This window comes from Mytilus trossulus, chromosome 8 (genome assembly GCF_036588685.1).
Source record: "Mytilus trossulus isolate FHL-02 chromosome 8, PNRI_Mtr1.1.1.hap1, whole genome shotgun sequence".
Lineage (NCBI taxonomy): Eukaryota > Metazoa > Mollusca > Bivalvia > Mytilida > Mytilidae > Mytilus > Mytilus trossulus.
In genome coordinates, this window is record NC_086380.1 from 19,851,392 (window position 1) to 19,968,575 (window position 117,184).

At 32.3% G+C, this 117,184-nt stretch overlaps 6 protein-coding genes and 1 long non-coding RNA gene across 11 annotated transcripts; 3 read left to right on the top strand and 4 right to left on the bottom strand.

Annotated features, from left to right (window-relative positions):
* Nucleotides 1-29,813: 29,813 nt before the first annotated feature.
* On the bottom strand, nt 29,814-47,443 carry LOC134681716 (uncharacterized). The gene is made up of 3 exons (XR_010100673.1): nt 47,353-47,443; nt 32,158-32,276; nt 29,814-30,161 (listed from the first exon to the last, which is right to left on the bottom strand). It is a non-coding gene; the product is annotated as an uncharacterized LOC134681716 (long non-coding RNA).
* A 1,785-nt stretch (nt 47,444-49,228) lies between these two features.
* On the bottom strand, nt 49,229-62,853 carry LOC134680681 (INO80 complex subunit E-like). The gene is made up of 8 exons (XM_063539820.1): nt 62,736-62,853; nt 54,814-54,899; nt 54,089-54,159; nt 53,452-53,562; nt 51,410-51,500; nt 50,829-50,886; nt 50,359-50,503; nt 49,229-49,617 (listed from the first exon to the last, which is right to left on the bottom strand). The coding sequence occupies exons 1-8, from the start codon at nt 62,749-62,751 to the stop codon at nt 49,563-49,565; spliced, it is 633 nt and encodes a 210-aa protein (XP_063395890.1). The 5' UTR covers nt 62,752-62,853; the 3' UTR covers nt 49,229-49,562.
* Nucleotides 62,854-63,708: 855 nt separating this feature from the next.
* LOC134680679 (large ribosomal subunit protein eL6-like) lies at nt 63,709-68,603 on the top strand. The gene is made up of 5 exons (XM_063539819.1): nt 63,709-63,838; nt 64,882-65,022; nt 66,696-66,744; nt 67,430-67,614; nt 68,413-68,603. The coding sequence occupies exons 1-5, from the start codon at nt 63,743-63,745 to the stop codon at nt 68,572-68,574; spliced, it is 633 nt and encodes a 210-aa protein (XP_063395889.1). The 5' UTR covers nt 63,709-63,742; the 3' UTR covers nt 68,575-68,603.
* A 5,159-nt stretch (nt 68,604-73,762) lies between these two features.
* Nucleotides 73,763-90,266, bottom strand: LOC134680682 (cytochrome P450 4F6-like). 5 transcript variants are annotated; one of them, XM_063539822.1, is made up of 13 exons: nt 90,213-90,266; nt 89,027-89,213; nt 88,085-88,286; nt 87,166-87,293; nt 86,600-86,724; nt 85,792-85,854; nt 83,918-84,041; nt 82,248-82,380; nt 81,629-81,752; nt 79,124-79,319; nt 77,162-77,244; nt 75,390-75,455; nt 73,763-74,591 (listed from the first exon to the last, which is right to left on the bottom strand). In XM_063539822.1, the coding sequence occupies exons 2-13, from the start codon at nt 89,189-89,191 to the stop codon at nt 74,489-74,491; spliced, it is 1,512 nt and encodes a 503-aa protein (XP_063395892.1). In that variant the 5' UTR covers nt 89,192-89,213; nt 90,213-90,266; the 3' UTR covers nt 73,763-74,488. The 5 variants fall into 5 exon arrangements, with proteins under 5 accessions (XP_063395892.1, XP_063395894.1, XP_063395891.1 ...); XM_063539824.1 differs by lacking the exon at nt 79,124-79,319 and adding an exon at nt 78,868-79,063 and having other exon boundaries at nt 90,082-90,246; XM_063539821.1 differs by having other exon boundaries at nt 90,082-90,245.
* A 3,919-nt stretch (nt 90,267-94,185) lies between these two features.
* On the top strand, nt 94,186-96,252 carry LOC134727433 (uncharacterized). The gene has a single exon (XM_063591814.1). It carries the CDS (start codon nt 94,186-94,188, stop codon nt 96,250-96,252), a length of 2,067 nt encoding a protein of 688 aa, XP_063447884.1.
* Nucleotides 96,253-104,266: 8,014 nt separating this feature from the next.
* LOC134727434 (uncharacterized) lies at nt 104,267-105,601 on the top strand. The gene has a single exon (XM_063591815.1). The coding sequence runs from the start codon at nt 104,267-104,269 to the stop codon at nt 105,599-105,601; it is 1,335 nt and encodes a 444-aa protein (XP_063447885.1).
* A 3,099-nt stretch (nt 105,602-108,700) lies between these two features.
* On the bottom strand, nt 108,701-116,948 carry LOC134680683 (uncharacterized). The gene is made up of 6 exons (XM_063539826.1): nt 116,663-116,948; nt 115,773-116,102; nt 114,684-114,995; nt 112,583-112,624; nt 111,664-111,747; nt 108,701-111,175 (listed from the first exon to the last, which is right to left on the bottom strand). Exons 1-6 carry the CDS (start codon nt 116,874-116,876, stop codon nt 109,431-109,433), a joined length of 2,727 nt encoding a protein of 908 aa, XP_063395896.1. The 5' UTR covers nt 116,877-116,948; the 3' UTR covers nt 108,701-109,430.
* Nucleotides 116,949-117,184: the final 236 nt, after the last annotated feature.

Below are 117,184 nucleotides of genomic sequence, written 5' to 3' on the forward strand. Positions count from 1 at the left end.
ATAGATTTTGAAAACTGAGCAATTCTGCAGTAATTTAGTCTGTGTAGTTTTATTGAGGAGTCTGCCTTTTCTTCTTTTTTGTTTAGGTTCCTGTTAATATGATCTATTCAATTTCTTAATACATTTGATTAAATTACATACCAGCATCCACATCAGTATTATGAATTCTATTAAAGTAAACTGGATTCCTGCATAGTGCAAAAGGAATCGTTGAAATAACATCGTAAATCTTATTTTATGCAGTGAACATAGCTGTACTGACAATTATCTAAAAGTAAAACAGAATACTGTCTGATGCTTTATAAATGTGGTATATCCTCATGCCCTTCTTGATATTGAAAAATGTTTAATGTACACGTGCTTTTTTTCATTGTATTGCTAAATATTTTAAATGGAGAACACTTCATAATATAGCTACAAGAAGATGTGGTATGAGTGCCAATGAGAGGACTGTCGTCTGTTTGACTTGTGACTCGTCCAAAATGTGTTTAAACTAGATTAATAGTTTCTCACCTGGAATGCGGGGGTTCTGTGCATGAAACCTGTACTTGTCTGATTATACCACAGTTTAGTTACTTCAAAAGAGAGGCCAAAGATGCCTAAGGGGAAATCAAACTCATAATTTGACATTGCACGAACATGGCATAACAAAAACGGAAAACAACAGTCTAGAAAACATAACATAGAAAACTAGAGACTGAACAGCATAAGCCCAACCAAAGATATGATCTCTGGTAATATCAAATTACGGTCTAAGACAATATTAACGAAAGTTGTTTTAGTGTTGTCAGCTTCTACGTTTGTTTTATTAGTAACATAATCATTGTCTCCTTTGGTCGATTGATCATTTCAATTAGTGCATAGTTCGAATATAAGTCATATAAGCATAATCACCTAGTATCAAATTAAATATCGTTTGCTTATACAACCAAAAATACCTTGCAAACGTTCCTTTTAAATTTATTGGTCTACTTTTTTGTTTCTTTAATACAAATGCAATAACTGCCCATGGATCATGTGGATTACAGAGATTATCTTTTCAATTATTTGCAGAACATTTTTCGAAACACAAAATTATTTAGTTATAGGACTTAATCTATATAACGGAAAGTGATGGTTAAGGATATGGATAGCTTTTTCATTCTTCATAAGAAGCTTCATCATGTAACGAATCGTTTTTTTCTACATAAGAGTATGCCGAAACAAAAAATAAGATAAATAATTCTCTCATTCTTTGTATCTCCATAAGCCTCAGTTGAACTTTATGTTCTTTTGGTATAAGTTGATATCCGTTTGATGTGTTTGAGGTTTTGCATTTACCATTTAATTAGTACTAATATTTAGAAATTGACTATGAGGGTCGGTTGAAAACAAAACTTTTTGACAAACGAGATGATGAAGTTGTAATCATCACTTCATAAATATTACGAACGCCATCACAAGTTGGTTGACCGTTTGGGAATATTCGTTATACAGTTGATATAGGATATATTCCTAATGTCGTAACTACAATCCCCTTCTTTTTTCACGAATGTGACCTACCGAATAAGACTATTTACCGGCTTTGTAACAACATACGCAACACTACGAGTGCCACATGTGAATCAGGATCTGCTTTCCCTTCCGAAGCACCTGCAATGAACCCTAGTTTATGGTGGGATCAGTGTTGTTTTTGTACCCATATTTGTGATATTTTGTTTACGCATCATCGTCAATTTAATGGCGATTTGTGCAACTGTCGTACAAGTAAAAGGTTTAGCGCTATAAATAAAGGCAACAGTAGTATACCGCTGTTCAAAACTCATATATCCATGGACAAAAAACAAAACCGGGGTAACAAACTAAAACCGAGGGAAACGCATTAAATATAAGAGGAGAACAACGACACAACACTGAAATGTAACACACACAGAAACGGACAAAGCATCAGACAAAATCCCACGAGAATAACAAACATAACATCAAAACCAAATACATGAATTTGGGATAAACAAGTATCGTGACACGTCTTATCGCAATGTGAATTTACACTCAAAAATAAACGAAATCAAACGATGCAATGTTGAAATGTAACACACACAGAAACGAACAATAATATAACAATAGCCATTTTCCTGATTTGGTACAGGACATTTTTAAAGGAAAAAATGGTGGGTTGAACTTATAATCAAAAAGTACGTAAGATAAGACAACAAGCCTCCTAGTGAGTTCTTGACCCAGCATCAACGCAATTGAGATAAATGGATCAAAACCGGGCGCGTGTATAGGGTTTAACTCCTTTTGATTAAAACCTCTTTAACGTAAGATTTATCAAATACGATCTCTTAAAAAAGAGTAATTTACTTTTTTCAATAAAATTACAACATATGATATTTGGATACAAAAATTACAGACAGCAAATATTACCCAATAAATTTTTTGATTACAATTATTAGTTTTTCAATATATAAGTCGAACTATGTATCTGAGCAGAAAACAAAAAACATAAACGTATTCAGAATTTTTATTAATGAATACACCAAGAGAGTAGATACCAATATTAATGGACATAAGACAACAAGTCCAATGTTACTTTCAATAAAAGAAACATAATCAATGAATAATTTTTAAATTGTTAAAGAGACTTTTGTAAAAATAATGTATGTCAATTAATTTAATCAGCTGATTATTCCCTGGGTAGTCAGTGGAATGTAACAGGGTACGTCAAGAGAAGCTTGGAATCTTGATGGTTTATGTTACAAGCAATATTCGATGAATAAAATTATTATGTGGTTAAAAAAAAAGATTTACCAAATGCGTTGCCAGATTAAATAGGTATCATGCTTACAATTTAATACGCGCCTTTTTATCTACATAAGACTCATCAGTGACGCTCAGGTCAAAAAGGTTATAAAGCCAAACAATTACAAAATGACCAAATAATTGATATTCGTGTCAACACCGAAGTACTTACTACTGGGCTGGTTATAACCTCGGGTACGAAACGCTAACAAGCATTTGCATCGACCAAGTGGTGTAAATAGTTATTAAAGGTACCATGCTTACAATTTAATACGCCAGACGCGTGTTTAGTCTACATAAGACTCATCAGTGACGAACCAAGCCAGAATACTAAATTTACATCGAAAATGATTTCACATGTGTTTACATGTTGGGTGGAATTTAGAGTAATAAAATACCGAACCTGAGGAAAATTTTGATGGAAAGCCCATAAGAAAATAGTAAAAAACAAAAGCTCAAACACATCAAACGAATGCATTACAGCTGTCATATTCCTTACCACTATTTTGTTATGCATAAAATAGTGGGTTTACGTGGTTTGATAGCTCACTAAACCTCTCACTTGCATGACAGGCGTATAACATTCCGTTAGATTGACAACGATGTGTGAATAAATGAGTAATTCGAGTAACAACCATATACTTTGTTACAAACGTTTGTTTGGTATTACTTTTTTTTCATAATTAGGTTAAGACATGTGTGCATTACATGAACGGGTAAATTATTTTGAGAACCGTTTTTTAAATACTTAAAATTGTAGCACAAAATTATCAACTTTATTGATTATCTTTCAATAAACACTAGTAAAAGTTCCATAATGATTATGACTCTTGTTTTTAAACAAAATTATGTGTCAAATACCCCTTCCTGTATGACACCTTTTAAGTGCAATGTATTGATTTAATACTGGTTATCCAACATTTAATTCAAACACTTAAAAAAAGAATTCTTCGATTGTCTAAACCTTAAACGGATAATGAATAGATTTACCTGAACAGATTATTTCGTTGCTAAGCTGTTATTTCTGCATGCGTGTAAACCGTCATAAACTTACTGAAACCAATAGTTACTCTGAATTATTGTGTTTCTGAGTTTGAAATTAAAGAGAAACTAAGGTTTCAAATTCCTCTGGCAAAGTTAGACTTAGATGCATGAATTTTGGCTGTATTCTATGTCAATTTTATTTTATTAGCTCTTCAACTGCATGTTTGTATACATCCTTGGTTTTCAATTATTTGGTTTTGAGCGTTACTGATGAAGGATTATCTAGAGTAGCTATTTGAACGCATGGAATTCTTACCGTGTTGGTCTTTTATTACAGCAATAGAAACATACAACGATACCTCTAATGGTGGAATATCAAAACCTTTTTTTTCATGAGATCAGTAGTCAATAAACGGTCCTGACATGATTCATAACAAATCTATCTTAAATTGTACGTTGATAAAGGTTGACATTTTAAAGTAACCAGTAATGCAAATCCATCAGGTTTGCCTTAACTGGATTTGGCTATTTTTTATGTCATTTTATTATTAAACTGCACTTCAACTGTTTCGTTTCTACGCTTTACATTCTTAGCCTTCAAATATTCGAATTTGCGCATTCCTGATGATGAAAGTGCATCTTGAAAAAGGCGTCGGACGCATGAAATTCATAAATTGTGTTTTCATTTTCTATATCTTTAATACAAAATACTTTTAAATTTCAAACTAATTGATGTTAAAGTTTTGATAAGTGTCCTACCTGTGTGTATCCATGCTTGGTGAGATTAATGATTAATATAGGTAACTATTTGCGAAACTTTAAAAATATATATGAGGTCTTGTTATCTTTAACTATCGTTGCAAAGATTTGACATTGACCACCATTGATAAACATATAACGAGTCACCGCAAATAGTATTCTGATTTGCATTTTTCCATTAATTTAGATTTTTTAATATTTTTCCTATAAAGTCCAGGACTACACTTTGTATGTCATTGTCATATTTTCCTTGAAAGTCAATTCAGGTCCTAATTCAATATTTTGTGTTACGTTTCATTTCTGTATAAATGTGGCAAATACCTTTATGATAGAATAATTATAGGTTGCACTTTGTAAATACAGCTGTTTCTAAAAACACGCCTGTTTTTGGGGAGTAATTGAATATTCATAGAAAATTCATTTTGTTCACATACTGGTTCCCAGTTATGCTCTCTGTGTTCCATATCGCAGAGACAGAACTTGTGAATGTTACCAGTAAATAAACACGTGCATAATGTTTACATTGAAATCTGTGGCAACCTTTCATTCAAGGTAGGAGTAGTTAAGAAAATAAGTGTAATGTTAAACTCTGAGAAGTTCAGGGCATATAAACGTTGAAAATATGCCGCACAGCCCTATATTTTGACCTTTGAAAAAAATTGTGGTGCAAATGAACTTTCAATTCTAGGATAAGATTTTTGTTCAAAACTTCATAGTAAAAGTGGTACAGTTTTAGCCGCAAAATGCAACCTTTACCTTGTCAGTTTATAAAACAGTGTCGACGATTGGTCATTTCAAAACATGCATTTCTCCGATTATTCATTATGACATAACGTTATATCCTTTGAATGAGTATTTCGTTAGCGAATAATACTACTTTAGTCTGAGATAAAAAAAAATTCTAGTTGGTATTGTCTTTCAACGGGCTTTCATTATTGCGAATACTCCTGCATTTATTCTATGTCTAATATCTTTGGTGTTTGTGGTATTTTCGAATTCTCGTCGTGGCATTCGAACGAGTCAAGTAGCTTCCAACTGTTTCTCATCTTGTGTTCGTATGTTGTGCTGACTTGCAATTGTCAAATATAAAGGGACCACTGATGCAGTTAAGTATTCTTCATATGTTGACTTACATTTAGAAATTGAAAAAATAAATGAGGGTCAGTTGAGAGTAGCACAAAGAGATGCCTTTAATTGTTCAATTTTGAACTTTGTATTTCTGTGTGACCCATTTCAATATCAACTGCTATGGAGTACTAGTATATATTTCCATTTAAAATACGATATTCTAGATTGTGTGTTTCAAAACATGATTGTGTTGATAGATGTTTGCTGATTATATGAAATTTTTTGCACACAGGGCTCCAACTGGTATGGTTTAACGACCACCATTACGAATTGGATTTCGTGCATTAGGTGAATGAAGTGAATTCAATATGAATACCGAAGCGAAATTTTAAAAACGTTCTTATGTTTTGCGTTTGTTAACACGTGCTTCAAGGAGGGAAATGACATAGCTCCTAATATAAGTGTTATATTCTTTCTTTATAAGTAAGGTCTGGTCTAACAGGTGACACCAACAAAAGTGTTTCCGCTCTCAGTTACATTAAAAACAATCATTCTAGTCTTGAAAATGACATGAAGCATATTTGTTTCTATTGTATTTATTAAGTCACTACATTTGTACGGCTTTAGACAAATTTTGGCTTTGAAATTTGTAGAAACTGCCTATTCAATCATTTTATTTTCAAACGTTGATCCAACGACAATCAACGACATTAAGCTAATACTGAAATGCTTTCGACACTGTCAATATTTAAATTACATGGCATGACTGCCGATGGTGAGACAAAAATGTAATTTCATTCGAATTCTCATTAGATGTTCGAGAATAATTTTATTTGTACGAGTTTATGTTTTAACATATATAACATCTTATATATAATCCATATTCATGCGATGCTGGGGAGATGGATCCTCAAATTCTCTTAAACTTTGTACTTGTTTGGCTTTCTTACTTTTTTTTATCTGAGCGCCACTGAGGAGACTTAAGTAGACGAAACGCGTGTTCTGCGTATCAAAAAGGAAAAATCACAAAAATACTGAAATCCAAGGAAAATTTAAAACGTAAATTCCCTTATCAAATGGCAAAAGCAAAAGCTCAGACACATCAAACGAATGGAAAACGACTTTCATTTTTAGGACTTGGTACAGGCATTTTCTTATGTAGAAAATGGTGATTAAACCTGGCTTTAAAGCTAGTTTAACCTCTCAATTGTATGACAGTTGCATAGAATTTTATTACTTGACAACGATGTGTGAAGATTACAAACAGACATAATAGGTAAAAATGTCAAAAATAGGAGTACAGCAGTCAACATTGAGTTATTGTCTTTATCATCAAATTATAAGCCTTGCACCTTGGATAACTATTTACACCACTGATTCAATACCACTGCTGTGGACGTTTTGTCCCCGAGGGTATCACTAGCTCATGGTCAGTAGTAAGAACTTCGGTCATTTTATTTATTTATTTGGTCATTTTGATAAATTAACTGTTTGTAAAATTGTAAGTTATACACAGATTACCTAAGTCGTACTAGGGACATTTTTGTTGGAATTTTGAATCTTGAATCAATGTTCTTCAACTTTTACCTTGGCTTTGTCACCTATTTTAATTTAAGCATCACTGATGAGTCTTAAATTATGTTCAGGAAACGCGCATTTGGCGTACCAAATTATAAGCCTGGTAACTTTGACAACTAAGTAAACAGCGAACAAGAGGTTCACAATTCAAAGTTTAAATTTAATTAATTAAAAATTTCCTATGTCTTAACGTCTAATTCTCTACAGAATTGCATTGTCAATTTATAGGTGTAATTCAAGATAGCAGATAGCAGGCATGCCTTACTGTATCTGTGGTTTCATATTTTGGTTTCTCAATTCCAAGTTCTGGAGATATATATGTTATTAACTAAATATTTTTATGTTCAGTTCAATGACCGAATCTTTATAGCGGAAAGTTGGTCGTAGAAAATATATTTGTTCTAACTAATGTTTTTGACAGTATTTCAATATGGATGTGTTTTGAAATATATAATGAAGTAAGGACGATGAAATACGTGTCGTAAAATAGCCTTTACATATACCAAAATAATGCTGTCAATTTTATCGGAATTAGGTTTCTGTTAACCAGCCCTTTTAATATTAATTGTGTCCTCTAAAGAATAATGCACATGATTTTGAAAAAGTTACTTTTATTTTGGTCAATTTATAACAGGTTCAGTAAATATAAGAAGATGTTGTATGACTGTCAATAAGATCACAATTTGTAAAAATAAACCATTATAGGTAGATGAACTGCCGTTAAGTGTCCGTTATTTTCCTTCCCATGAATTGATCGCATTTGTACATGTTGTATGTTTCAGATAAAATCAACTCTTCTCCTACTCAATCGAATTTTAACTTCATTTAATGTAAGCATTTGTAATATAAACGTAATATGTTTTCGGGACTAAATATAGACTATCGATTTTTTCTGGTGTTTTGTCCATATTGTCAACATCGCAATGTCAATTTATAGTGTCAGTATTGTGTTTTTATTGCATCCTTTCTATATGTTCTGTACCTTTGTGTGAACATCGTACGCATCGTGCACATCATGATGTTAACAATGTCGTGTCGACCTCGTGTTTATGTTGTATATATAGAGTCTACACCTTTCTGTTAACATCGTTAACATAGTTTACATCCCAATGTTAACAATATCGTTTCAACATCGTGTTTATATTGTATATCTGGTCTATATCTTCCTGATTACATCGTAAACATCGTTTACATCGTGTTTTGACAATATCGTGTCGAAATCGTGTTTATATTGTATATCTAGTCTATGCCATTCTGATTCCGTTGCTAACTTCGTTCACATCGTGATCTTGACAGTATTCTTTTTATATCGTTTACATCGTCAACATCGTATAAATAATGTGTTCCAAGTATATACCTTTGTATTTACATTGTTCACATCATATACATTGTGATGTTGAAAATATTCTAATAAATGTGTATTCATTAATATTATATGCATGATATAATAAAGTCTGTAGATTACATGTATAATTTTTTTTAAACAACAAATCCAAAAAACAAAATTTGATGTTATAACTCTAAATTGACATAAAATAGTGTGAACATTGTTAATATGGCAATTTAAACAATGTAAACACGACATCTTTTTTATGAAATTTTATACACCACGATGTTAACGATGCCAAAGATGTAATCCCTATATATGTGTTCAAACAATATAAACGATGTTAACAGGACATCGTGCTAACATTGTTGACATCGGGATGTTAACGATGTAAATAATATATAGAGTTTGAACGATGTAAACGATGTTGACACAATATCGCGATAACATTGTATATTTCGCGATTTCGCGATGTTAACGATGTCAACGCTGTAAACAATATATACGTGTTTAAACAATATACACGATGTTGGCACAATATCGTCACGTGTTAACATTGAAGATATCGCGATGACATGAATGATCGGTAAACGCAAAATAGAAATCCGATACTAACAACAGAAAACAGTTTCATGTCCTACTGGTCTGTGAAGTCGCTACAGAGCAGTGGTGAGTAAACAAACAGCATGCTATACGCAAAATATAATTTCTAATTATGGAATGTATCTCATTCGTGAATTTCTCTAACTCCTTGTTAGATTTGGTCTTAGCTTTTGTTTCCGAAATCTGCACTGGTGCAGAACCAAATTGATACTGTTATTCAAGATTAAAGTCAAGATATAAAATTGAACTTAACTATTGTCGCTTACTTTAACTTAATATATGGTCCTGAATTTTAATTTCAACAGGATAAATGCGATCGACCAAAACAGCATACTGCTCGATACTATAATAAATATCATTGATTACATTTGAGTACGGGTTAACATTCCACTTGCGATTTACATATCTTAGTTATCAAAATACTTTTTGCAATTTCGCTTTAGGTATGTTAACACGTGTATAATTTGTTGACGGACATTATCTTTAAATAGTCCATCTGTAGGATATAGATATATTTTCTTCTTTTTTTAAATGTTTCAAATCAATAAGATAGTAGATATAAATTATGTTTTACAAAGTATTTTCATTTGGGATTCTTTCAGTATTCAAGTAAAAGTACACTTATACATCCAGTTTGAAACATTACTGTATAATATAAACAACTTATTCTTTTTTCCCTATTGCAATGTCATTTTTTTTGTAGACATGTCACGAAGATATAAATACGTAGCTAAGTATGAAAGGAGCTGATATAGTGTAACTAATGTTTCTCATCTTTCTAAGCACCCCTCCATTTTTTTTTTATATTTATAGTATGCATTTCTAAAATGTTAAATTTGTAACATATGAATTCTTCTATATATTTAACGGCTAAAAATATTTATTATCTTGATCTTTTTGATTTTTCTATCAATGTACAAACTATAAGTGTCTTACCTTGTGGAACGCATAGTATTAGTGAATTTTTCTGTTGAAATCAATAGTCTATATAGTTATAGTAAAGAATTTTGAAATAGACTAAGAGCTTCTGGTATGACTTCACATTCCTTTCCATGCTGTAGCAATAACCGTATTTGATAAAGGTATTTATTATGTATACCTAGGGAAACGGGTTGTACAAAATCATTAGACCTGCAAATTTTGAAAAAAAATATATTTTTTTTATCATCCTTCAGATTTGAAATTTAAGATTTCAAATTTATTTCATCTTGAATTTGCCTTGCATTACAAATGGATCTCCTCAATAAAACATTTTACAAAATTTCGCTTTCAACATTAGTCTCTGTATGTTCATTTCCCCGTCGACAATTAATTTTTCTTACTATATCTGTGTTTTACATGTACACCCTCTTAAAGGAGTAGGTATGTTAATCGACATTAATTTGCACTGATATTAAAAATCAAAAGCGTAAGTTATTCTTTCAATTTTGTCGATTCAATGGAAGTGCAAACAAGTCATTTGACTCCCTCCTATAAAATTGACCTTACATTGAATTGGCCATTATGTTCATTCATGCTTTTTAGCGTCACATGGTTCTTTTAGTTTTTCGATTCTCATTCCTTCTTGGCTTAAAAATATTCGGCTATGCGTGTTCCTGTTTCAATGTAAATCCTAAAAAGGGCTTAAGTCGCATGAAAACTATAAAGATCTATAAAGTGTGGTTTGCTTTTTTTTTAATGTCCCAATGACGTCATTATAATGCATGATTGAAATATCTGATGGCCGTTGTATAAGTTAATTCAATTATATCAAGGTAAAAATAAATCTTTAAGATTGTTTATAAAATCGTAAAAAAATATACATCAGAAAGAGACAGTATTTCTGACGAGTACCATTACTAAAACCCCCAAATCAATCAATCAATCAATCAACACAGAGTCTAGGCTAAAAGCAGAACAGCATAGTTTAAAATAAATCAAATGACAAAACAGCACGAAATTATTTCAATTATTAAATGAGTTTCCATACTAGTTCTTATAATAATAAATTGTTTTTCTCTATCTAAACTGTGATTTGAACCCATATGAAACTTGTGCTGATGAACCAGTATTAGGATCAATATTATCTTTCCACCTTTTCATTGATATTGCATGTAAAGTATCCTTTTGTATATCGTTATATCCTTTTGCTGATGAAAAAAATTTAAATGCCTTTTTTGATGCCAAATCTATCAACACATCCAAAGTCTTAGTTAAACCATATTTCTCAGCTTCTAGTATTCCTTCTAAAATAATACGACTGTCACATTTTGGAATACCTTTTGATGTATATTGGTCAGCTAAAAAGTTGTCAGCCTTCTCCAAAGTGTCTGTAACTTGATATTCATGAGCTAGTGGAATAATGAAGTGAACATTGTCATCTAAAGATAAAAAATATTAATTTGAAAACAGAGGGTCATATGTACATATATAATGGTGAACCAATATAGAAGTTATAAACCGAACACACACACACACACACACACACAGTATATCCATATAAAACGTATACATCAATTTACAAACAAACACAATCAAATAAATTATGACTTACCAAAAACAGAAATGTGATTGCTAGTTGAATGCATTGCCTATATTACTACCAAAGACGACAATTGTTCGGAATTAATTTTGTTTTGACTCCTTTTATATAGGAAGTGATATTTAAGAAATAATTCATGGCAGCCGTAGATTTGTTGTCATTTAACCATTGGTTGGGCATTAATTTATATTCGATTATTTTACCATGAGCGTTAGCGAGGGGATGAAATACGATTTTCTTATGGTAACCTATTATCGTTAACCAGATAATCAAAATATATCTACCTTGAGCGCAAACGCATTAATACACAAAAAACTCTGTTCTGCGTTACGACCAACTTATTTAAACTGCCAGGTATTCTCAATTTGTGTACATTAAAACCCCAAATTTACGAGGCTAAGATTCAGATACAATATATTTATTTCTATTCTACAGCCAAATGAACAAATCAGTCCATTTCGATTCATTTTTCGAGGTAAAATTCCATAAAACGATAATACCACGAAATAATGTTATTGTCTTGGTATGACAACGAAACACAGTATGTGTTCGTATGTGGTGCAGGAAATGCTTACCCTTCCGGAGCACCTGATTTTACTCCCGGTTTTTAGTAGAGTTCGCGTTGTTTCTTATATATTATTTATAACTGTTGATGTAAATGTCCCTTGTTTTTTTAGTTTTTGTTTACTCCTTGATTTTGATTGTTATTGACTTTCGTAAACAAAAACAAAAGTTAAATACCGTGTGTTTAAAGCTCCTTGTACACCTCAGAACGAATAAAATTACATTAGAAGAACATATAAAAGTGAAAATGCGATTATAAAATATAGTCATTAAATATATAGTATTACTAATATTATCAAAATTGGGTGAAACGGAACAGACAAAACAGTATCGTATTTATAGGGCTTTCACAGTTAACAAAATTACCGAATTTGTCCGATAAGAATCAAAATAATTCGTGGTAGCCGTAGACTTGCTTTTATACAACCATGGGTTGGGCATTTATATTCGATTATTTTACCCTGAGCGTTAGCGGTGAGTAAAATACAATTTTAATATGAAGACTTAATATCTTCAACCAGAATAATCACAATATACCTTTCTTTAGCGCAAACGCAGAAATACACAAAAACCGCTGTTCCGCGTTACGACCACCTTATTTATATTGCCAGATATTCTCAATATTTTACGGTTAACAAAATTACCTAATTTTTCTATTAAATCGAAATAATTCATGGCAGCCTTATGCATACGATTCTGTTCTGGCTGTTCCGTTTCATTCAATTTTGATAATATTAGTAAGATTATATATTTCAATGATTATTTTTTTATAATTACATTTTCACTTATAATGAGTACCAGAAGCTTTAAAACATCCGGTATTTATATTTATCTTTTTGTTTACGGAAACATAATCGGGACGTCACTTTGTTTCGTTGCCATGCCAAGACAATAACATCATTTCGCGGAATTTTTGTTTTATGACATTTGACCATGAAGATTCAATTGAAATGGACTGATTTCTTTATTTTGCTGTAGAATAGAGATAAATTTATTGTACCTGAATCTTGGCCTACGTAAATAGGGATTTTGATGTCAAAATTGAGAATATCTTGAAGAATAAATAAGTTGGTCGTAACGCAGAACAGCGGTGTTTGTGTATTACTCCGTTTGCGCTAAAAGTTGATATATTGTGATTATATTGGTCGACAATAATAAATCGTCATATTAAAATCGTATTTTACCCCCTCGCTAACGCTCATGGTAAAATAATCGAATATAAATGCCCAACACATGCATGGTCAAATGAAAACAAATTTACGGCTGCCATGAATTATTTCTTAGATATAAATACCCAACCAATGGTTAAATGAAAACAATTATACAGACCAATATAGACACAGCAAGTTCAAAACACTTTTATTAAATGATTTTTTGAAAATTAAAAACCGGAAGTGAATATCCCGTATTAGCCCATGGACCAATTCGTAGGGATTTTTTTTTTCATATTTGCCCTATCTTTTCCGTTTAAAGACTTAAAGACGTTACAAAACATTGCTCATCATTTTAAAAACCTGTTTATTTGGTTACAAGTGTTTTTATGCATAACGATCTTTAATTACCACTAAAGTTAAGTAATGGCGTAAGGAAATTGAAACCGGATTTGGACGTCCTGTATTAGCCCATGGGCCAGTTCGGCTTTTTCCGTATTGCTCTTATTATTTTAGTAATGGCCCTATTCGAAAAGCAATATGAACTCTTGATTTATGGTAGCAATACACAGTTAGAAGTTTAGTTTCGCATTATTGCCCCTGTGATTTTTTTAAATATGAAAGTTTTTGTACAATAAAATTGATTTTTAGATAATTGAAGAATAATATAGCCTTCTTAGTGGGTTTATATGAACATTTAGATTGATTTTAACATGTTTTATAGGCCATTTCTATTTTGGACCACTTGATAGATATAAACCTATAGATTCAGGAAAGGTATCACTGTAATTCATTGAAATTTTCCTTTAGACCAAATTTTGCAGACTTTTGTGACATGTTCAACCCCATTTTGCTATATTTTTTATCTAAGAAATGCAGATTGTTGCCATGGTTACACCCAAAAGGGATTATATTTCACCATTATGACCATTAGAAATCAAATCTATACTTCTTTCTACAAGTATATACATGCTTAACACACATATAAAGCCTTCTTTGTTAGACAGGAGGGGAAAGAGGGTGTTTAAAAATTATGAGTGTCAATTTTAAGTTTTTTTCCTAACTGTGTTTTGCTACCTATATCGACAGTCACTGTGGAATATTATGAGTATGGCACATGCTGATTTATCCGTATTAGGGCTGATGTGCTCATATCCTTTAATAATAGAGTTTGCAAAATATATAAAAAGTTTGTTACCTGCTGAATTAAACTAGTATTGTCTTAAATTTTAATATCGGTGACTGTATATAAACGAGATTTCATTCATCAATGTGTTAAACAGTCACGAAAGGGTCAATGTGTGATGCTTTAGACGCACTGTACATAATTTCAATTATGAGGGGGAAATCATATAGTCTAAATTAAAAATACATACATACCTGAGTTGAAAGTTTTCCTCCAGACGTAGTATTTGAATACACGACAATGTAACAATCAAAACCAAGGAGTAAACAAAGACTCAAAAAAACAAAAGACATTTACATCAACAGTTAAAATAATAAATAAGAAACAACACGAACTCCACTAAAAACCAAGAGAGAAATCAGGTGCTAAGGAAGGGTACGCATTTCCTGCATCGTTTACGGCATCCGTCCTGTTATTTCTTTGTTCAGTTCGGTAATGATGGAAGGTTATTATGACTGAGAAAGGATATCTGATATGATTTCTGACACTCTTTTGTCATAATGGCCAATCAGCTCATGACCGTAAAATTTCTTGAGGGATGATCTTAATTTGGATGCTTCAAATCTCATGTCTTACAAACTAAATCATAATCAACATATCCATAATCAAAACTCGAATACGTCGAGAAATATAACATAACATTGGAAAATTCGTCACGTTTGCTTTTATAGATATCATTATTATGAGAGTATAAAAGTTGGACGCATACCCCTGTATTTCTTGTTCATTCTTGAAGCCAAAAACAGGATTTCTTATGAATTTGGAATGTGCTTTAACAATTATGGTAATGGTTTGAACATAAAAAATTTCATATTTTTTTATCTTTTGTTAAGAGTATTGATGTAACTGCTGTACATGAATTTACCTTTAAGGTTATCTTCATAACCATCTATAGTACATCTTAAAAACATCAAGAAATGATGCAAATTTTTGTTCGGCAACTTGACTTCAAATCGATTTTTTTTCATTAAAATCAGAAGTAAACAACGCACTAAAGACGGGCGACTTCTTGCTTAACACAGTTTTATGTGTATACAGTTTTTCTCCTTCAACTATTAGCGCCACGTACATCAGGCTTTTCAAAACTGGATTTCATTCTATACACTTCATTGTTAAATTGTTTGATTTCTCCGACTTCATTCTCCTGTTTGCAATTGTCTAAAAGATAAATAAAAATATATAACCAATAGTTCTTCTATGTTCATAAGAGTTTTCCAGACAGTGACATTTTCAAAATGATTTACTTCAAGGAGACTGTATTTCAGTTCAATTTCAAGAACGTCAGTCTAAATTCTAGAACAAAAGGAAAGTGCCTAATGATTACGGATAATTCTAATTGAGATGATAATAAACTCGTCCTCTTCTCCTAAAAATGTGACATTAGCACAATAGATTTTCCCTCGAATTTGAACATGAGTTTCACGAGACGACTGTCACAATAAGAGCAGGATATGTAGCACACGAGATTATACCAGTATTGTAATGCGGTTCGTTTTGCTGAGCCTTAAAGTTTTCGTAATTTGTTCTGTGCTATTCGAATGTGTGTATTTTTTTTTCTAGCTTGCTACGTAAACTATACATGTTCAAATATTGTTATAATTGGGGTGTATGTAAATGATTCTTTTATTGAAACTGGCCAAATAGGAAATATATTCATATCTATTCGCTTACTGTTTTGATGATAGTTACCAGGATTTATAATTTAATACGCAAGACGCGCGTTTCGTCTACATAATAGTTATCGAAGGTACCAGGATTACAATTAAGTACGCCAGACGCGCGTTTCGTCTACAAAAGAAGTCAGTGACGCTCTTATCAAAATATTAATAAAGCCAAACGAGTACAAAGTTGAAAAGCATTGATGATCCTAATTCTTATCAGTGACGCTCAGATCAAAATAGTTGTAAAGCAAAACAAGTACAAAGTTGAAGAGCATCGAGGACCCAAAATTCCTATAGGTTGTGCCTACGTCTAAGGAAATCTATTCATGGGATAAGAAGATCCTTAGTTTTTCGAAAAATTCAAAGTTTTGTAAACAGAAAACTTAAATGACCATATAATTGATATTCATGTCAACACCGAAGTGCTGACTACTGGGCTGGTGATACCCTCGGGGACGAAACGTCCACCCGCAGTGGCATCGAGTTATAAATTGTTGATAAATTAGCCTCGAAGCAGAAGTAAATTATTTACAATTCATTCTTTGTTTTCAATTGTAAGAAAATCTTTAAAATGTCAACTCCTACACTTGCATTTGCTCTACTATCTATATCAACCTGTATTTTTCTAAATTTAATTTACCTTCATTCTTTCTTGAATCATCCATGGTATATCCTAAAGAAGCTGAATAATTGCTCAATAATAACTATAGTATATATGAACCAAAGGGCGTGTATGAACTTTGCATTACAGATTTATGTTTTCACAGGTTCATTAGATAACTTAAACATCGATCAATAAAAATAAAATCAATATTAAAGATAATTTTGGTATTCAATTTTAGATTGTTATGATTATGTAATAATATATGTGTATATCTAAGTGCATTCAAAGCTATAAAAGATATAAGTAATCAAAACAAAAAGTCAAATAATTTTATCTTAAATCTCCAACATAGCAAAACATAAAATTTCATATATTGCTCGACTGTAACAAGAATGTGTCCATAGTACACGGATGCCAATGTCGCACAATCATTTTCTATGTTCAGTGGACCGTGAAATTTGGGTCAAAACTCCAATTTTGTATTAAAATTTGGAAAGATCATATCATAAGGAACATGTGTACTAATTTTTAAGTTGATAGGACTTCAACTTCAACAAAAAATACCTTGACCAAAACCTTTAACCTAAAGCGGGACATACGAATGGATGAACAGACGTACAGACCAGAAAAACATAATGCCCATAAATGGGGCATGAAAATATCTATATCAACCTGTATTTTTCCAAATTTAATTTACCTTCATTCTTTCTTGAATCATCCATGGTATATCCTAAAGAAGCTGAATAATTGCTCAATAATAACTATAGTATATATGAACCAAAGGGCGTGTATGAACTTTGCATTACAGATTTATGTTTTCACAGGTTCATTAGATAACTTAAACATCGATCAATAAAAATAAAATCAATATTAAAGATAATTTTGGTATTCAATTTTAGATTGTTATGATTATGTAATAATATAGGTGTATATCTAAGTGCATTCAAAGCGATAAAAGATATAAGTAATCAAAACAAAAAGTCAAATAATTTTATCTTAAATCTCCAACATAGCAAAACATAAAATTTCATATATTGCTCGACTGTAACAAGAATGTGTCCATAGTACACGGATGCCAATGTCGCACAATCATTTTCTATGTTCAGTGGACCGTGAAATTTGGGTCAAAACTCCAATTTTGTATTAAAATTTGGAAAGATCATATCATAAGGAACATGTGTACTAATTTTTAAGTTGATAGGACTTCAACTTCAACAAAAAATACCTTGACCAAAACCTTTAACCTAAAGCGGGACATACGAATGGATGAACAGACGTACAGACCAGAAAAACATAATGCCCATAAATGGGGCATGAAAATATCTATATCAACCTGTATTTTTCCAAATTTAATTTACCTTCATTCTTTCTTGAATCATCCATGGTATATCCTAAAGAAGCTGAATAATTGCTCAATAATAACTATAGTATATATGAACCAAAGGGCGTGTATGAACTTTGCATTACAGATTTATGTTTTCACAGGTTCATTAGATAACTTAAACATCGATCAATAAAAATAAAATCAATATTAAAGATAATTTTGGTATTCAATTTTAGATTGTTATGATTATGTAATAATATATGTGTATATCTAAGTGCATTCAAAGCTATAAAAGATATAAGTAATCAAAACAAAAAGTCAAATAATTTTATCTTAAATCTCCAACATAGCAAAACATAAAATTTCATATATTGCTCGACTGTAACAAGAATGTGTCCATAGTACACGGATGCCAATGTCGCACAATCATTTTCTATGTTCAGTGGACCGTGAAATTTGGGTCAAAACTCCAATTTTGTATTAAAATTTGGAAAGATCATATCATAAGGAACATGTGTACTAATTTTTAAGTTGATAGGACTTCAACTTCAACAAAAAATACCTTGACCAAAACCTTTAACCTAAAGCGGGACATACGAATGGATGAACAGACGTACAGACCAGAAAAACATAATGCCCATAAATGGGGCATGAAAATATCTATATCAACCTGTATTTTTCCAAATTTAATTTACCTTCATTCTTTCTTGAATCATCCATGGTATATCCTAAAGAAGCTGAATAATTGCTCAATAATAACTATAGTATATATGAACCAAAGGGCGTGTATGAACTTTGCATTACAGATTTATGTTTTCACAGGTTCATTAGATAACTTAAACATCGATCAATAAAAATAAAATCAATATTAAAGATAATTTTGGTATTCAATTTTAGATTGTTATGATTATGTAATAATATAGGTGTATATCTAAGTGCATTCAAAGCGATAAAAGATATAAGTAATCAAAACAAAAAGTCAAATAATTTTATCTTAAATCTCCAACATAGCAAAACATAAAATTTCATATATTGCTCGACTGTAACAAGAATGTGTCCATAGTACACGGATGCCAATGTCGCACAATCATTTTCTATGTTCAGTGGACCGTGAAATTTGGGTCAAAACTCCAATTTTGTATTAAAATTTGGAAAGATCATATCATAAGGAACATGTGTACTAATTTTTAAGTTGATAGGACTTCAACTTCAACAAAAAATACCTTGACCAAAACCTTTAACCTAAAGCGGGACATACGAATGGATGAACAGACGTACAGACCAGAAAAACATAATGCCCATAAATGGGGCATGAAAATATCTATATCAACCTGTATTTTTCTAAATTTAATTTACCTTCATTCTTTCTTGAATCATCCATGGTATATCCTAAAGAAGCTGAATAATTGCTCAATAATAACTATAGTATATATGAACCAAAGGGCGTGTATGAACTTTGCATTACAGATTTATGTTTTCACAGGTTCATTAGATAACTTAAACATCGATCAATAAAAATAAAATCAATATTAAAGATAATTTTGGTATTCAATTTTAGATTGTTATGATTATGTAATAATATAGGTGTATATCTAAGTGCATTCAAAGCGATAAAAGATATAAGTAATCAAAACAAAAAGTCAAATAATTTTATCTTAAATCTCCAACATAGCAAAACATAAAATTTCATATATTGCTCGACTGTAACAAGAATGTGTCCATAGTACACGGATGCCAATGTCGCACAATCATTTTCTATGTTCAGTGGACCGTGAAATTTGGGTCAAAACTCCAATTTTGTATTAAAATTTGGAAAGATCATATCATAAGGAACATGTGTACTAATTTTTAAGTTGATAGGACTTCAACTTCAACAAAAAATACCTTGACCAAAACCTTTAACCTAAAGCGGGACATACGAATGGATGAACAGACGTACAGACCAGAAAAACATAATGCCCATAAATGGGGCATGAAAATATCAATCCAAAGCAATTGACACTAGATCTTTGAAGTGATTCCCAAGACAACAGTACTTAGCCTTATATTGATAAACTATTCCAGCAAGAAACTCTATTTTTCAATGACATCACCTTGAGACCGACAAACTGCACAATAAGTAATACTTTATCGTTTCTATGAAAAGCCACTGTAAAATGAAGGTTATTGAATTGCATTTATAAACAGATTTTCATTCTTGTATGGTGTTTTATTGAACAAACAATTAAATAAAGGCAACAGTAGTATACTGCTGTTCAAAACTCATAAGTCGATTGAGAAAAAAATAAATCTGTGTTACAAACTAAAACTGAGGGTAACACATCAAATATAAGAGGAGAACAACAAAACAACAGAAACACAACATTAAAATGTAACACACACAGAAACAAACTACAATATAACAATGGCCATTTTCTGGACTTGGTACAGGAAATTATTAAAAAAATGGTGGGTTGAATCTGGTTTTGTGGCATGCCAAACCTCCTGCTTTAATGGCAATGTTCAATATAACATTAAAATGACAACATTACATGACAGGACTACAATACAAATAAACTGAAGAACATATAGTGCAGCAAAACACACGATTAATATCTTACAAAAGGTACCAGGTTTAAAATGTATACGCAAGACGTGTGTTTCGTCCACACAAGACTAACCAGTGACGCTCAGATGAAAATGTTTCTTAATCTTTCCTATACATTGTCCATCTGTATAAGTTGCATTCAAACAAAAAGGGAAGCTTGTGCAACTGTTAGGAAAGTTTGCTGTTTATTCATTTTAAAATAAGTTTCCTTGACCTTTGATCCCAATCTTGGAGCTGTTTGCAAGTTCTTTTACGGCACAAATTTAATTCCATTCAGACATTCTTAACATCCTAAGGTACCATGAAGAAATAATGTATTCTTCAATTTTTTTTTTAACCCTAATAGATATAGGAAGATGTGGTGTGAGTGCCAATGAGACAACTCTCCATCCAAATAACAATTTAAAAAGTAAACCATTATAGGTTAAAGTACCTAACTCTTGATACTTGAATCAATAAGCTTCCTTTCATTTCCTTTCACTTTCCAACTGTATGAGTTTCATTCAATTCATCAACCATATACTTTTTGTTCTGGACAAATGGACAGACAAATATTTCAGGAGCTTTAAAAAACAATATATGTATACAATTTGGTTTGGTCAATTACATTGGGATATCCAAATTGATTTTGTAATCAACTTCACAAGCTTAATTATATTACAGTGAATTACTAAGTATTCAGATATAAATGTTCTATGCTGACATTGTCAAGGTGTAACTTTGCATTGTCCAGCTATATCTAGTCAATTATTTAAGGGTATTGTATTGCTATTCAGTTAAATATAATAATTATGGAAACCAAGCATACACTACCAACAATTTGACTAGCGTTTACATGTACATTAAATGCCGCTATAAAAACAGTACTTTTAGGAAACATTACTAATCAGTACATTAAATGCCGCTATATAAACAGTACTTTTAGGAAACATTACTAAACAGTACATTAAATGCCGCTATATAAACAATACTTTTAGGAAACATCACTATTCAGTACATTAACTTTTATATCATTTTCAGTAATGTTGGGAAAAAGTTGATTACAGTACTGAAAATTACAGTCATTTATCAGTACTGAAAATTTCAGCCATTTTTCAGTACTGAAAATTTCAGCCATTTTTCAGTACTGAAAATTTCAGTCATTTTTCAGTACTGAAAATTTCAGTCATTTTTCAGTACTGAAAATTTCAGTCATTTTTCAGTACTGAAAATTTCAGTCATTTTCAGTACTGAAAATTTCAGTCATTTTTCAGTACTGAAAATTTAATTATTTTACAGCACTGAAAATTCAATCATTTTTAAGTACAAAAAGTTGTAGTCAAATTCAAGACCTAATAAAAAAAATCGGTTATGCTATCACAAGGGGCCCTATCACAAATATCATAAGCCCCAAGGGTGAGTTGGGAATAGAAATATGCTCACTTGGTCCTGTTCCGATCGGCAGTAAAAAGCTTGTTAAAGTGGGGCGTCCGTCTGGCTGTGAAAGATGTATCAAGTTTGCAGCTACGTCCTGTCAGAATGCATATATCGAGGTTTAATCCAATGCCTCAAGTAAAGAGAGTGACAAGATCTCTGCACGTTAAGAACTCTTGCAACAACTCTTCTTGTTGCATGGCAAATTTTTTGTCCCTTACTTATATACCTTTATTTTCCAGTGGAAGTCGAAATTCCCCCTGATCATCATCGGGATGGGCCTCTAATATTTAAAGACGTACTAGTACCTGTTGTATTTATTGTTAACTTGTTCTCGTCCGGAACCTTCGTGAAATATTTGCCACTGGACATAAAGCAATCAACAATCAATAAAAATTAATCATCAACAAATATCATAAGTTGGTTTGGGATAAAAACAAGAATTTTATTTTAAAATTCCATGGCTATATTTATTCTTTCATTTCAACACATTAATACATTAAAGAGGATTCTTTTGATGAACTTTATGACCACATTCGTTATGTGCCTGTTTCAAGCCACGACTTCTCATTTTTGATTGTTGTTATTTGTTGTATGTCATAACTGGTGTTATTCAATGTTTTTGGCGTAAACCAGTGCGTTTTTTTTTCCCTGACGATTAGTTTCGCTAGTTATCAAGATGACTTTTACAGCTTTCCATGCACAATGATGTTTTCATTGATGATTTATGTGAAAGGCGGAAAAGGAGCTGTCATAAAAACAGTCAATTCAATCACATTAGCAACATATACAAAACTATCAGACAGGGGTCACCTATACAGTTTTTCAATATTAAGCAGTCAGCACCATACAAGAAGTTCTGAATAGGTCCGAGAGAAAAAAATAGATGTCATCTAGATGTAAAGCATAATAGTTAAGGAGCTTACCACAAAAATCATGCAAATGGTGATACAAGCATGAAACTTTGTAAGAACCTGCCATTAGGTGTATGTAATCATATTAGGGGGGTAGCCACGAAAAAAAATCATCCGATCATGGCGGCCATCTTGGATTTTCGAAATGACGTCTTCACAGGAAAAAGACATCATATTTATGGCCCGTTATGCTTGTATGGTTTCCAAAATGTTACAAAATGGAGTAAATCATTGTTATATAAGATAAAGTATCACTTTCGGTCAAATATCGGTCGATAACCCACTCCAATTTTTTTTAATATTCCGAATATGACTGTTTTATAACCCGAATAATGTCAGTCGTTATATTCCACAAATCTTCCACTAATCTTCGACTGCTACATTAGGTTCGATAGGTTAAATATCAATAGAGGGCGCAATTTTATTTTAATCTTTTTGAGAGTGTGTGTTCTCATTGTTATAAGACGTGGCTCGGTACTTGTCTATCCACCGTTCATATTTTTAGCTACGAAGTTTTACTTGCAATTCTTATCGGATATTGATATGAAGGAGTTCTATCCCTATTGCTGACACAATTCTATAGTAATAATGTTGCTAATACATCAAATAACATAAGTAGAAAAGTAATCTTGAAAATAATTTCTAGAATTTTACCTGTGACGTTTCTCTTTGTTCGGTAAATGTATTCAAGTTACAGACACACTCTTCGTGCACTTCTCTAATACTTGATTAGTTTCACTGGGTTCTTTTTTGCTGTTGCATTTATTTATTGCTTAGATAAGATTTGCGTTATTGTTCTATAAGTTCATTGTTGATTACCTTTGTTTGTATATTATTTACTTAGGTTTTGAAATAGCGAAAAGAATTCGCTTATCAACTTCTTCAGCAGATAGTTGGGGAAACTGATTGACAAAAAGTTGTTTGTGTCAGGAGGTCACATCAGACCTACTGAAATCGTCAGACGAAGGATATACAATGTTAGGCAAAAATATCCTCTTTTAAATGGATGTAATGCCCTCTTGATATTCCACGATTAAACCACGGAGAGGGTAATGGAATCAGAATGAAAAAAGAAAATGCCATTACCATAGTTTGTGTAGGATAAAGTTCAATAATACTAAACTTGAGAGAGCCCAGAAACGCAATATGTCACCGATATCATCTGGAAGTTCTAGTAATTGTACGTCTCCTTAACTTTTTAGGTGTACTCCTCGTTTTAAAGATCAACAACAAAATCCAGTTGACAATGTGCATAAATGTGTCATTTGTGATAAAGAGTCACCGTTATATGTCTTAAGAGAGGCAATAACAATGAAACTTAACCAACGACTAGTGGATTGTGCAACAGCTCTTCAGGATAAACAACTGTTGGCAAAGCTTAGTACTGGTGATGTTATAGCACAAGAGATGAAGTATCACCTATCTTGTCTCGCAGCTGCATATAACAGGGAGAGGTCAAAGAAGAGACAAACAGGAATCGAAAGCAGTTGCACACAGGAGGAAACTATAATAAAAGAAACTGCATTAGCTGAACTGGTCACATACATTTTTAAAACACAAAGAAACTCTGAAGAGTCGGTTGTGTTTCGATTAGCAGACCCGGCACATCTGTACGAGGAAAGATTGGCACAACTTGGTTCTTCTTCTGCACAGCTACATTCTACTCGACTCAAGGACAAGCTATTGCAAAAGATGCCAGAATTAGAAGCACACAAAAAGGGCACTTTTGATGTTTGAAAAAGATATAGCATTTGCTTGTCATTATAATTATTATTTCAACATGGTTTATGTACTTCTTACGATCGGTAACTTAAAATATCAACTCAACTAGGTGAAGTTGTTGTTGAACGGTTTTTGGTTGTAGGTGTGGTATGCCCGCCATTATTAAAGGGCAAATTGTTTACCACAGCTGCAGTCGACAACAGAGATCACAACCCAAACTTAACATTATCAAAATCATCTGTTCATGGGCGCTGAATCTCTATTTGTCATGAATGATTATTGAAATCCATTTCTTGAGGATTCTGAAGATATTTACAAGATAGACAGTAAAGATATTGCACAAGCAGGCACAGGGAACCCGTCACAAATTAAACAAATTGAATGTAATCAGTATGCTGACTTCAGAAACAGAGTGCAGAACATATCAAGAAAAAAAGTTTATGTTGTTCAGTCGCCAACCAAAGAAAAGTTCATGTGAAACAAAAAGCAAGCTTGACCTCGCCCGAGAAGATTGCATTTTGTCCTGTTGAAACAGACAATGCGACTTGGAAGAGTTTTTCAGCCAGAGAAATTAAAAATTTCCTCCATATTCATCTGAAAGTGGAAAAATCAATATTGGCGTCAAATCACAGCTAATGGAAATCCTAGAAGCTAAGGGAGATTTTACTCGAAAAGAACCTCAGACAGACAGACATAGTAGGTGTTGATGGTGCGGCTATGGTAAATTCACGACCAACGCTTGGAACATACACTTTTGATGAATACGCAAAAGATGTGATTTTGCCGTACATTATCCACCTTTCTTCAAAACATGCATATGCCCAAGTAGATGTTATCTATGATATTTACAAAGAAAATAGTCTAAAGGCACAAACACGTAAGGTGAGGGGTGTTGGATCCAGGAGGAAAATTGTCGACTCCAAAAGCTTGGTCAAACTTCGTTCGAGTGGACGAAAACAAAACTGAATTGTTTTATTTCCTTGCCGACAAAGTTTGTTCGATTCAATCTGACAAAATTATTTTTGTGATAAAAGGCGAAATTGTTTTGACAAATTCTGATGATGACCATGATGACCCTAGTCCGTGTAATCACGAAGAAGCAGACACAAGGATATTTGTTCTTATCAAAAGTACAGCTGAAAAAGGGTGTACGTTTTCACTGATAATCAGCTCAGACACTGATGTAGTGGTTTTGGCGGTATCTCTTTTCAAAACACTTCAAGTAAAAAATCTTTGGGTTGCCTTTAAGAAAAGGGAAAAGACCTGAGATGGCTTCCGATTCAAGAAATTGGTCATGCTCTTGATTCTAAATCAGAAGTTTTGCCATTTTTTCATGCATTTCCTGGACGTGACACGATATCCGCTTTTCATGGAAAGGGGAAGAAATTGGCAGGCCATACGTAAGAAATTAGCATAATGTAACCGAGGTTTTTGAACGATTAAGTAAGAAACCTGTATTGGTCAGTGACGCTGATATGAAGTTGATAGAGGCATTTGTTGTGGTTATGTACGACAGAACTACAACAACATTTGACATCAACGAATCCAGACTTGAACTGTTTGCACGCAAACAAAGACAGTATGACACCATTCCACGAACTAGAGCTACACTGCTTGAGCATACCAAACGAGCTACATACCAAGTTGGCCATGTATGGGGACAGGCAGTATACAAAATCAACATCTACCTAGTCCTGGTGATTGGGAATGGGTTACGGAGAACAATGATGGAATGTGGATTCCTCATTGGACACAATTAGCAGCATCTTGCCAGGAGTTGCACAAAAGTGGCTGCAAAAAAACTTGTTCCGGTAGAAATAAGTGTTACAAAGCTGGCTTGACCTGTACAACATTGTGTTCGTGTAGCTGTTAAAACGGAATACATCGGAAAATATCGTAGATTATTACACTGATCAATCCTCCAGCATGTCTAACATAATTACCTATATATAAAACGGACATTTTATCGTATTTCTATACCACTATTATTTCACTCGAACTTTTTCGACCCGAACCGGAAGTGATTTTTTTTCACAATCATTGTCTGTTTGACATATTTTCATATCATTTTATTGTTTTTCAAGTAGTTTGCATGACAAATATAGCGTTGAAAATGGTTAGGACAGTTTTTCAATCTCAAAGATTGAGCAAAATGATGCCAATTTTGAATTCAAGATGGCCGACGTGAAAAAAATCGAAAACATGTTGGCTACCCCTCTAATATGATAAAGTACTTCCTAATGAACGTCTATGCCAAATGCCTTGCTTGTATCACAATTTGCATGATTTTGTCAAATTTCGGTACTAAGCCGCCCCACTATAATGTCAGAATATCGTTCATCAAACTAAATGTATAACTACACAAAGACATATCTATAACATGACTTTGTTTGACTTGGGACAGAGGTGCATATAAATATGGCGGGTTAAACCGATTTTGTCGACTTCTGACGTTGAACATTATGGTTATTTATATAGTTTCCTTGTTCTGTTGTTGTTAGTTGGGAGGCATACCACATCTCCTTGTTTTATTAATAGAACTAAATATGTAGATTATATATATATGCAGTCGTCTATATTAAAACTGTTGCTCTTTCATACTTTCTTGTAGCACTTGAAATGCAATGACGTCTTTTTAAAATATAGTTCACGTTTCTCTAATAGATAGAAAAGATTCTTTTGATACCATGACAGTTTGTTATCAGTAATAATTTAAAAGTAATTTAAAAGAATAAGCACACGTTTCAAGATATTTTTATAACATTAACATTGGATCAAGTCAGGAACCTGTAGTCTAGTGGTTGTGGTTGGTTCATTTCGGTAATATTTGTTGTTTGTAAATTGTTTTGTTATACATGTACATTAGGCAGTTAATATTCTGATATGAATTGTTTCATATTCATATTTTACATGTTTAAACCTTTTATAGCGACTTTTACTCACTCTATGAAGGTCGTACAGTCGACTACAATTGCGTATATCTACCTCAAACTTTGTTGAATTATTATAGTTGTATCATTGAAAATCATAACAACATTCCTTATTTTTACCAACACTGATATTTTCTATTCAACGGCAAGAAAATAGAACTTTGCTTCGTATTGTTCTTTGTGTGGTTTTAATATAGCATAAGAATTTTGACAGCAGTAGATTTTGAATGAAAAGCTGGACTAATTTTTAGGGTAGTAAGGCAGAATCCAATTAAAATACATAATTCTAAATATGAAAAGAAATGTTAGTTAAATCTCCACAAAACAGTAACACTTCTACAAAAGACATTTCAGTCTATTACTAATTGGAGTCTTATTCGGTTTTCTTCATCTTTTACGTTACAAGTAAAAGAGTGTTCAATTGCAAAAAAATGATTTTTTTTGTCCTTGACCTAAAGCACTTTCAAAATCACGGTTAGTGTAAAAGATCTAAACTACAGACAAATGTTCTACCTATGAACCCAAAGTGAATCGATCTATCACATGATTTTTTTTTAATTGGAAATGGACACGAATCGAGTCTTCACAAGAATTTAACAGTAACTGAACATATTGTAGATAATATTATAGAAAGTAAATATGACTTTTTTTTTGGTCGTGAACATATTTTATACAACCTTTCTTTCTTTATTTCTTGTTGTTCAAATTTCTTGGTCCTCAACAATTAAAGTGAGTCCCTTAAGCTCTAACCAATAATGTCTAAGACAAATACAACTTATAAGATGCAACGATAATGCTCAAGCTGAAACGTTTCGCCTGCTTTTATATTCACGAATTATTTTATGCTGATAGACCAAGGTTAGAGTTTTAGTACAGGTGTCACATGCATCACACATTGTCAAAGATCCATGAAAATGAAGTCAATGTGAGATAAACCAATTTAAGTCAGAAAGACATGTATAGCTGACAATCATTATACACGCGTAACATAGTTTTTCTAATCTATTGCTTATCTCATACAAGAAACAGTCAAAACAATGAAAATTACATATTGACCAATGAACCATGAAATAATAAAGTCAAGGTGACTCGTCAGATGACCCCTGCTAGACAAGACATTTAAATCATAAAATCATTTCATACACTATATCTAGTTTTATATACTAGTATTGCTAAAAGAAATAGACAAAAAAAACTAAATTTAACATTGACTAATGACCTGTGCATATTAGACAAATAATAGTTCACAAGACACATAGAAAACTAATGACTAATCAACACGAATCCCACCATGGGTTTAATCTCGGATGCTCCTGAAGGGTATGCTGATCCTGTTCCACATATAAATGTAGCACCCATCCTGTTGCTCATGTTATTACAAACCCGTTAAATAGTCCAATTCGGTAGTTCATTAATAGGTAAGTGAGAAAATAACATAATAAAAATAATAATAATAGAAATTTGTTTTCAAGCAGTTGCTTGACAATGAAAATGATGTCAAGGCCAACAGACATAATACAGACTTTCGTTATACATGTATAAGCCACAAGGTATGAAGCATCCAGTTAAAGTCAATTACCATATAAAATATCAAGCTCAATACAAATAGCTAACGCCGTAGGATTGTTATCTGTATCTTTCGCATGTCACAGGCACGACAATAAAGCAAGACGACAAGCAAAGTCATGTACATCGATGACTCGCATCCTGGATTTTAGTTGTATTTGTTGATCAACTTTGAAACAAATTACTCAGGGAAAAGGGTCTTACTTGCAAAAGACAGAACGAGAGATTTTTTTCTAATCCATTTATCAACTTAGTATTCTAAAAATAATTTATTCAAACGCCTGTACCAAGATAGGAACCTTCTCATTGCTCGTCTCATGTCAAAAAAACATAAAAAAATCTTTGTTGATTTAGTTTTCATTCACAATGCAGAGCATGCTACATGTATCAAGTGTCGATGGTATGTTTCCCTTTTGATATTTGTTTGGTGTTTTTTATCGATTGATTTCTGTCGGATACGAATGCGTTTTTTTGGGGGGGGGAGGGTGACAGGGACCCATTCCTCTATATGGAGCTACATGAATGGTGAAAGCATAAAATTTCTACATGTCACAGAACATGGAAAGGACTATTTCAATGTTTTGTACTTAAATGTTTCATTTAAAACTAAATTTCCTCTTTTGAGACTTTATCTGTACAATGTAATGTTCATACAATAATTTTAATTTAAATTGTATATTATTATGAACGAGCTTCTGGTTTGGAAAATATACGCTCATGGCAAGTTATTATAGGTTCTTTCGGTCTCTTTAAAAATACACCACCACTGTATGTCTCTTACAGTTTTGTTTAAATGTTCTTCCCTGCACAAAATTACTTATTTGTATGTAATATTCTTGTAGGATGTTGATTCAATGATAAAATCCTGTTTAATAAACCGTATTAGACTCTTGGAATTCTTCATTCTGTTGCTGAAATCTAAAAATAAAATTCAGGGTACAATTTTCTTAAATAATCATCAAATACTATGGTAACCTTACGAATCAGGGTTATCATTAAGGAATTTTAAGATGAGTCCATATATTTAGACAATATACGTATAGTGTCTTGAAATATGAAGTTTATTTGTATGAGGCTTAGAAACGGGAAAATGCGAGGTTCTACCGAGCATTTTCCCGTTTCGTGCCGAATACAAATAAATTTCATATTTCAAGACACTACACGTATATTGTTTTTATACTGAAATCGAAAAAAAAAAATGAAAAATGAAAAAAACATGTAACAAAAATTGTTAAAAAAAGTGTTTGGAATTTCCCTCTTGAGGTACCATTTTGGGGTATTTCCCTATGAGCGTAGTCCAGGTGGTAAGACATTTAATTGGCGTATTAAGGAATTAGAAAGGGAAAATGAACTTAATTAATAACATTTGATAAACATGATATATAAATAACCAATTTGAAGACATAAAAGTTTAAATTGAAAAAAGTTTGACCATTGTTACTTTACGTTGTCATGGTCGTGACGTGATGTTGTTGATGAAATACAATAAGGAGGCGGGGCTTATAGGTCAGTTGGGGTCATTGACGTATAAAGCTAACGTTTATACGTATAGCTTTATCTGTACAGTAAACTAGCTGATTGCAGTATAATTAGCATTTCTGACACGTGTTATGGTGACATTAAGGATTTTTTGTGATTTATAATTTATCATTGCAGTCTCCATGATAAACTAGAACAAGATAAACAAGAGTGCACACGCTGAAATGTCTCGCCTTCTTTACTTATCATTGATATTATGTTGATAGTCCTAAGTATAAAGCTTTATTAAAGACTGTCACATAAACTTAACATTAACCAAGAAACCTAAAAAAAGACCAATGAACCATGAAAATGAGGTCAAGGTCAGATGAACCATGCCAGGCAGACATGTACAGCTATGCTTCCATACAACAAATATAGTTGACCTATTACTTATAGTTTAAGAAAAACAGACCAAAACGCAAAAACTTAACACTTAGCAATGAACCATGAAAATGAGGTCAAGGTCAGATGACATCTGCTCGCTAGACATGTACACCTTACAATCATTCCATACAACAAATATAGAAGATCTATTGCATAAATTATGAGAAAAACAGACCAAAACACAAAAATCTAACTATAACCACTGAACCATGAAAATGAGGTCAAGGTCAGATGACATCGGCCAGTTGGACGTGTACACCTTACAGTCCTTCCATACACCGAATATACTAGCCCTATTGAGTATAGTATCTGAGATATGGACTTGACCACCAAAACTTAACCTTGTTCACTGATCCATGAAATGTGGTCGAGGTCAAGTGAAAACTGTCTGACGGGCATGAAGACCTTGAAAGGTATGCACATACCAAATATAGTTATCCAATTATTTATAATAAGAGAGAATTTAACATTACAAAAAATATTAACTTTTTTTTCAAGTGGTCATTGAAGCATGAAAATGAGGTCAAGGACATTGGACATGTTACTGACCGAAAGTTCGTAACATGAGGCATCTATATACAAAGTGTGAAGCATCCAGGTCTTCTACCTTCTAAAATAAAAAGCTTTTGAGAAGTTAGCTAACGCCACCGCCGTAGCCGCCGCCGCCGCCGCCGCCGGATCACTATCCCTATGTCGAGCTTTCTGCAACAAAAGTTGCAGTCTCGACAAAAATTTAATAATAACATTAACGGTACCAATTTTTCTGCACCAGATGCGCATTTCGACAACACTTGTCTCTTCAGTGATGCTCGTGGCCAAAATATTTAAAATCCAAAGCGTATATAAAAGATGAAGAGCTATAATAAGTTAAACCTTAAAATTAGATCTATGAATATTTTTTAGTTATTGCTATAACATTGTTTTTATTATCCATAGTTCATGGATGGAGTATGATGCATGCACATATATTATTTTTTAAATTCTGAATTTTACTGATAAATATACTCACTTTTATAGTCAACATCACACTTTTACACTAACAGCAGCAACTGCAGGTGAGACACAGAGTTCTGTGGATCCATTTAGAAAATGTTCAATCTATGTATCCCTATGAAGATTTCTTGTTCCCTAGTTTGGTAAAATAATTAAGCTCATTAGTATGCAGAGGAAACCAGTTTTTACAATTTTAGATAAGTTAACGGACAATGATAACGGATAAAAATTTATGAATATAGCAAAGTGGGCTAAAACAAATATGACAACCAATTCTTTTAAATGGATTTTTAAAAACTTTACTATAAGCTGATAAGACTTGAAAGAAATTATTTTGCCCAACATGCCAAGAGCATGAGGAAAATTAACTCACTGCAACTTAAAATGCAGGAACTAAATTGTGTACAAATGAAAATAAACAGCTGCGCCATGAGCGCATGATACGCCTGTCGTCTTGTGTGATAGTTTAATGCAATAATCATAAATATTTTTTGAGAAAGTTTTAAGCAATAACCATATATTGTTTTTGAGATACAGAGGGACATATGAACCCAAAAAAACTAAATATCACTAAAATAAAATTTTGAACTAAAACCAAAAAGTATACAGATCTTAAGATTAATTTTACAAAGAAGTATGTGAAGTTTTAAGCAATAATCATAAATTGATTTTGAGATATGGCGTGACATGCATGTAAAAATACCCTCCCCCTTTTTTTTTTTTACAAAATACTAAATAACTGAAAAATGAAATTTTAAATCATCACCAAAAAGTATACAGATCTTAAGATCAATATAACGAAGAAGTGTGTAAAGTTTTAAGCAACAATCATAAATTGATTTTGAGATACGGCGTGACATGTAAAAATTCCCTCCCCCTTTTTTACAAAATACTAAATAACTGTAAAACGAAATTTTAAATCATCACCAAAAAGTATACAGATCTTAAGATTAATATAACAAAAAAAGTGTGTAAAGTATTAAGCAATAATCATAAATCGTTTTTGAGATACGGCGCGACATGTAAAAATCCCCTCTCCTTTTTTACAAAATACTAAATAACTCAAAAATGAAGTTTTAAATCATCACCAAAAAGTATAGAGAGTATACAGATCTTAAAATTAATATAACTAAGAAGTGTGTAAAGAGTTAAGCAATAATCAAAAATTGTTTTTGATATACAATGCGACATGTGAAAAAAAAACACCCCCCCTGGTTTTAGTTACAAAGTGCCGTAACTCAAAAAGTTTTAATCTTATTTTGACCGAAAAGTATACAGATCATTTGACTATTATAAGAAACAACTACAATAAGTTTCGTGAAAGTCGTTCTCAAGATACGGCGCGACATGTTTACGTCGGACAGACGGACAGACGGACGAACACCGGACATTTGTATAACATAATACGTCCCGTCAAAATTTTGACGGGCGTATAAAAAAGTAAAAATGAAGCTTTGCTGTAGTAAAATATAAACTTTCGTAGCAACAGATCAAAATGATTAGATCTATTCGTCAACACCCCCCCCCCCCCCCCCAAAAAAAACCCATCAAATTATTGTCCCCTTAAAACAAAACAACCCTTACTATGGCAACCAGAAAAGAACCATTGAAGTAAAGTTACAGATTGCATAACAATATACCCGGAGACAAATTATTTTTTAGTGACACTGTTTTGATGGCAACATCCAGTGGCGGATCCAGTAATTTTCATAAGTGGGGGTCCGCTGACTGCCTAAGAGGGGCCTCGCTCCAGTCAAGCTTCTGCGATTCCATTTATAAGCAAGCAGGATTTTTTTCCCCAAAAGGGAGGCTGGACCCTTCTACCTCCCCCCCCCCCCCCCCCCCCACCCCTTAATCCGCCTCTGACATCATTTCGGCAATTCGCAAGATATTCACTTTTTATCGAATATCGAGTTGCGAGTTAAGAAAGTCGAGTTGCGAGTATTGAGTTGTGAGTAACGAAAGTCGAGTTGCAAGTAACAAAAGTCTTGTTGCGAGTTACAAAAGTCTTGTTGCGAGTTTTAAAATTTGAGTTGCGAGTTATAATAATAGAATAATAAAAACTCATTCGGATTAAACCAAATTTCTATAAGGCTCTCTACATACAATATCAACTACATAAATGAATAATTTACTAATATACAAATGTAAACAATAGATCTAAATAAACAAACTATAATTACAAACAACAACCAGGTGCTCCGCAGGGCACATCTTTATACGACCGCAGTGGTGCAACCCTGAACGGTTGGAGCAAATTTGGTCACAATATTGAAGCGTCATACTGTCTGAATTTGGATTGTGATCGATTTTTTGTCATAATTAAGGTTTTTGTAACAAAATAAATGTGGTCAGAGATCTAACAAATCTACTATACAATACTGTGCAATTGAAGGCTTCTCCTTGAAATTTTTCAAAATTCGAATTTCGAATTTTTTTGAAAAAAAGGAATCCCTTAAAAAATTACCCCCCCCCCCTAAAAAAACCTTATTGAAACCCCCTTTTTAAGCAATAACCCTTCAACTCAATCCCATCATTTCCCTTGTAGTATGGCACCTTGTATTACGATTTCAGAGAGATTCATTCACCTAAACAATTTTTTTTCGGAAACTAGAAACATGCTTCTTTTTTGCCCTTTTTTGGCCCCACTAATTCCTACATATTTTGGGCAATTATTCCAAAACTTAATCCTAGTCTCCCCTTTGTTATGTGGAACATTGTGCTACAATTTTAGAGAAGTCAATACAATTACACACAATTTATTGTCTTGGAACTAGAAAAATGCTGGCTTCTGGTCCCTTTTTGGCCCTTTATTCCTAAACTTTTGACCCACAACCCCGTAAACGAATCCAAACCTTCTACTTGTGGCTTTAAACATTGTGGTACAATTTCAGAGCAAATGAAATACTTATACGCAAGTTATTATCCTTACTAGAAAAATCCTTGTTTTGGGCTTCTAATTCCAAAACGGTTGGACAACCATCCCCAAAATCGATCCCAACCTTCCTTGACCCTTTAGAAAAAAAATCATCAAGATCTATTTTTTTTAAACTAAAGAAACTGTCCAGAAACCAATTGGGCTTCGGACGACGCAGACGACCACGACATCATACCATTATACGATCCAAAAAAATGTTTGAGGTCGTATAAAAAAACACCTATAGTATTTTTTTTTTATTTCACTGGATAATGAATTCCACGCTTTTGAGCCACTAAAAGACCAAGATGCTTCACAGGGTGCAGCTTTATAGGAAAACAAAAACTCCCAAAATCAATCCCAACCTTCCTTTTGTCGTCATAAACCTTTGTGAAAATTTCATAGATTTCTATTTTCTTATACTAAAGATATTGTGCAAAAACTAAGAAAAATGCTAGTTTTGAACCGTTTTTGGCCCCTAATTCCTAAACTGTTGGGACCAAAACTCTCAAAATCAATCCCAACCTTCTTTTTGTGGTCATAAACCTTATGTTAAAAGACGTAGGTCCGGTAAGGGCCGATTTTGGCCTCAATTTTCAAGTTCATCTGACGAAATATTTTAGACACTTAAGTGTCTATTTCAATTGATTTAACGAGTTTTTGTGAAAGATTTCAACTGATTAAGTCATTAAAAACGCTCTGCTTTAAGCTTAAATATGAAAAATCTATCAAATTCGCCAAAAATCGTCACTTTTCAGATGGTTTTGGTCAAAAGTGAAAGTGGCCGCATCCGTATTCATCCTCAACCTTTATATATATTATGTATCATCATCAAATACAACTTACATTTCAATATTATGGATGAACACGAATGCGGCCACTTTCATTTTAGACCATCTTCGCTAGCCAAGGGTTACGATCCACTCCCGCTCTCTCGTAACCCTTGGCTAGCGAAGATGATTTTAGACAGAAACCGTATAAAATTTGTCTAAAATGCTGAAATTGTGAAGATTTCAGTAATTTAGCGTGACTTTATGATGCTAGTACCCGATATATGTGCATTGTATTGTCAAAAACAGCCCATATTTATGTACCAGAATCATTCTACTTTCCAATAAATGGCTTAACGATTACATTATCACAATTTTGTAAAACTGCTATATTTTGGGGCCAAAAAGGAGTCTTACCGTACCTATTCCTTTAATAGAATTCTGTTTACTGAAAGTTCTTGTGCGAAAACCAAGTAAAATGCTATTTTGGGCCCTGTTTGTCCCTAATTCCTAAACTGTTGGGACCAGAACTCCCAAAATCAATCCCAACCTTCCTTTTATGGTCATAAACCTTGTGTTTAAATTTCACATGTTTCTATTGGCTTATACTTAAGTTAAAGTGCGAAAACACCAAATGTTTTCGGACGACGACGACGACGACGACGCCAACGTCATACCAATATACGACCGAGACCACAATTGTCTGTTCTTCTTCGCTTCGTTGTTCACGAATATAGTCCCTAGTGTTTACTCGTTTAAACTAATATGATATGTTACTTGTAACTTTTCATTTCATTTAAAGTACCTAATACAATACCAAAGAGCTTCGAAATCTTAAAATTACTGGAATTTATTACAGCTTTGTGTTTATTAACTTAATTCTCTGGTTGATGAGCTCTTATGTGGCCGGTAACAGAGTAGAGAGTAAAATCACAAAAATACTGAACTTAAGGTCGTGATAACGTCGCTGTGAGATCGTAGCGCAATCTCTCCGAATAGAAACACACTTTCGCTACGCTCTCGCAACGCTCTCGCAACGATTGAACAGCGACCTTTGCGATCTTACTACGATCTTAATGCGCTTTCACTACGCTTCTACCACGACCTAATTTCGCCACGACCGCACCACGATTGTTTTGAACATGTTTAAAGATGGCCACGCTCTTCACGATCTTGAAGATCTCACCACAACCGTGGTACGACCTTACTGCGACCTACACGATCATCATAATTTGCATTTTTTCCACAGATCGTAGTGCGATCGTGGCTAAGTGGAACTGGGGTATAAGAGAAAACTCAATTCGGAACATTCATAATCACATGGCTAAATCAAATAACAATACGCATCAAAAAAAGGACAGACAAGAATTATCAATTTCCTATTTTGGTGTCTGTATGATCTATAAAATATATAACTTTCTCACTGAATGTATATGTTACAGTGAATTTGTATAATCAGTGATTATGTAGAATCCCTGAAATTTTCAGGGATTATGTAGAATCACTGGCTAGTTTAGGGATTATATATATTTATCGCTATTTTGTGCATTTTTCGTTTGATCTTTTTTTGTGATAATTTTCATATCATGCTACTCGCTTGAGATGGAATAATTATCACTAGAAACTAAGGAGGCCACGTGGCGTTGCTAACGAAATTGACATGAACATGATGAAATTGACAACGTCGTCATAGGTAAAATAGCGATAAATAGATTATCATTGGTCATCTCAACTCGCTTGCTTTTCTCACTTTCGCTGTACCAGCTCAAGCGAGAAAAATCAATCTCGTTGAGATGATCCACGATAATCTATAAATATATAATCACTAAAATTTTCAGGGATTATGAATTATCACTAGAAAAAACGTCAGGGATTCTACATAATAACTGAAATGAATAAATAGTTTTATTTATAAAGAAAATAAATAAAATTGAAATTATATATTCTATAAAATCACATAAAAACATCATTATAAAGTAACATACATTGTAAAATGTTAAGCACAATATATGAAAATAATAACTCATTTTTTTTAAAATGTTAGGCACACTACATGCAAATGTGAAACACAATATATCAAAATAATATGCTTCACATCTGTTTTTACCACAGTATCCACATTTTAGAAAACCTTTTCCTGCACATATCAAATCAGATTTTAACGACACGCCTAAATGAAATACAGTGTTCAGTAAAACATCTGAATGTACCCCCCCCCCCCCCCCAACAAAAGATGGGAATTTGCAACCTTGAACCGGTTCGAGCAAGAAAGATACCATGTTTTGTAGTCAGGTTATATAATTTTTCAGACTTTTTTAATCAATTGTACATGTCATTATGTTTTTCGGGTTTCCCTTTCCTTTTTTACCATGTGGAATTGCTATGAGAATATTACACCAAATGCAAGCTTCCTCTAAAATTTGTTTCTATGTGTCAATCCTAAGTTCTGCCTGTTTTTCCTACATTTAGATGCCTAAGTTCTCACAGTTTGAATGTCTTGTTCATTTAAAAAAAAAAACACACACAAAACAGATGTTCCCTAATCTTCTTCACCATTTGCTTACATGTATCACAAATAACATGCTTTGTGGATTTAAAAATAAATTGTTTTACATTGTCATTTCGGGGCCTTTTGTAGCTGATTATACGGTATGGGCTTTGCTCATTGTTGGAGGCTGTACGGTGACATATAGATGTTAATTTCTGTATCATTTTGGTCTCTTGTTGACAGTTGTCTCATTTGCAATAACACCACATCTTGTTTACCTGAATATTCATTTGACGCTGGCTTTTTATAAACAAACAATACATGTAAAGCTATTGCTATATAGGGGTTGATATTATTGAAGTCTTCAACTTTATCTCGAAACCCTGTGTTGGTTATATCTTTTAGATCATCCTCTGTGTTTAAAAGCAAAATTATTTCTTCTGGCAAGGAATTAATAAAAGAAGAAAATATAATTCGTCTATATTTTTTTTTATTAAACAAACTTTAAGGATCATTACATTATTCATAATCCCTAAAATCATATTAGGGAATTTGTAGAATAATTATTTTAAAGTTCAGTGATTATGTAAAATCACTGGTCATTTTCAGAGATTATGTATAATTACTAATGATTTTAGTAATTCTACATATTCCCTGAAAAATCAGGGATTCTATATAATCCCTAATTATACAAATTCACTGTAACATATACAAAGAGGGTAACCAAAGATTTTGCGACGATGCAAATATTAAACTTTACAATAAAAAAAAAATATCTTTAACCAACGAAATTAAATAGCAAAAGCTATGCAATTAACAAATATATACTTAAATGCTTCATGTAAATTATTTAACAATGAAATACATTAATTATGAAATTTGAAGTTTTACCAAGGGCGCTAATAATTAATTAATAACACTGTCTACCACACAGCATTTCGGGGACACTCCCTCTGATATCTTTCCCCCTCTTTTATAGCTGACTATGCGGGGGCTTTTTCTAATTATTGGGGGCATTATGATGACCTATAGTTGCTAATGTTTGTGTCATATAGTCACAGAGTCATCCTCGTCGCTTCCCTCAATCTTTATTCTATCACCAAAAGTTTCAACACCTAGTCTGATCAAGTCTTGATCAGTAAGGTGCTGAAAAGTGTCATCTTCTATCCTATCATCTTTAAAAAATTTAATTTGAAAGATTTGCAGATTAAGTTCTACAAGAGCACGTTGCATAGCAGACGACATGTTGCCAGTATGAAAATAAACCCGAAAAATTATACATGTTTTCGGTTATTTTCGGAAGTCTACCACCACCACATAATGAAAAAAAGCACTGAAAGTAATTGATTAACCACCAAGTATAATATTTTTTGAACCAAACATAAAAAAATTTGACCACTGATCATAAAGTTGTTTGAACTGAACATAATATTTATTTTACTGAACATAATGATCAGTCTACAGAACATAATATTTATTTCACTCAACATAATGATAACAGTACTGATAATAAAGTGCTGCGCCTTAGCGCATGATACGCCCGTTGCTCTTTTAACTTGTTTTTAAAAGTGTTAGTTATTGTCCCAAAATTGGAAAATCCCCCCTTTTTTAAGCATAAAAATTCATAACACGGAAATGTAAAATCTTAAATTTATAAAAATTGAAAGGGAGCTTACATCAATAGATATAAACAATTCATCAAAGTTTCATGGACATTGGTGAAAGCCTTTTTGAGTTATTGTCCGAAGTGTTAAAAATCCCCCTTTTTTATGAATAAAGCCCCATAAATCCAAAACTTAAAATCTGAAATTTACAAAAATTGAAAGGGAGCTTGCTTACATCAATAGATATAAACAATTCACCAAAGTTTCATGGACATTGGTGAAAGCGTTTTTGAGTTGTTGTCCGAAGTGTGGACAACGGACCCCCTTTTTTTTTTTTTTATAAATAAAGCCCCATAAATCCAAAACTAAAAATTTGAAATTAAAAAAACCGAAAGGGAGCTTACGTCAATAGATATAAACAATTCACTTAAGTTTCATGAAAATTGGTGAAAGCGTTTTTGAGTTATTGTCCGAAGTGTGGACGACTGACGGACAGACGGACGGACAACGGTATACCATACCGTGTCCCGTCTAAAGATGACGGGCGTATAAAAAGTGTGTTTGACCACTGAATATTTCGGTTTCTGTAATCAACATAATGAGAAATCTACAATATATAATAATATGTTGACAGAAGATATTTTCAAAAGTACTGAATATAAAGACAAAAGTATATTGATTAAAGTGCTGAATATAATATAATACCAGATCTGCACAATAAAACGATTATTCTACTGATCATTATGATGTTATTGCTCAACATAATTGTTATACTACTGAACCATGTGAACATAATAAAAAGGGCACTCATAATCGAGAAAAAACGCTGAAAATAATTAAATTTTCACAAAATATACTAAATATGAACAACGAAAGACAGCTATCACAAATAGATTCTGGGTGTATCTGTGACTGGGAAATGTGTTGGTCTGGAACCACACACACACAATAAACAGTACGGACTCTGACTCTGGGACTAGCTCTTGTAACAAAAGACGACTCTGGTTAGCGCGATGTATAATTTTATCGGACCACAGATGAATTATCACGTTGTGATTGGTTAAACGTCGTCACGTGGTGACCCCCTATGAGACCGTATGGGGTTAGTAAGCTCCATATGGGGTTCATGCCGCGTTAATGGCGACGTCGTCTATTAATGTTGTTGTGTTTCATTGTTTATTTTTCAACAAAAAGCCGCAGAAAAAGTCCAGCGTCCGATAAATTCGTTATACGGTTAACTACTGACCCCCTACGGATCCATAGAGGGTGAATAAAATTCATAGGAGACTCGGCCTCTGGCCTCACCCCCTATGGATTTTACTAACCCTCTATGGATCCGTATGGGGTCAGTAGCGAACCATATAACTTATATAATAAGTTCAGCATGGAATACAATTGTACAGAGTTGGGACTGCTCAGTGTAATACTAAATCCAATTTGCTACATCAAAATAATAACATAGTTTATATAACAAACCAAAACTACTTGTACTTGACAAATATTTCTCTAAATGAGTGAGAGAATTTAAATAAGGGATAACAGAAAGATTAACACATACATGTAGATAATAATAAACAATTATAGAACATACAGACTTATTTATGGGATTAAAGCCTTGGCTTGTCAAATACGAATAATCTGAGACTTCTATAACATGTGTTATAGTAGTCTCAGGAATAATAGATCATTTTGAAGTAAAATGTCGCCATTTAAAAAAAATAAAAATTAAAACATGAAATTATATTAGCTTAATCTTCTAAACTTGACTTAAATCTTGCACAATAAAAATATCAAAATCCCTAGTGAAATATTGCAAATATAACAAAATCACTGCATGGTTTTACAAAATCTTTAACAAAATGTCCAAAAAGTATCAAAATAATTTTTTGTCCATTTTTCCACTGTGACACAGCTATGTTGTTCCATATTCCTTGTCTGTCCTATTATATTCATTTATGGTATTTGAAATGAAAATAAACACAAAACCAGTCATTTTAACAATTGAGATCCTATCAAGGAACCCTCCACAAGAGACCAAAATGACAGAAATTACCAACAATAGGTCATCGCACGGCCGTCAACAATGAGCAAAGTCCATACCGCATAGTCAGCTATAAAACTTTAAAGGCCCCGAAATAACAATGTAAAACGAGAAAACTAACGGCTAACTCATGTACAAAAAATGAACGAAAAACAAATTGAACACGTAAACAAACAACCACTGAATAAGTATACAAGACAAAAAGAAAAGGACAGTACACAATATGTTAAGAATCTAATCTAAAATAAAAATGAAAATAATCCTCGTACAAAATAAATATTTATATCTAAAAAAGGTGACTAGATGCTCTGCAAGGGTAATTAGCATATTTCGAATTTTACTTAATATGTTTTTGAACAGCAATTTAAAAAAAATAATAAATACATATTTGAACAATAAAACAAAGAATTTTTCATCATAGGATCGGGATATTGTAACTTGATAAAGAAATTCGAATGTGAAATGGTGGTAGCTAACCACGGATCCAAGAAAAGACACGTATTATATATCAATAAACACGATATTAAAATAAGAAGATGTGGTATAATTTCCAATGAGATTTCTGTTTACTTCAAGCTATAACTACTGGAAGAAAAAGCTCAAGTAAAATTAAATGTTATCAAGGATTTGAGAGGCCTTTTTATCTGAAAGACAGAGAAAACAACATGATTTTTTTTATATCGGGAACTTTTCAATATTCCCAACTATAGAATCCGACAAATTAACGAAAAAGTTTTTTTTTAGTGAGAACAACATTTTATCAAACCATAATTATTTATATCTTCAATATAAAAAGAAGGAGATGTGATAGGATTTTCAAAGTTAGAAAAATAAATGGATTTAAGCAATTATAGTCGGCAATAACAGGTTCCGACATGAAAAATAAGAATTAATACACAAACTGACGGCCTAATTCATAATAAAACAATTCACGAAAAACATATATGACATACACGAAAAAACGACAAACACTGAACTACGGGCTTTTGACTTAAAACAGGTACATACAGAATTTGGCGGGGTTAAAAATGTCTGTGTGCGCTCATTTCTAAAAAAAAAACCTATCACAATACAAGATCAAACTATAAAAAAAATCAGTTGAAACTTGAATGATCGGATCATCATTTAATACTATGAATGACGATATCAGATCAGGTGCGGGATCCAAACCACGGAACACCCTGAAATTCCACAAAATAAAAAAAAAAATCGAAAAACTTGAATGGGATTTCAATCACTAACACTCCCTCTCCCCTCATGCTGGATCCGCTCAGTCAGGCTCAACTTTTGAGTGTGTAATTTAGGTATGAAAAGTTGATAGCAATACAAAATAACTAACTGATATTAAATTGTAACAGAAAAAGGAGAGAAAATCATTCCAGACATGTGTTGCAGCATTGGATTACAGTAGTTTTAATAAATATTTATATGACAGAAGTATCATGGAAAACATAAACTAATCATGAATGTGGCAGAAGAGAAAGTACACGGTTTATGTTCTTCTCATTGATATTGTTCAGGAAGGCTCAGAGTGATTGTACAGTAAACTTGCAAGCGATTGCACAGTCAATAAAAATATCCGACATGGAGAAAATGAATATATTTGGATTTCTACTGGAACAATGACTTCAAAACTTTCAGACAGGTACGACTTTATATCAGAAAAGGTACATGTGGAAATTCAGGTAGCAAACATTGATTTTTCGATGTTTTTTTAGACATTTTTCGTCGGTTTTTTTTTTATACATTTTTGATCCCTGTAGTGTGGCAAATTTGATCGTTTCACACATCATGGAGCTCCATCATTCTAAGGAAAACGTTTGGATGCACATAGCTTTCTTATTATTTTATTGGTTCTTTATGAGAATATTTAAGCTACCAAAACCCGAAGCAGAAACGTTACATAGCTATATATAGTAACATAAGAGTTCATCAAATTTTCTTCAAGCAACTTGTTATTTTGCAAATGTCGGGGCCCCTTTTGACAGTCTCCCGACTGACCAAATTATTAGAAAACCGTACAGTTCCGTTTCCACACTATGGTACTGGTCTCTCCTAATAGAATCACGCTTTCACTACGCTCTCGCTATAATGATACAGCGACCTTTGCGATCTTACCACGACCTTAGTGCAAACTCACTAATACCTGTTTCCACCACGATTGCTTTGAACATGTTCAAAGTTGTAAACGCTCATCACGAACTTGAAGACCTCACCACGACCGTGATACGACCTAACTGTGATCTTCAAGATCGCGCTACGATCGTCAACATTTGCATTTTTTCACAGATCGTAGTGCGATCGTTGCCTAGTGTGACCGCAGAATTAAACTTTATTAGTTGAATAGAGCCACATGAGCTTAACAAAAAAATATTACTTCCCTTAGCCCCATATGTTTACCACTTCCTGGTAACAGGACTCAATTTGGCAAAAAAGAGGGAAAGTGCAGAGTTTATAAATTAGCCAAATTATGTTTAATAAAAAGAAATAATATAGATATTCAGACATTTAAAACTTTTTTCAGTTTAAAAAACAAATAAAAATAGTGTTCAAAAATAAACTTTCGTTAAAAAAATATGGATTATTTGAAGAAAAAAAAACAACAAATTGCACACATTTAAAGAACATTTTATATATAAAACAGAATTTACAAATAATTTAACATAAAACAGATAATGTTTATCTGTTTATCTTTTTATACAAAAAAGTTATGTATTCCTGTCGACAGGAAAAATATGTCCACAAATCCGAATTTTGAGCGTCCGTCGTCGTTAACTTGTATATAAACAAATTTTCTCCTCTAAAACTACTGAGCCAAATTTTACCAAACTAAGCCACAACCATCATTGGGGTATCTAGTTTAAAAATTGTGTCCGGTGACCCGCCAAACTAACCAAACTAACCAAGATGGCCTCCGTGGCTAAAAATAGAACATAGGGGTAAATGTATATTTTGGCTTATCACTCTGAAACCAAAGCATTGAGCAAATCTGACAAGGGGTAAAATTGTTAACTAGGTCAAGATCTATCTGCCCTGAAATTTTAAGATGAATCGGACAATGGGTTGTTGGGTTTCTGTCCCTGAATTGGTAATTTTAAGGAAATTTTGTCCGTTTTCTGTTATTATCTTGAAAATTATTATAGATAGAGATCAACTGTAAACAGCCATTATGTTCACCAAAGTAAGATCTACAGAAAAATCAACATGATTGAAATGGTAAGTTGATCCCTCAAGGAGTTATTGCACTTAATAGTCTTTTTTTTACCAATTTTTCGTAAATTTTTTACAAAAATCTTCTCCTCTGAAACTACTGGACCAAATTCAACCAAACTGAGCCAAAATCATTATTAAAGTATATTTTTATATATCTGCTCTAAAAAAAATCATATGAATTGTACAACTGGTTGATTGGTTGCTGTCCCCCAATTGGTAAGTTTTAAAGAAATTTAGCAGTTTGGTTATTTACTTGAATGCTATCATATATAGAGATAAACTGCAATCAATAGCATTAATGTTAAGCAAATTAAGATCTACATATAAGTCAACATGACCGAAATGGTCAATTGACCCCTTTAGGAGTTATTGCCCTTTATAGTCAATTTTTACAATTTTCATTAATTTGGTAAATTTGGATAAGTTTTTACAAAATGTGTTCCTCTGTAACTAAAGGGCCAAGTTCCTTACAGATAGAGAAAATTGTCAGTAGCAACAATGATGAGTAAAGTATGATCTACGAACAGATCACAATCACCAAAAAACAATTTTGTCATGAATCCATCGTTTTCCTTTGTTTAATACACTCATAAACCAAGGTGCGCAACACAGGCTCTTAAGAGCATCTAGTTATACTTCATTGAACTTTTGATGTCGTCCCTTAGGCCGTTAGTTTATTTCGTCTTAATTGTTTCAATTTTTTTTTGTCGTGGCCTTTTATAACTGATATACAGTATGGGTATTTGTCATTTTTTGTCAAAGGCCGCACGGTTGGTTATAATTGATAATACTACCTCATTGATCTCCAGTTGATAGTTGCCAAATTGGCAGTCATACCACATCTCCTTACTTGTTATGATATTGTATACATTTTTCGTACATGACTTTAAATTTCGGGTCCTGTCTTAACTATATATGAAATATTAGTCGCTTGACATTAAAAGCAAACAACTAACAATCAATCAATTTAAACTCGTGTTTAATAAGTAGAAAATCAATTAATTTTTCGGGTTAAAAGGGGGAGATGGCAGGAGGTCTTTGAATGTAAATATGGTGGCCTGGTAAGAGCTGGAATCAAAAGGCATGCTTAGCGACAAGTTAAGACTTTAAAAATAATTTTAAAAATCCGCAAAAAAACGTGCTGCCCCATTCCCATCCTTAGAATAACAAAAGGTCGTACCCTTACTGTTATTGTCCGTGTGTTTTATTATTTATCCAGCTAGTTGTCCATATAGTGTCCTTCTAAGGGACAACTGTTTAATATTCGGGGGGGGGGGGGGGGGGGGGGGGGGCTTGATAATCACAAAAATAAATGGTTTGTTTTGTGGTTGTTTCAAAATACATAACCTGACTTACAATGCATTGAAAATAAAGGTCTATTCGAAAGTATTAGATGGCAACAGATTCTTCATAAAATTCATTTTTTCCGTAAAAAAAGTCGTGAAACACTTCCGAGAAGTTCATATAATAAAATTATTAATATAATTTAAAATATACTTGAAATGTCTGAAAAAGGGTTTCATTTAACTTGAGCTACATTGTGTCAGATACACATACCTCACTTTTATTACAGGGCAGTAACTACATTGAGGCAAATTGTATGCTTACGTTATAATTTTATATATACTCAAAACTGGAATAAAAAAGAAGTATCAATTTAGATATTTCTCATCAGACTTGTTATTTTTCCTTAAATCTTTTATTTATTTATTTATTTCAAAGTCTAATTTTCTGTCAACCAATGTATTCGCTAATACTGTTTTTCTCTTTAGCCCTTTCTAGCCTATTTTGCTGCAATATACTTGATACATAATTTTCTAAAGTTATTATTTTACAATTTTTTATGCCTGAATTATGGGCATTATGTTTTCTGGTCTGTGCGTGCACTCCTCCATCTGTCTGTCCCACTTTAGGTAAAAGTTTGTGGTCGAGGTAGTTATTAATGAAGTTGAAGTCCAATCAAATTGAAACTTAGTTAACATGTTCCTATTGTCTTTGTCTGAGTTGTCATTATAGATGATCCTAGCTGTCTTTTTTAGACGGTCCGAGTTGTCCCAGGACGGACATGTTCTGCAACTAACTAAAATGACCCAAGTTTGAACACGTTATTTGATTTCGTGATCACCATACTAACCAAATGAAATGTGAACTACATTGATATATTTCGTAACTTTTTACCTTAAAAAATCCTGGTCTTATGTAGATTTGGAAGTTGTCGTCAGCAAAAGATTTAAAAAACACCGTTCATTGCGGGCTTCCGTTGTCGTTGATTTCTATATTTTATGCAATGTCAATTTCATCATGCAATACTTTTTCCGCAATCAGGGGTTCATTAAGGGATACACACAGTTTGATATTCATGCTAATAATATATAACAGTTACGATTTAAAAATCAATTTTGATTTAGGTTGCAGTAAGAAAAAAACAATATTAGGTCAATGTCATAAAGATATAAACTTGTTAGTATTCTGAATAAAACTGGGAAAAGGAAGGGCGCATTTAAATCTTGCCCTATCCCAGTTTCGCAGTCTCATACATATTTTTTGTATGAGGCTAAGAAACTGGGGAAGGACGAGGTTCTACCGAGACCTTCCCCAGTTTTGCGCCAAGCACAAAAAAGTTTATATTTTTCTGACATTGACCTAATATTGCTTTTATACTGCAACATAAATTAATAAATTGATAGCTATTCAAATCATAACACAAACGAAAGACTTATTTTCATCCCTTCATGGACCCCTGATTGTGGAGAAAGTGTGCCATGATGAAATTGACATCGTACACAATAGAGCTTTGTTACAATATTTTATATAAAATAATCACAACTAGTTGCAGTATAAAAACATTTTATATTTTTCTGACATTGACCTTATATTGTATGTGTAGAAGTACTTAAAGATGACAAAAATTTTCAGTACTGAAAAATGACTGAAATTTTCAGTACTGAAAAATGACTGAAATTTTCAGTACTGAAAAATGGCTGAAATTTTCAGTACTGAAAAATGGCTGAAATTTTCAGTACTGATAAATGACTGAAATTTTCAGTACTGTAAACAACTTTTTCTCAACATTACTGAAAATGATATAAAAATTTATGTACTGAATAGTGATGTTTCCTAAAAGTACTGTTTATATAGCGACACTTAATGTACTGCTTAGTGATGTTCCCTGAAAGTACTGTTTATATAGCGGCATTTAATGTACTGTTTAGTGATGTTTCCTAAAAGTACTGTTTATATAGCGGCATTTAATGTACTGTTTAGTAATGTTTCCTAAAAGTACTGTTTATATAGCGGCATTTAATGTACTGATTAGTAATATTTCCTAAAAGTGCTGTTTTTATAGCGGCATTTAATGTACATGTAAACGCTAGTCAAATTGTTGGTAGTGTAGCATTACTTCACAAAAAACTTTGTTCTTATGAAAAGACAATGTATCCACTTCCTATTTTACCCCAGATTTATAACAAATAAGTAAAGATACAGCCTTGATAATTGGTTCAAAGAAACAAAATATAAAATTATGAAATTCTTAACCTTTGAAAGAACTTGGTTAAGATTAGTTCAGTTTATATTTAGTGTAAGGATGTTAAATCAAATATGATTGTATCATTTACCACAAAATTGTCAAGAAGGGAAACAATCAAAAGCATAAAACAATCACCCAACCTGTCCTCCAACAATATCAAAAGCAACATCATTACACAAGAAGAGGATCTTTTGGATACATTTTAAAAGATTTAAATGAGAGTAAAAATAGGAAATTCTGTTTATGGACTCACACTATCACATTTCTATGTGAATTAACTGGAAAATCTGGGTTATCGCTCAACATGCATTTATTCTAAAATTGCTATGAAAATGTGTTTTAAGTTGATGTAGCCATAATGTCATGGTCAATGACTTTTAACCAAAATTTTAACTTGAAGAATGCAAGGATGAAATAATGAACAGATGCAGGTACTGGGGAAAATATTTTTCCTTACTTGCATAGGCCTGATATTGTTGCAGCATAGATTAAACAAATAAGTTGTATCATTAAATGCAAAACTAACCAATTTTAAATCTTTTTTTTAAAAAAGTACACATAACTAACACAACAGATTATGAATTGTATAGTTAGTAACTACACTAAATCTTTAATGTAACAGTTCTACTGTGTTAAATAAGATAAACAATGTTCTCTTTCATAAGCACTGTCAAAAGAGGAGTACACCAACACACTGAAACATTCTAACATAAACATTTCATGCTTGTTCAGTCTTGTCAGGATTTTAATGTAAATAAACACATAAACAAATACATTTTGATAGCTATGTACTTGAACACATCTGGTAAATAATCCACTGTGGTAAATAATCCAACATGGTAAATAATTGAATGTATCTTTATTGTGTGTCTATCACTAAATCTGAGTCATCATCATCTCTGTCATTTCCTTCACTGAAAATAAATAGGATTCATATATAATTATTACTTTGAGTTTCAAGACAAAATTACTCATAATAAATTAAGTCGCCTACCAAAACCAATAACAAGAACTTCGAAATTTTCAAACCTAAATAGCAAGAGGTTCTCTTAAATAGTAAAATCCATGATGAAAAAGGGTGGTTTATGGTCTAAACTTTCACTTTATTTACTTCCTGCATGTACTGTTTAAAAAACCTAATGCTAAGAAACTATTGAAATATGATAAGAGGTAATGTTTGTTGTTCTAACCCACAAGATAGTAGTTTATAGAAATAGGTGTCAGCCTACTCAAATTGCAAATTAAGTGCATAATCAGGGTGGGAGCATGATAATTTGATATTAATAAACTCATCATAGATACCAGAATTTAAATTTTATATTTACACCAGACGTGCCTTTCTTCTACAAGATACTCATCAGTGAGGCTTGAATAAAAAATGTTTAAAAGGCCGAATAATGTACAAAGTTGAAGAGCATTGAGGACCAAAAATTAATATAAACCCTGCTTTGTACTAGACCGGCTGATGAGCCTGATTTTTTATGTGCATGTTCAAAAGAAGCAACAAATACAAATTTTTAAGTCTTTGGTTTGAACCTGCCAATATAAGACCTATAAGACCTATAGCATCCTACACTTGAGATGAGCAGGCTACCATTATCAAATGAGGCAGTTTTGTTTGTATGAATGTTGATGTTACTTTAACAGCATAATACCTGTCTTGATTAGAGTTATCATGGCTGAATATCTCCATTGGTAACATCATTGGTGCTTTCTCAATACCAAATGATATCTGACGAGATTCTAGTCGCTTTTCTACTTCTTCTCTTGTTAACTGTGGCTCTTGATGTGATAATTTACCTAACAAAACATTATAAAATACTTAGAATTAATATTTCCAATCAATGTCACAAAAGTATGAATTGCCTACAATTTTAGTTTGTGTTTTTAGCTTTAAAATGCATATTCTTAATTCCCTTATATTTCTATTCATCCTTAAATTGGTGATTCATTTACAAGTCACTTCTGGTCATGGAATTTTTAATGGAAATAAAGTAGAAAATAAAATAATCTCTTTTTTTGATTAATCTCAGATTGTTTTTGGACATCAGGGGAGACAATTTATCAGTTTAAGTACACATAAAACATTGTTTGACAGTGAGTATTACTTTTAAAATACACAAACCTCCTTTCCCTTTCTTTGCACTTGGTTTTGATCTTTTCTTCACAGGTTCTGATGAAGTCTAAAATCAATCAAAACTAATGTTCAACCACAATACTTTTCTCATATAAAGATTCTTTTTCTTATACAGACTGTCCTAGAATAACTATTTAGGCAAAACTTTCTTCTATTTTTAAATTTTTTAAATATTTAGATACATCATTGAGCTGTACTTTTGCAATGAGCAAATCAACATTACTCTGATATCTGTTTGTTGTAAAATGAAAAAAAATAAATTTGTACAATATTTTTGATTTATTTCAATATAACTCTGCTAAAATAATATTTAGATCTATTGTATTGAAACAGATTGCAAACTGTTTCCAGTTCCAGAATCATTAAGTCCTGATACTGAAAACAGTCCAGCTAAAAGACACAATATACCATAATATTTTGTTAACGGAGATAGATGCTATTCAAATTCTATTAAAACAAATATGACCATCTTTAAATGTGTTCAACATGGCAAGATTTTTTTTCCAAAAAAATGTTAATTTTTCATTCCCATTTGATTATGCTTTCAATCTATTTCTATAAAGACTTACTGGTATATTAGCTCTACTCTGTGCACTAGCTGCCATATACAATGTGGGATCTGTTCCAAATTCAAATCCTAAACTCTCTAGTGCTTTTCTCCTGTAACAATAAAAAATTTGTAAGGGTTCCGCGGAACCCAGTGTCTCGCCTACTTTTGCTGTAAATCACAGGCTCAACAAAAATTAGGAAAAAAATCAATAAAAATATTCCTCTTGATACTATCTTTTGATTGTAAGAAGCTTCTGTCCAAGTTTGGTAAAAATCTAGGATAGTTAATGAATCTAATAAATGTTTTGAAAACTTTAACTGCAGACTGTATGAAGTATTAACTGGAAGAAAATCTAAGTCCATTTAAAAGTAAAATACAGAAAAAATGGAGTTATCTTTTTACAAAATTTACTTCTGGATACTATCTTATGATCATAAATAAGCTTCTGCCCAAGTTTGGTACAAACCAAGGATAGTTTATGAAAGTTATTAAAATTCTAAAAACTTTAACCACAGAGTGAATGTAATGTTTCCCCACAGAAAAACTAAGTCCATTTAAAAGTAAATAAAGAAAAAATGGATTTTTTTTTTTTACAAAATTTACTTCTGGATGCTATCTTATGATCATAAACAAGCTTCTGTCCAAGTTTTGTACAAACCAAGGATAGTTTAAGAAAGTTATTAAAATTCTAAAAACTTTAACCACAGAGTGAATGTAATGTTTCCCCGCTGAAAAAAACTAAGTCCATTTATAAGTAAAATACTGAAAAAATGGAATTTTATTTTTACAAAATTTACTTTGGATACTATCTTATGATCATAAACAAGCTTCTGTCCAAGTTTGGTACAAACCAAGGATAGTTTAAGAAAGTTATAAAAATTCTAAAAACTTTAACCACAGAGTGAATGAAATGTTTCCCCGCAGAAAAAACTAAGTCCATTTATAAGTAAAATACGGAAAAAATGGAATTTTATTTTTACAAAATTTACTTCTGGATACTATCTTATGATCATAAACAAGCTTCTGTCCAAGTTTGGTAGAAATCCAGTATAGTTTAGGAAAGTTATTAAAATTTCAAAAACTTAAACCACAGAGTGAATATTTGTGGACGCCGCCGACGACGACACCGACGACGACGGAAAGTAGGATCGCTTAGTATCGCTTTTTCGACTAAAGTCGAAGGCTCGACAAAAATCATACAGATGAATCTTCATAATTGTATGCAATTTTTTATTTATAAAAAACGTCATAAATGTACATAACTTTTATTTATAGAAAACTTCATAAATGTTCAAAACTTTCTATTTATAGAAAAATAATCAGCAAATGATAAAAGATAGATAATAGGACATAAATACAAAACTTTATTAAGTTTCTAATGCATCAAATATAGGTCATATTAAACTAAATTTGTGCTGTCAGAGCAGCTTTATCTTTCAGTAAACACTGCACATGTGTGAAGCACCTTACATTTTTTGAAAAATGAATCTTCTTGCAGAACTTCACTAAAGTCAAACTGCAAGCAACTGTGAAGTATAAAATATGTGACAAATAATGAATTCCTATTCCTTACTATTTTTACTGTAAATTCAGAAATTATTCTGTGCATTTATTGTTGCTATTTTGTCATTATAATCAAAATGTGATTTTAAATTGTGTGATATTGAGAAAAAAAACTGTTTATTAAATATACAAAATTTCAAAATGCAAGTTTAAATTATTGTGATTATAACCCTGTTGTATTTTCTGCAATAATAAAAAACATCACAATAGTTTCTGAACTTACTTACTAGAGGGGACATAGGAGGGGTCCTTATCCTGAAATCATGGACTTCAAAAAACGAAATCCTGAGGTCCCCGATTTAAATAAATTAAATCATGACGTCCCGAAATCCGAAAAAAAGGATTCCCAGATCCCAAAAGGATCAATCCCGAAATCCTGAGCTTAAAAACACCCGATCCCAAATCCTGATAAAGGTCCTATCCCCCCTCTTACTTACTAAATCCCTCATGCTAGCTCTTTAGATAGCAAATATAACAAGGAAAGCGTAAAACACTTACTTTTTACCTGCACTGTGCCCATCATTTTCACTGTCACTGGATGCTGTAGCATCTGAATCATCTGATGAATCATCTAATTTTTCATACTGTAACAATCTGTCTAGCAAGAAACTGAAAAAACAAGAATGTGTCCTCAGTACACGAATGCCCCACTCGCACTATCATTCTCCATGTTCAGTGGACCGTGAAATTGGGGTAAAAACTCTAATTTGGCATTAAAATTAGAAAGATCATATCATAGGGAACATGTGTACAAAGTTTGAAGTAGATTGGACTTCAAATTCATCAAAAACTACCTAGACCAAAAACTTTAACCTGGAGCGGGACAGACGGACGGACTGTCTAGCAAGAAACTGAAGACTAAAGTTTACACTGTAACAATCTGTCTAGCAAAAAAAAATGAAAAACAAAATGCATACTGTAAATCCTGCATAGCAGGAAACTGAAGAAAAAGTTCATACTGTAGAACCTGTCTAGCCAGAAACTGAAAAACAAAGTTCCTACTGTAACAATCTGTCTAGCAAAAATTATTTAAAAATAAAGTTAAAATAAAATCAAAATAGAAAACATGCATTGGGCAATTTGGCCTGTAAATTATATACATTTAAAAGATAAGTAGACTGTTGTATTTGATTACCTTCTATCTCTAGTGATCTTTAGAAGTTTTCTCTGTGACTTCCTTAATTCTTCTAAGAAACACTCTTGTTCCTAAATAGAATCCAATTATCATAAGACACCATATCACCAGAAACAAATATCATGAAATACTCAAAAATATTTCCATAAAATGATAATCTTTTGTTGTAAACAGTTCACATTCATTTCTTTTGACATTTTTTTCATAGCCCCCATGAATTATTTCGATTCTAATAGGACAAAATACAGCAATTCTTATGGATCAAAGCGCTCTAGATAGGAGGCATATATTTGCCGTTCCCATAAATAAACACACTTTTAAAATGGCGTAAAAGAACAGAGCAAACGAATTAGTGACATGCTTAAACTATTACAATAGTGTACATATTTATATAGTTTTGGATGAATTTAAATAATAATTTACTTGTATGTTTTATTTGTATAAAAAATGGCTTATACAATTTAGCATCGTTTGGTAACATTTCAATGTTGTGATGATTATCGGTTTCACAAGTGTGTACTTTTCTGTAAAATGCTTATATTCTGACGTCTGGTATCTCATTCATATACAAACATATAACGTGGGAGTGCGATCGGAACAGCCTAATCAATATATTCATATTTTACCACGGGTGTGTACTCAAAGCATTTGAAGGACGTCATGTTAGAATTGATATTATAGTATATATACATGTATGATGTGCAAAATTTCTTTTTTATACTCACATATACCAAAAACTTTAATTTCTTTTTTAATGCTTTGTATTTTTCTCTATATTCAACCTGGTGTTCTTGGTGATGAATTTGTCCTTCTAAAGAAAAAAATATTATTTATTATCAAAAATACAGTTTGCACAGGAATATCAATACATTTTAAAAAGCTCCTTAAGCATGTTAAGTGAAATGATTATTTGATTAGATCTCTAAAACTACCACCAAAAATCGTCACTTTCAATGACAGAAAAAAAATGAAGATTGACCTACATAGAAGGCCTGCAACAAATAATTCTGACAGAAAAAAGACAACATAACAAATTCAGGGATAAACAACTGGGGAATAGAAATATAACAAAAGCTCATCACTGAGTGCCAATTTTCTAAATGTTAGTTGGGTACATGTACATTTTTGTATCTTGTGTTATATAATTAAGGTACAAAATGAATGTCGGTTTTTTTTTCAGAGTAAGACTGTGAGTGACTGTGTAGGTTGCAAGACAACTTATACAGTCTACAAAAAGTCAACTCAGACCATTTCTAATGCTAACTCAAACAGGTTTAATGATAAAAAATTAGTTAATGATACAGACAGTGACTTTCATTTGTCATTAGTGTAATGTAAAGAAAAATGTGAGAGTTTTGACTCACCTTTTGACTTTACAAAGGATGTAAAAGATGAACATGAAAAGAAAAGACTTCTAAATAGACAGTTATAATATACAGTTCTAGATCACAACTTAGACACTTGTGATAAGTTGTATAATTAACATATATGCTTCTGTCTATTGTAACACTACATACATATTTTTATTTTTTTGGTTTGAGTGCTGTTTGACATGTACAAAATGTACATGTACATGTATGAGTAAATAACATTTGTAACATTCTGGCAGATTCTTCTTAGTATATATTAAATCCTTGATTAATAACAAATCATGCGCTGCCATATACATTGTAGTTATATATAATTAAGTGAGAATAGTCGTAAATCATAGCGCTTTCAAGCTCAGTTATGTTATAACTAGATTATTTTCATATCACCGACTTTTGACTCCAGTTTATATCATATTTCGACAGGTTACGGTTTACCTACGACATCCTGGTACTCGGTCAATTAAAAGCAGTTATAATAAATACCGAAATGTCTCGCCTTCTTTACTAATCATTGATATTATGTTGGTTGTCCTAAATATAATGCTTTATTACAACTGTCACATAAAGTTAAACCAAAAAACTAATTATTGACCACTGAACCGTGAAAATTAGGTAAAGGTCAGATGAACCATGTCAGGCAACAATGTACAGCTAACAATTCTTCCATACAACAAATATAATTGACCTTTTGCTTAATGTTTTAGAAAAACCAAAACACAAAAACTTAATGCTGAGAATGAGGTGGAGGTCAAATAAAACCTGGGCGACTGACATATAGATCATAAAATATTTCCATACACCAAATATAGTTGACCTATAGCTATTGCAATTAGTATTAGATAAAAAGACCAAAACTCAAAAAATAACTTTGACCACTGAACCATGAAAATGAGGTCACGGTCAGATGACACCTGCCAGCCAGACATGTAAACCTTAAAATCATTCCAGTGTTCCAGCTAGCATGAAATGGAGGGGCGCCGCGCCCCGCCCCCGAAATTTTGCGCCCCTCTGCCTTTTTTAAGCGCCCCTGCGCCCCTCTGTGCCCTTTTGAAAAATAGTTTAAAAAACGATCTTTTTTCCTCACATCGTCGCCATTTTGTTGAGTTCTTTATACACACACTTCATTAAGACAACAGATTAAAATTGTTGACACTAATCTTGTTACCTGATTATAATCACCTATTTGATTAGAGTCAATTACTTAATCAGGTGAAATTTACGACCCTGTCTAATCCCTTTACCCTGAAGCACCAAACATCGAAGTTAAATAAATTGATTATTTTAACACCTGACGATGCAAAATATAATTTATAAAATAAATGTGAACGGTGTTCATTTCTATTGTATTTGTTATTTATTATGTCATTTAAGAAGAATCATTCCAATAGGTCAACACGCAAAATGCATGAAACATGATGTAACTTTGACCTCCGTAGCCGAGTTCAAAAAATTTATGGGTCACTGAATATTCACAATTCAGATCGTTTTTGTTTTGATGTTTTTATTTTTGAAACTGATCTTTCAAACTAGTTTTAATCCAGAAGAAAGTAAAAACATTGCTTGACTGTACCTTAAGTTGAATATCTATGTCCAAATTAAATTAATTAAAACTGTAATCCATGATCACAAATTGAATGCTTTGTTTACAATTGTGCTGTGAACAATGTGTAAATAAACTGTATATATTAAACCAAATTCGATGGTATTGGACTGCACTACACGTATATATAAAGCACACAGGTGGAGGATATGTCTGCACATGTTAGACATACTGGTGCCTATGAAGACACTGGTGTGGTTCTCCTATATAGGAGGTTAAAGATACAGAGGTAAGGTAAGGTAATTGTTCAAAGCCATGTGCTTTTTGGCGGGAAAATTCGGGAAACCCCTTATTAACAGGAAACAGTTACATTTCATTGTTATTTATAGACAGTAGGAATTTCATTTTGGAAATCATTTTGATTACAACTTCTAAGATTTATTCATGAAAAATTATAATAATTTCTTGGGGTGAAACTAATAATACTTTTTTTTATTTATTAAAATAATTTACATCTAGGGGTATGGAAAGGGGGGCTGGTTTTTTTTGTTTTTTTTTCAATAATATTACAAATATATATAAAGTTCACCAGTCTGAAAATACATGGTTAAATGGATTTTAATTCTGAAAAACTCATGTTTATTTAATTCCTTTATTATTTTCATCATAATAAGAAACAAGCTACATGTATAAGGTATTTCAAACATATATTTTTGGCTTTTATATAAGAACATTCAAGACTATTAGTATGTATGTGCCTGCAGTAAAAACAAACCTGTTAGAGCCTAAAAAATTCTACAGGGCCCTTGAAAAAACTTTTGAATCCAGGCTGGCCTTCAGAGAAAATGTTAAGTATTGTTCCTGACTGTATTGCAGATTTATGTGAAGTTTTTAAACTGACATGCACAATTCATTTCACAAGTGTAATAAAAATAATTCTACAAAACAACGCAGCGCATTGCGTTGCAAATTCATCTTAGACCCACCATGCATCAAGAAATATGTCTTTATGTGGTAATATTAAGTATTTGATTTTTTTTCAGTGAGAACGCGCTAAAGTGCCCTTTTTAAAAACGCGCCCCTCTATTTTCAAATCCTAGCTGGAACACTGCATTCCATACACCAAATATAGTAGACCTATTGCATACAGTATAAGAAAAACAGACCAAAACACAAAACTTAACTATAACCACTGAACCATAAAAATGAGGTCAAGGTCAGATGACACCTGCCAGTTGGACATGTACACCTTACAGTCCTTCCATACACAGAATATACAAGACCTACATGTATTACTTATACATGTAGTATCTGATATATGGACTTGACCACCAAAACTTACTTACTTACTTACTTAGTCCTTGCTATGCCTAGTGGCACATAGGGCAAGGACAAGTTTCCTCCACTCTTCTCTGTTGTTTGCTGTTCTTTCAACTGTACCTCAGGTATATCCTCTTTCCTTTAGCTCATTTTCTACAGTGCGTCTCCATGTTGTTTTAGGTCGGCCTCTCTTTCTCTTCCCCTCAGGTGTCCATCTAAGGGCTACCTTGGTCATGTCATCAGATGGTTTGCGTATAACATGACCAAGCCACCTCCATCTTTTTTGTATGAGCAAAGTCTCCATGTCTTTGGTATTCGTCATCTCATGAAGGTCTTTGTTGGAGATTTTGTCTGGCCAGAATATTTTCATTATCTTTCGTAGACATGTGTTATGGAAGCTGGAGAGTTTATTGATGTCTTTGTCAGTCATTCTCCAGCACTCTGAGCCATATAGGAGTACTGAGAGTACACAGCTGTTATATAGTCTGAGCTTGGTCTTCTTTGAAAAGGCTGTTGTTTTCCAGATGTTGCCTAATCTAATGAATGCAGATCTAGCTTTTCCTATTCTGATCTTTATGTCTCTCTCAGCACCACCTTCTGTTGTTATACAACTGCCTAGGTAATTAAATGACTCTACTGTTTCAAGCTGTTTCCCTTCTACAAATATGGCAGGATGTTTCTCTGTATTGAGGTACATTAGCTTTGTCTTTTTGGCATTGATCTTAAGTCCAATCATTTTAGCTGTTTCTTCTAGCTTTTTGGTCTTCTCCTGCATATGGTCTTCGGTATGGGATAAAAGAGCTAAATCATCAGCATAGTCTGTGTCCTCAAGCGTAGTACAAAGTGTCCATCTCAGTCCGGTGTTTCTTTCTGCTAGGGTTGTTCTCATTACCCAGTCAATAGCAATTATAAACAGCACAGATGACATAACACATCCCTGTCTTACTCCAGATTTTACGAGGAAAGTAGAGTCAGCTTCAGAGTTGATGGTACATGAGAAATTTGTATAGAACTGCTTGATGAGTTGCACTATCTTACTTGGTATACCATAGTTTCTCAGAATTTCCCATAGACTTTCCCGGTGTAAGCTGTCAAATGCTTTCTCAAAGTCTACAAAATTTACCAGTAGTTTCCTCTGCCACTCATGACACTGTTCCAAGATGTTACGTAGGACAAATATGTGGTCGATGCAGCCTCTACCTTTTCTGAAACCAGCTTGTTCTTGTCGTAGTTTCTTATCCACAGCCTCTGTTATTCTTGAAATCAAAATTATGCAGAAGACCTTACTTGGAATGGATAGTAAGGTGATTCCTCTCCAGTTGTTGCAGTTAGTTAGGTCTCCTGATTTTGGTATTGTAATGATGTTGCCTTCAGACCAACTGTTAGGGATAATAGCTTGTTCCCATATTTTCTGGAATACTGGATGTAAAGTATCCGCTGCCAGAACTGGATCTATCTTAAAAAGTTCTGCATTCAGTTGGTCCATGCCAGGTGCCTTTTTGTTTTTCAAGCTTTTAATGGCTTTCTGTATTTCTTGTTTTGAAGGTGGATCAGTATCTATTTCAAGGTCTAATGATGCCTCAGGAATAATTGCTATATTATCTGGATCTTTTCGATTAAGAACCTCTTGAAAATGTTCCTTCCATCTCAGATATTGGTCTCGTTCTGTTGTTAGCATATTGTTGTTTTTGTCTTTAATAGGCATATTTATCTTGGCATTTTTACCACTTAGTTGTTTAGTTACTTGGTAAATCTGTCCCATTCTCTGATTTGAAGCTGCTCTTTCTGCTTCTTTTGCTAGGTCTTCCATAAAATCTCTCTTGTTCTTTCTTTTTTACCTTCTTGTTGCATTCTGTATACTTTGTTCTTAGCTTTTCCTTAATTCTCTCAGAACGTGTTTGGCAAATTTTGTTGTTCACTTCTTTCCTTTCATCTATCAAATTCCAAGTTTCAGGTGTTATCCATTCTTTGTGTACTTGTCTTTTGAATCCTAGTACCTTTTTACTGGCTTGAGTGTAGATTTCATGTATGTGCTGCCATTCATCATTGACTGATATTGTGATTGTGTTGTCAGTTGCTAGGTTGTCTAATAGCTGAAATCTGTTCTTTATTTCCAGTTTAAACTCTTGCTGGATTTTTGGATCTTGTAATTTACCAACATCAAATTTCCTTGACACGTTTACATAAGTAGACAACTTTTTAAGTTTCAGTTTGATGTTTGCAATTACTAGATGGTGGTCACTAGCAACATCTGCACCCCTCATAACGCGTACATCTTGCAGCGATCTTTTCCACTTTCCATTGATGATAATATGGTCTATTTGGTTTTTGTCTCTACCATTTGGAGAAGTCCATGTCAGCTTATGTATATCTCTATGAAGGAAGATAGTACCCCCTATTACTAAGTTATTAGCACCACATAAGTCCACTAAACGTTCTCCATTGTCATTGATCTTGCCACATCCATATTTTCCCATTACTCTTTCATTCCCGGTGTTATCATTTCCAACTTTGGCGTTCAAATCACCCATCACTATTGTAACATCATGTTTTGGTACTTTTTCTATCTCAGATTGTAGAGCTAGATAGAAATCAGTTTTCACATCATCCTCTGCTTCATTTGTTGGAGCATAGCATTGAATGATGGTTAGTTTTCCCTGCCTTGCTTGGAAGCGAGCTCTTATTATTCTTTCGTTTACAGGGGCATACTCTACCACCAAAACTTAACCATGTTCAATGATCCATGAAATGAGGTCGAGGTCAAGTGAAAACTGTCTGACGGGCATGAGGACCTTGCAAGGTACGCACATATGATACCAAATATAGTTATCCTATTACTTATAATAAGAGAGAATTTAACATTAAAAAAATCTTCACTTTTTTTTCAAGTAGTCAGTCACTGAACCATAAAAATGAGGTCAACGACATTGGACATGTGACTGACGGAAACTTCGTAACATGAGGCATCCATATACAAAATATGAAGCATCTAGGTCTTATACCTTCTAAAATATAAAGCTTTCTAGAAGTTAGCTAACGTTACCGCAGCGGCATCACTATCCCTATATCAAGCTTTCTGAGACAAAAGTCGCAGACTCAACAAAAACCAAACATTTAATCTGTGTAATTGGAGGGAAAATTCCCCAAGAATTGTACAGATTAAAAGTTTGACGTTACTTCCAGTGTTCTCCCCAGGATTTTTGGATAGCGCTGTGGTAAGCGTGTTATTTTCCACAATTCTCAGTAACTTTGTCGCGTCGCGCGGTTGGTTTGTAATTGATTTTTTATGTCTTCTTTAGGTTGCTCTTATTTGATTTGGTACCAGGACGTTCTAGGTAACCTGTCAAAAAAATATGAACTTCACTGTCAAAAGTGGGTAATAAGAAAATGGTCAATCATGTCTATAGAATAAGTACATGGGACACTACTGTATATAATAATCCTCCATAACTTGTAAAGATGTATCGTCCATATTTTAAGTATTTACTCTATTGAGGTTATAACATAATAAATTTCCATATTTTAAGTACAATGTATTAACTCAATTGAGGTTATAACATAACCTTTAATAAAGGGACTTAGTCCCCTATTACAGAAGAAAAAATCAATAATAAAAAAAAAATTCAGGAAAATTTTCATTGTACTAATTGAACTCAAAATCGTTAACTTTTTTTGGTCACCTTTTTTAATTCCTGCATTTGTGCAGTACACAGATATCTACTTCCTTCTTCCAGTTTCGTTGTCATGAGACTTTAAGTAGTCTAGTAAAATATAAGAACTCAAGGAATACATTACCAAATTGCATTTTTAATAATGTTTTGTCTTTGATATGAATAAACGCTACCTGTTGATTGCATCTTTGTTTATATTTAACATGACGTCATAACTTAAATAACATCACAAGTAAAATCCCTAACAGTAACAGAACCAAAACAGAAAAACGTTACAGTATTTATGTTTCTTTTGTAACAGATTTTGAAGTTACAAAATTATTTTTTTTACAGACTTCGTCCCCTTTCACGGGTTATACCTGTCTTTAATTAATACAACACTACCCAATGTATGTTTTGATCCTCTTCGGCCCTTGTGTAAGTTGCAAGTCAGCTTGGGTGCTACGTTTTTATAATGTCAAAGATTTAGATTTGTACTGCCTTTAGAATTTCTTGACAAAAACTTTATTAATACGTTTGCTCATCAAAGGAAAAATAGTAAGTAATTAACAGTCTTCTTTAATTTTAAAATTAATAATTTTCTGAAACTGCAACAACTTGAACTTGAACAAGACTCCAGCAAAGAAGATATGTAAGTCTCTGTCTTCTCCTGCTGTGAAAAAATCCCCTTGGAATTAAAGAATATTATGGTCTACTAATAATTCATATACTTCTAATTTGAAAAGGCGAAAGAATTACGAAAATACCTGGAATTGGCATCATGATGTGATGGTAAACATTAAAATTTCGATTTTCTCCCTTTGATACTTCCTGTCATCCTTTTACTTCCGGTTAACCAAAGTAAGCTAACGAAATAAACGTGAATGGAAAATAAATCGCAAAACATCTCAATAAAAACCCATCATCAATCCAAATTTAATAGACGATAATATACTTTAGAACCTTTTCTCAGTAAAGAAGACGTTTTACTCCCTTAATCAATCTGATTTGCGCGAAAATACATTAAGGTAGCTACCTTCCTAACCTGTACAACATAAACATACATTCTGTACAACTGATCTGTGTGGGTATCTTCATTGTGAATTTCTAACCTAAGTTATGATATTTCATAGGATGAACTAATTCGTATCTGTACGTGTTTTCTCTTGGATTTCTGGGGCAACCATTTCTCACTCGAAACCTAGTTAAAATCCATTTGTTTAAATGCTGGTCAGGTCCATGATCATGCCCATGGTGTGTATGACTACTTCATCTGCCTTTTGGCACACATGTTCAAAATTGAAAAAGCTGCAACTTGATCATACAGGTTCTTGGAAGACTTTATTAATGCACTTTACTGAAAATTTCCTATATCACATGAGGGGCTATAAATATACCAAAATAAGTTCCACAGTTCCCGGATTTTCCACACTCCGGCACTAGAATCTTTCCTGTACCAGGAAGAAGAAGATAAACTGTCAGTAAGAAATGTTTTACACTGACGTTATGCTGATTGACCCAAGTCAACTGGGTGGTGTAAATGTGTAATTTTGTTTTCACTTGGTCGCTAATCAGAAACCCTACATTGTAAATTTTAAGACAGTAGATATGCATATAAATGTTGTTCTTGTACACGAATAAATGGTCCATATAGTGAAGAAAAATAATTCAGCTACGAATCGTAAATTATAAATTGATATTAAGTGATGAAAACATACTACAAATGTACATAATATTTAAATTCTTGTTTACATTGTATGTTTTATTTTTTCAGATGGCACCAAAAGCGAAGAAGCCGGCTCGTATGGTCACCAAAGAAGTTGGTGGGGATAAAAATGGAAAAAAACGTTTAGTTAGGATTAATAGATTGGTAAATAATTTTTTGAATTTTAGATAAATACACGTCTACATGGTATACATCATACCACACACAACACTAAATTACTGTATGATACTTTTATTGTAAGGTATACCACAGTTGCCTCTTTAGCTAAATTTAGAACATCACAGCCTCTTGCCAGGATTGGCATTTGTGCTTTATTCATCATGCCCCCTAGCTTATACAATTTGTTAAATTTTCTGGTTTGTTAATATTCAAGGCTATAATAAGGGAATATTGTATTCATGATTCTACAACAAAGTCTGAAAAGAGTTGATTCAAAGTTATTGAGATTTCTTCTAAAGATTGTTGGCCCTCAATTACTTTCTTATATTCACTTTTATCTTATATCCAAAGTGTTTCATACATGTATAATGGTGGTCACTTTGTTTACTTGTCTGTTCTAAGATGGGGAAATTGGTTTTATTAGTATTATTTATAGTTCTGTAACCCTATATATACTATAGATACCCGAGACCAGTCATGTTATTATTCTTGTCAGGACTTCCTGTCTTTTGCATGTGCCTGACATCGGGTCCAGCTGGGCTCGTTGTCTCTAGCAACAATAAGTGTGACATCACTCACAGGGTTCAGGGCAGTTTACACTTAGTATTTGAAATGAGCAGACGCTCATATTGTTTGGCTTCCAAATATGGAACCTTTATTTATAATATGTCTTTTGTAAAATAAACATCTTTATGTTTAGTAATACCATAATTTTATAGTTTGTCCAATATCCCAGAACTTGGTTAGACAATGGGAAAATGAAGGCTCAAGCCAGTGGAAACTTCACTGCTGTTACACATATAGGTCCCAAAGTTCTAAAAATAGATTTGTGAAGCAAGCATGAAAACTTCAAAGTGAATTAAAGATTTTTAATGTTGGACGAAAGAGCTGGTTTATTTTGTAAGGTCTACTATTTCTTTCGCCTTGTAAATATAAAAATGCATTCATTTAAACAAGACCTTTTCAATGAGTTTATATGTACATGTGTACATTTATTCTAAATTTACATGATATTATTTTATTTTCAGCCAAGATTTTATCCTACAGAAGATAAACCAAGGAAATTGAGATCCCGTAGGAAGCCATTCAGTCAACACAAACACAAGATTAGGTCCAGCATCACCCCTGGCACTGTTCTCATCATTGTGGCTGGACGTCATAAGGGAAAGGTATTTTACGAAAAGGTTTTCGAAATGACGAAAATATTTCATATCAATTTCGTCACTTAAATTTGGAAAGTGTAAAAATATTTACACATCAAATTACTTGAATTCTACCTGTCTTTATGTTTCTGACAAGTTTATGACCCTCAGGTAATTAACGTTTACCAAAGGTGTTAAAAGTTGTGATGACAAGTAATCCGCCTATCGCCAATCAGATGGGTCACTAATCCCTTAATTATTATAAAACCTCATAAATGACCATCATAATAATCTATTTAAGTTAAATCAGTTAGTCAGCATTTCATTTTACTCATTTCTCACAATTCTGTCGTATTTTCGTCTTTGAACAAAATTGATAATCTTCCCGGACATTTCAACTTTATTTTAATTTCATTATTTCCCTTACCATCATAATTTGCAGTTTGCTTGTCGTAGTTTCGTCATACTTTACATAAATATTCATCAAAAACTTTCGACAACTTTGATTAAAAAGAATGAACTTTATTCAAAACGTAAATATTTTCACTTGCAAACAGGTGCTTCCTTTTCCATGTATTGCGCATGCGTTAAAGTTCGTAGATGAATCCGGTTTTATTCTGAAATTATAATTCAAATGTCACTTCCAGTTTTCATTTCATTTCGTTTAAAAATCAAAAGTAAACGTGATCTAGTCAATAGTTATTAAAGTCGTCATATTAAGTATAGATGCAGATCCATCTATCCAATATTAAAGAAATTGATTCCAAATAGATATTTAAATGTATTTTCAGGGATATATAATGATTGTGAAGGGAAAAAGTCGTTACAAGTTCATTTGTGCAGTGGTTTAAAAAATAGAGGCACCCAACTTTTGTTGATCAGGGGTGTGCCCTGAAAAAAAACTGAAGTGAAGTTGAGAACCATATTACCAGATCCCTGTTCTTATCTTCATATCTTAGCATCACATCAGTCAATTCATTCAATATTGTCAATAACTGCCTACATTAGCAATCCTAAAGTTTTCAGAGATCCTAGACTAGTCCTTGAAGGACTTGGACATATATGTAAATTGCTAGTTTGATAAACATCCTAGACCCCTTGCTATTATAAAAAATAAGGCTGATTTTTATCACGCGCAAAAGTGACTAAAGCCCTCAAAATCCTAGCTGAAACCCTGATTATACATGAAAAAAGTAATTTGGTAGTTATAGGCCAGCTGAAGGACTCCTACGGGTGCGGGAATTTTCGCTACATTGAAGACCCATTGGTTGCCTTCGGCTGTTGTTTGCTCTATGGTCAGGTGGTTGTCGCTTTGACATATTCACCATTTCCTTTCTCAATTTTATATAGTGGAATAATGGATTTGACTATTGGCTTAGATAATTTTACTGTCAACAGCAGTTCAACTATGATTGATTAAAGGACCTAATTATATTCTAGCGTTTTCTACATGTATATGAAATATATAGGTGTTTATCTTCTCAGAATGAAAAGTAAGGCGTTGTGTGTATAACCTACATAAATTTGATCTAAAAAAACATAACAGATGAAACTGTTTGATGAGTGTCATTATTCAGCCAAACCCTATTGCCAATAAAAAAACTGCTCAGTAAATTTCTGAAAGAATCGTTTTAAGAATAGAAAAAAGAAAAGTGATAAAAACAGATTGCTTGAACCTCACATTATCATTTCTTTTTCAGAGAGTAGTATATCTTAAGGACCTACCATCTGGTCTTCTCCTTGTTACTGGTATGTGTTTATAGCAATATATTTCTTCTGATATTAAACAAAAACCTCAAAAGTGATGAAAGATCTAGAATGTTAATTCAAGTAAAAGTTATTTACTGAAATCAGTTACACTTTTCTTCATCAAGTTCAATTTTATTGACATGTATTTATGTTGATCAACTATTTTATTTTATCAATATAAAAAATTTCATGCATAATTTCAAATCAAAATTTGTGAATCAGTTATGAAAGCACACGTTTTAAGTACAAAGACTATTTATTTGACATGATTAAAAATCAACTGTATTTGTACCTGGTTTGAAACGAAAACAAAATCCTACTCCGCCTCTTTAAGAATAACTATATATTCAGTCTGTACCTTTGGCCACTAGTCTGATGCCCAAGACTTGTGTAAAATTCATTTTGACTAGTAAGGCCATGGAAAATTAAAATTTTGAAGACCCGTCAGTCAGTCATTCAGCACACAAGATTTAAGTGCAGACTAGTCTATTAATTTTAAAGAGAGCTGACATCTGTCAAAATTTCTATAACTAATCCAATCTTTAGGACTATTGATAAAGGCTATTCCATAGCTTAAAATAATCACAAAACTGCATTGAAAAGATTAAAAATGTAATTTGCTTTTCTTTATTCACATGTATTATATGTAGCCAAATGATACATTACATTATATTATGTTTTTTAGGACCATTCCATTTGAATGGTTGTCCTTTGAGGAGAATTAACCAACAGTATGTCATTGCCACAAAGACAAAGATTGACATTGGTTCCATCAAGCTGCCTGAGAGAGTAAACGATAAATACTTTGCCAGACAGAAGTTGAGGAAACCAAGACACACTGAAGGAGAAATATTTGACACCAAAAAGGAGGTTTGTACAGTATAGTTTGCTGCTCACAATTAATAGCTCACCATAGTAAAATCCAGTTTGTTTAAGTCATTGAAGTGGGTTCAAATTTTGTGCATGTCCAACATAGGGTAAATACAAAGATGAATAAAATTTAGGTCTATTTTTTCAGAAAATATTGATTTCAATATATAGCAAGATAATTTTATTGAGTTCTAACTGTAGTGGAGGGGCAATAAGTTTTACCCTTGTCCATCGGTTGATCCCCAAAGTGGTTTTCGCTATGTTTATTTCTGAAACTTATACACAAGGCTTATTACATGTACCATAAAACACAGATAAAAGATTGAATTTTGGGGGCATTAGTACAACAGTTTTAGAGTTATGTCCCTTTACAAATGAAAATAATTGCTGAATTTAATTTAAATTCTCTTACTTAAGTTTGCCTTAACCAAATGTTATGAAACTTATACACCTACTTTCAAAAGCTTATTACCACAAAATACAGATCAAGTACAAATTTGGGTAGCATCACTTTTACTGTTCTTCAGTTATGTCGCTTTATAAATTTATATTAAATGCAAGCTGGGGCATCATTTGTAAGTCTGAAACTGATGAACTTGTTTGGTATCTTGCTGAATAGTATGTAGAATGGAATGTTTTGGGCAGGACTAAACATGCTGTGTCAGATCTCAACTCTCCCCTATACCTCTTGCCACTGTAGAATGAACAAACGCATGACAATATGTACAATAAAACTCAATAAAAAGATGTCTGTATGATGTCTGGTTAGTTTATAAGTACATTTTATGTGTATTACAGGTGTACCAAGTAAGTGATGAGCGTAAGGAGGATCAAGTTTCCGTAGACAAACAAGTCCTGGATGCTATCAGGAAGAACAAGGACAAGAAGTACCTGTTCGGTTATCTGGGAGCCATGTTTTCATTACAGAACAGACAATTCCCACATCAAATGGTCTTCTAAAGAGATGTCATTAAATTATCTTGAAGAGATTTCTTGTTTTGTGTTTATTGTAAAAAAAAACCAGAATATTAAGGAAGAATGCGAAGTGAAGTGAATGTACACAAAACAACACACTCATTTATTTTATACTGAGAAATGTTTTAAAAGAGGAATACATTATATATATTTGGAAACAAAACACTACAGAGACATATATTATTACTGTTACTTATTTTAAGGAGATGTAATATGATTGTCATTGAAACAAGTATTTACACACAAGTTTAAAATACATTTTGTACCTTGAGCAATTATAAGTCACTGTTCAACCCTGTACTAAACAAAGAGTAAAAATAATTCCTTATTAAAGGCACCATCTTGTGAAAAAATTAAAAGAAGAAAACCAACTGCCTGATTTTTATCAAAACGATAAATCAAAAACAAATATTATAAAACACCAACCAATAACTACTAAATTACAGACAAAAGATTGAACATGAACAAGTCTATATAACGCATTTACCAGAATTGTATTGAACCCTGCAAAATTCAGTTTTGTTACTCCCAACAATTATTTTGTTGCCATATTGACACTAAAAGCTTCATAATTGCAATATCGCAACGGCTTGCCTCTAAAACACAGTTTGTGTCCAAACTTGCCCCAAACTGTTCAGAGTTTGACAAGGCATTTTAAATAGCAATAGGTCAATTATATTTGGTGTATAGGTCTGTCAATTAGCATCAAACCATGACCTCATTTTCATGGTTCATTGGTCATTTAGAGTTTTCCTGGTTTAGTTTTTATTTGTTTCTAAGATACTAGATACAAAAGGTCAGCTATATTTAAAGTATGTAGTGATTGTAAAGTGCACATGTCTTGTCTGGCAAGGTTCATGGTTGATTGATCAATGCTAAGTTTGTTTCTTTGAAGTGCAATAGGTCATATATAGATCAACTATATTTTAAGCATATTTGGTATATGGAATGATTGTAAAGTGTTCATGTATTTCCAGTTTGGTTTATCTGATTTTGACCAAATTTTGTTAAATTGATATGAAAGTTGTTGAAAAGCTTTATATTTTTGGACTATCAACATAAGTACAGAAAGTGAGATATTTCAGCGTGTGCACTCTTATTGCCTATAGCAATGTATTTTGAGAACTAGAATGGATCAAAAGAATTTTCCAATAGCAAAAATTTGTAAGGGTTCTGTAGAACCCAGTGTCTCGCCTACTTTTGCTGTAACTCCAAGGCTCAACAAAAACGAGGAAAAAAAATAAAAAAAAGATTCCTCTTGATACTATCTTTTGATTGTAAGAAGTTTCTATCCAAGATTGGTAAAAAATTCAGGATAGTTTATGAATCGAATAAATGTTTTTAAAACTTCAAAAAAACTGCAGACTGTACGTAATGTTAACTTGAAAAAAAACTAAGTCCATTTATAAGTAAAATACAGATACACAGGTACCAAATATTAACAAAATTTTCTTTCTAGATACTAGCTTTTGATCATAAACGAGCTTCTGTTCAAGTTTGGTACCAATTTAAAATAGTATATAAAAGTTATTAAATCTTCAAAAAATTTAACTACAGAGTGAACGTGTTGTTTCCTGGCAGAAAACCTAAGTCCATTTCAAAGTATAATACGGAAAAATGGATTTATTTTTTTACAAAATTTACTTCTGGATACCATCTTCAATATAATGATCATAAACAAGCTTCTGTCAAAAACAGAAAAAATGGAATTTTATATTTTTGCAAACTTTACTTCTTGATACTATCTTATGATCATAAACAAGCTACTGTCCAAGTTTGGTCGAAATCCAGGTTAGTTTAAGAAAGATATTAAAATTTTAAAACTTTAACAACAGAGTGAATGTAATGTTTCCCCGCAGAAAAACTAAGTCCACTTATAAATAAAGTGCAGAAAAAAAAGAATTTTATTTTTACAAAATTAACTTCTGGAAACCATCTTATGATCATAAACAAGCTTCTGTCAAAGTTTGGTAGAAATCCAGCATAGTTTAAGAAAGTTAGTAAATTTTCAAAAACTTTTAACCACAGAGTGAATATTTGTGGACCCCGCCGACGGAATGTAGGATCGCTTAGTCTCACTTTTTAGCTCACCTGGCCCAAAGGGCCAAGTGAGCTTTTCTCATCACTTGGCGTCCGGCGTCGTTAACTTTTACAAAAATCTTCTCTGAAACAGCTGGGCCAAATTTAACCAAACATTGCCAAAATCATTATTAGGGTATCTAGTTTAAAAATTGAATCTGGTGACCCGGTCAACCAACCAAGATGGCCGCCATGGCTAAAAATAGAACATAGGGGTAAAATGCAGTTTTTGGCTTATAACTAAAAAACCAAAGCATTTAAAGCAAATCTGATGTTGGGTAAAATTGTTCATCAGGTCAAGACCTATCTGCCCTAAAAAATTTCAGATGAATCGGAAAACCTGTTGATGGGTTGCTGCCCCTGAACTGGTAATTTTAAGGAATTTTTGCTGTTTTTGGTTATTATCTTGAATATTATTATAGATAGAGATAAACTGTGAACAGCAATATTGTTCAGCAAAGTAAGATTTACAAATAAGTCAACATGATCGAAATTGTCAGTTGACCCCTTTAAGGGTTATTGCCCTTTATAGTCAATTTTTAACCATTTTTCGTCAATCTTAGCAATCTTTTACAAAAATCTTCTCCTCTGAAACAACTGGGCCAAATTAAACCAAACTTGGCCACAACTATCATTGGGGTATTTAGTTTAAAAATTGTGTGGCAAGACCTGGCCAACAAACCAAGATGGCCGCCACAGCTAAAATAGAACATAGGGGTAAAATTCAGTTTTTGGCTTATGACTCAAGAACCAAAGCATTTCAAGCAAATCTGACAAAGTTAAATTGTTTATCGGGTCAAAATCTATCTGCCCTGAAATTTTCAGATGAATCGGACAACTTGTTGTTGGGTTGCTGCCCCTGAATTAGTAATTTTGTGGAAATTTTGCTGTTTTTAGTTATTATCTTGAATATTATTATAGATAGAGAAAAACTGTAGACAGCAATAATGTTCAGCAAAGTAAGGTTTACAAATAAGTCAACATGACTGAAATTGTCAGTTGACCCCTTTAGGAGGTATTGCCCTTTATAGTCAATTTTTAACAATTTTTTCGTAAATCTTAGTAATCTTTTTACAAAAAACTTCTCTGATACTTCCTAACCAAATTAAACCAAACTTAGCCACAATCATCATTTGGGTACCTAGTTGTAAAAATGTGTGGCGTGACCCGGTCAAACAACCAAGATGGCCGCCACGGCTAAAAATAGAACATAGGGGTAAAATTCAGTTTTTGGCTTATGACTTAAAAACCAAAGCATTTAAAGCAAATCTTGACAAGTAAAATTGTTTATCAGGTCAAAATCTATCTGCCCTAAAATTTTCAGATGAATTGGACAACCCATTGTTGGGTTGCTGCCCTTGAACTGGTAATTTTAAGGAAATTTCGCTGTTTTTGGTTATTATCTTGAATATTATTATAGATAGAGATAAACTTTAAAATACAGTAAATGTTGACAAAGTAAGATCTATAAATAAGTCAATATGACTGAAATTGTCAGTTGACCCCTTAAGGAGTTATTGCCCTTTATAGTCAAGTTTTAACCATTTTTTCGTAAATCTTAGTAATCTTTTACAAAAATCGTCTCTGAAACTACTGGGCCAAGTTAATTATAGATAGAGATAATTTTAAGCAGCGAGAATGTTCAGTAAATTAAGATGTACAAACACATCACCATCACCAAAACACAATTTTGTCATGAATCCATCTGCGTCCTTTGTTTAATATTCACATAGACCAAGGTGAGCGACACAGGCTCTTTAGAGCCTCTAGATTGACAAAAGTCGAAGGCTCAACAATAAAGGATCAGTTAACATTGCTGAAATCATCAGAAATTATTGACCTGTAATGGAAAATCACTTATTTTTATTCATGAGTTATCTCAGAAATTGAAATAATTAAAAACAAATACAGCATCCAAACACAAGACTCATGGAAAAACTTCATTTAATGACCAGAGTTATCTCCACTTGGTCATGAAAAATAGAAATCACTAAAATCTTTTAACATCTGCAATATGGAATACATGCTTGAATTAAAACTTTTTTGTGTGTTTTTATTTGGCATTGGCAATGTATTTCCATCACAAGGAGTCAACATTTTGTCAATCTAAATCAATCATTGAATTAAGGGATTTTTAAAGTAGAATTTGAAGTTCCGCAGAGAACAATAGCTTTTGTATTTATTCTATGGGACAGTTTAACTTGCAAAATGTTGAATGTCTGAAGCAGACCAACTGACTTTGGGGAAAGATTTTATTTCTTTCATAATTCACTGTTTTAGTACATGAAACTTAATAAAAGTTAGATCAATTCTTGTTAATGACACCAATATATAAAGCTTCTTGAAGAAAAATAAAATCTGAACCTCGCAATACCATATTCCAAAAGAAGACCACCTGATAGAAAATGTGCAATATGTGTGTACATTATGCTGTGTAAATTAAAACATGACAAAAGTCTCAAAGACTAAATTAATTTTTAAGTGGAATTGGCTTCTAGATTATTTTATTTTAGTAAGTTTATATACTGTTCACCTTGATCTCATTCTAGGGATCTTTTCACAAAACATCTGATGACAATAAAAGTTGTATTGAAATGGTCACTTGATTTTTTTGTGAAATGAATCATTGAAATGGCTAGATCATTGTCAGTAAAGTTTGAACTTTAAAGTCAACAAAACAAATTAAAATTTTATAATATAACATTTTATTTAACTAATTGATTGTATTTATACATGATTGTTTGCAAATAACATATGAAATAAAAATGTATACATAAGTATAAAATAATGTCAAGTTTAATACTTTTCATTACCATTATCAACCTCATTACAGCATAATAAATCATACTAAAATCCAATAGTACTAGCCAGCTTGAATTTTTATAACAATGATTGTATAAAACATATAAATTTGGAAAGACAAAATTCCCCGGGTAAACCCAACAGGTTTAATGAATGGATATTATTTATTTTGAATTTATTGAACCATAAAATTAATGTTTGACTCTTCACATTGAATAATCTGCGAAAGTCATATATGTACAATAGAAAAATTAAGGCTACGTCCAAAATCAAGTATATAATATAACAAAACCAACAAAATCTAGGATAATTACCATAGAAATTATGTATTAGTTATAACAAAATAACTTCAAATCAACTAACATGCAGATACAGGGATACATATGACAATAGACCTGTGGGTTCATACAATTTTAAAACAAGAATGTTTCCCTAGTACACAGATGCCCCATCTGACAATCATTTTCAATGTTTAATGGACCATGAAAATGGAAAAAAATCTCTAATTTGGCATTAAAATTGGAAAGATCATATCATAGGGAACATGTTTACTAATTTGGAGGTGATCAGACTTCAACTACATGAAAAACTACCTTGACCAAAAACTTTAACCAAAACTTTAACCTGAAATGGGACAGAGGCACAGACCAGAAAACATAATGCCCATAAATGGGGCATAAAATAATACTGTGTGAACAGGGCATAGTATGTATGATAAATACAAAATAATCATATGACAAAATACTGATTACAGATATAACTTTACATAGCAGTTACAATATTTATTAAAAAAAAACATCTCAAATAAAATTACAATAATTACTACCATAATAAAAAAAAATCTTTCTACTTGTAATACATCTTCCAATTTAAAACAAACTTAAATATTAAACAGCTTCTGTATGACTAAAAGTAATGCCCTTTTAAAAGAAAAATGCACTATTACAAGTTATATGGTTTCGCTACTGACCCCCTATGGATTTATAGAGGGTTAGTAAAATTCATAGGGGGGTCCTCTTTAGCTTCTTTCTTTGAAGTTGACCATAATTCCATTCTTTGCTCTCATGACGACCTCCATGAAATGTTCAACCTTGTGATCAGGATCTAAGGAAATCTCAAATCTGAAAATTAAAGAACATGTTATATTATTTAAAAATGGCGGAACTCCATTGATCACATCATAACATCCTTCTGTATGTATAAGCCATTGGATTATATCAAAAGGGCATTGAATCACATTTTACAATATTGATCTGTATAATAGATATTTACGTAAAGGAGTATACTATACAACACCCCATCAACACAAAAAAAAATATATAGCCTAAAACAAAGTCTTTGTTAAACTTTAAAAAGCTCACTTTAATAAATTTAGAATGTGTCTTATGGCAACAGACATTTGTAAATATGCACAAATCAGCTTGCACATACTGATTCAGGATTCATGAAGTTAAAGACTGTTTTGTTATTAAAAGCATTGTGAATAAGTTTCAACACATTCGGTTGAGGCAAACTATATTTATAGAACTGAAACGAAACATTCAGTCATTTTTATGTTTATAAAGGGGCATAACATATGACGGTATAAGTGACTCCAACAAATTTTGAACTTGATCTGTATTTTGTGGTAATAAGTTTTGTGTATTAGTTATAGAACATTTGATTTAGGCAAACTAAAGTTAGAGAATGGAAACCAATTTTGAGGATGAACACTTAAAATGTTGTTATTTTTAAAAGAGTATGTATAATCCTGCCTTTAACATCAAATTCCTCCAAATAGCCCAAAAAAAATACAATCACTGCAAGGTTTCTGACTTAACTGGGATAAGCATGTGAAAATGTAGCAGTTTGGAAATAGAATTTTTATAATCCTCACTCATAAGATTTAGGCATATTATTAAATTACATATAAAACATACCTGTTAACTATTCTTGCGATCAGAACTTTTTCTTCATGCTGGGCAAATGCTTGTCCAATACAATTTCTAAAGAAGAACAGATAAATATGAGTTGAACTGGGTTAACTGCTTTTAAAAAAAAAATCCTTTAAGTTTTTCTATGCTTGACAATAGACTGAATAGAGACCAGTCATACACTGAGCAATGTTAACTTTACAAATAATTTTATCTAAAGTCAATAAATTTGACATATACATGTATCTACTATATCAATTATTCATGTTAAAATTAATTTTCTTGGTTCAGCTAAGAAAGCTACAAGGAGACACCATCATCTGTTTAAAAATAGAATATAAGGGAGATTACTCTAATTTACCATGGTCAAGCTGGAAAAGGTATACCATCCTTAGTTTATTTCTGTCTAAAATCTGATTAATTCATCATTTTTATCATGGATGAGGGGGTAGGAGGGTTCTGATCCCGAAATCCTGGGCTTAAAAACATGAAATCCTGATGACCCAAATTTAAAGAAATTAAAATCCTGATATCCTGAAATCAAAAAAGGAATTCCTGGATCCCGAAAGGATCAATCCCGAGCCTAAAAAAAAACCATCCTGACATCATGAAAAAATGTCCTCCCCCCTCTATTATGGTACAGCTCAGAAAGCTTCATGACTTGATACCATTAAGGTTCATGTGGAGCCTTCTTCTAAAATGGCTGCAGTCTTTGAGTACAGACAAACCTATGTATCTGAAAGGTTTTCAGACAAATCATATCCTAGCAGATAAATGAAATTCAAATAGATGTTATTTTAGAAAATTGAAGACTTAAGAAAGTTTACTGGATTTTACATTCCTCCAGAAGTAGAAAAATAAACTAAGATAGGAAAGAGGTTTGAGAACTTCCCCACTGGTTAAAATTGAGTTGAACTATTAATGATTGACATTGCCAATAGAGAAACAATAGATACCTGACAATAATTGGTGATTTAAACTGTGTACCTGAGTGGACCATATCAAGTGCTTATTTTATTTCCTAAAGTGCACTGCAAAATCCAGTTTTTAATAAGTTTTAATTTTTTTAAAACATAAAATGCATTAGAAATTAATTTAACTAGGGTATGCTATGCCTTAAATTTTCAGATGTGCAGGTTTGTCTGACTCAGAGTAATTTTGGAGGTAAAAATGCAGCCATTTAAGGCAATGGGTCTATGACAGAGTTAAAGACTTTCAGATGTGTTTATAGGTTTTTAATGCTAATGTTTGAGACTCATTAATTATGTTTTATATCATATATTCTACCTGGACAATAAGTTAATATATATCTAAGTGATAATGGACATTTTATAATCAAAGTGACAATAATGCCTCAGGGCTTAATCCTTTATCCTTCTTAAATTAGAGACATTGCTAAAAGAGTTGTATTAATTATTTATCTTTCTTTATCTGGATAATAACTTGTTTATATTTGTCAACACATTATGTAATAATTAATCTTAGCTTATTGTTTAATTCTCATATATATGTACTATTTTGTGAAAGATATAAGTTTGGAAGTCACAGCGTTGGTGACAAGTTCCAGTCTTGGAAATAAATTATATACTAAGTGGAATTAATCTTCTGTGTATTACTGCTAGTTTACGGTGCATGGTTATTTAGGTTTAACAATTAGTTGTGACCAAATCCTCATACCAGTCTCCTAGTTTTATACTGTGGATTTCTTGGTTAGAGGTCCACATGAACCTTTAATATACGTTTGAAATCAGAATCATGGGGAAATAACTCATGTTTACCTTGGCCCAGCTGAAAAAGGTACAAAACTATATGGGTCCATTTCATGATGTTTGTCTTCTTCAAATCTTTCAGGTTTAAATTCCTGTAAAAACAGTAATGTTTAAAAAATATGATATGACAAATTTGTACAATACTTAAGGTGGTACCCAACACTTTCCCTAAAATTAATTTGGCTTGTTTAATTTTCATAAAATTTTGACAAAGTATTTACTTTGACCCTTTTACAAAAATATAAAAAATTCAAAAAAATTGAACCAAGCGTTTTATCAGAAAAATGACACTGGTTATATAGCAGTTTGACAAACACTAATTTTGATCATTGAGAAACTTTACATTCCCTTCACAATGCAACGTAATTAAAACGTTTAGCTGATATTACAGAGTAATTTCCCAGTAGTGTTAGGTACCACCTTAATTTAAACTAAACTCTTAAAGATTTTAACCATTTGCAGTCTATATATACTAGAACTGTAGCTTACTGTGGATTCATTATTTTAATTCGTTGGATACCAATTTCTATGGGTTTCTTGGGTAGAGGTAAACCACAAATTTAAATCTTCAACGAATAATTTTCTATAGGCTTTGCATACAGAGATTGACAAAAACCACGAAATCAAATATCCACGAATATGAAAGTTTTCAGTTATACACAAAAACTGATACCCATGAAAATAAATGAATCCACAGTAACTTATACTGCCTGCTTCCTGATTTGATAAATAAGTATACATATGACTGAAAAACAGGGTATCAAAGATGTTGATAATATAGATTTGATGTTGTCTTAGATAGATATAGGAAGATATGGTATGATGTAAGGACATTCCTACATGGTCGATGGTAGTTGAGTCTTCCATACAAATTATCTTCTATCAATCTACAGTCTTTAATGATAGGGAGAAACATAGTCGTATTAATGTGACTAATAAGACCATTAGGGAGCTACCATTTGATTTTAAGGGGGGGGAGGGGGTAGGATGAAATTTGAATAAATGAGGCAGGACAGGAGTTTTGAGTAAAAAAAAAAGGCAGGATGAGACACTTGCAAAAAAAAAGTCAGGACGACAATTTAGGTAATAAAAGTCAGGATAAACTAAAAAAAAAAGGCAGGACCGATCAGAGTGAAAAATAAAAAGGCAGGACAGAGATTACAGCTAAAAAAAAATGCAGAACAAAATTTTTCATCCTAGTTGGATGTTGATCAACTGAATAGGGGGGTTTATTGCTATTTTCTAATGGACACTACACAACATACTGTTTCAAATGAATAAATTATGAATTCGTCATATGAAATAATTCACAGGTTTTTATCATTATATTTGTGTGTAAGATCATAAAAGCACTGTATTTTGTAGACTTGTTTTTCAAATAGTTTTCTTTACTCACTTAAAAGTGGTTCACTTTCAAGGAATTTCCAACTTTTCTGTAGCCTTGTGTCACAACTTGACACAAATTATGGTCATTTAGATCTGATTATGTACTTCCGTACAGCGGGTAAATTTCATGGGTGTAAAATTTCACGATTTTCTTTGAATAAGGTATACGAAATATTTTGGCAGGTTCAAAACTTTTATCAATACCTTTGCATTTGTACTTTTAAATTCGCGGGATTTATTTTGGCTATTTTGTTCTATCTGCGAAAATAAGCTAAAATTAACACCCCATGAAAATAACCCGCAATATGGTAATGTATACAAATACTTACCCATGGCTCTGGCCAAATGTGTGAATTATGGTGAACATCAAACATACTCAGACCAAAAAGACTACCTTCTGGGAATTCTACCCCTTCCACAACACAAGGTTCCTGTAACATTCTACTAACTGTAGGGACCGGGGAATGGCATCGTAATACTTCTTTTACAAACATGCTTAAGTATTTCATTTTGGAAATATCGTCACTGAAAAAAGATGGGTTAAATGAAAAGAAATGTACTAATATATATATACAAACTACTAACCCATGGTTCTGGCCAAACATGTGAATTATGGTGAACATCAAACATACTCAAATCAAAAATGCTGCCTTCTGGGAATTCTACCCCCTCCACAACACAAGGTTCCTTTATCATCCTACTAACTGTAGGGACCGGGGAATGGCATCGTAATACTTCTTTTACAAACATACCTAAGTACTTCATTTTGGAAATATCATCACTGAAAAACATGGATGTAATGAAAAGAAACAACATAATTTATGACCAAATCAACAGTTTTAATGTTTAAAAAAATAAAAAACATGAAAAACATTGCTTAAAATATTTTATCTAACATATTGTGGGTGATGCCTTAGAATTTCTTTCAAAAACTTGTTTCTTAAATATCGAAATTGAAAGAAACAACATGCACTGTTACCTGATCCAAATTGTATATCAATTTTCAAGTTATTGAAATATAATATATATGAAAAAAAGGGTGTTACTGTGACATTATTGACCAAGTCATTCTTTAACAAATTAATTTGCTTTAACTTGTGTTATTACCAGTTACACACCTATATAATAGTTATGAGTTTTTTCTGTACTAATTTTTTGTATGTTTTTTTCTCATTTGCTATTTAATGATTGATTTCAAAAGGATATGGGCTGCAAATTAAAACAACAAGTTTAACCCCAACATGTAAATTTTGTAGTTAAGTGCATGTCCAAAGTTTGGAACCTGCGATGCCTATTACTGTGGATTCATTTATGTTCGTGGGTACTAATTTTCATACCAACGAAATCCACGAAAATTGGTATCCCAAGATTAATAATGAATCCACAGTATTCACAATTTTGTTCATTATAAATTTTTTTTTACATAAATAATTGAAAAAAACAAGAATATTTATTGTAATAGGAAATAACTTTAAAAAGGACTGAACTACATTTTATGTTGTCTAAATAAATCAAAGATATATATATATAAAAGACTCAGAGGTGCGATGGGGATGCTAAATTAAAATGGTCTACGCTCAAGTACAATGGTCAGTTAGCTGATGTGCGATGGTCTATTAGAAGCATGATGACTGGTTTAAAATCTACAGGTGTGCAATCAGTATAAGAAGTAGATTTTATAGCAGCCAGTATATATGTTCCAGACCGTATGAGTATTTGGACCCTACGCGTACGGTCCCTATTCATATTCATACTTTTTCTAAATACTTGTACGGTCTGACTAATATTAAGAAGTTGGTCAAGTTTATTAGATACAAATGCATATTAGAGATCAACATAACTTAACTCTCAAATAAATATAAAAAAGTTCAATTAAAATTGAAATAAAAACTTTATATTCTAACTATTTAAAAAAAGCACGCTAATCAACTCTGTTAATCTCTTGTATTTAGCATGTTGATCAGTTATAAAACATTAATTGATTGAGGATCACTGAAATTGAAGAAAGCTGAAGTAATTTAAAATATAATATGGGAGAACAGTTATTTTAGAATGTTTAGCAACTTTACAAAAAATGCAAATGCAAAGGAACATGTATGAACTGCAAACATGTATATTTTAAATGTAAAAAAATATTACGTTATTTGTTGTAGCAAGTGTTACCTTGAGCATACCAAAATAGGATTCAGATATACAATTAAACAAATGTTTAATTTCAATTGTTTGTTTGTTCAGTTTATCCATCTTATTGTGCTAACAATTTGTAAAAATAAAAATTAATGTTATAAATTGTTAATATAACCAATATGATCCAATCACATGTATGTTCAGCTCGTACTGGACCATAAGGGTATATTCATACGGTCCAAATACTTATATGGTCTGGAACATATACATTCAATATTGTCTATGCATGTCCTTCAGTTGCATTCTAAATCAGACTCTTTGATTTCATGCATCAGAACATAATTTAACGCTATCATTTTATCTTTACTTTGTTCCTCTTAATTACTGTTATTCAAAAATAAAGAGTCTGTCTGCTAACCTGTATGTATAGAGAATGCCACACTTCATTGTATGTAAAAGGAATGTTTTGGTGATTAAAAAAAAATATCTCAAAAGATGATTTACTTTCCATATTCACCAATTCTCCCAGTTTCTCATAGTGTTATAAGTTTATTATCCCTTAATTAACTTAAAACACAGCATACTGATTCCAACATACAAATTGACTTCAACTTCAACATTTAAAGCTTTGAAAATGTTGTTATTGAAGACCATTGCACTTCAGCATTACTGCACCATCGCATGTCAGCGAAGCTATTAAACAAGGAATTATTTGAATCTGAAATAATTTTGAATTCTGGAAAATTGATTTAGTTGGATTAGTTTTTATCATCAATTTCTTATTAATTTTTCAGGATGCAAAATTATGCCAGATTCAAATACTTCCCTTGTTTCAACAAGATAACATCACAATGCAACCATCACACCTCAGCATGACCATTATGGTTCGGAGTACCATTTTGGTACAGAGTCCTATATATATATATATATATTAATATCAAAACAATATATCCTAATAAGTACCTGTCAATATATTGTTTATCTCCAACGACCTCTCTGACCTCTCTATAAACTTTATCCTGTATATCTTTATGTTTACCTAAACTGTACATACTCCAACTGAGGGCACTTGCTGTTGTGTCATGACCTTCAAAAAAATAATAATCTACAATTACAGTTTCAATAAAAGTAAAAGAAGAATGTGTCTTTAAGGACTGAAATGTCCACGCTCAAGCTTTACAATTTTGTAAGTTATGTACCAATACTGTGAATTCATTTATTTTTGTAGGTATCAATTTTCGTGGGTTGAGGAAAACTTGCATTTTTGTGGGTGTTTGATTTTCTGGTTTTGTAATTCTCTGTATACATGTATAAAGAAAATGTGTATTTTATTGGACATTTGAGTTCATGTTCACCGATTCCCGCAAAAAACATGAAAATTGGTATCTAACGAATTATAATAAATCTACAGTAAACAGAAAGACTGAAGAAAAGGTAATAGAAATGTATACTCTCTACCTTATAGTGTTGGGTATAACTAGACGAGATAGACAAACTAAGTTTTCCATCAAATAGAGTGATATCCATGACTCTTCCAAATACATTTATAAATCCTATATCAAAATATAATACAAAAAAATACCTGCAAACATGAATGTGTCTACTTCATTTCTGATCTCCTCGTCTGTTAGGCCATTGCCGTTATCATCTGTAGCCGTTAATAAAATGTCCAAAAAATCTAACTGTTTTTTCTTCTCAGTATCTTTATTATTAGCCTGCAAATGAAAAGAATTTTTATTATATGATTTTATCACATCTAAAATATCAAGTTGATCACTTTCTCATTTACCAAATGAATTATCTTCATTAAGAATGATTATGTATGATCTAAATATATCTTGATAAATATGTTATATTGCTATTTTATGAAATTTTTCTTTGATATTACTGACTGATAATTTCCTTTCTCTAATTTTTGTACTATTTATACATATCCGGAGCGGTGTGAGAAAAATATTTCTCCTCACAAGTGAAAAATCTGTTCTCAGCAAATGATTAGTCAAAATTTGATTATGATGTCTAAATGTTTTGTTTTCTTCTGAATTTTTCCTATTGTGACGTCATGAAAAAAGGGTACAATGCCTGATGACGTCGCATATAAAAAACACAAGTTTCTGAAAATCTTTGAAAAAGAACAATAAAAAGCATTAGAGAAACAGATTCCGACACTGTAACTCGTGTATTACAATATTTCTCCACTCTCCACAGTTAAATTTTATTATTTAAAGGGATTGGCAAGCCTCACGCTTTAAATAATAAAATTTAACTGTCTCGAGTGGAGAAATATCGTAATACACTTGTTGCAGTGTAAGAATCTATATTTCTCTAATTTTTGTGCTATTTTCACATTTCCTGACTGGTGTGAGAAAAATATTCCTCCTCACTAGTGAAAAATCTGTTCTCCGCAAATGATTAGTCGAAATTTGATTATGACGTCAAAATGTTTTGTTTTCTTCTCAATTTTCCTATTGTGACGTCATGACAAAAAGGGGACCTTGCCTGATGACATCGCATATGAAGAACACAAGTTTCTGAAAATCTTTGAAAAAGAATGATTTAAGTCATCAGAGAAACAGATTCCTACACTATAACTCGTGTATTACGATATTTCTCCACTTTCAACAGTTAAATTTAATTATTTAAAATGCTCGGCACTTAGCCTCTCGCTTTAAATAATAAAATTTAACTGTCCCGAGTGGAGAAATATCGTAATACACTTGTTGCAGTGTAGAAATCTATATTTCTCAGCACAGAAGAATGATATGAAAATTTATTGCTATAAACTATGGGTGCATGTGATGTTGACACTGAAATTAACAATGTCGTCATATGTAAAATAAAGATAAACAGATTATCACTGGTCATCTCACCTCCATTGCTTTCTCACGTCTCCGTACAAGCTTAAAAGAGATGACAAACTATAATCTATAAATCTATAAAAATCTATAAACAGCTAACTAGTTTTCATCAAGACTTAACATCAGATTCCCCACAGCATGTATAATTTGGGTTTAATATCAAGCCTGATGTACTTTAAAAACTTCTAATTTAAAGACAACTTTCATAGATTGATATCAAATTAACAATAGTCCCACATGAAGAAGATGAAAATGAGGTTCCAGTATAATAGAATATCTCCCACTAGCAAAGTTTATAAAAAGCCCCATTGATAGAGCTAAACAAATTAAGAAACAGAAGATATATTACCAGATAAGATTCTAATCATATTATTTATGGAGATTGTTTACCTACCAATTCTGTTCTCCTCTTAGCAATTATATCTTCAGAAAACTGATGAACAAAGTCACAAAGTTTGTAAAACTCTCTTCCAGTAGAAGACAACCTGAACAATATTGGATTGTACAGAAAAATGTTCCTACAAACAAAATAATAGTTTAATATGAAACAAAAGTTAATTTTGTACAATGCTAAAGTATCTCAGTAAAATTTGTACAATTTTCTATTCTTGTAAATAAATATAAGTAGATGTGGTATGAGTGCCAATGAGACAACTCTCCATCCAAATCACAATTTGTAAAAAGTATATCACTATAGGTTGAAGAACAGCCTTCAACATGGAGCTTTGAACAGTGGCGGATTTACCGGGGGGCACAGGGGGCACATGCCCCCCCAGTTCAGGTCACTAAAATTTTTCACTAACATAATTTTATTGCTACTGAAACTTCTAATCTCTTAGTGCAGAAATTGTCACAGCTTGATTAGACTTCTTAAACTGGCCGTTAATTAATACCAGGGTCCCCATGCATGATTTATGACAACTTATCGGTGGGTGTGTAAATATTGACACCTGTGTGTAATGTCTCTATGCAAAAGCTTTTATGTAAAATACATTTATATGTTGATTGGAATAGTACAAATTTGTATTGGTTTATTATACAATACCGATTAAGATTGCTAGTACCAGGTGAAACTTCTGATCTGTGTATTTGAAGAATATTAAAGTACATTTCCTGTAAATGTACGTTTTTACCAAAACTTTCTTTTTGTGAATTTATCAAGCAACGAATTTCATTCCCCTATTATTTTCAAGGGAAATCAACAATTTGTTTTACTCCACCTCCCCTTCCCCTAATGCTTTCCCACTGTCCAGGGAAAATAAATTGACATTTCCTATTAAATAATTAATAATAAAATGCTATTTGATTTTTGTTAAAAATTTAGTTTGTAACAGAATCTAGGACTTATACATTTCTCTAAAAGCCGAAGCATGCAGTTATATTTGTTTTTATTGTTCTTGTTTCAATTACCATGTACACGTATGATAATCATGAGGCTATGCAAAAGGCCACCATTTAAGAAGATATGAAGGTGTTTTGCAGATATTAGAATAATGTGCAAAAAAGTTAGTCTGGAAGCGAGGCCAAAAAATATAGATAAAAGAAAATAGAGGTGATGAAATATAAAGAAATATTGTTTGATTGTTGCATGGTTGTTTTACTTCCAGTGGAAAATAGTTGATGCATGTTTAGGTCGAATATAATAAAGATCATTTGGCAGTAAAGTGAAAAAGTAAAAAACGTAAAACATATCGAAATATAGAAACTATGATATTTGCCCCCCCCCCCCCCCCCCAACAAACAAAAACAAAAAAAACAAATAAACAAACAAACAAACAAACAAACCTAAAAAAAAATTGGTTCATGGTGCACCCCCCCCCCCCAGACATCGATGTCCTGGATCCGCCCCTTGACTCACACTAAATAGTAAGCTATAAAGGGCTCCAAAAATGACTAATGTAAAGCCATTCAAACAGAAAATTTGCAACATGTATCATATTTTGGATTATTTTGATTTTTTATGATTGATGCAATTGTTTTAAACTCTGTGAAAGGAGATATGTCAATGTGAAAAACAAGAACTATATATGGCTACTGAAAAAAAAAAAATCCTATAATTGATTGATTGATGGTTGGTTAATGTCCAGTGGCAATCATTACAAGAATATTCAGGATGATAAAATAGTAATTAATCATATGATATTATACCAAACTTTGTCCCCAACAGACCATTCTTCCAGCTCGTTTACTGTTTTCCTTCTTCTTTCTATCGAAATCAAATCAAATTAAAATTAACAGTCACAAATCATTGTGTTCTCTGAAACTTACAGTGCTCGAGCTAAAACCAGTGTCACCAATCTTTTCACAGCTTTAACATAAGGATGATTTTCACTGAAAATACAAATGTAAACTTATGAAATCATTTTCTTTAGTTGATTTCTATCTGTTTTTGTACAAGTTTTCAAAAAGATCTTTTAATCATATCCAAACTGAAAGGCAAACTTTTAACTTTGGAAAAAATGAATATATATACATTGGAGCAAGCCTCATGATTTTGTTATGATTCTTTAATTCACATATTGTAAATGATTAAAGGCTATATTTTGGAAATGAATTTTACACAAATTGCACTGCAAGGACTTTGATATCAAGTTTCATCCTAAATCTCTTTCAAGTAATTAGTTGTTACACCATTAAGTAATAAAGTTTTGAACTTTTCAGCTAATAGGTATAAGTTTATGTCCAATCATTATTTATAACCAAATTGATCCTTACACTTTAAGGCATTAGAGAAAATAAAAAAATGTTGATTAACCATTTTATCCAGATTTAGGGCCAATATATGCACTTTTTTCTGTATGAACATTTCTTAGTATATGTATTTGTTGTATATACTGTTAATTCAGAAATTATCGCAATGTTTTTATAAGAATTGTGACAGGATTATAATTGCACTAATTTAAAATCGCATTTGGAATTCTTTTATCCGACTTTAATCAGATTTTTCTAAATATCGCAAAAATTAAAATCGCATTTAAGTCTAAAATAAAAATAATAATATAATAAATGCACACAATAATTTCTGAATTTACAGTATCCCAGTGACAGGAAGTCTCAATTGCATAAATAAACTTACCCCACAAGTTGTACATTCCCTTTATATGACAAAGAACACTGCAGTAAGGTATCCAGAGTTGCCAGGCTGGCTAGCTGGAAAATTTCTATGTATTTACCACCTTTACAGGAACTGGCAAATTTTTCCTAATAAATATAAATTAAAATTAGATATTTTCAAAAGAAAAATACATTGACAAAACTTAAAGCACATTGGACTAATAAACTTGCTGTGTATTGTAATCAATTTAGCTATTTAACAGTTTTATTTAATGCTCCTGAGAACTATTAGTAGCTACTAGAGGAAACTCTACCAAAATGAAATTAAGGGAGGTTTGTTTCAACTATTCTTTATACTAGCTTCATACCCGTAGCCAGAGGGAGTTCGGGGGGTTTGGACAAACCCCCCCCTTGAAAACAAATAAGCACTGTTAAAGTCAATGTTCTGTTCGAATTTTTACTGTGAGTCCAACAAACCCCTCCTTGGAAATTCCTGGCTACGGGCCTGAGCTTTTCATATTTTTTTAATCAAAATGTCAATCAAGAATTTTTTAGAAGAATAGGATTAATACATGAACAAGTACTTACCAATAATGTATCTGCCACATCATTATAAACCTTGAAGTAACCATTCAATACACTGAAGTGAAAACCAGGTGTCAGTAAACGCCTATTTCTTTCCCATTTTGGTCCATCTGACACTAGTAAACTGTCTCCTGTAAAATCAGACCAGACTGATTCTTAACATATATCTTTTACTCCCATACTAGCTATAACTAATGATTTTTTAACCTTTAGTCATACAGCAGCTTCTATATTACTCACTGATCATTGATAGCACAAACAAGAGTCAATCACAAAAATTGAACAAATATAACTTTACACCAAGCACTGATAAAATAAACAAGACTCCTTCAATAAGCTTTGTAAATTCTAACTACTCTATAAACAAGAGTCATTACAAAATTAAGCTATACTCACCAAGCCACGGTTAAATAAACTAGAATCCTTCATAAGATTTAATTATACTCACCAAGAACTGGTTTCATAAACCTAAGTCCTTCACAAGATTTACCTATACTCACCAAGCCATAGTAACATAAACAAAAGTCCTTCACAAGATTTACCTATACTTACCAAGCCCTGGTTACATAAACAAGATCCCTTCACAAGATTTACCTATACTCACCAAGCCATGGTTACACAAACAAGATCCCTTCACAAGATTTAGCTTTAATACTCACCAAGCCATGGCTACACAAACAAGATCCCTTCACAAGATTTAACAATGATCACCAAGCCTTGGTTCACAAAACCAAGAGTTCCCCAAGAGATTTAGCTATACTCACCAAGCCATGGTAAGACAAACAAATATCCTGCCCCAGACTTGGCTTTAGGTGCATTTGATTTCATTAAAACTTTACTCACCAAGCCATGGTAGTACAAATAAATATCCTGCCCAGGACTCGGCTTTAGGTGCATTTGATTTCATTAAAACTTTACTCACCAAGCCATGGTAGTACAAATAAATATCCTGCCCCAGACTTGGCTTTAGGTGCATTTGATTTCATTAAAACTTTGATGGTATCAGGATGTGTAAGTTGAAGAATTGGACGGTTAATAAACAACCAGAAAGTGTAAGCTTTAGCATTCTGTTTCTCTACATACTCTTCATGATTTCTACACACAAAATCGTGGTAACAGCCTATCTACAATAAAATATGTCTTGTAATACGATTTTAAAAAGATGGGTATATTTATACATGATATAATTCAAATAAGTAGAAAGTTTCATTAAGATGCAATAACTCATGTTACGGGCTAAATATTTTATGTTCAAAAGGTCAATCTTTGCAAAGTAAGAACTGAACTACACAAAGGATAAATTTGTTGGACCAGACTAATAGAGGGATGGAATCTAGAATATGTATGGGTTGATTGGTATAAAATTTCTCCACATTTATAATGTATACAGAAAATTTACTTTAGAACCATTACTCACCTGCAGGGTCTGAAAGGCCCATTCTCAATAACATTTATTTACTGAAAAACTAAATAAAATAGTCCTATTTCAAGAGAATGTATCTTATGTATCTAGTCTGGTGAAATTTAGATAAATATATACAGCTTTCATTTGAAAAAAATGCTTGCTTGAAAACCTTGATATACATTAGCCCCTTTAGTTTTAAACATAATTAAACTACAGTGAAACTTGTTTAAACCTAACCGCTTTGGGACTCAAGATTTTGTTTGGTTTTAACCGATGTTTGGTTTTATCAGGTTCACAGCGCATATAATAAGTTATGGAGGGACTTAAGAATATGTTTGGTTTAAACAGGTTTTCGGTTTATGCAGGATTTGGTTAAGCCAGGTTTCACTGGACATACTAGTAGTTAAGCTTAATAACCCTTTTTTCTACAGAGAAGTCAATGTCAAGACTAGTACCTACCTGCAATGCATTACCAAACAGCCAGTGAGGTTTGGGGCCTGGAAAATGTGACAATACTTTCTTTATTTTCTTGTACCATCTTATAAATGTGAACAACCTTATGACAACGTAGGTCAAAATCAGCACAACCAAACCAACAAGTATTGACATCAGCATTGCACCCATTCTATCTAGATCACAAAATTATCTGTAGAAATGGAAAAAAGTAATTTTAGATAATATATTTACCATGTTTTAATATCATTCAGATACATATAATTTGTTCCATAGTGTAAATGATAATTGATGTATTGTGAAGTTGTTATGTTCTATAAATCTGAAAATTATAGCTGTTGAAGTGGAGAAATCGGCCTTATCAAATTTGCCTGAATTTGTGTTCGTCATATTGGGATGATTATAATTGCAGTTTTGATCATCATGTTGACACAAGTGATATATGAGGGACTTTAACCCTCAATCTTATGGCCTGTTGGCACAAATTGATTCAAATGTGCAGATTTACTCCTTCATTCCTTTTGCTTAATATAGTTATCCTCTCTATGGTTTTAAAGGATATATGCTGGTTAAGATTAGGTTTGAGGAATTGCAGCATCAAATCTGCCAATTCTGTTAATATAATTTGTCATTATTTGTAGTTTGGCATTCATCTATATTGATGTTCTTGTCTTCTAACAAGTTCTAGTCGAATTAATATGGTAGCTGGTAAATGCTGGTAGGGTTCGAATTAGGATGGAGTCTGTGACTATTTCTGCGTTATTAAATATTGTATGCCATTTTTCTCTATTCTTTATTTTCTAGTCTTAGCACATTTAGCCTTTAAACGTCTATATACATATCTAGGTCAATGTCAGAAAAATATATACTTTTTTGTATAATTGGCACAAAACTGGGGAAGGGCTTGCCATTCACGAGTTTTTTAGCCTCATACAAACAAGTTTATATTTTTATTTTTGTGACATTGACCTAATATTGTATATTTATTTAACAGGGTGAGACTAGATAAGCGAAAAGCAAATGTGAACTCATATTATTTCTTTAATCATTTCCTTTTTTACCTATTATATTTGCTTTTTAAATAAAGAATTACTCTTTTTTTCTTATGCACTGCGTAGACTTTGGTTATTGGTCAAGATTTTCTACAATTTAACAAAGATGAAGAATTTAGTTGTAGATGAAGTGTATTTACGATGTTCTCTGTCATGTGTCAAAGAGAAAGTGAAACCAAAGTTGTTACTTTTCCCGACCAATGAAAATTGACGTAATATCAAGAGTGTGGATAACTATCCAAGAAGAGTTCGAGTTGAAGTTCGAATTAACATTACGAATTCGAATATTTGATTAAACCAAGGATTTGTATAGTTAAACTAAATAACTATACAAATCCTTGATTAAACCATTTATGATGATCAGATCGGCCCCTAGTATGTTACAAATAATGATTACAAATAGACATTAGTAAAAAAAAAAAAGAACAATACTGATGCTAATGTTTTTGATTTGGAAATTTTTATTTTAATAAAAATGATTAATTACTGAGAAAGAATTTAATTTCTTGCAAGATTTATTCTACTTCGCTGTTTCGAAATTGTTTACCAAAGTTCAGTTATATATTTTATGATTTAAAAATCAGTTGAAATCTACTCACTTGCATATTGACCTGTTAAATTACATACCTGCAATTTTCACTTCAAGATTGATTTTCACTTCAAGATTGGTTTTCACACGGTAAACACTTAGTTCTTTTATATATATATAAATTGTATCTATTTTCGAGTTGAAGCGTCGATCAACGATTTCGATAGATTTAAGAGAAAAATATTTATAGATTTGAATTTTTGGAGCTAGAGTTGATGCGTCGATCAACGATTTCGATAGTTTTAAGGATTTTTTTTTATAGATTTGAACTTGTGAAGTTATATATAGTTGAAGCGTCGATCAACTATTTCATTAGTTTTGAATATACATAGATTTGTAATTTTCAGTTGAATTTTTTGATAACTTTCTAATATTTTCCTCTTCCGTGAAGTGATTTTAAATACCAAATTTAGATACAACTATTTCTGTTGTTCAGTTATCATTTCAGCAAGTATGGACGAGACAGCAATATCATGGTTGTATTCATTATTAACACCAGAGGAACAAGTAGATATTGGTGACGAATTGCGTCCTGCTGTCGTTAGTCCTACTCAGTCTTTTGATATTGAGCTCGAGGGGGAGTTAAATGTGAAGTTCATTGAGAATAAGAGAGATGCGTTAAGAAAACAATCTCAGGGAGCGCATAAACAGCAAGAGGAAATACAGGTGCTGTCGGAGACTATTTCCAGAGAGCAGTTACATTGTACACTGGATATATACAGAAACAGAACAAAAAGTTAGAGACCTGAGCAAGGTGTATATGAACTTTTATTTATAGTGATTATTTTAATTATCTTGTAATCTTTTTAAGTTTAGAAATTATTTTTTTAACTGTTCCTATAATAGTATTGTTTTAAATTATCATTTTTTTTACCTAGAACAGTATTTTTTTTTTAAATTATAAACGCTTAGTGCTTTGCGTTACTTTACAGTTTTTTGTTGATCTTTATATCCCCCTCTAGTAACTTAAATCGTGTTCAGTAGATCTAGGTTGTGAGGCAACTTTTACGAGAAAGGCTTTTTAAACTCTGACCTCTTTTAATAGCAGGGGGAGAGTTTTGTGGCAGATTTCTCTTTTGGTTTTCCAGAGGGTTGACTTCAGCAGATCCTTGATTATATTCTTTATGGACACCAGGGAGGCTTGTTTGTTAGCTGACTCTGTTTATATAAACCATTTATTTAGTGTGCCTTCTCAATACTATTTTTACCCCTTTTTTTTTTTGGCTGCGGACCTTCGGTTTGGCGGGTTAATTGTATGCAATTACATTTTTAGAATTTATACCTTGATAATTCTTGTAATTGTTTCTTTATTTGAACTATAATTGTGTTGTGTGATACCATATCATTAGCCTAATAAAATGTTTTTATGATACATGTATTTTCATGATTTCGAAAGTAATTTGATACCTGTTACCTAGTCTATATCTTCCTCCTCTAGCAGGAGCTTCGCTTCTATAGTGTAATTCAAATTTGCACCCTTATTTGCACCCTAACCCTTACACACGGGGCACTCATAAAATCAGTATACGTAGTTATTATAATTTATAACAGTAACATATATATATACAGCATGCGGAATAATCCATCACCATGTAAACGTAGTTAACTATATATATTACAATGTCCAATCGTTCATAGCCGGATCACTATTATGTCTCCATATAACATAGGGTTAAATAGTCTATAATTAAAACACTCCTGCCCTCGCAATAGCATTTACTGTTCAAACACTGTCCTTGTTATCTTTAAAATCTAAAAAACTTTTCACTGTTCATTTGGTAAGCAATTATTCCATATAAAACACGCAAATAAAATATTTAAAATCTAAAACCACTTGATATTTTACAAGCCTTGGATACGAGTTTTCAGTTCAAACACTATCCATCTCTCAATATTGCAGAATAAATCCTGACACAATCCAGTAAATGCGAATCAAATTTACTCAGACATTAAAAGTAAACGTTTGTGATATAGTTTGTAACACAGACCTCTGGTTAATGATATCATCAGGATTTCACCATAGCAGTTGTTTTCTTAGTATTTATAAAACATTTTAACAACTATGAAATTTAAAATGAGGGATTAACTCGAGTGGTTCAAGTAAAATGGTGTTGTTGAAACCCGAGTTAGTAAAGTAAACTCGAGTTTCAATAGTCTCGATCATCCAGCCGCAATGGCCGAGTACACTTGAAACTCTCGAGTTAACTTTACTTACTCGGGTTTGAACAATACGATTTTACTTGAACCACTCGAGTTAAACCCTCGTTCTCGAGGTCCAACCCTCACCGAGCTAGGGTTAAACTCAAGAAACTCTTGAATGACGTCAAACCAATGATTATACTTTATTTTTTATGCTTGGTCAGGTCTTTACCCTAAGGTTACATAGGCCGAGTTCACTTGAAACTCTCAGTTAACTTTACTAACTCGGGTTTCAACAAAACGATTTAACTGGAACTACTCGAGTTAACCCCTCGTACACTTGTTCCAACCCTCACCGAGCCAGGGTTAAACTCGAGAAACTCTTAAATGACGTCAAACCAATGAGAATATTTAATTTTTATGCTTGGTCAGGGTCTTACCCTAGAGTTACTTAGAGTTGTTCCGAATATCAAATCGAGTGCTTTCACGTGATAATCTATCAACTCGGAAGTCGATTGTAGTGTTTCAAGTGAACTCGGCCAATATTTTTCAAAGTATTTAAATATGCATCTGGGTAATAAAAAATGGAGACTAGAATTTCAAATGAACTCGGAAAGGATGTTCATATGAAAGTAAAGTTCGATGTCAAATCCCCCGCGGAAAGCTGACACATCATTCTTTCGTCTGATACTAATGTTTTGATAATATCTTTATTAGGGAATTTATTGTAAGCGTTCCCGTGTTTGAAAGAACAAAATTCGATAGTAAAAAAAAAATGCACCGTGGGAAAACGCTACCGACAGGGCTAAAATGAAAGAATAATGTTTGTTTTATCTTCATGTGGATTTTAAGCAGTGAGAAATTTCGGTTCATCAAACTATTTAATCAAGCGACTTTTCCCGATTTGTCATTCCACTTACATCCGTCGTCATCTATATGAAAGGCATACAGTAACTAGTATATATTTGTTAAGGGGGCCAGCTGAAGGACGCCTCCGGGTGCGGGAATTTCTCGCTACATTGAAGACCTGTTGGTGACCTTTTGCTGTTGATTTTTCTATGGTCGGGTTGTTGTCTCTTAGACACATCCCCCATTTCCACTCTCAATTTTATATCAATATCTACCTTTATATATACAAAACCAAACTGCATGAAGTTTATAAATAGCGCATTTAAATCATGACTTTTTGAGAGTTATTTTATAAAAGATAAATATTTGCAATAAAAGAAATAGTAATACCAGGTGCTTTAATTCATCCTTATTTTTGACCACGACAATGCTATTTAAATCATATAATTATCTAGACGTGAGAACAGGGTGAATTCATGAACAATTGTTAATAAAAAAAAAGTGGCCTTTAACAAGTGAGTGAAAACAGGTTCACAATGGGTGATCATCCTACAAGATTGTTTTCATGGATTATAAAAACTAGTTCATTAATGTGTATCTTCCTTTCGAGTATTTACATATTTTTATACAGGAATAGTATACATCTTTACATAGGAAGCGATATTTCTTTAGATTTTTCAACCCAAAAATATATAGGATCTGACATTACTAGTTTTTCTTTAGGAGAATTAGGAGATTTGAAGGAAGTAAATCAATACAATTCTACAACCAACGTTTCAATCAAAAGCTATGATGGATTTAATGAAAACAATCAGTCAGCAAAGCAAGACTCTTGGAAATTTCTTGTGGATTCAGAAAATTGCAAAATTCCTGACCTGGATCCATTCGATGCTAAAATTAAAGATTTGTTGATACTTCATCCCGAACCTTACAAGTGCGATGATAACGATTTTATAACATATATTCAAAATAACACGTTATTTCTCAATTTGATGAAGAAAGCACGAAAACGTGTATCGTACTGCCGATTCAAACCGATTTATTTTAACAGCATTACTGGCAAATCAAGTGAACCATTTATATATTTTATTGATATAGAAGATGAATTCTTAAAGGTGGAATGCTTTGATCATTCTAGAGATTTAGTTGTTGAAAATTTCCACATCAATTTTAAACAAAAAATTCCAAAATTGTACGTAGCAGACGACAGGATTCCACTTGACAAAGGGAATAATAAAAATGATACAGAGTCAACGAAGATCAATATGCATCATTCTAGACGAAAGTCGTTCGCCGACAAGAAAATGGATTTTGCAATAACTGATCGCTTGAATATAATGTTGATAATGATAGATTCAACATCGCGTATTAATTCTTTACGATATTTCACCAATACCCGTCGTTATCTGACGGAAACATTAGGAGCAGTGGAGATGCTTGGATACAACAAACTAGCAGACAATACAATGGTCAACATGGTACCACTTCTGACTGGAGAATTTGCAAAAAATCTGACATGTTTAAAAAGTCACCAAGGAGTAGATAATTGTTCTTTTATCTGGCAAAAATATTCACAAAATGGATATTTAACACATTTTGGTGAAGACATGACATTTGCAGGAACATTTCATTACACACTAAACGGATTTAAAGAGCAGCCTACAGATTATTACGACAGGCCGTTTTACTATCACAACGAAAAGTCCTCCGATGGTGTGGCAGATACATGCTTTCATGGTAAATCATCGTCTGAATCGCTGTATCAAAGAATGTATGACCTGGCATATAATCTGAGAAACCAGCGTTACTTTTCCCTCAATATTCACTCACGAAATACACATACTTATCTCGAAGGTCTTGCAGATATGGACAATTTGACACTTGACACAATATCAAAATTATATGAGAATAATTTGCTTAATAATACTTTCATGGCAATTTTTGGTGATCATGGTTTACGTTTCGGTGAAGTGAGACAGACTTTTATTGGTCAGTTAGAAGAAAGGTTGCCTATGATGTTTCTATACTTACCCGAGTGGTTTAAAAACAAATACAGTAACCATATGACAAATTTGAAGACAAATTCTAGACGTCTAACAACCCATTTTGATATGTTTTACACGCTATTAGATTTGTTAAACTTGGATAAGAAGGGACCGGTCAAGAGAGGAATTTCCCTTTTTCGTGAGATTCCACGTGACAGGACATGCGAAGATGCATATATAGACCAACATTGGTGCACGTGTAATTATCATCTTACCGTAATGGATAATGATACAGTTAAAAACACATTATCAAACATTTTGATAAAACATCTCAATTCTTTGTTGGAAGATTATGACAGAGAAACAAAATGTTCCAACTTGACTTTAGTGTCCGTAATTTCGTCTGTAGCTGTAACATCTAAATCAGGCAAAGATAAGGGTCACAGAATTGTAATTAAAACAGAACCAGGGAACGGAGTATTTGAAGCCACACTTCGATATCAATCTAGCTCCGGTTTATTTCATGTGAAAGGAGATGTCAGTAGACTGAGTAAATATGGCGACAGTTCAAAATGCGTTACAGGGAAAACTTTACGAAAAATATGTTTTTGTATTTGATAATATGAATCCAATGATATTTTTGTATTGTCTACTAAAAAAAATAAAGGTACTGTGGTAAGTTTTCAATATTTTATTCATTATAACTGTTATAACCATTTAAGAATCGAAAATGCATGTTTTTATTCACAGGTATTAATATGATTAGAAAAAAATCCAATTGTTGCCCGGAAATTAATTCAGTGAAGAAAATTGATAAGCTGTTAATTTGGTTTTAGAGATTTGGTACATATACAATTATATATTTTGACAGAGTTGATTTGTATATTAGACTATAAGATAAGATAAGAAAAAAAATCTTTTAGTGTCATGACTTTTTAAAGTGTAATGACTGTATCGACAAAAGTCTGTCAAGCAGTACACAACCCCTACTTCACCTGTAAGTATCAATAGTAAATACAATATTCCCTGAAGCCATTCATGTACGCATCTAAACAAATAGAATACAGATAAATACTTAATTCAAATCTTCATTTTCTTTATAATAAGATTTATACATGGTTTTCTTGTTAATACATACAACAATTTATTTGAAAAGATTTCTGTCAACATTTTCTTTAAGAGTATAAATATTTACACAGGATTTAGACTATAGGTAATAAATATATACAAAACATGGTGCACGAATAGCAGAAAGTTTTTACTTCATACAAATTTGAATAGTTTCGGAACAAATAATTAAGTTTCCATTTATTCATACAAAAAAAAACTTTGTTGAAATTTTGATAGCGCATGTCATAGCCACTATGCGCAATAGCCTAATATGCAAACAATGTTTAAAAAAAACAATAATATAAAGAACTTTTGTCATGAAGTGTCTTAGTATCATGGCTGCGTAGATCAACAGAAATTGCACTCACTGATATTATTCCAAATACATTATATAAAGTTATTTCCAAGTGGGATTTTTTTCTCGGTTTATGCCTTAAATAAAACGGTAATACCTTCGTCATGTTCACGGTTTAGGCTTTATATGAGAGGTTATGTCATATATTCGTTGTGTTTAGACTTAAGATGGGGGGTTATGTCATATCTGCCTTGTATTCAAGGTGTATGCCTTATATCGGACATCATGTTATATGAACAAAAATACATGACAAAATTCGTATCATTTGTCGTATTATCTCGAGGTAGCAATATCAGCCCGAGGATAATATTGGTCAAGGGTGATATCATATATTTAGAAAGGATAGTATTATATGATCTGCTTTCTGATCCGTATCATCTAGGTTATCTTCAGATTTACTTTTGTCTTGTTTTAAAACCTTTAACAGAACTGCTCAATGGTTCATCCGAAGCAAATGGGTTACCTTACATTAAGCGTTCTGTTGATCATATAAATATTTTGTTCATTGTATATTTTGGTGCTTTGTGTGGTATTTCCTTGAGTTATTTTAGCTCACCTGGCCTGAAATCATCATTGGGGTATTTAGTGTAAGAAATGTATCTGACGACCTCGCCTCCAACCAACATGGTCGCCATGGCATAAAACAAAACAATTGGGGGGGGGGGGGGGGGGAGAGGGGGCAAATGTTGTTATTGTCTTATATCTCTGAAACTAAAGTATGTTGACGACGGACGGACAACGGTATACCATAATACTTCCCATAAACGGGCGTATTCAAATAAGTAACTATCATATTTAAGCTAATAACCCCTGTACAATATCTGTTAAACCATTACGGGTGGCTGTCAATAGCGGATTGTCATCATCATTCATCTGTGCATCTATGTCCGCGTTATATTCAATTAATAAACGAACATCAGAATGATTTTCCTGACAGGCAATTCTAAGAGGTGTTCCTCTGGCAATTCTTACTCAAATTAACGTTTGCTTTCTTTTTCAATAACATTCTAACAATGTCTTTGTGACCATCTTGCGCTGCCATGAAAACCGGAGTTACTCCACTGGCTTTGATCACATTGCCATTTCCATTGTCATCCAACAGCCACTCCATTATATCAAAATAACCACCCGACATGACTTTATAATAGGAATATAACCTAACCACACCACTATATCAAAATAACCACCACGACATGACTTTATATTAGGAGTATAACTTATATATATCATAATAACATGACTTTATAAGAGAAGTATTGTCTGCTGCAAAGTCTTCTCTTTCATTATCCCTCTTATTGGCAAGATCATTTGTTGAGTTTCATCAAGTTGGTTAAGATAATGCAATACTTCTTGTCTATTGTCAACAAACGTTTCTGGTTTATTCAGTTATAATCTAATTTTGGATGTAGCGCGTTTTTTTGATTGGATGGCGTTGTTTTGTTTATCAGCCCCTAGACATAATTAAGTCATGTGACTGTCTTCAACGTTATTTCCATGGTTTACTCCAGTTGAAAATGGAATTTAGAATTAAATTACAAGAATAACTGTAACATTTTATCTGTTTATTAGAAATATCATTAAAAAAATGTGTGCACACTTTAGAATAACCCGCATAGCAGTGTGCATCACATTTTTTATTTTATTTCTACATAGACAAAATAAATATTACAGTTATTCCATTAACATTAAGTTTTTATTTCCTGTATCAAGAAATGTCATTTTTTTATTCCACGATGTATTTATACTTGAACACTTGGGGGGCAAGACGAAGGAAAAATAGATTCGTGTTTCTGATAGGATCAGCTGATTTGTTTTAAATGCAACGATCAAAATGCTGTAACAATGGAAAAGTTATTAGGAATAATGATGCCTCCCGTATCCTATTATACGGGTTGTTCGGTACTTTATGTTTAGATTCATTATAGAAATTATTATGAAAGTGAAACATCTTACCATGTGCATGGTGTACATATTGATTAAGTTAAGTACGTGTAGTTTGGTAGTAGAATTGTTTCAACCTGTCTGATGTCATCAGCAGTAGGTCACACAGAATTCATTTAATAACATTAAATCAATTATTGTTGTTTTAGAATATTTATTAATTTTCTCAACAACAACATTTAATATGTCGTTCTACTTCTTAATCTGTTAATTTCACAAAAAAAACAGCACACAAAACTTTCTAGTTACTGACAAGAAAGGAACACAACACATAAATACGATATCAATCTCTAGGAAAGCTTATATTCCTAAGTTTACGAAACACCAAGAACGATCTCATCCAAGGCAAAGATTATCTTAGCTGCATAATTTTTTGGAAAAAAAAACTTTTCGAGATTTTGGGTCCTCAATGCTTCTCAATTTGATACTTGTTTGGCTTTTAAAAAAGCGTCACTTATGAGTATTAGGAAGACGGCACGTGCGTCTGGCGTATTGTTTAAGCCCTGTACCTTTGAAAATTATTAACATATCAAATCACCAGATACGACACTTAGACTGAGTGAACAGATTTTAAAGGTAAGGTTCAATAGTATTTGTTTAATATTTTGTTCTTAAAAAAAGCATTTTGAAGAATGATTGGCAATGAAATAATTTTCACCTTAAACTAAATGACATAGAAAATAGCGGTATATTAAGTCGATGTGTGACCTTAATTTTGTTCTAGGAAGTTTTTGTGAGGGATATCATCATATTTTTTTCTAGTTATTAATGATTACATCTTGATTAAGATACAAGCATTGAAACTAATCATGATAATTATTTAACTTTACTCCACATATTTGACCACACAGTGAAACCAATTCTAAATTATATAAGTGAAATTCGGGGCGCTTTAGATTTAAAGAAGTAAACTGACAAAAGAGATTGTTTATTTTGAAAAAAATATGCAAAACACTGCAAACTGACTCAGTTCGTTCACAAATCCGTACATGTTCACTGGGAGTAAGAAAGAGAAGCTCAAATACGGCAGTGATAGGTGAGTGAAGGCGATATTTATTATTCATTCAAACTATAGTTAATATGTTTTTCATCCCTATCACGTTTAACAAATACAAATGATTGCCTAAAACTATCCTTATATCAAAAACCTTATCAATCCATAGTAAGAACCGTTGGTATTATTCTATCAGTTCATAACTAAATACTCAGACATACATTTATCACAAGTTTGTAATATGAAATCAATCTTGAAAAGATCTATTTGAAACATTCTAAAATTAAAGTATAAAACTTTACAAAAAAAACAAACAGTTTCAAAATGTATCTTTCTATAGGCCATTTGAATCTGAGAATTCTGATGACAAAATTCAGAATAAGTTATCATAATCTAATGTTACATCCCTTTAAATGTCCTTTATCATCAACGGTTAAGATACACCAAACGTGTTCTATTTGTTCTCATTAGATCTAGACAAAAATTTCATAAAAAAAAGAATGATTCAGGTATAACTTTTAGCTTTGTGTATTTTAAAACAATATTTAAAGATGTACTAAATGAAGTTACCTGCTGGGTTTGTTGACTACGTAATACAATATACAAGCTTTTTTTAACATTTTTTTGTTTAACATGTTTAAACAAACGGTAAAATATGTAAATTAGAATCAATAATTGAAGGTGTAATAAGTAAGGTAAATATTACATTGATTAACTTTCTTTTTTATACAAACTTCTCATGTAATTTCAATACAGTGTTTCGCAACCTATGCGTACTTTGTCTATTTTTTTTGTTTGATATATCTTCAAATGATCATTTACAAAATGTTAAACAAAGTGGTTTAACGACCAAAATTTTAAAATACACTGCAAACATGAATGGTGTGTAAGATTTTTTTATTGATTGTTCGTGGCTTTTAACTAGCTGACAGTCACTGCAAGTACTCTTAGATCTGTACTGAGTGTTTTTGTTGAGCCGTCGCTTTTATTCGAAAAAGCGAGAAATAGCAATCCCGCATAACGTTGTCGTCGACGGTGTCAAGAAATAATCACTCTGTGGTTAAAGTTTTTTGAAATTTAATTACCTTTTCAACCAGACTTGGGGTAATTGTAATGTAATCGTTAATCAGCTGTAATTGATTACATTTTCCCATGTAATAATTGTAATCATTAATCAGCCAAAAATCTGATTACATGTAATTTAATTTAATCAATTACTTTTTAAAATGCCCTGTAATCATGATTACTTTATGATTACATTCTGATTACAATGAAAAAAATCTTGAACTGTGTGTTTATGGTTAATAAATGAACCTTTTTGTTCTTCTTATTGAATGATATTCAACAAGTTAAGATAGTTCCGTTTACTATTTAAAGCATGTTTATAATTGATTTGTATACACCAGTAAAAAAATAAAATGTTACAGTATTTAAAAGCAATCATTAGCCTAAGAAGAGACATGTCATACAATTGTATATATCTAGAAAAAGAAGATATTGTACACATATTTACAATTTAAAGATGTACATATATATTTGGTTAAAAATTATTATATTTAAGTAGTATTATACTTTTCTTTAACTCTGAATTATAATCTTTTGTTAATATTGTGATTTTTGTCAACTCTGAATTGACAGGTAGGAAACCAATTAAGGTTTGTTTTCATTACAATTACCATTTGAGTATACATAAAGTAGCTGTAGGACAATACATATGATAAAAGATTAATTAGACATGTGAAAATTTATCTAATTAGCACAAACTAAATTAAAAGTTGGACAAATATCTTGCTTAAAATAAGTAGATTTTAGTATGTACTTGGACTGGACATGTAAAATGCATTGATTTATAGTATTGTATTTTGTTAACAATTTGTTTAAACAATTCTTTTAAAATTTTACATAGTTTTTATCTGGTAACTTTATGTCATCCATATTTTACCTTTCATACACTGCACCTTGAAATACATACAAAGTCTGGAAGAGGTCAGAAGACAAACAGCAAACTCTTTTTCAATTCAATCCAGATTCAATTTCAGTCAAAATAATTGAGAGATAAATTAATTTATGATAAAGTGTAATGGGTGAAACAATGTTCATGTATGTATGTAGTGAACTTTTGTGGTTTATTAAATAGATGAAGTTTGAGGTTGTCATTTTATAATATACTAAACAAAATTCTTTTGAAAAAGTGCTATAGTTATATATTAAACGTTAATTCATTCACATCATTCAAAAAGTGTTTGTTTTTTTTTTATTCATTGTAATCAGATGTAATCACGATTACTTTGCCAATGTAATCATTAATTTAATCAGACACTTTCAGAAATGATGTAATCGTTAATTTAATTTAATCGTACAAATGACAAAGTAATTGTTATTTAATCAATTACATTGAAAGTAATCGGACCCATCTCTGTTTTCAACCTATCCTGCATTTGTACCAATTTTAAAAGAGAAGCAGCTTCTTTATGATCATACGATAGTACCCAGAAATAAATTTTGTAGAAATACAATTTCGATATTTTCGTAATTTACTTGAAAATTGGACTTTTTGACAGGAAACAATACATTCACTCTGTAACTAATTAAATGTGTCAATACTTTCTTATATTATTCTTGATTTGTACCAGAGCTTGTTTATGATGATCAAAATCTAGTATCTGTTTCTGTTTATCGGTATTTTACTTCCAGATAGACTTCGTTTTCTTCAGATTACATTACATACAGTATGCAGTTAAAGTTTTTAAAACATTCATTAGATTCATAAATAACCTGGATTTTAACCAAACTTGGACAGAAGCTCCTTACAAACAAACGATAGTATCTAGAGGCATATTTTTATTGAATTGTTCCTCATTTTTGTTCAACCTGCGGTTAACACCAAAAGTAGGCGAAACACTGAAATCTTTGATTAATTTGGTTATTATATTAAACAGACACAGAAACTAACAACGATAGGTTACCGTACGGCCGTCAAAAATGAGCAAAGCCAATCCCGTATAGTTAGCTATAAAAGGACCAAAAATGACACATGAAAATAATCTTAAAGCTGTTGAAATTGAAAAGTTTGTTCATTACGCGCAGAAATTTAGTATGTATAAACGTTCAGTTAATATCAACCACCAATTCAGTCACTTTTTCAAAAAACAACATTGAAACTTTGACAGAAATCAAAATATTAATTTACCACAAAAACTGACTCGACAGCTGCTTCATTTGTTATGTCTTTAACAGGTGAATATATATATTAGATTGTTATATGCATATTGTTTTCAGTTATAAATCGAGATATGTAAGTTAAATTGTCATTTATCATATCTCGCATTATTTCATCGTTTAACTGGGATCGTCATCACCAGTTACGATTATCAGTTTAACACTAGTGGTCAACGTTTTTTAATTATACAATTATCTTCACGCGAGAACAGGGTGAATGGATTACTGTTTGTTATAAAAAATGTCTTTTAAAAAGTGAGTGAAAGCAGGTGGTTTTTTTTTACAATGGGCGATTATCCTACGAGATCGTTTTTATGGATTTAAAAAACTTGTTTTATATCATGTCTTTTACTTTCGACTATTTACATATTTTTATACAAGAAAAGTATAAATCTTCACATAGGAAGCAATATTTCTTTAGATTTTTCAACTAAAAAGTATATAGGATCGGACATTAATAGTTTTTTTTACGAGCAATAATAGATTCGAAGGGAGTACAGAAAGTTAATATTACACCAAACATTTTAAGCAGACTCTATTATGGATTTATTGAAAACAATCAGTCAGCAAAGCAAGAGTCTTGGAAATTTCTTGTAGATTCCGAAAATTGCAAAATTCCTGACCTGGATCCATTCGATGAAAAAATTAAAGATTTGTTGATACTTCATCCTAAACCTTTCCAGTGCGATAATAGTGATCTTATAACTTATATTCAAAATGACACGTTATTTCTCAATTTGACGAAGAAAGCACGAAAACGTGTATCATACTGCCGATTCAAACCGATTTATTTTAACAGCATAATTGGTAAGGCAAGTGAACCATTTATATATTTCATTGATATAGAAGATGAATTTTTAAAGGTGGAATGTTTTAATCATTCTGGTGATTTAGTTGTTGAAAACTTCCACATAAAGTTTAAACAAAAAACTCCAACATTGTACGAAGCAAACAACAAGAGTAAAATTTACAAAGAGAATAATAAAAATGATACAGAGTCAACGACGGAGACTATGTATTCTAAACGACAGTCGGTGACCGACAAGAAAATGGATTTTACAATAACTGATCGCTTGAATATAATGTTGATAATGATAGATTCAACATCGCGTATTAATTCTTTACGATATTTCACCAATACCCGTCATTATCTGACGGAGACATTGGGAGCAGTGGAGATGTTAGGATACAACAAACTAGCAGACAATACAATGGTCAACTTGGTCCCATTTCTGACTGGAGAATTTGCAAAAAATCTGACATGTTTAAAGAGTCACAAAGGAGTAGACAATTGTTCTTTTATCTGGCAAAAATATTCACAAAATGGATATTTAACACACTTTTGTGAAGACATGACATTTGCAGGAACATTTCACTATACACTTCATGGATTTAAAGAGCAACCTACAGATTATTACGACAGACCGTTTTACTATCATTACGAAAAGCCCTCTATCAATTCGGCAGATACATGCTTTCATGGAAAATCAGTGTCTGAAACTCTGTATAAAAGAATGTATGACCTGGCTTACAATCTGAGAAACGAGCGCTACTTTTCCTTTAATATTCACTCACGAAATACACATTCTTATCTCGACGGTCTTGCAGGTATCGACAATTTGACACTTGACACAATATCAAAATTATATGAGAATAATTTGCTTAATAACACTTTCATGGCTTTGTTTGGTGAACATGGTTTGCGTTTTGGGAAAGTTGGAAAGACTTTTATTGGTCATTTGGAAGAAAGGTTGCCTATGATGTTTCTATACTTACCTGAATGGTTCAGAAACAAATATAGTAACCACGTGACCAATTTAAAGACAAATTCTAGACGTCTAACGACCCACTTCGATATGTTTTACACTCTATTAGATTTGTTAAACTTGGATAAGCAGGGACCGGTCAAGAGAGGAATTTCCCTCTTTCGTGAGATTCCACGTGACAGGACATGTGGTGATGCTTATATAGAACAACATTGGTGCACGTGTAATTACCATCTTACCGTAATGGATAATGATACAGTTAAGAACACATTATCAAACATTTTGATAAAACATCTCAATTCTTTGTTGGCAGATTATGATAAGGAGACAAAATGTTCCAAATTGACTTTAGTTTCTGAAGTTTCGTCTGTAGCAGTAACATCAAAATCAGGAAAAGATAAGGATCACAGAATTGTTATTAAAACAGAACCAGGGAACGGAGTATTTGAAGCCACACTAAGATATCAATCTACTTCCGGTTTATATCATGTGAAAGGAGATATTATTAGACTTAGTAAGTATGGCCACAATTCAAAATGCGTTACAGGGAAAACCTTACGAAAAATATGTTTTTGTATTTAAGAGGATGTCAATGGAAAAACCAGGCAGTGGATGGCACATGACATATTTTGTTTTTAAAATTTTTTCATCTATTTCATATCATAAATTAATTCTTTCTCAAAGTTGAATTTTGTTTTTCTATCAACTGCAACAAATAAAGAGAAAAAAGTATATAGAAAGCATTGAAAATTCATTGAAAAGGGGAGATAACTCTTCTTCTTGTACAAAATTTTGTTGCATTGTTAGTGAACTTTAAAATCATTTTCTGAGCCTTCCACAGTTGATTCAGAAATATCATTGACATATATAGCCTTTGTATGATATTAACATTGCATCGGAACCAAAAATTCAGTGGGAAATAAATTATGATGTGCCACCTATATCATAGGATTTGCCTGATATTTACTTGGACAGCCTCTTAATAAGATGATATTCCAATGATATTTTTTTATTGTCTACAACAAAAATAAAGGTAGTGTGGTAGGTTGTCGAAATTTATACATTATAAGAAAACATTTAAGAATCGAAAATGCGTGTTTTCATTCACAGATATTAATATGAATAGAAAAATCTGCTGCAAAGTCTTCCCTTTCATTATCCCTCTTATTGGCAAGATCATTTGTTGAGTTTCATCAAGTTGGTTAAGATAATGCAATACTTGTTGTCTATTGTCATTAAAGTTTAACGTTTCTGGTTTATTCAGTTATAATTCAATTTTGAATGTAGCGCGTCTTTTGATTGGATGACGTTGTTTTGTTTATCAGCCCCTAGACATAATTAAGTCATGTGACCGTGACGTCTTCAACGTTATTTTCATGGTTTACTACAGCTGAAAATGAAATTTAAAATTAAATTAGAAGAAATAACTATAACACATTTTATCTGTTTATTAGAAATATTATTAAAAAATTGGTACACACTTTAGAATAACCTGCTACGCGGGTTAGTCAGTGTGCATCACATTTTTTTTATTTCTACATAGACAAAAGAAATATTACAGTTATTCCATAAATAATAAGTTTTTATTTCCTTTATCAAGAAATGTCATTTTTTTTTATTCCATGATTTTTTTATACTTGAACATTTGGGGGGCAAGACGAAGGAAAAATAATAATAAGAGTTTCTGATAGGATCAGCTGATTTGTTTTAAATGCAACGATGACAATACTGCAAAAAGGGAAAAGTTATTAGGAACCATGAGGCCTCCCGTATCCTGGCATACGGGTTGTTCTGTACTTTATGTTTAGATTCGTTATAGAAATTATTACGAAAGTGAAACATCTTGCCCTGTACGTGGTGAACATATTGATTTAGTTAAGTACGTGTAGTTTGGTAGAATTGTTTCAACCTGTCTGATGTCATCAGCAGTAGGTCACACATAATTCATTTACTAACATTAAATCAATTATTGTTGTTTTAGTATCTTTATTAATTTTCTCAACAAATACATTTAATATATCGTTTTACTACTAAATCTGTTAATTTCACAAAAAAACAGCACACAGGACTTTCTAGATATTGCCAAGAAAAGAACACAACACAGAAATACGATATCAATCTCTAGGAAAGCTTATATTCCTAAGTTTACGAAATACCAAGAATTTTCTTAACCAAGGCAAAGATAACCTAAGCTGCATAATGTTTTGGAAAAAACACTTTTCGGGATTTTGGGTCCTTAATGCTTCTCAATAGATAACTTTCGAGTTCGATGCATTTCCGTCAAAAACTCTGGTTTTAGTGAACGTCAGTTGTGCGTTTGGGGGCTTTGTCACTTCCGTTCCAATGTTGAGCGAGTGGTTGGAAAACTATAATTCTATATTGTACAAATTATACGGCAAATTAAATTCTCAAAAATGACAATCAGTACTGCTGTCATTACGGAATTTTCATTAAGTACCTACAGAACAACAATTATTTATAGTTTATCCTGCACAATGACGATCACTAAGACGCTTGGTGAACATTAATAGTGCAGGGATACAGGCGACCCCCTCTATCTGGTAAATGTCGTCATAAAGGCGTGTATAATTGACGAGTTTTTTCTGGTGACGGATGAACTCGAAAGTGGTCTATTTGATACTTGTTTCGCTTTTAAAAAAATTCTAACTGATGAGTATTAGGAAGACGGCACGTCTGGCGTATTGTATATATAAGCCCTGTTCCTTTGAAAACTATTACCATATCAAATTACCAGATACGACACTAAGACAGAGGGATTTTAAAGGTAAGGTTCAATAGTATTTGTTTAATATTTTGTTCTTAAAAAATAGCACTATGAAGAATGATTAGCAATGAAATAAATTGACACCTTCAACTAAATGCCACAGAAAATAGCCGGTTTAAGTCGATCTAAAACCCTAAAAAATTGAAAGTGAGCTCATGCCAATAGATATAAACAATTAAACAAAGTTTAATGCCAATTGGTTGAAGCGTTGTTGAGTTATTGTCCTACGACGTGTTGACGACGGACGGACAACGGTATACCATAATACTTTCCATTAACGGGCGTATACAAATAAGTAGTTACGTCTGCTGAAGACAAAATCAACAAGCTCTGACACTTTCGACCACATATAATGTCATTGTCTACGTCATTTTTGGAATTTTGGATCCTCAATGCTCTTCAACCTTGTACTTGTTTGGGTTTATAAATATTTTTTATTTGAGCGTCACTGATGAGTCTTATGTCGACGAAACGCGCGTCTGGCATACTAAATTAAAATCCTGGTACCTTTGATAACTATTTACACCACTGGGTCGATGCCACTGCTGGTGGACGTTTCGTCCCCGAGGGTATCACCAGTCCAGTAGTCAACACTTCGGTGTTGACATGAATATCAATAATGTGGTCATTTTTATTAATTTCCTGTATACAAAACTTTTAACTTTTTGAAAAACTTAGGATTTTCTTATCCCAGGCGTAGATTACCTTAGCCGTATTTGGCACAACTTTTTGGAATTTTGGATCCTCAATGCTCTTCAACTTTGTACTTGTTTGGGTTTATAAATATTTATTATTTGAGCGTCACTGATGAGTCTTATGTAGACGAAACGCGTGTCTGGCGTACTAAATTAAAATTCTGGTACCTTTGATAACTATTCACATGTAGAAACAAAATATTAATTTTGACAAATTGTTTATTCAAATTTTAATAGTTTTGACTTCAAACGACATTGGCCACATGCATAGTCCACCATATTTGGTTTTGTTAGAATGTATATCTGGCCCATCTAATTTTTTTTTTAAATTTTCCCCGGTGTGGTCAATGGTCAATCTGGCAAAACCACTTGAAACTTTATATAATTTTGAAGCTATTTTAAACATCTTTAAAAAACAATGGATAGAAAAAAATCAAATTTATCTAAATTTGCATATTGAATATTGTGAATATTGGTATCTGCATATGATATTACATAGTTCGATTTGAATTTCGATAAATGTGCTAACTATGGCCTTCGTAGACCTTCTTCCTCGTGTTGATTAAGTCGTTAAAGTAAAAAAAAAATATTACTGTTTCTTTGAATGTTCTTCCAATATTATCACTATAGATCTATGACCATTGTCCGATGCGATTTCCAGCGGAGATTTTCCATCAGTCCGTGTTATACCTATATTAGCACTTCTCTCTAACAATAAACAAACGATATCCTCATGTCCGACTTGACATGCATAGAATAACGGTGTTGTTCCATCAACTTTTGTAACATTCACATTTACATTGTGCTCCAGGAGGATTTGGACTACTTCTGTATGTCCCATTAAACTAGCCAGGTGTAGTGGGTATGAACCAGCAAACATATCAAAAACATAGTTTGGTAATGCATTTTTCACGAACTCTTTAGTAACTAATTATGAACCATACTTATTTGCTACTTTCAGCCAACTTTGTTGAACACTTTTAATAGTCTTTGGAGGATGTTTAGCAACAAAATCTGCTATTATCTGTTTGCTTTGAAGGCTTTTATTACAGTCAGCTTTTTTAGCTAATAAAACCTGTACAATATCTGAAAAACCATTACGGGTGACTGTCAAAAGCGGATTGTCACCATCGTACATTTGAGCATCTACGTCCGCGTTATGTTCAATTAATAAACGGACAACATCAGAATGGTTTTGCTGAGCGGCCATTCTAAGAGGTGTTCCACCAGCATTCTTACTCAAATTGACGTCTGCTTTCTTGTTCAATAACATTCTAACGATGTTTGTGTGACCATCTTGCGCTGCCATGAAAAGCGGAGTAACGCCATTGGCTCTACTCACATTGACATTACCGTTGTTATCCAACAGCCATTCCACTATATCAGAATAACCACCACGACATGACTTTATTAGAGGAGTATTGCCTGCTGCAAAGTCTTCTCTTTCATTATCCCTCTTATTGGTAAGATCGCAACGTTGAGTCTGGTCAAGTTGGTTAAGGTGAAGCAACAATTGTTGCCTGAATGCAGGAATTTTCATGCTATCATTGTAAAAAACATTTGTGACTTTCCCATTTGACCAATCAGAAATCAGTCTTTTTAAATAAAATGGGAGTTTTTGATCAGGAAGTGTTATTGTAAACTCGACATCATTCTTGTGATCCTCTATTGTTGGTTTCCACACGACACGTTCACTTAAGAAACCACTGTCTCCATGCTTTATGATTAAATGTATCATCTTGTGACCAAAGTAGTGAGCGAAGAAGTCAAATAACCTGTCATGCAAACTTCTATAAACATTATTCTCTTCAGAAATATAGCTACCAACTAAAGTGTCAATAGCACTTTTCAGCTTCATTTTAGATGTTCCTCTTTCCAGTAGACAAGCTTCAAAAGTGTCATCTAGGAGATTTCTTTGTTCGTCAGTAATATCTCCAGAAAATAATTCTCCATCAAGTTTGTTATTATAGAGGACTATCATTACTAAGGAACAAATTTTCATCAATCCAGAACAATATAATATATCTAGTTCGTCTTTATACACTTCAAATGGACTTTTGAAAAACTTGTACACGTCCATTTTCGGCTTCATATGACATAAAGAACAGAGGAGCGGGAAAGATTGTTCTGACACTTCAGTTAAGTCCAATTCATTCATATGTTTTCCAAAATAAGATTCTGCCATCTTCGTTTTTTCTGATCTTGTTAGACGTAATTCGTCGGATATCAAATTGCACACACAGGACTTGAATAATCGGGACAATACTCCAAACTGTCTGTCCTTAAAAACTTGTAACCGGCACGTTACAATTATCTTACAACATTTATCTTCTAATATTGTTTTAATCACAGGTAACAACTGTTGCCACTTTTCAATCTGTTGTTGACTAGCAGTGAATTTCCCACAGATATCATCTACAACAAAAACTGTATTCCTACCAGGTTGATAGTAATTTATAATTTGTGTTGGCTCCATCACTGGTATAATTATGTACCCATTTTCCTGCAAATTTAGCGCAACATGTCGGGAAATAAATGATTTCCCTACACCGGCACTGCCTGTTATGGTCACACAATTGTTGTCCTGTGCGCAGTTTCTGACATGTTCACTGCCCCTTGTAGAAATAAATGATCTGTCCTTGAGTATCCATTCCTCAATCTGTAATCTCATTATCTCTGAAAAAAGAAAACATCGAACTTGACTTTTTTAGCATGGTCCTTACTGTTTTTGTTAAAACCTATGTTTTTGCATTATCCTTCCATGAGTTTGTGCAAGAAAACAAAACGGTACAGATAAAAAAAAAGAAGATGTGGTATGATTGTCAATGAGACAACTGTCCACAAGAGACCAAAATGACACAAAAATTAACAACTACAGGTCATTGTACGGACTTCAACAATGAGCAAAGCCCAATCAACAAATTGATTAATAACCAGAATAAAAAAATTAAAAAAAATGGAAAAAATGAAGACTCATCTAAAGTAACTTTTTAAATAATGATAACAGATACGTTGTTATGGCAAAGTTCTCTTCTTCATGTATGTCAAGTATAATTCAGGTATTTCACAAGTATACATACCATATAGATTAGATTGTATGTATTGGTAAAATAGACAAAAATGGTCCTTTCAGTTGGAGTATTCAATAGAATAAACTTAATTACCTCGTATATTTGCAGGAATAACGTTTTGAAGTTCACGTTGTATCTTTGTTAAGTTCTTTTCTACTTTGGATATCATGTCTAATCCTAAATGAGAATAACAAAAATGATATAGTTTCCATATACATTCCCTTCTTCCAACAATTGCAATTGTCTTTTTGCGGTTTTTACATTTTTTTTTAGATGCATACTGTTTAAAAGTGTTGTATGTTTTCATGTGACCTTAATTTGGTGAATAACAATATTGGAATCGATTTTTTTTTAAAGTTTCACTGTTTATAATGGCATTTTTGTTTCTGGGGTGGATTTATAAATGGGTTATCCCATACGAGCGAATTTTTAGATTGAATAATTATATCAAGGAAAATAAATGATCAAGGGACATAGATAATACATCCGGTTGCAAATAACGTTATAAAAATAATTAACTCAAGGACAGTCAAAATGACACAACCCAAACTCGTTTTTGATCTGAATTTTGTGGTATTACGCATGGTGTATAGGTTTCATAGTATTTAGTTGAGGCAGACAAAAGTAAGGGAGTGGAAACTACAAATTTCAATTTGTAAAGGAGCATAACGCTTTAAATGTAAAACAGACGCCACCCAAATTCAAAATTGAGCTGTGTTTTGTTGATATAAACATTGTGTATATACGTTTCATAACATTTGATTGGAGAACAGCAACCAATTTCGGGACGTAGGAACGTACGGAAAGACTAGGTAGACGGACAAAGGTAAAACGTAATGCTCTCCTTGCTTCAGCTAGTGTATAAAAAAAACCTTTTCCAACGTCTTAACAGAAATGATCTCTTTGATACTATAATGAAAGATAAACTTTAACCCTACATGAATTACAAGTTACTGAACTTAAAGAAGTTATACGAGTGAACAACACATACTAACAATATGGATATATTTACCTTGTGCCTTCTTCCTATGTCTTTCTCGCAATTGTATCATTCCTGCAAACAAGTGAATGGATATTTAATCTACTAAAGTTCTTGTATCATACAATAAGGTGCATGTACAGAATTATTCTAATATGATTTGACGACTACACAATATAACATTCTAAGGGGATGATTTCCTGCATTATCATTAGTAACTTATGTAGTGCACAATCGACAATTTGCACATGCAACAATATAGTAGATTATTGTAGACACTAAAGCAGAACTATACACAGATAATTTTCACTCATGTGAAATTGACATGCATTTCACCTGAAACGAACCGATGCATGAAAATAAACTCATCACAGAAACCAGGAGAAAATTTTGTATTTACGCCAGCCGCGCGTTTCGTCTACTAAAGACTCATCAGTGACGCTTCAATCCAAAAAGGGTTAAAAACGCCAAATAAAGTACAAAGATGAAGAGCATTTACGATCAAAATTTCGAAAAGAACTCAAACAAACTAGTTCCATCTGAGTTTCTTATGCATCTAATGAGAAACTCGCTTGAATTCACATGAAGTTTAAAAAAAAGAAATTACACCTAAATTTTCAAATTTCTTTAAAACATGAAAAATACTCATTCTAATGGTGTAATTTTCATGTGAAATTCACGTATGCTATTGTTTAAAGATGGATTATCCGGGTAATATTGACTTGAATTCCTTGTGAGATCATTTAAAATGTATATGAGAAAAGGACATTTAAAGATTCACAAAAACAGAGAAAAATGCAAAACACTGAACTTCAAGGAAACGAATGTTTCTTTGATACATATATGACGTGGCTCTGTACTTATACATCCCGGCCTTGTGTTATTGTACAATGGTAAAGGAGAAGGTACGATAAGACCCCTTTTTGGACAACCTATTTTCTCATTTTTCAAATTCTGTTTTTGAAAGCTACTTATTGTGTTGAAATAATCCCTGATGTCTAAGTTGTTTGAATGAACTTTAAAACCACTAATTTATGCTACTGGATGAGGTGATGGGGGTAAACTTTCTATTATTATTTAAGTATCTTAATTATCATTCACTTTGCAGGTGTTCCGCAGAACGGTTTGTTAAGTTTATAAGTGCATGTGTCAACGTGACCCAGGATCTTTTTTTATTCCTATGTCATTAGCTCTGTTTTTTGCTGTCTAAATCGCCATTATTTTCTCCGGCTCACGTAGGCGCACCCTATTAAATTTTAAGAAACAATGACCAAAAATTGTAATTTTCCCTTTTTTTTGGCTTTTTATGCCTTTTTACCCCCTCACCTCACCCATTTTCTGAAATTAATGAATTTGAAGTTCATACAAACAAACTTCAAACCTAAGGGAATATTTAAACATAAACATAATAAGTAGCTTTTTTGAAAAATGAGAAAATAGTGGCACCAAACATATAAAAAAATTGGCCATATCGTATCTTGTCTTGTCTTGAATTTTTGCTAATATGCTTTGTCTCTATGTCTTTTAATGTTTCTTTGTTCAATTTATTTGTTTTTATAGTAATTAAGATGATAACACAATGCTGACTGTTGTGTCCCTATTTTTGACATGTTTTAGCTATTATTTCTGTTTGTTATGTTCACACATCGTTGTCAATATAAGGTGATTTGATGCGATTGTAACACAACTAAGAAGTTTAGCTTGTTCTATAGCCAGGTTTAATCCACAATTTACTACATAAGAACATGCAAGTACCATGTCAGGAATGCGACAGTAGTTATCCATTCTTTTGGAGTGTTCGAGCCATTTTTGAATTTTCATCGGGGTTCAATAATTTTGTGATTTTTTTTTTTTCAAATCGGATAGTCCCTTATCGAACGGCAAAATCAAGGGACAGACGATATCATACCAAAAAGAAAATGTATGAATACAAATAAAATGACACAAAGCTTTTCGCTCTTCAACTTTGTACTTTATTTTGACCTCCGCTATATTGTTTTTAATCGAGCGTCACTGATGAGTCTTTCGTTGACGAAATATGCATCTGGCGTACAAAACGATAATCCTGTATGATTATACTGAAAGTAAGAAATAAGCAATTTAAAGCTTACATTAAGTAATATTTTTAAATTACCTATATGACATAACTCATTGTCATGCGTTGTCACCTCTGTATTTTCAAGGTCATCTACTACATGTTCATGAGATGCATGTCGTAGAGCGTCTAGAAACATATTGTACGCGTTTTTATCTTTGTGCATTAATGTAGCCAATAGACGTCTATTACTTTCGTGTTTAGTAAGGTTAATAGAACATATTTCCTCTCGGTCTTCCGGTTCTAGGACTTCTGATTGGAGAAGATGGTCAACTACATCTGTTGTACAATCCATATTGTGTAGCAACACGTGGTAGTTTTTGTGTAATTTTATGGTATTTGTGTTGACCACTACAAAATAAAGAAAACATCTCATTAAAAAAACAACCCTCATACTTTTCAAGATGTTTGTCAGTTAGAGATCAGCGAATGGATACGATTTTTCTGAATCCCTAATGCAACAAAACCTACAAGAACGTAAGCGAAATACATAACTTATATCTGCATTATACTTGCATGTTCAAAACAAATGTAGGAATCAAAAACTATCAACACAAATTTACCATACCAGAAGTGCATTTCGAATTGTTTTGTCACTTCGAAATATGAATTATCTCCCAGAACATCTAACATGATTTTCATCGGTGTTTGCTTTACGCCGCATTTATAAGCACAACAAGGCTATATTAGTTAATGCATCATTGTAAATATAACGGAATTTGACGATACTGTCATCAAAGTGAGAGGGTTAGCGCTATAAAATGTTTAATCCACCATGTTCTATATTTGAAAATGCCGGTACCAAGTCAGGATTATGACAGTTCTTGTTCATTCGTTTTTAATGAGTTTTGTTATTTGATTTTTCCATGTGATTTCCGAATTGATTTTCCTCTAAGTTCAGTATTTTTGTGATTTTTCTTTTTACGGCGAGAAATAACTTAAACATCGAACAGGTATGTTTGAAACAACAGTGAATCAAGAAGATAATCCTTAACTTAGTCTGATGTATTTTAAATAAACATTTTCTAGTCTTTCAGGTTCAATACACAATATATATAGAATCACAAAAATATAAGGATATCATATAATTTTGTGTAAGGTATGCTCAAAATACTTTTTACTACTTACTAGTTTCAGCCTGTGAAATATTGGACGGTGGTTCGCTTTCCACACTAATTTCAATTCTTTTCAGTAGTTCTAGGACATCGGGATCAGAAGCACACGGGTCAAATTGTTTCAGGACATTTTTGAATATCTCCAAACAATTATATGGACGCTCAATGAGGATTTCCAATAGAACTTTATTACGTTCAAACTGTGTTGTCGGTTTTATTATTTCTTCTCTATCCTCTATCGCTATGATGCATTTAGAAATAAGGTTATCCAAAACCTGTTTGTCAAGTACTGTTTTATGAGCTAATTCGACTAGATGGAAAGGGAGTCCATGTTGAGATAGACCTGAAAACAATATTATAATATGCATAACAATGAGAGTAAAAATATCAATAGTGATTAACATACATACATATTCGATTTATGGAACACGCAGAATTTAAAACAGTTTGATCATATTCAACATTGAACAACCATTTCTATATGATAAAGATCTGAACTCAGGGCATGCTTTTGTTAATAATTATCAAAGGTACCAGGTATAATTTAGTACACCAAACGCGCGTTTCATCTACATAAGACTCATCAGTGAACTCATATCAAAATATTTAAAAAGTCAAACATGTACAAAGTTTATATTCTTCTGAGGGGTTTGCTAACTTTCGACACATGGTTCATGTCGAAAATCTAAACACTAGGTTTTGACTTTTCATTTAAATAAGGTGAAGTGTAGTAAGAAGTTGTTTGAAAATTATTTACTCGGATGATGGATTTTTCATCATCACAAAAAAACTCGTGATATTATACGAGTGAACAAAAATTGACGAACAAATTATGTAAGTTTGCATATCATTAGAAATATAAAATAAACCATTGTGTACACTAATCAGTGATTAAAAACTAACCTATAGTTGCACTAGACAATGACTGTTTTTCCGTAAATGTGTGGCTATTTGGCACAACGTCTTCATAGCCTTCTGTTTGGACAGCAAAACCACTAAATTCTATCGATTCATGTTGACGAACATCGTCATTGCCTTTGAGAATATTGTTTATCTCTGGTTGTGCGTGAACTGTAGAAATATTACTGGTGTCTGGCTTGACATCTGGTGAGGCCATATTTATGGGTTATTTCGAGTTTTTTTTATGTTCGTTAAGCTGGAATGTCGAATTAAGTGAGTTAGTTTTAAAATATCTGAAAATAGAATGATAGTATTATGCTACTAATGTCTAAATTAAAACCTTTACGGGTAGACTTTATATACATAAATTAAGTGGTACAAGAAAAGCAAAATGAGTATTTTAAATTTGATGTATGCCTTTTGTGATTCTTCGTTACATTTGTTGTTTTTATAGTGATATTAAGATGATAACACAATATTGACTGCTGTACCCATATTTTTGACATTTTTACTCTTTGAGTATGT

Coding starts and splice junctions, on each gene's coding strand:
- LOC134680679 (XM_063539819.1), top strand. CDS start 63,743: ATGGCACCAAAAGCGAAGAAGCCGGCTCGTATGGTCACCAAAGAAGTT. Junction 63,839..64,881: donor TAGTTAGGATTAATAGATTG/GTAAATAATTTT, acceptor TTTTATTTTCAG/CCAAGATTTTATCCTACAGA. Junction 65,023..66,695: donor CTGGACGTCATAAGGGAAAG/GTATTTTACGAA, acceptor TTTCTTTTTCAG/AGAGTAGTATATCTTAAGGA.
- LOC134727433 (XM_063591814.1), top strand. CDS start 94,186: ATGGGTGATCATCCTACAAGATTGTTTTCATGGATTATAAAAACTAGT.
- LOC134680682 (XM_063539822.1), bottom strand. CDS start 89,191: ATGGGTGCAATGCTGATGTCAATACTTGTTGGTTTGGTTGTGCTGATT. Junction 86,725..87,165: donor ATGTGGCAGATACATTATTG/GTAAGTACTTGT, acceptor TATATTTATTAG/GAAAAATTTGCCAGTTCCTG. Junction 74,592..75,389: donor ATCGCAAGAATAGTTAACAG/GTATGTTTTATA, acceptor TTTAATTTTCAG/ATTTGAGATTTCCTTAGATC.
- LOC134680683 (XM_063539826.1), bottom strand. CDS start 116,876: ATGGCCTCACCAGATGTCAAGCCAGACACCAGTAATATTTCTACAGTT. Junction 116,103..116,662: donor ATTGTCTAGTGCAACTATAG/GTTAGTTTTTAA, acceptor TATTGTTTTCAG/GTCTATCTCAACATGGACTC. Junction 111,748..112,582: donor ACATAGGAAGAAGGCACAAG/GTAAATATATCC, acceptor ATTCTCATTTAG/GATTAGACATGATATCCAAA.
- LOC134680681 (XM_063539820.1), bottom strand. Junction 50,504..50,828: donor TGCAAAGAAAGGGAAAGGAG/GTTTGTGTATTT, acceptor ATGTTTTGTTAG/GTAAATTATCACATCAAGAG. Junction 49,618..50,358: donor GATAACTCTAATCAAGACAG/GTATTATGCTGT, acceptor ATTTATTTTCAG/TGAAGGAAATGACAGAGATG.
- LOC134727434 (XM_063591815.1), top strand. CDS start 104,267: ATGTATTCTAAACGACAGTCGGTGACCGACAAGAAAATGGATTTTACA.